Consider the following 144,179-nt stretch of genomic DNA (forward strand, 5'->3'; position numbering starts at 1 on the left):
TAAAGTCCCAAGATAGGTTTAAGAGGCGTGGTTAGGTAAGTGTAGAGGATGAGTCAAGTTTTGACCAATTAGATCTTGATAGGCAAAAGTTACTCAGAATTGCTCTATGAGGAAAAACTTGAAAAATGACTAAAATGAGGCAAGAAATTTTCAAAAGAGGTCATTAGGTGTTTTAGGTTCATTTTATATAGTTTTAAATCAAACTGGTCAAGTTTGGTGGCTTAGATTGCACAATTGTAAAAGCTGTCAAAATTGCTCATTGACAACTTTGCATTTTTTGCACAGTTTTGGAGAAATGGAAACATGGGTAGTTATGGATTGAACCAAAGGCAAAGATGGAATAGTAAATTTATTTAAACACCTTCCAACTCATTTCCAAGGGTTGGACACTCATTTTTACGGACAACACATTTGGAAGGAGGGTTTTGTTTGATAGAAAATGAAGTTTTGAGGAATGAACAAGGGAACTTGATTGAAAGCTTACTGTTTTGAATGAAATAGAATCTTGGATTCATATGTTCATTCTATGTGTAGTTTTTTTGGTTTTGAGCATTCATTTGATAGGTTTTAAAAAATTAATAAAGATTTTTGTTCATGTTGTCCAGTTTTGGATAACCAATCCTAAAATGGCTATGGCTTGAACTTCCTTGGTCAAAACACCGTGGCCTTTGGAAATCAAGCAATAGCCCTGTCTATTATGTAAATAATTATTTTAGAGTTTGTGGTAGTCAAGAAGCCATTTTTACAAGCAACCCCTATGTAGGCAAGAAAGACTTAGCAAGGTGCAATGAAGGCTTGTAAGTGGAACTGTGGATTGCCATGTGCCAATCTTGAGTAGGCACTGGTAGAGTAGAGTGCTAGGTATCCTTAGACCAAAGGAGAAGGTCTGGAATAAGCATTAGAGAATTTGGGATTAGTTTGGTTGTCATCTCCCATAAAACCCTCAAAATAGGGGTAAACTGGAGTCGTACTATATGGTCAACACAAATACCTAAGACTTGGAAAATCTTCAAGCCTAGGTCATTAGGAATTAAAGTCCTAATGACACCAAGAGGCCTTGTTTAAGATTTTTTTAAGTTATAGCTAGTTCCTTGTTTTTAGGAGGGCTAATAGGGGCTCTTATAGCTACAATGGCAAATAGAGCAATTTCGAGTTGTGGGTATGGTAGACTTACCTAAAGGACGCAAAATATCATGAGAAGCATCAAAAACCATGGAAAGATGGTGTAGGCTTGTTCTTGGCCCTTGGAGTGCATTTGGTGGAGTTTTGGCACACTAGGGCAAGAAGTGTATTGTTGGTGAACTGAAGGTATATGTTGGAAACTAGAATTGAATGGAGAGTTTCTTGGTGAAAGGGGATTGGGAAGGATTCCTCTAGGATGGGGTTTGGAATAGTACACCTAAGTAGGTTAGGAGTAGGCTTGGTAGAGAAACAAATCTCTATAGTGAAGAAGCTCCCCATCAAAGTGGTATCAGAGCCATAAGATTGTGGCTTGTGGTGGTATGTTGTATTCCACTGAGTCAAGTGAATCTTCAAGGATGGTTACTAATGTAGAGTTGGCAAAGGAGGTAGATGAGAAGGAGACGCTCATGGAATAGAAGACCAAGCTTCTTAATGAGTCCATAGAGGAGATGAAGGATAAGTTAAAAAGGATTAGAGATGCAGTCCAAGAAAAAGAAGATGAAGACTTAATTAGGGGTAAAGTGAAGGTCAGTTTGGAGAATGAAATAAGTGAACCAAATCCTCCAGTTGGTAAGCAAGAACCATTCCTCAAAGCCCTCAAATAATTTGGCAAAAAGAATCTTGAAAATGTGTCATTATTCCATAGCAAGATGGATGTAGAGGTGGTCCTAGAATAGATTGAGAGTATTGAGAATTACTTTGAGTGTGATGGACAACAAAGGCCCAAAAGGTGAGATTTGAAAAATCCAAATTGAAAGGTCAAGCATTGACATGGTTGAAATTTATGCAAGAGGAAAGAGAGAGTGAAGGGAAGAAACCAATAGCCAATTGGAAGGCTATTGTAGTGAAGATAAAAGAGACCTATTTTCTAGAAGACTGTGAGATTCAGATTCATAAGCAGAGGTAGAATCTCAAGTTGAAGGATCTTGATGTGGTTACCCACACTGAGAAGTTTCAAAATTTGACTCTAAGGTCAAGAGTACAAGAGACAGAGAGCATCAAGGTTGTAAGGTACCTAAATGGCATTAAGTGGTCTATTTAGGATGAGTTGAGCTTGTTTAGCCTCACCACATTAGAGAGTTGTTTTTAATTGGCTAGGAAGGTAGAAGACAAATTAAGGAAGAAAGTAGACTCAAGTTCCAAAAATAGAGGTAGAGGTAAAGAATTTAGAGGTGGCTCAAGAGGAGGTTCTAGTGGGAGGACCAATGAACAAAGGAGTTATGGAGATTCCAAATGGAATGAGTAGGTTAGTGAAACAAGTCAAAGGGGAGGCTCTAGTAGGTAAAGAGGATCCAACAATGCTAGTAGAGGCAGTTAAGGGAACAACAGTGCAAGCTCACACTTTAGCAATATGAAGTGTTACAATTGTGGAAAGTTGGGGCATCCTGGCTACAAATGTATAGAGAAGGTATCATCATCTTATGGGGAGAAGAAGATCACATATGTCCAAGAGGACAGCACTCCCAAAATAGGTGTAAGTGGACCATGACATAAAGAAGGGTAAAGACCTCATGTTGGGGAGAGTCTTGGTTAAGGAGCCAATAAAGGAGAAACCCAAGCATAGAAGAGCACTTTTTAGGACTATTTGTAAGATACTATGTAAGCTATGCAAGGTAATCATAGACTCAGGGTTTATGATAATGTATTATCAGAGGAGGTAGTACAAAAATTTTTTTTAATAATGATTCCACATGTATGTCCCTATAGGGTGACTTGGTTGAATAATGAGTAGAATATAGTAGTAAATGAACACATATTGTCAGATATCACCATTGGTAAGTATCAAGATAAGATCCTATGTGATGTGCTTTCCATGGATCATTTCCTTCTACTATTAAGAAGGCCTTGGCAATATGACAAGGAGGTAGTACATCATGGGAAGGAAAACAAGTATTATTTCAAGAAGGATGGGGTCACCTATAGAATATAGTCCATAGGGGAGGAAGATAAGGTATAGAAGTCTACTACTAAGACATTGCTAATGAGTGGGAAAGAGTTCTTCAAGGACTTGAAGGAAATTGAAGGAGTATGATATGACATTATGGTGAAGCCTAATGAGGAGAAGCCATCTTCACAAGCACCTATACCTACATAGGTACAAAACCTATTAAATCAATTCAAAGATATAATTTGTGATGGAGCACTACCAACTTTACTTCCAAAGAGAGCCATAAGTCATAAAATTGACTTCATACCTAGAGCATCACTGCTAAACAAAGTTGCATACAAGATGACTCCAAATCATAACAAATAAATTACAAGATAAGTCCAAGAATTGCTTGATCAGGGACTATTTAGGAAGATCATTAGTCCATGTGCAGTACCACTTGTCCTAACACCTAGAAGGGAGGTAAGTGGAGAATGTTCATTGATTCTAGCATAATCAATAGAATCATAATTAGATATAGATTTCCTATTCCTAGGATAGAGGATATAATGGACTATTCTAGGTGGAGCTAGGTACTTTTCAAAAATTGATCTCACGAGTGTCTATTATTAGATCAGGATGAAGGAGGGTGATAAATGGAAGTCTGCATTTAATCCTATCGAGGTCTCTAGGAGTGGTTGGTAATGCCATTTGGCCTTACCAATGCAACAAGTACCTTCATGAGAGCTCTGAATAAGTTTTTGAAAGACTACATAGGAGTTTTTGTTGTTGTGTATTTGGATGACATCCTCATCTTCAACAAGACAAAAGAGGAGCATATGAAGCACCTAGAAATGGTTTTGAGGAAGTTTCAAGAGGAAAAGTTGATAGTGAACCTTGAGAAGAGCAAGTTCATGAAGGAGGAGTTAGTGTATTTCAGTTTTGTAGTATCCCAAAGGAATTTGAAAATGGATGGCAAGGACAAGGTGAAGGTAATCCTATGTTTCTCTACTTCTAGATCTTTTACTGAGGTTAGAAGTTTTCATGGCCTAGCACAGTTCTATAGGAATTTTGTGAGATGGTTTAGTAAGATTTGTGCACCAATGAATGACACCATCAAAGGAGGCATGATGATCAAGTTCATGTAGACCAAGGCAACAGATGAAATTTTTGAGAGGTTGAAGAAGGAAGTGGCAACTCAACCGGTATTGGTTTTGCTTAGTTTTGAGAAGTCATTTGTGGTGGAATGTGATGCTAGCAACATATCAGTTTGAGCAGTTTTAAGCCATCAAGGAAGGCCAGAAGAATTTTTTAGTGAGCATCTTAATGAAGCTAAGAAAACATATTTAACATGTGACTTGGAGCTTTATGCACTTGTTCAAACTCTTAAGAAGTGGAGACATTGCCTACTGGCTAAGGATTTATTTTTTCCTTACTGACCACCAAGCACTAATATTTATCAACTCATAGGAGATACTAAGTTTGAGGCACATCAAATGGATGGAGTTCTTGTAGTCCTATACTTTCACTATTAAAAATAAAAAGGGCACCAATAACAAGGTGACAAATGCTTTGAGCAGAAGGTTTCTGACAATACAAGAGGTCAAGTTGTAGAGCATAGGATTGGATGGATTCAAAGGCCTATATGAAAAGGACACTAATTTTTTAGAGGCCTACAATGTATGTACTAAAATTGAAAATCATTTGCATAGTGATTTTTTTTTAATATAATTTGCAAAATGGCCTATTATTTAAAGGTCAGCAATTGTGCATCCCAAGGGGTTCTATCAGGTAAAATCTCATACAAGAGAAGCACAATGGGAGCATAAGTGGGCACTTTGACCTTAGCAATACATTTGACATTGTGAAAAGGTTCTATTGCTAGCCCAAGATGCAAAGGGATGTAAGGAGGTATGTGGAGCAGTGTGGAATATGTCAGAAGGGAAAGGGCACTTCATCAAATGCAAGACTCTACCAACCTCTACCCATTCCTAATAGGCTTTGGGAATGCATCAACATAGATTTCATAGTGGGTTGCCAAGGACTAGGACATGGTTAGATAGTGTGTTTGTGGTGGCAGATAGGTTTAGCAAGATGATCCATTTTATCCCATGCAAAATAACACTTGATGCAAGAAATATAGCCAATCTATCAAAGAGTTGGTCAGAATACATGGGTTACCAAGGAGCATAGTGGCTGATAGAGAGGTCAAATTTATGGGGTATTTTTGGAATATTGCATTGAAGAGGTTGGGAAAAAACCTAGCTCATAGTTCTTCCTACCAACCCCAAATGAATGGGTAGATAAACATCATCAATAGGGTCCTAGGAAACCTCTTAAGGTGTCTGACCAAGGAGTATGGGCAAAGTTGGGAGTAAGTCATCACTCAGGCAGAATTCACCTACAATGATAGTAAGGAAAGGACAACTGGATTAAGTCCTTTTCAAGTAGTGTATGGCACACATCGAAGGTGCATAATGGAGCTAAGAGATCTACTAGCACATGACAACACTAGTGGGCATTCTAATGACTTTGTTCAATCTATGAAGGAGGTGCATGATCAGGTTAAGCATACCTTGATGGAGGAAAATGAGAAATTAAAGGAGAAGAAGGATTAGGGGAAAAGAGAACTATAATTTCAAGTGGGAGATTGAATGATGATCTAATTGAACAAAGCCAAGTTATAGAAGGGCATCCCTAGTAAGTTGCAAATGAAGAGGATTGGGCCATGCAAGGTACTTGAGAAGTATGGACCCAATGCCTACAAAGTAGACTTACCCAAGGACATGGATATCTCTCCCATATTTAATGTCAAAGACCTAATAACTTACAAGGGTCCAAAGTGGATGAATTAGAGTATCAAGAAGAAGTAAGAAAGGATATCTCAAACATGCAGGTACTTGAAAGGAAGCAACCATAGGTGGAGAGGATTTTAGATTCTAGAGTGAAAAAGAGCACAAGGAACAAGTTTTATAAGGAACATCTAGTGGAATGGATGCACCTAAAGCTAAGGCCACTTGGATTGTTGAGATTTATTTCAAGAAGCATGGCATCAGCAAGGAATTCCTCTCTCCAACAATACCTTAGGCTTATTCTTGCAAGGGGGAATGATGCAGGAGCACCTAGGGTAAGTTAAAACCCTAACTTATTTTTTATTTGTAAATGGTCTAACTAACCATTGAGTGAATAATGACTGAATATAAATTCCCAAGATAGGTTAAGGAGGTGTGATTAGGTGAGTGTGGAGTATGAGTCATGTTTTGACCAATAAGGTCCTTATAGGCAAAAATTGCTCAAAATTGCTTTATGAGGAAAAACTTCAAAAATTCCTAAAATGAGGCAAGAAATTTTCAAAATAGGTCATTATGTTTTTTAAGTTCATTTTATATAGGTTGAAATCAAACTAGTCAAGTCTGGTGGCTTAGATTGCAAAATTGCAAAAGTTGTCAAAATTGTCCATTGACAACTTTGCATTTTTTGCTAGTATTGGAGAAATGACAACATGGGTAGTTATTGCTTGAACCAAAGGCCAATATTGAAGAGGGAACCTATTTAAACACTTTAAAACTCATTTCCAAGGGTTGGACACTCATTTGTATGGACAACACATTTGGAAGAAGGGTTTTGTTTGACAAAAACTAGAGTTTTGAGGAATGAACAAGGGAACTTGATTGAATAGCTTACTTTTTTGAATGAAATAACATCTTGGATTCATGTGTTAATTTTATTTTAAGTTGTTTTGGTTTTCAGCATCCATTTGTTAGGGTTTACAAAATTAGTCAAGATTTGTGTTCTTGTTGTCCAGTTTTGGATAACCAATCCTAAAATGGCTATGGCTTAAACTTCCTTGGTCAAAACACCATGGCCTTTGGAAATCAAGAAATAGCTCCTATATACTATTTAAATAATTATTTTTGATTTTGTGGCATTCAAGGATCCATTGTTACAAGCAATCCCTAGGCAAGCAAGAAAGGCTTGGTAAGGTGCAATGAAGGCTTGTGAGTTCTAAATGGAACAGTGGATTGGTATGCGCCAATCTTGAATGGACAGTGGTAGATTAGACTGTTAGGTGTCCTTAGAGAATAGGATTGTCTAGAATAAGAATTAGAGAATTTGGGATTAGTTTGGTTGCCATTGCCCATAAAACCCTCAAACTATGGGCAAATTGGAGTCGTATTATACGCTCACTACAGAGACCTAAGAACTAGAAAATGTTCAAGCCTAGGTCATTAGGAATCAAAGTCCTAATGACATTAAGAGGCCTTGTTAAGGTTTTTGGGAGTTATAGCTAGTTCCTTGTTTTTAGGAGCGTTAATAGGGGCTCTTAGGGCTACAAGGGAAAATAGGGAAATTTGGAGTTGTGGGTATGGTAGGCCAACCAAAAGGATGCAGAATTCTATGAGAAGAATGAAAAACCATGGAAAGGTGGTGTAGGATTGATCTTGGCCCTTAGAGTGCATTTGGTGGAGTTTTGGTACACTAGAGAAAGAGGTGCATTGTTAGCGAACTGAAGGTATATTTTGGAAACTTGAATTGATTGGAGAGTTTCTTGGTGAAAGTGGATTGGGAAGGATTCCTCTAGGATGGGGTTTGGAATAGTACCCCTAAGTAGGCTAGGAGTAGCCTTGGTAGAGAAAGAAAGCTCTAGAGTGAAGAAGCTCCCCATTATAAATAATTTGTACATATAATTTTTAAAATTATAACCAAGTTGGGAGCTAAATCTAATAAATGTGTATTTTTTGGATATGACATTGATGAATTCGTCTATAGACTTTGGGATTTTTAAAATCATAAAATTGCAAGAAGTGGGTATGTCATATTCAATGAGAAAGTGTTGTACAAAGATGTGTTGTACCAACATGACAAGAAATAAAATGATTATGTAGTATTGGATGAGACTCAAAAGGATGATGTTCTAGTAATCCCCCATGTTTTGCAACAATAGCAACAAAAGAAACAACAAATACCACAAACTCTAGTGTATGTTAGATATTCAACAAGGTTAAGTAGACCTCTAGAAATATTTTCTCCCTATTTGTATTCTATTTTATATATAGACTATGGTGAACCAGAAGGATATGATGAAGTTCAGAAGGTGGATACAAAGATTTAGTGGGAGTCTACAATTATAGAAGAAATAGACTCCCTAATGAAAAATAAAACTTAGAACTAATGCAAGTTTCCTATAGGTAAAATGAATTTTTAAAAAATATGGGTTTAAAGGTTGAAAGAAAAGGATGGTGGTAAGAAGAGAGTTAAAGCCAAGTTAGTTGTCGAGGGATTTGCATAGAAGAATGCATTTATTTTCATAAGATATTTTCTCTAGTTGTTAAAATTACTTGTATTTGTATTATTTTAAGTATTGTGGCTACTGAAGATTTGCATTTGGAGCACCTCGATGTTAAAATAAATTTTCTTCACGATGATGAAGAAATATATATGGAACAACCAAAGAGATTTGAGATCAAATATAAGAAGAATTTAGTGTGTAGATTGAAGAAAAGTTTATACGGATTGAAGCAAGCACATTAGCAATGGCATATTAAATTTAACAGTTTTATGAATGAGCATGGATACACTTGGTGTCACTCAAATAGTATTATGTTAATTTTAAGAGGTTGGATCATGAAAATTATCGTATTTTATGTTTATATATTGATGATATACTTGTAGCAGGGTCTAACATGGATCATGTTAGAACATTCATTTGCTATGAAGGATTTGGGGGAAGAAAAAAAATCCTTGATATGCAAATTTTTAAAGATAGGAAGAATAGGAAATCGACATTGTCTTAGGTTGATTATACTGAGAAGGTGTTGCAATGTTCTATATGGAGAATGTAAAAGTTATCAGCAGAACTTTTCCTAGTCATTTTAAATTGACTAAGGATATGTGTCCAAAGACAAAAGAGGAGGAAAAATGTCCAAGATGCCTTATGCTTCAGCCATAGGAAGTTTAATGTATGTCATGGTATGTACTAGACCAAATATTACACATGTTACAGGAGTGGTTAACATGTATATGATTCATTCTAGAATTGAGCATTGGAATGCATTCAAATGGATTCTTAAATATTTGAGAGGTACATCTAGTAAATGTTTGATTTTTGGGGGCTCTATTATTGATTTACAAGGTTATGTTTACTCAGATTTGGTAGGAGATCTAAATACCAAGAAAAGTCCTACATGATATGTATTTACTATTGGTGGGACAACAGTGAATTGGATTTCACGGTTACAAAAGATGAATTTTTTATCCTCTATAGAGGCAAAGTATGGTGTTGTTACAAAGGCAACCAAGGAGATGATATGGCTTCAATTTTTCATGGAAGAATTAGAACACCCACATATGCAAATTATATGTATACAGATAGTTAGAGTTCAATTCATCTTGCCAAGAATTATGCTTTGAATTAAAAGACAAAATACATATAGTTGTAGTACCATTTCATTCATTCTATTTTGGATGATGGGCAATTAAAGCTGAAAAAGATACATACAGATGACAATCCAAAATATATGTTTACAAAGATGATACCAAGAGAGAAGTTCAACTTGTCTTCAGCTTTAGTTGGTCTTCTATACTGAACATAATAAAAGAACAACTAAGTCCAAGGTAAATCAATCCAGTGGGAGCTTCAAAGGTAGTAGTGTGGCTACATGGCTAGTCTCCAAGTAGGAGGTAATTTAATGTGATGAATAATCAAGGAATGTAAATATTTTGGTTAACTCTTTAAGAATTTTTTATTTGAATTGTCTGCCAAGGTTAGCTTGTTAAGTGAACATAAGTTATGTAATATTGTCTTAGGGTTAGGGTTTACTAACTTGGATAAATAAAGATCCTTATAATGGTATTGAGCTATAACAAAGATTGAAGATAGTAATAGGTTGAGGTTACTAGATAATAAGAATATTGGACTCACTATTTGGTGGACATATCCCATGGATTAGGTGAACCACATAAAATCAATGTGTCTTGTTCTCTTTTTGTGTGCTTGATTCCTTTATAATATTTCTTATATTTGCATGTAATTATTAGTTTTGTCTCTATAGTCCCAATAACTGGTGTTCATCAGTCATAGTTCAAGGTTGCATTATGTGACAAAATTAGTTGCATCACATGTAGTTTCATCACGGTATCACAAGCCTTTCATATTTGCATTGTACGTTGTTGATAGGCAATTAGTATAGCTCAAAGAAGAGGCATTCCCCACCTTGTTTGGAGGATGCAACTTGGTGTTTTGGATACCCTTTTGAGAGTTACATATATCTAATATAGAATAGATTGCCTATCAGTCATCTTAGGATTATTTATTATGTTATTTCATTCTTCCTATGTTTTAGTCTAGAAAATAAACTTATATATTTCAACCATGTAGGAACTTGTATTTGGGCTTTAAAATGAACAACGTATCTAGTGTTAATATAATTAATGGAATGAACATTGTTTGGAGAATTACCTAAACATAAAGTACACATTAGTAAGTAATGAATGCTTGGATAGCTTTGGTTGGTAGATATGTCTTCCATTGCAACCTTTTGACTATTGTGTGCTTGTAAATAAGAATTTCCTAAAACAAATGTTATCCTATGTTTATCCTTATTTCCAAGGATCTCTAGGTGGGGCATTACATTTGGTATCTGAGCCCATGTTCAAACATTAGGATCTCTATGTCATGCTCCCATTATGATGTTTGGATATTGAACTCTTTATGTATTGATACTTTTTTTAAAATGGTTTCTGATTTTGATATAGTCTTGTACACTTTTTTGATATTCTAACTCATGTCTTGTTGTCCCTAAAGGATGCCTCCTACACATGGACATATAAGAGGTTTTGGCTAATAGAATGGTCACTAGAATTACCATAAGGAAGAGAAAAGTGAGGAACACCATGAGGGAGTGTGTTAGGAAGAAGAGGAGAGAAAAGGAGAGAACTTAGATGGAGTTGAAGCATTGATGCCTTTGCTACAAAATCTTATAGCTCAGTTGGGATGTCGAATTGAAGGTTCTCCAAATGGTGGTTCACAACTAGAGGGATCACAAGGTGGAAACTCTCATATGCTTGAGCACAAAGATGAGAGAGGAGAGAATGAGCATTATACAACACCACCCAATGTTAAAAAGGAACAATGAGGTAGAGATAAGAATAATGAGAATACCATCTAATTGGACATGATGAGATAGCTTTTGTGTCTTAGCCACATTCATTTGATAGAAAGGGAGGAGAGAGCAAGGTCAAAACTTGGTTATTGGACCTAGAGCATTTCTTTTCTATGCATCCTTATGCAAGCAACCTGAGAGCCTATTATGTAGTTGTGTATTTTCAAGATCATGCTTCACTTGGTGGAACATAGAGGAGTAGAAGCTCCATATTATCCTTGAAGATCTCACATGGGAGATATTTGAGGAGATATTCAAGGAGAAGTATCCATCTTCTTAGTATAGAGAGATTCAAGTGAATGAGTTCCATGAGATTAGGCAAGGAAATATGATGGTGGAATAATGAGATGAGGTTCTTTGAGCTAAGATAGTACTTGAGATACAACCACGATGAATTAATTTTGAATCATCACTTTGTTTGGACTCTATAAATGGGGATGTATGTATGCACCAACCTAGAACACTTGCATCTTATACCACAAAGACAAGGATTATTAAGAGAAATTTTGCTAGATGTTACAAAAGTAGAGTGGCTACATAGAGGCGTAGTGCACAGCTACAGGGTTAGTTATACATTCATCACAAACATAGTTCGCAATACTATCTTGTACCTAGTCTACACCCTTCAAAGGAGTTTGCCCTTAGTTTAGTAAACATCACTTCCTTCAAAGGAGTTTACCCTTAGTTTAGTATAAATTGCATCCTTCAAAGGAGTTTTCCTTTAATTTAGTAGACATCACTACTCTCAGAGTTAGAAGAGTGTAGTATAAGTTCCTCATGGGGATAGGTACTGGATTGGGGGTAGGAGAAGCAATCAAAAAAAAGTCACCATGTATAGGGTGGTCAACAAAGCTCTAGCAAGAGGAAACATCAATAGTCCAATGCTCCTCATGGATGATATAGTTATAGATATGATTCTACTTAATGCTTCTCTAGCATAGTCACAAGTTGGTAGTGTGTCCTTAGAAGTCATCAACAAGGTTGAGAAAGAGTGCAATTATGTCAAAGCCTACCATGGAGGATACATGTAGATCATATTGGGTATTTATAATAGTTAATAACCATGAGATCAATACTATAGGTAGGTTGCATGGTATTGCTACCACTATTTTATTTTATTCTGGTTCTTTAGATTATTTTATTTCACCATCCCTTATTCGTCAATGTGGGAAAGTGGAAAAATGACAGGTAGATAGGTGAAAGATTGATTTGGCCAAGGGATCCAAAGTGACTATGGATTCCTCAGTCAGCATTTATGTGCTAGACTTGGGTGCCTTCACCACTACAATTGATATTTTTATCCTACCCTTAAGATATTATGGTATTGTGTTGGGTATGGATTGGTTATCTTCTCACTGGGTCAGTATTGATTACCAATGTAAGTTGGTACAATGTGTTAATGACACAGGTGGGACAGATGAGCTTTTAGGGATAGAGAATCAACATTGTGCAGGTCTTTTGTAACCACATTTCATTCTTGAGTGGAAGTGAGATACTATATGTATTGTCTTTATCACATGGCTTTCTATGTCACCACATTATCTTGATGCTATTATGGTGATAGTGAAAAAGTTGTCTAAGGTAGCTCACTTTTCACCCATGAGAGCATTATATACTAGTGTTTTTTTAGCTCATGTATTCTTGCAGGACATTGTTTGGTTATGTGGGATTACTCATAGGATCATTTTAGATAGAGATCTAGTATTTACTTGAGCATGGTGGATATCTCTTCAGCATTCTTTGGGTGCACAACTCAATTTTAGTTTCTACTTATCACACATGGTAAATGGATAGATTGAGTGGGTGAATTAGGTTATCAAAGAAATACTTTGTATGTACATGATGGATCAACAAGAAACGTGGGAGGACTATGTATACTTCATTGAGTTTTCTTATAATAATGGGTACCATAGTTATCTTGGCATGTCAACTTTTATAGGCCTTGTACAATAGACATTTCTATGCCCCTTTGAGTTGGGATCGATAGGAGGACTCAGTAGTCATGGGTCTTGATATGCTTCAAGATACATAGTAGAAAGTTGTTCATATTAGGGAACATTTGGTTAATTTCTAGGATCAACAAAAGAAGTACATAGATGCCCATAGGCCAGATCATCACTTTTCTATTGGTGATTGAGTATTTTTTAGAGTTTATCCATTGGATCTCCTTTAAATTATTACATATGTTGATCTCATAATTGACTTCATTCTTGTCTTTTAGAATTCTCAAACATTCCTAATTTTCACCAATGTTAGCCTCAAACTAATCTCTTAAAAACTTGTTCTTCATGTTCATGCTCAGTGAACACTAAAAACTTCTCGATCAATACATGACTCGGTTAACACTAAAATTTCTTGATTAACACTAGACTTCAACACTTATTCCTTAAATGCTTGATGACAACTATAGTAGCTTGGTTAATATTGCATTTCTTCATTCACCTTGCAAAATTGTCTTGCATATATATCTTTCTTAAGATCATGTAAATTAATCAAACCAATATTATACATGTCAGAATCTAACTCATTCAAGTGCCCATTGAATACGATACCCTTATCAACACTTATATCATCACACTTTCTTCAAATCCTCACCATCAATCAAATCCTCTTCAGTAATCAAATGATATGAAACTCTAGTGAATTACCATAATGTCTAACCAACTAAGGCTTGACATCAATAACAACATAACAATTGATATGAGTCTCGCATATACATTAATCAACATTATTAGTCGGGGATAACAATATTCTGCTCTAGCATTGATAGAAACACATAAACACAAGATTTTTTCATTACAAAACATTATATCACAAGATTTTTTAATGTATGCATAACAACATCACAACTCTTAAACTCTTTTACTTGATTCAACTTCACTACAATAGATTCATCATTTCTATTTTGATGTCCACTTTGACAAATTCTCCCCATTTGGGTGTACTTCACTTTTTGTTTAGTAGCATGACTTCATATCATCTTGTCTCCTCCATATAGATTATCTCCCTAACTATCTTATTACATCATCTATCTTATTGATTGCCCCCCACCCTGACAAAAATGCCAAAGGTAATATAAGTTTCAATGTGAAACTTATAAAACCTTAAAGTAATATCAGGTACCTTGCATGCTCATATCATGCTAGTTTCATTACAATCACTTTACAGAACTTAAGGAAATAGTCCCTAAAGAGTGAACTCTTGCATTAACTCCAAAATGATATATCTATTCACCCATGAATTGATGCAAATTGCATCCTTGTTTAGTGAATCTTGGATAGGGGAAGGACCCTTAACTTACCTCTTAGATACCCAAGCACATTTTTAGGCAATGAATGTGTGAATGTATCTATATTTTTCTCCTCAGACTTCATAATTTCTATCCTTAATTGCTTCTCTTATACTTGCTCCCTCAAATAATGATACTTGATAGATATATGCTTGGTTTTTACATTCATCACAAGATTCTTGGATATGTTTATTACACTTATGTTATCACAATAGATAATGACAAGCTTGATAACTTATTCTTGCATTGCTTCCAAGAAATGGTTGATCCAAAGAATATTTGAACAGTTAATTGCAACAACAACATACTTATCTTTAATTTTAGATTTTGTATTCATCTTTGTTTCTTTCTCAACCATCTAATAAATATTTCTCTTAAAAAGAAAGATTCACCACTTGTTCTTTCTCTATCATCAATACTTCCAACCCAATCAACATCAATGTACACTCAAGTTCAACGTCAACACTATCCATAGTCTTTAATTCTTTTTAGGTTTCTGAATATGCTTTTAACATCAGTCGTGTGTTTCCTTTGGATTAGAGGAAAAAATTACAATAATATCAACCACATGTGGAATATCAGGTCTACTATGAAAATCATGTTATAATTTCCTAATCATTGATTTGTATTGTGTCTTAGTTACTTCAACAATAGTATCCTCCTTAAATAATTTAAATCTAGTCACCATAGGTGTACCGATTGGTCTTGACTCATCCACACCAAATGTTTTCAATATCTCGTTAGCGTACTTAGATTGTGTCACATATATGCCTCCTTTTGTTTGATGAACTTACAAGCCAATGAAAAGAATGATTTCACCAAACATAGACATCTCAAACTCTTTATTCATTTGATTAGCTAATTATTTTCACAACAAATCATTCCCAAAAAAATGAAATCATCAAAATATGTTTCAACATGAAGTACCTTGTTTTCAACTTCAATATTCAAGTACAGGTTACTATTCACAATAGTTCTAACAAATCCAATATTTATCAACTATGAATTTAACCTTCCATACTGTGCTCTTAGTGCTTTCTTCAGTCCATAGCTTGCTTCAGTTCATAGAGTGATTTTTTTAACTTGCATATTAGATGCTTCTAATTTGGCTCTACAAGCCTTTTTCCTTGTTCAATGTATAACTCTTATTCTAGTGTTCCATTTTAAAATGTAGACTTAACATCCATTTGATATAACTTTAATTTCTTGTAAGTTGTATATGTCAACAAAGTTTTGAATCCTTCCAATTTTACTACAAGTGCAAAGGTCTCACCATAATCAATACCTTCTTCTTGTGCATAACCTTTACAAACTAATCTATCCTTGTTTCTTACAACTTCTCCATCCCCATATAGTTTTTTTTTGAAAGTCCACTTTGTTCTAATTACATTATTATCTCTAGGTCTCAATACCAATGTCCATTTATTGTTCTTCTCAATATAATACATTTCTTCATTCATAACATTGATTCAATCTTCATTATCAAGTCATGTTTTATAGTTCTTGGCTCAAACTCAATATTTAGACAAGTATTATCCTTCAACTTACTTCTAATCATGACTCCAACACTCTTATCCCTAATGATTTTTTCAGGTCAATGGTTCTTTCTCACATGATTTTCTTGGATAGTTTCAAATTTTTGATCTCCAACATTATCATCGCTTGGTTGGGGCTCAACATTCTACTTGAGTTGTTTTATCTGTGACTTGGGTAATGTAGGTTGATGCTTGATAGCTCTCTATTATTTCTTGAGGGTAGTATCAAGTGCATCTTCATATAAATAAATAAAAATTTTAAAATCCTCAGAGTATGTTTTGCTCTCTTCGTCATTATTATCTACAAAATCATCAATTCTTACATTTGCACTCTCAATCATAGTGTAATTAGTATTATTCAAACACTTGTAAGACTTTCTCCTTATAAAATAATCTAAGAATATGCCTCTATCACCTTTAAAATAAAATTTTACATTCCTTGCATCTTTATGGATATAAAACCTACTTCCAAATATTTTGAAATAACTTACATTCAGTATATGACCATAGTAGAGTTCATATAGTGTCTTGTTTGTTCCTTTCTTTAACTAAACTCGATTAAGAGTTAGTAAATTTGTTAGATATAAACTCACCACCTCTATCAGATCTCATGCATTTAGTTGTTTACCATTTTCTTTTTCAACTCTAGCTTTATACCATTTGAAAAGCTTTAGATTTCAACTTCAAAAAAATTATTGTCATTAATCTTGAATAGTAATCAACAAACAATATGAGATATCTATCTCCATAATGTCTCCCAACTCACATTGGTCCACATAAATTAGTATGAACTAGCTCAAAATTATCATTAGCAAAATTTTCTTTGCTTTAGAAACTAGATTCAGTCATCTTACCAAGTTGGCATTGCTTGCACATAGCATTTTCAAGTTTATGTAGATTTGGTAGGCCTCTTACTTTCTTCTTCCTACTAATTTTGATGACGATATTTTCAAAATTGACATGACATAATTTTTTGTGCCATAACCACACATCTTTAACTTTTGCAAACAGACATGTATCAACTATAGGATCTAGGTAAAATAGATTATCTCTTGTTTTCTCTCCAGTGCTAATCAAATTTTCATTGTCATCGTAGATCTTTACTTTTCTATTTTGAAACTTTGTCTTGTGACCTGTATTATTCAAATAAGAAACATTCAACAAATTATACTTTAGTCCATGAACCCAATATGCATCATCACATCTAATTTTATCATTTAGCATAAATGTACCTCTACCTTTGACATGATGTGGAACATCATTTCCAAGTTTAACAGTTCCACCATCATACTCCTCAAGTTTATCCATGTGATGTGAACATCCACTATTAATAATGCATGTGTCACTTTTACTACAATGGATTTTTATTTCTCACACATTTCCTCCTTTATATCTTCTTTAATGGAAACATACAACACTTCTACTCCTTTATCTTCTATGTTTGAGTCAGTGTGCTCTTCCTAAATAATGTAGCATGAATTCTTCTCTTTGTCTTTGTAGCCCTTGTTCTTTCTACATTTTTCCTCCTTGTTAGTTATAACCAATTATCCGATAGGCCTTAAAAATAATTATGTACCAACTTCAACTTCATAAACATTCAAATCAATAACTCGATAAATACATCAAACATCTTATTTCCAATGTATAAAAACTTCACATCAAATTGTTATCTCATTGTTTCTTAATATATCGAGTATCAAAGTAATCATCTAGCTTATACCAAGTTGCAACATTAAAAAATTTATATGATATAAAATTTACAACATAATAAGACATCATACATTTGACAAATGTATTTAACGTGGAAACCCTATAAAGGGAAACACCACCTGGGAACCAACAACCCAAATAATTTCACTCTTCTAAAATGAGCTCTATTAAGAGCCAACCTTGTTAAAGATTACAGGCACATTCTTAATGTGACCTTGTAAGAGGGCTTTCACCAAAGATCATCTAGACCTTCTCACTCAAAATTTCTAAAGATTGGCCTACTCTAAAGGACTTACAAATATTACTATTGAATGTTACCATATAGGATCCAAAGACTTGTTAGGTCCACTCAGTTAAGATATTTTTCTCCTAAAATGGTAAAAAAGTAATAATTAAATGACCTATTAGGTCTAGTACTACCTTGCTTGTTCAAATCTTTAATTCACTCTCTCTCTTTCTTTTGATCTCTTTCTAGCTAATTCACACACTTACACTCTCAATTAGCACTTCCTCTGCTTGATCTTCTCTATATTGTTCTACTCAGTTCACCTTCTATCTTATTTTCCATCTTTAATTTGCACTAACATTGATAAAAAAATCACCATAATCAACAATGAAAAACATCTTCTTGATCCCTTTAAGTAGTTAACTTTTGTCTTTCCATAATCTTCCAGATTTTGTTGCTTAATACAATCGTAGATCTCAAATTCATTTAACTTAGTCACTCCAAAAATAGACTCCCATTTTGAACTTTGTGCTCCATTTTATATTTTTAAATCTTCTCCATTAGATATCCTTTGAATTATTCTAGTTATTGATCTCATAATTGACTTCATCCTTATCTTTTAGACTTCTTGAACATTTTTAATTTTCACCAAATGTTGGTCTCAGATTAATCTCTAAAAACATGTTCTTCATGTTCATGCTTGGTGAACACTACAACGTTCTTAGTCAATACATAACTTAATTACTAATAAAATTTCTCATTTAACACTAGACTTTGACACTTCTTTCTTGGATGCTTGGTGACAACTATAGTAGCTTAGTTAATACTTTGTTCCTTCATTCATCATATAAATTGTCTTGCATATACATCTTTCTTTAGATCATGCAAAGTAATCAAACCAATATTATATTCCCAGAGTCCAAATCATTCAAGAACCCATTGAATACCATACCCTTATCAATACTTATATCATCATACTTTCTTCAAATCATCTTCATCAATCAAACAATATGGAACTCTATTAAATTAGCATAAAGTCTAACCAGCTAAAGCTTAACATCAATGACAACATACAACTGATTATAATATCACATATAAAAATTAATCAACATTATCAGTTGGTGCTAACACTGTGGAAGAACCCCATCTATTATAGGAAAGGCTCTAAGTTAGCACCAAATTTTGTTGGACCTTTTGAGATCCTAGAGAGTATTGGTCAACTTTATTATCACTTGACATTGACACCTAGCCTATCACACATCCATTATGCTTTCCATGTTTTTTTTGAGATATCATATTCGCAATATGACCCATGCACTTGATTTGGATGCTTGACATGTAGAGAAAGTGTATCTTCCTTTGGAATGCATTCACAACATTGAATTGTCGGTATCATACCTACCATGGTTTTCCTTCTAATTAAGGGTTTCCCTAGTTAAATCTAGTGTCATTGTGTATGGTTATCTTCTTATGATTGTTGAACTTGGTGATTCCATGTTTCAAATTTAATAAGGTTAATAAGAGTTGTTTTGATTTGATAACATTTTCAACTCCCCCTCCCCCTCCCCCCTCTTAGTTATTTTGTTGGAGTTTACTTTCTAACATGTTTCTTAATGTTATGATTAGTGTCAGCAATCACATCTTCATCTTTCTTTACTTCATCGGTTGGGTTTTCACAAGTCAGATATTCAATGTTTATATTATCATCTTTGTCAGTTATGTCTTTTACCATATCATACACTATTAGTCCAAACTAATAATGCAATTGGTAATACCATGAATGGATGTAAAAGATTCATATTATTTGTTATGTTGTCATTGATATCGAGTCTTATTTGGCTAGACATTATGTTGATTCACTAGAGTACCATATCATTTGATTAATGAAGATGATTTGATTGATGAAGACGATTTGAAGAAAGTATGTTGAAGATAGAGTTGATAAATATGGTATTCAATGTGCACTTGAATGATTTGGATAGTGATAATGTAATAATATTGTTTTGATTATTTTACAATCATATAATATTGTAATGCATTGAGCTACACAAGCTAAATCGGGTTACAAGGTTAAAGAAGGAAGACAATATTTGCCAAGTGACTACAATGTTCATTGAATAGTTGGAAAAGTTAAGTGGGACTTTCAGGAAAATCTAGTATTGACCGAGTACTATATTACCTAAGTGAAATGTTATGTTTATCGAGAAATAGGTAGAAGAAAAAGATTGTAAAGATGGAATATAAGACCAACAATTACTAGAAATATGGAATGTTTGAGATGGTCAAAGGCATGAGTCAAAGTGTTTCACAAGATCAAAGACTCGAAAAATTCAATAAGAATCTAATGATAGAGAATGAAGAAGGATAGATAAATTTTATTTGGTAAAATTTTAGATCGACAATTATGACTAAGTGGCATAATTTGGAAGAATCTAGAGGTGCAGAAACAACTATTTAAGGAGATGTTCAAGACATTTTTTTGGTTGCTAGCTAGTTGTTAATCGAATCTTGATTATGTAAAGTTGTTAGAATAATTGAGTAGAGTTAAAATAAGGAGAAAGAATTGAAGGAGTGAATCATCAAGTCAAGAGAGAAGAGTAAAGAGATCAGAAAGAGACCAAGGAGAAAGGAGATTTGAATAAGCAAGGTAGTGATAAACGTAATAGATTATTTATATTGTTACTTTCTAATCATTGTAGAATAAAAACTTGTAAACTGAGTGGACCTAACAAATCTGTGAAATCCTATATGGTAACATCGATTAGTTATGTTTGTAAGTCCTTTACAGTAGGTCACTCTTTAGACAAGATCAAGGAGTGATAAGGTATAGATGATCTTTTGGCTAAAATACTCTAAAAAGGTCACATTAACAATGTGTATGTAACCTACAACAAGGTTGGCTCTTAGTCAAGCTTACTTCAAAAGAGTAAAAACTTTTGGTTGCTAGTCCCAGATGGTTTTTCCCTTTACAAAGTTTTCAAATTAAAAATCTTTTTGTTAATTGCATGAATTTTGTTATGTTAAAAGTTACTTTTCATGTTTTTTGATTTTATTACAAATTGGTAATAATTAATAGTCATAATTAATTTATATTATTTTCAGTTGATTACTACGTAACAGTGAATGAACAGTATGAAGTAAGTGATTAAAAGAGTTAATTGATTAGTTAAATGAGTACACCGTGTGATTATTTATGGTGTTTGGTACTAAAATTGTTTGAAGGGATTGTAGGATAACTAAACATAATACCACTCCCCCCTCCCCACCCTCTCATTTATCTAACATGCACATCATCAACAATATGTTGAATTGTAATACATGCAAATTTATCTTCTTTGTTATCAAGTTGTATTCATTTTCTAGCTTGGTATCATCAACCTATATACTTTCCTTGGGTCCTTTGATATTATGAATCTATTTACATACCCTTTATCTATCTACACCAAAATCTCTTATTTTTCTTATCAAAATTATCAATGCCCTCTATTTTTGTTGAAATATCTACTTGTGTATTTTCATTGCATCACCATTTTTTTAAACATGGAATTCTAGCATTATAGTTACTAGGGCTCTTTCTCTCATCTTTCTTAAAGTAGTTAAGACATACTTCCATCTATTATCAACCTTTGTATAGAATTCTTCTAGGATCATGTTCTGAATATCAATAAGTGCAGACTTCAAATTAGAAATCATGGTAATCAAAGCATCTTCAATATTTTTCTTATCTTCATCATTTGTTGCATGATACTTAATTTATTTAAAGGTATAAAAACCTCCATGTTCCCTCAGGTAATTAGCCATCTCATCAATAGTTTTAGGTCTCTTACTTATAGCAACTATGAATTAGCTAATATCATATGATTTAGTCTTATCACTTTCTTCCTCTATTATCAATTTCCTTCTTCTTCTCCTTGACTGTTGGGTTGAGGATGTGGGAACCTCCTTCCTCTTCTAATATAACTTTGTTTTTAATTGAGTTTCCTTTGTTATTTTAAGAACTCCTTTCTTTATAGGAGGGGTGGTCAATGTATAAGCATTAGTCCTTGACCTTGTAGCTTTCAGACTTGATGGAGTAGTCTCTTCTTCCCCTTCTTCTCCTTAGGTACTTCCACAAAAAGTGTTTTACCCTTATCCTCTTCTTCTTCAATGTATTCAACTTTCCCTCAATAATCATTAATACTTTCTTCATCTTTCCTTCAGCGAGTGCACCCTCTACAGTGTCTCTCATTTTACTTGTTTTTCTTTCTATCCTGGGGGCACTAATGTCTAGCTTAACTCTTTCCATTTCTTTCTCATAGGTTCCAAAAGGTTTGGCCAACTTCTTCATTGGCTCATTTAATTATGTCTCTATGGCTTTAGTAGTTTGATCAATATTTATCTCATACTCCATGGGTTCTAGCCAAGAAACCCTTGGTTCAATATCTTGGAAGAGTGTGGTATTAGTATCAACAAGAAAAAAAACATCATCTTTGTATTTCTCAACAATATGAGGTGGAATTTTGTACCTCTTGTGCATTCTCTGTTTAAATTTATTGAAATGAGTAGACTTGAAACTTTCAAATTGTTACAATAACATCTTAATTTATTCATTTATATGATAAATAACAAGTCTTTTCATATCCCAATTTATATTTCCAATTATGGGTAAATAGTTTTGCTTATAGAAAAATATACATACCAACAACGAGCCAAATTTATAAGTGTTGGTCTTTGCAACTTGGATGATCTTCATGTTTTCTATGAATTGTTTCATTTGAAGCTCAAAGAAGTCTAGTTTGAATCCTTTCTTCACTATCTTGTAGGATATATCCACAGTTCCACATGGTACACTGTTTGGTTGGTTGTATTGATAAATCTTGTACACAATGACATATGTGCCAAAATGTGTCTCTAGATTGGTTATCATAACAACTTTGAAACCTCTTTAATCACATTCAGCTTCATTATTATCTTCAATTTCCTTTTTTGTTGAATCCCTAATTGATTTAATTTTTTCTATGATGGGATATTCGATCACCATGGGGATAACATCTCTAGTGATTTTAACTGGTGCATCTAACCACATTATCATATTGTGAATTTGACTCAACACAATCCTGATCTACTTGATCTGAATACTTTGGAAAAATATAGGACGTGAGTTAACCCCTTCTTTGTTTTCAAATATTTGTTTTCATTTAGTTTCCAATCCACATATAGTTGTTTTCATGTTTCATGCAATCCATAATTAACCATTTCTCCAACTTTCAATGATAAAATGCATGGATATAACTAACATGTAAACCCCTTAGGGGTGTAGATGACAATGCTCCATATTTGTCAATTTGAGTAGCAACTTCAAAATGTGGCTTGTATTTTGGTTCTTCACAATATTGAACTTGATGCCATTACAAGAAATTAGGGTTTTGGTGAAATTCTTTCTACTCATTTGGTTTATTTCTTCTTCACACTAAATTTACCTCCACACTAAAATTCTTGATCAAATTCACTCCTTGCAAGCTCCATATTTCAACAACACATTCAAATTGCTCAATTTTGCACGAATAGCTTTGTAAACTCGTAAACCTAGGGTGAACAAATGAACAGTTCAAACTCTAATTTATAAGAAAAGAAATTTTTCAATGTTGGGTAGGGCATAATAAATGCTTCATACCACGACCTCAATTAACATACTAACTTTCTAAATTTTTACTCATTTTTCATAAGATGTTTAGTAACGAAACACTTCCATCAACATCTTAATTAACATGGTGAACATGTCAAAACTTCACATACTTTGTTAACACTTAGCCTCTACTAACTGTTGGTGTAGGGGCACCTAGCTAAGGCACATAGAAGACCTAGGGTTCTTATGTTTTTTTGGATTGTCATGGTACTAGCCACACCACTAGGGTAATAAAGGGACTAGATAGGTCCTAAGTTGAGAAATGTTAGGTATAGAAAGGCATATCAGGCCTTAGTTTCTCTTAGTTGAGAGAATTGTCCATTTTAGATCACATAGGATAATTGTGTGATTTTGAGGGTAAAATGCCCAAATAAGAGGGTTTTGGTGAAGTTTGGTAGCCTTTGGGAAAATTTTGAGTGTAATATTCAAAAAGATGTAATAAATGCTCAAAAGTCACAACACTGACAACTTTTTATTTCATTAGAGAAACTTCGTGGATGGGGCTTGATAACTGTCTGAAATAGTTAGCGTTGGTTTTTGGACAAGTATTTAATGTCATGTCTAACCTGATCAAGGGGTTGGAAGAAGTTTTGGTTTTGTTTGTACGAACTGAAACAACGTAATAACAGTAACAATTTTTGTTTTCTGAATATTTTGGCTTTTCATTAGATTGAATAAAAGTTTGATAACCAATAAAAATGTTAGTATAATTCATTTCTGCATTATATTTAGTGTTAGATTGCAGTTTTGTGGGTTTCTAGTTGGTTAAATTATTTTTTTACTTGCTAGTCTGTTGTCCTGAACCAGGCATGATAACCAGTATTTAATTCCTATTTTCTGAGTATTTTATCTTTTCGTTGGATTGAATGAAGTGTGACAACTAGTAGAAATGCTAGTATAATTCATTTCTAGATTATGTTTAGTGTTAGATTGTAGTTTTATGGGTTTCTAGTTAGTTGGTTAAATTATTTTGTTACTTGCCAGTTTGTTGTACCAAACCAAGAAATTGGCCAAGAGGGGGTCATAGAACCTCTTCCCATAGGAGGATATGAATAGCATTTTGGAATTAGAAAAATGACTTCATGTACATATTTTATAGTGAAGGAGGGGACTTGAAAAGAAAGGATGGTGTTTTTAAGGTGATGCCCTAGGCGAGCCACAGTTGCATGGTTAGGGATCATAGTGGATTATAGAGGTGTTAGAAGGGATTGAATGCATAGATAGCTTCAATCAAGGTTGGAGGAAGGTATTAGCATGAGAATAGAAGTACCAAACTCAATGGGAAGTATCGGTGGATGATTTTAGGGGGTGAAAGTTAAGTTATTGATAGACATGCTTAAAAAGCTTTAAAACCTTATTTTTAGGCACATTTATAGGTCATATTGTATGGACAGATTGGGGGAAAAAGACCTCAGAAATATTTGAGGTCTCTAAAAATGGTGTCTTGGTCAAAACTTATTTCTCCTCCTTGTTAAGGACATTTTCAAGTTATTCAATATTTTCATCATTAGTAGGGCTCATTACTTGTAGTCCTATTTAGCTATTTGGGAAGCAAATAATGTGTTTTTGTGAACTCGATTAGGGTTCCAATCTCCAAAGTGGTTTTATATCTTATAAGGGATTAAAATTACCTTCAAAAGGCCTATGCCTCTTTATGGAGTGTTTTCCAGTCAAATGGAGGCAGAATGTGGAATTGGTGAAGAGGAAGCATTGGGGCTAGTGCAAGCCTAGGAAACAATGGATGGAGTTGTCGTTCTTTCTAGTTGATGTTCACTAATTGAAGGATAGAGGATCTCATGATCAAGATTCTAAGGAGAATAGGGTAGTGAGTAACCCTATTAGCTCAAAAGAAAGACCTAAGAAGACCCTAGTGTGAGTTGGGGTAGGAGCAAGATTATTGTTACATCAGAGTGGTATCAGAGCAATTAAAGATTTGGGAACCTAGTATATGTCTGCAGCTCCTAGGAAATTAGTAGTGAGTCAAGCATGGTGAAAAATGTAGATCTAACCAAAGAGGTTTATAAGAAAAAGGAGAAGAATAGACTCCTTTAAGAACCCTTAGAAGAGGTGAAGATAAAGTTGGATGCAGTTGCTGATGTAGCAAAGAAAAAGGAGGAAGAAAGCAATAGTAGGGGTAAGGAGATAGAAGAGGAAGATGATGTCCCCAACCTGGACCCTGTTTCGAATGAAGATCCTTTTTAGAAGGCCATAAAAGCCCTAGGAGGGAAGGCCTTGGAAGGTGTACCACTATTTAGTGGAAGATGGAAGAGGAGCCAATAAAAGTGGCTAGATACTTGGGAGGTCTCAAATGGAATATTTAGGAAGAATTAAGTTTGTGGACACCTACTACTACTTAGAGGTGCCATCAACTAGCCCTAAAGGTGGAATAAAATAATAGAAAGAAGGGGGATTTTAACTTTAAAGATAGAGGCAAGGGAAGAAATCAGAGGGGACAAAGAGGAGGATATCATGGTGAAGGTAGTGAGTAGAGGAACCGAGGTGAGACCAAAATCACTGAGCAAGCCACTGAAAACACCCCTAGAGGAGATTATAGTAGAGGAAGGGGTAACCAAGGAGCCTCTAATAGACATAGAGGATCAGGTAGAAGTAACTCCTACTTTGCTAGTATGAGATGTTATAACTATGGTCAACTAGACCATCTAGCATATAGGTGCCCTGAAAAGCCTTCTTCTTCAAATCATGACAAGAGAGTGACATATGCTCAAGAGGCATATAGAATTAGAGAAAGGTGAGAGCCACATGTTTAGAAGGGTATTTATCAAACAACTAGCTCAAGATGAACCTAAGCATAGGAGAGCTTTGTTTAGGATCAAATGCAAGATTCTTGGAAAGGTCTGCAAGGTAGTGGTAGAATCTGGCTCTAATGACAAAATAATATTAGAGGAGGTAATCTAAAAGCTCAAACTGACCAAGATACCCCATGTGAATCCATATAAGGTAACTTGGCTCAACAAGGGCCAAAGCATTTTAATGAACGAATAGACTTGGGTTAACTTCTCCATAGTTGGGTATAAGGATAGGTTGTTGTGTGACATTTTTCCCATGGATGCTTGCCATATATTGTTAGGTAGACCCTGGAAATTTGATAGAGAGGTGGTATATAATGGGAAGGAAAATTCTATATCATTTAAGAAAGGTGGTAGAACCTTTAAGATTCAGTCTCTATTGGAAGGAGATGGACTAGAGTCCAAGGTGCCTAATGTGTTACTATGTACTGGAAAGGAGTTTGTTAAGGATCTCAAGGATGATGAGAGCCAAGGTAAAAGACAGTCAAGGACTCACTCCCAAAAGAGATTTTCATTACTTGAAAAGTGCAAAGATATTGTAAGTGATGGAACTCCTACCACTTTACCTCCTAGGAGAGTGATAAGCCACCAAATAGATTTTGTTCCTAGTGCATCTTTACCAAACAAGCAAGCATTTAAGCTCACTCCTAACCAAAAATTGGAAGTAGCAAGACAAGTTCAAGAACTCTTGGATCAAGGCCTAATCAAGAAAAGTATAAGTCCATGTGCAGTCGTTGTTGTCCTAGCATCCAAGAAGGGAGGAAAGTGGAGGCTAGACTCAAGGGCTATAAATAGGATCACAATCAGGTATATGTTTCCCATACCTAGGTTTGAGGATCTCATGGATTATCTTGCAGGGGCAATGTACAAAACAAAGTTGAATTTGAAAAGTGGATATCACCAAATCAGGATTAAGGAGGGAGATGAGTGGAAGACAACATTCAAGACAATAGATGGGGTGTATGAGTAGCTTGTGATGTCAATTGGCCTCTCAAATGCTCCTAGAAAATTCATGAGGCTCATGAATGAAGTGCTTAAGGAATTCACTGGAAATTTTTTGTTTGTATATCTAGATGATATACTAATATTTAGAAAGACCAAAGAGGAACACATCAAATATGTGGAAGTCATATTGCAGAGGTTGCATGAGGAGAAGCTTGTTATTAATCTTGAGAAGTGTGACTTTTTCAAACAAGAGCTTGTGTATTTGGGCTTTGTAGTGTTAAAGAGTCATTGAAGATGGATCAAGAGAAGGATGCAACTATTCTCAACTGGCCACCCACTACTACATCTACTGAGGTAAGAAGTTTAAATGGCTAGCCTAGTTTTACAAAAAAATTATTAGGAATTTTAGAGGTATATGTGCACCTTTAATGTTAGATACCATTAAGGATGGGGTCAAGTCTAAGTTCAAATTTACCTTACAAGTAGAGAAATCCTTTTAACTTCTAAAGAAACAAGTAGCTACCCAACTTGTCTTGAAAGTGCCTAGTTTTGAGAAGCTCGTCACCATAGAATGTGTTGCAAGTGGCTTAGCAGTAGGGGGGGTGTTGAGTCAGGAATGTAGGCCAATAGCCTTCTTTAGTGAAAAATTAAATGAAGCCAAGAAGAAATATTACGCATATGACCTATAACTCTATGCCTTAGTTCAATCTCTTAGGAAGTGAAGACGTTATCTGTTGCCCAAAGAATTTGTTACATTTACTAACAAACAAGTGCTAAGCTATATTAACATTCAAGAAAACTTAATTAATAGGCATTTGAAATGGATGGAGTACTTACAAGCTTTCACTTTCACAATCAAGCATAAGAAAGGGAAGATGAACAAGGTGGCAGATGCATTGAGCAGGAGATCGTTAATTGTCCAAGAAGTTTAGTTACATAGCATTGGGATAGAGAGCTTCAAGAGTCTCTATAAGGAGGATGGAGATTTTGCAGACGCATATTAGGTATGTTCTAATTTTGAGAGCCATTTCCATAGCAAGTTATCTGAATTTACTTTGCAGAATGGATTATTATTTAAGGGAAATTAGTTGTGTGTCAATAAAGGAAAATATAATTTAGGAAAAGCATAATGGGAGCCTAAGTGGTCACTTTGATGTGAAAAAAACTTTAGAATTAGTCCAAAGATTCTATTATTGGCCAAAATTAATTAGGGATTTGACTAAGTATGTTGAGAAATGCATGGTGTATATAAAAGCCAAGGGTGGAATGAGTAATGCAGGTTTATATCAGCCCTTACCAGTCCCAAATAGGCCATGGGAGTGTGTAAGAATGAACTTCATAGTAGGTTTTCCCAAGATAAAATAGGGATATGACAGTATTTATGTAGTGGTTGATAGATTCAGCAAAATGGGACATTTTATACCATGCAAGACTACCAATGATGCTAGCCACGTTGCCCACTTGTTTTTTAAGGAGGTTGTGATAATTCATTGACTTCCATTGAGAATCATTTTCGATAGAGATGCAAAGTTCAAGAGCCATTTTTGGAAGACCTTGTGGAGAAAACTTGATACAAACCTTTCATTTGGTTCAGCCTACCATCCTCAAATAGATGGCTAGACTAAGGTTGTTAACAAAGTGTTGGGTAATCTCTTTAGGTGCCTAACTAAGGAATTTTCTCAAACATGGGATGTTAGCATTCCTCAAGCAGAATATACTTACAATGATAGTAAGAATATAACCACAGGAAGAAGCCATTTAAAATTGTGTATGGGATGCATCCAAGGGGTGTATGTGAGTTGAGAGATCTTGGAGGCATGGAATATAGAAATGGACATGCTAAGGACTTGGCTCAAACTATGAAGGAAATCTAGGAGTAGGTAAAGAAGACCATCCAAGATAGCACACAAGTGTTGAAAGCCAAGGTGGATGAAAGGAGAAGAGATATTTAATTTTCTTTGGAGATTATGTCATGGTGTGCTTGAACAAATCTAGATTGTAGAAAGGTGTGCCAACTAAATTACAGATGAAAAGAATGGGACTTTGTAAGATCATAGAAAAATATGGAGCCAATACATATAAGGCAGATTTGCCATTAGATTGAGGTATTTCTCATATTTTCAATGTGCAAGACTTAGTTCAGTTCAAAGGTCCATTGCTTGAGATTGCTCACAACAATCAAGAAGTCAATGTTGATATGGAACCTACAATGATACCTTCACCAAGCAAGTTGGAAGCTGAACAAGTGTTAGACTCTAGAGTCAAGAAGGCCACAAGGCATAAGGTGTACATGGAACACCTCATCAAGTGGAGACACAAGCCATATTTAGAGGCAACTTGGATTTTCGAGGCAGACTTCAATAAAGTGGGCATCTCCAAAGATATATTGTCCATAGGAGTAACATTTTTTCTTTGTGGGTGAGTATGGTGTAGGGGCACCTAAGTAAGGCTCATAGAAGACCTAGGGTTCCTATGTTGTTTTGTCTTCTAGTGGCACTATCCACACCACTAGGGTAATAAAGGGACTATCTAGGTCCTAAGTTGAGAAGTGTTATGTATAGAAAGGCATATTAGGCTTTAGTTGCTCTTAGTTACAAGAATATTCCATTGTGATTTTGAGGGTAGAATGACCAAATAAGAGGGTTAAGGACCTTTTTACATGTTTTAAGTCCTTTTTAGGTTTTTTGTGAAGTTTGGCATCCTTTGGGAAAAGTCTAAGAGCAATATTCAAAAACATGTAAAAATTGCTCAAAAGTTGTCAATATTATCATTGCTTGTCCAATATTGACAACTTTTTATTGCATTAGAGAAAATTCATAGATGGGGCTTGATAACTATCTAAAATAGTTAGTGTTGGTTTTTGGACAAGTATTTAAGGTCATGCCTGACCTGATCAAGGGCTTGGAAGAAGTTTTGGCTTTGTGTGTACGGACTGAAACAAAGTAATAACAATAACGGTTCCTATTTTATGAGTATTTTGGCTTTTCATTGGATTGAATGAAGTGTGATAATTAGTAGAAATGTTAGTATAATTCCTTTCTAGATTCTGTTTAGTGTTAGATTGTAGTTTTTTGGGTTTCTAGTTGGTTAAATTATTTTGTTACTTGCTAGTTTGTTGTCCTAAACTAGGCAGTTGACCAAGATGGGGTCATAGAGCCTCTTCCCACCATAGGATCTATACAGGATTTTGGGATTAGGACAATGACTCCATGTACATAATTTATAGTGAAGGAGGGGCTCTATAAAGAATGGATGATTTTTGTAAGGTGATTCCCTAGGCGAGCCACAGTTGCATGGCTAGGGATCGTAGTGGATTGCAAAGGTGTTAGGAGTAATTGAATGCACATATAGCTTCAATAAAGCTTGGAGGAAGGTATTAGCATGAGAATAGAAGTACCAAACTCAATGGGAAGTATTGGTGGAAGAGTTTAGGAGGTGAAATTTACGTTCTTTCTAGACATGCTTAAAAAGCTTTAAAACCTTGTTTTTAGGCATATTTATAAGTCGTACTATACAGACATATTGGGGGCCAAAGACCTTAGAAATATTTGAGGTCTCTTAAAATGGTTTTTGGAGAAAGAATTATTTCTTCTCCTTGTTAAGTACATTTTTAGGTTATTGAATATTTTCATCATTAGTAGTGTTAATTGATTGTAGCCTTGTTTGGTTATTTGGGAAGAAAATAATGTATTTTGGTGAACTCAATTAGGGTTCCAATCTCCAAAGTGGTTTTAGATCTTGGAAGGCATTCAAATTACCTTCAAAAGGCATGTGCCTCTTTGTGGATTGTTTACTAATCAAATGGAGGCAGGATGTGGAATTGGTAAAGACGAAGCATTGGGACTAGTGTAAGCCTAGGAAGCAATGGATGGAGTTATAGTTCTTTCCAGTTGATGTTCACTAATTGAAGTAGGTAGTATCTCATGGTGAAGATTCTATGGAGAATAAGATAGTGAGTAAACCTATTAGGTCAGAAGAAAGACCTAAGGAGGCCCTAGTGCGAATTGGGGTAGGCGCAAGATTAATGTTACATCAACTGTACTACTTGGTGTGGCTCGCTAACTACATTTACTTCTTATATCTTGTGAGTTGTCTTATTTCATCTTACGTTATGCTAATATTGACTTCAGTTCATTAATTCAATTAATTGATGTAAGATTATGGAAATACTAATGCATTTTCCATACCCGCTGATATGATAGTTTGTAGTAGAGGTTTCACCTAATCCATTGGATGAGGTGCCATCAACTATAACATTTGATGAATCACTCTCTTCTTGCTTCTTTTTCCAATTCTTGCCAATATGATCCTGAATCTCATCATAATTTAACTTTTCCTTTTCCTCTGGTGTCTTCTTCCTTGGGTATTGATGCGCGTTACCTATAGTCTCTTCTTAAATGACTAGCCTTGTGATAATGATGACATATCATTCCAGTATTCCTCCAATTGTCAAGTCTTCCTCCAAAATAAAATTTCATATAGTTGGTTGCGATGTGACCATATCTTCCACATGCAATGCAGGTAATATTAGTGTTACCATCCGAGTTAACATTATTCTCCATCTTTGATCTTCTTGGAAACCCTTCAAGCAATCTCTCAATTACCAACTTCTTACTTTTCACCTCCAACTATGTTCTTCACTTGTTCACAAGTTCTTCAGCCAACCAACACTGTAAATCAATTCTATGTCTCCTTAAATAGATTATTTAATCTTTTGTGGCTTAAACATTATTGTAGATTTTAGGGTTTGATCAAATTTGTTGAATTTGTTCATCATTTTTTTCCTTCTACTCATTCCTTTAAATTTATGGAAACATCTCATTAAATAATTACCTAAGATCACTTATCAAACTCAATTCATGCATTAAATGCTCCATCTCATCAATCATTATCATTTACACATTTTAACCAATTTGTAAATTCAACTCTGTCAGCCTCAAATATTGATGCTTTCATAAACTGCTAATTTGCTAACACATATTCATTACTACGTTCTTCTTCTCAATCATCACTAGGTAGCTCAGTGTCTACTATTCTATATTGCTTGACTTACATTGGCTTGCTTGTTTATCTTTGAGCTCAATTGGTACTACAACTTTCTTATTTATCTTGCTCGGTCATTACCATCACTCGCATAATATTGTTTTTCTCGGCTATTACTTAAGTTTCTTAATCTTTTGCTTCAACTTCTTCATTGACCTTGTAAGTTGTCACTTAGTCATGCTTGGGGTTTTGCTCTCCTTCTTGAGTTTCATCAATAATCTCTTCCTAACTTTAACTTAAATGTCTTATTTTCTTAATACAATGATCAAATAACACATAATCTTGTCAAATACCTATGGATCAAGTGCCCATTGTAATTCCATCATACTTAACTCTTCTTTACTCAACAACTCTATAGCTCACCTTGTTATCTCTTATTTTCAAATCATCTTCATCAATCAACTGATATGGCACTCTACACTCTACCAATAAGGTTTGACATCAATGACAACATAACAATTGTTCCAATTGTAGTTCCCAACAATCTCCCTCTTTGGTATTGATGGAAATACCTTTAGTTACCATGCAATGAAAAAATCCTTCTCATGATTTTCACTATCATCTCCCTTTGTGATTTGTATCAGATCTTCATTCATATCCAAAGTTTCATTATGATTCTCATCTATGAAATCTATTATAATATCTCTCTTTTCTTCCTTCATATTTCTCCCTCTATGATACCAATTATGATTTTTCATGATGACACCAATTTTAGTGACTCCCTCTTTTACATTCATCTCCATATAGCTTGACATACTTCTCTCTCTAATTGTAACTAGATGGTAGCTTCACTATGTATTCTCCCTTTTTTATTGGATAGTAATTGTCATACATTTCTCCCTCTTTGACAACAATGCCAAAGAAATCATCCACTTATACATATCTTCTCTTTATCACATTATGTACTAACTAATCTTTGAAATATCTCTTTCTCATCATCTTCTACTTCCAACTCCATCAATTCGTGTAATTTTTCTAATTTTCATAGCTTTAAGAAACTCCTAAAGTGTGACCTCCTACATCAATCTCTAAGATATTTTGATCATAACAATCGATGCAATGTTTCATCTCTTCTTAGTTTACTTTTGATAGGGGAATGGCCCCTAGCTTACCTCTTAGATACTCAAAATCATCTTTAGGCGGTGTCTTAGTGAATATATCATTTATATGCTCCTTTGTGTTCACATATTCCAATCTCACTTCTTTTTCTTGCACTAATTCCCTCAAGTAATGATACTTAATTGAAATATTCTTGGTATTTGTGCATCATATGGATTTTAGATATTTTTACAAAACTTGTGTTATCACAACATATCACTACAGATTCAATAATCTCTTCCTTCACAGCTTCCAACAATTGCTTGATCCACACAATGTTTGAACAATTGATTGTTGTTGTAACATATTCAGCTTCTATTGTAGATTGTGAAATACAATTTTGTTTCTTGCTTGTCCATGAAATCAATACCTTTCCAAAAATGAAAGCTCTTCCACTTATACTTTTTCCGTCATTGATGTTTCTAGCCTAATTAACATCTATGCAATCTTTCAATACAAACATGTCATTCTTCTTGTACCATAAGCCATAGTCTTATGTTCCTTTCTTCACTTGAACATAGTTTAGTGTATAAATAGCAGTACTTATAGCATCTCTCCAATACTTTTGTGAAACGTTCTTTTCCATCATCAGTGTTCTTGCATAGTCCATAATTGATCTATTTCTTCTTTCAGCTATCCCATTTTGTGGTGGAGTCCCTAGTGTTGACATTTATCTTTTGACTCCTTTTTTATTGTGGAATGTATTGAATGTTAATGTTTGGTAGCTTCATTCGGTTAAACCTATGAGACTAGTGTGTGTGTGTGTGTGTGTGTGTTGTGTGTGTGTGTGTGTGTATTAATATATATTTAATATAAGAGATATTATATATATTTGTAATTTTATTTATTATAATGGATAGACATGTCTTATGAGGAGACATGTCTCTCCATATGTCATTTGCAATACATATAAGAGGAGATTGATGCATTTGAAAAGTATATATCAAGATGGCAACAAAACTACATTTACAATGATCCCAAGATTTTAACATGGTATCAGAGCCAAATTGCGAATATAAAGAAGTTAGAACCAACTTATTCCAGAGGAACTCTTCATTACAATTCAAATTTATGTAAACAATGCTGGCATGTATTTCCTTCCACACAGGCATATTGCCTTTTTTATCACAAGTGTTACAACTTAGACGACATGATGTTGCATGTGCTAAGCAATGTCCAAATATCCAAATTGATTTGTGTAAAGCACCTAGAGGTTGCCATCAAGGTTGGAGCTCTCATGAATACCTGACTAGGTTGTTACTCTTCTCCTTAACTTGGTGTCAAGCATCTTGCTAGAGGCTCTTTACAGCAAATAGTTTTTGGAGTATCTTGTCAGTGTTTGGTGTCTGTGACGTTTACTACATAATTGTTTCTACATGAAATAATGGGCAGATATTATCTGAAGTTTTATGTGTATGAAATGTTCTTCTTCGTTGCTATATGGATTTTTAAAATGATGGGCTAAGATATATGCGTCCGCTAAGATATGCATTTTTTAAGGAGACAATAATGTAATATGGACACATTGATCTACAAATTTATTTGGAATAATAGTGTGTGACAGATAACGTAGAATATCTGGAAAAGAATTGCATGTGTTCTATGAATAGAAGGATTTCCTGCAAAAAGAGGAGATGCATGTGTTAATGTAGTGTTTCTAGAGTTCTTTCTTGTAGAGAATGTTTTTTCCTACTAATGGAAGTGTAAAAAAAAATGACCTGTGATGAATTTTTATAAAAGGAAAAGAAGTCAGATTAGCCACAGAGAACAGTTTTTCTTGGGTCGAGCTAGATATTGGAGGATCATGCTAGATATTGGTGGGTCTATCTAGAATAGTTTTTGGTTGAGCTAGATATTGGTAGGTGAGATTTTTTGAATAAATCAAAATTAAAAAGTTTTGAGTCATTTTGGAAGCATGCGGAATTGAATCGATTTGAGCATGAGCATACATTTTATATCAATATACATATATATTGCTTTGAGAAATTAATGAAGTGATAGTGTTCAGACTGAAATAAGAAATGATTAACATGAAGAGAAGAAAATGAATAATTTATGTGTCCAAGTCAGCATCTCAATAGATAATTGCATTAGCTAGCTAGCGATTTTTATGACGCAGGTACATGGGAGGTAATCTGTGATTATTTTTAGCTGACAGTTATAAATGAATGCATATTAATTAAATTAATCTTTGATGTGTATATGATCGAGAATAGAATAAATTTCTAATTCTATTTTTCGATTAACTATCATTTATAACTTAATCTATTGTGATGGATATCTTACGATGTCTATGCAAATCATGATAGATTATACTTTGCATGGTGGATGTTTATATGGTATGCATTATGAGAATGCAAGTGTACATACCTTATGAACATTTAAGAACTTAGTGAATTTCAAATGAGTTGACATTCACGAATGTCAAAAGAGTTGGCATTCAAATATCAAATGAGTAGATATTCAAAGTCAAATGAGTTGACTTTAAAATGACAAATGAGTTGACATTTACCAAATGAGTTGGCATTCAATAAACTAGGAAGTCAAATGAGTTGATATCCTGAAACCATTTTTACATTGAAGTAATATGTTGTTCAAATTCTTGTTTATCCTCCCTAACTAAGAGGGAGTGTTAATGTTTGGTAGCTTCAGTCGGTTAAACCTATGAGATTAGTATAAATATATATATGTATGTATGTATGTATGTATTTAATATATGAGATATTATATATATTTGTAATTTTATTAATTATAATAGATAGACATCTGTTATGAGGAGACATGTCTCTCCATGTGTCATTGCAATACATATAAGAGGAGACTGATGCATTTGAAAAGTATATATCAAGATGGCAATACAATTACATTTGCAATGATCCTAGGATTTTAACATTGAATTCCTTAGATATGAATTCACCTCCTCTATCTGATCTCAAGCAGCTCATATTTTTTCCTGTTTCCTTTTCAACTCTAGCCAAATACCACTTAAACATTTGAAAAGCATAAGATTTTTCTTTAAGAAATATCACAATCATCATTCTAGAAAAATCATCAACAAATAGAATAAAGTATTTGTTAGCATAATAACTTTGCATTCCAATAGGACCACATAAATTAGTATAAATCAACTCTAAAACATCATCATAAGAATAAGTCCTGTTCTTGAAACTAGACTAGTCATTTTTTACATTTGACATTGCTTGTACATCACTTTATCAAGTTTTCTCAATCTTGGTAATCCTCTTACTCTTTCCATCTTACTAATGCTTAATAAATTATCAAAGTTCACATGACATAACCATTTATTCCATAACCAAACATCTTCAAATTGTGCAAATAAACATGTGTTTTCATAAATGTCGAGATAGAACAAGTTACCTCTTGTTTTCTCTCCACTTCCAATCAGTTCACCAGTAGTATTATAAATGTTTGCCTTCTTATTTTAAAATTAAACTCTGTAGCCTACACTATTATGTTGTGCCACACTCAATAGATTATATTTTAGTTCATCAACCTGTTAGAGTAAGTTATTTATTACTCTAGGTGCTTTAGCTCTCTTAGGTGCATATAATTAATATTTTATATTAATTATAATGCGTAGACCTAGTTTTCTTTCCTTTAGGGTTTCGTTCACCTTAAAAGGTTGAACTTTTGTATTTTTGTTTTCATAACTTAGAATACATTTTCGCTCTCACATTATTGAGAACTTCTAAGCTCTACTTTTTCTATTTTCTGATTTCTCTTCATTGCAGGATATTTGCATGCAGGTGTTCTTGAGGATCTGTGGAGTTAGTTTTCTCAACTTCTACAAACCCAATATGCATTATCACATTTGATCTTATCATTCAATATAATTGATCATTTACCTCTCATATAATATGGTACATCATTTCCAAACTTAAGACAACTTCTATTATAATGTTCTTGTTTTTCAAATTTACCTGCATCACCAATCAGATGATGTGAGAAACCAATATCTATTATGCATTCATCATTCTTACTGACATGTGAAATTAGAGCACTTTTCTCTAGCTTTTCATCTTCATCAAATTCATCTTTCATTGCAAAATAAACAATTTCTTTATCACATTCATCACAGTCACTTTCAAAAGCATCTTCTTCAGCAATGTCACAAGATTTCTTACCTTTTCTTTTGTAGTCTATTATCTCGATTGTTTATTTTGTCTCTCCTTCCTTGGAATTTTTTTTTTTTCCTTTCTTCTTTCTCATCTCAATCAGGATACCTTGCAGCAATATGACCAACTTTGCTAAATGTAAAACAAATCATAGGAAGTTTACCTTTGTATTTTACTTTTCCTCTTGGTAGCCTTCTTGCCAATAATTCTTCTAAATCATCAAGATCATCAATTGATTCACTATCATTGTCCACAGGCTTCTTCTTTGAACTTTTCTTTCTTTTAAATCTATCAAGGGTTAGTTGAGACTTAAAAGCACATTCAATACTAGAAGGTGTATAATTATCAAAATTTGGCAATTCAAATGTAGTGAGTCAACCAATTAGACTGTCCAAGGTCAAATCATTACCAGGTGTACATCTTAGTTTTTGTATTGAAGATACTCTAATGGCATAAATAGAAAGTAAAGATCTCAATACCTTTCTGGTTAGTTTCTTCAAATATTTGTGCTCCAACTCCTCTAATTGCATTTACTAGCTCTTTAATTTGGCCACAATACCATGCAACGGTTTCTCCTTCTTCCACTCTCATGTCTTCAAACTTGCCTCTCAAACTTTCATCTTTAGCCCTTAACAAATTTTTGTCTCCTACATGATTTTTTGTCAACTTATCCCACATTTTCTCTGCAATAGTGTGATCCTTCACATCATCAAATTCAACATAACTTAGGGAAGATGCTAGATCTATTATCATTTGATTGTTCTCTTGCTTCTCCTTTATTTTTTCAACTTTTGTGAGTCTAGGAACTTCAATGTATTCATTTTCCAAGTATTATAGTGCAAAATATCTAACTCCGGATAGATGCAATGTTAGCCAGCATTTGTGGACGTATGAATGTTGATGATACTTATATGGGGGAGCATTGTAGAAACATGACTAGATTGTTGTTATGATGAGATGTTACTTCATGATTGTGTTTGTCATTGATATCAACATAGTAGTTTTGTGTGGTATCTGATAGAAGAACGGGAGTAAAGATCAAGTTGGTATGGACAACTAGTTGAGCATTTTCACTAAGCAAGGTTAAAGGGAGATTATACTAAGTGTCTAGTATATGCAGCTAACGTCAGAAGCATAAGTGATTAAGTCTGAAAGAAGTTATGCAAGTTTCGATGAAGACTGTTATGAGATAGAGTTTACAAAAGCATATTTTGTTAAAGTTGTTATATCTCTTAGCATACTTGTTATTCTGAGAAGCCCAAGTTAAAGATGTGAAGAAGACATTTTGGAGATGACGTAGCTAAACTCACTCATCATAATGTTACATGTATGAAAATTTATTCAAGTTACAAAGCGAAAGATTAATGTTATCGCTAAGTGTAAGGTGTTCTTAATGAGGTCCTATAATAATTAAATGAAAAGGTGTAATAGTCGACTTAGGGAATTTTTTAATGGATTCGGTATAAAGGAAGGACATTTTCTTTTATCATGTATGAGATGAATGAGATGTACGAATGATTGCAAGAAGCATGAAGAGCGGAATGCGAAGATAAGAAGAGCAGAGCAAATGTGAAGGAAACTTCATTGCTGAGGTTTTATTGTGAGATCCAAAGTTTGATACTTGTATTCGAGGTTCATGGCCTGGTCTACAAGGTCTGACAGTGATTGGTCTAGCTGACAGTATAGGGGAAAGAAGTTAAAGTATAGTATAAAAATTATTCTACAAGAATAGTTGAAAGATCAATTAGACAGGGAGTTCTGTGATCTTGCCCCAGAACAGGGTCCATCCTGTAACAAGGAATATTTATATTAGTACATCATCTTGTCGGCATCATTCTCACCGAGGTTTTCTCTCTCATCATGGGTTTCCCTAGTTAACATATCTAGTGTAATTATGTATGTGCATCTTTGTATGGTTGTTGTTTACTTTGATTGAATGTTTAAAATTATTTAAGGTTGATAATTATTGGATAACTAATTCACACCCCCCCCCCCCCAGTTATATTGGTGGACTATTGTTTCTAACAGCATTATCATGTTGGGAAAGTTCTCTTTGTTAAACTTGGGTACCTCTCTCTTGTACATATTGATCTTTAGCTTAAATCCCTTCAAATTTTTCGTACAAGCACCAAATTCTTTGACAACAATTATTAGAATGATTAGAATAACTAAGAAGGGAGGTGAATTAGTTATCCTCAGGCCTATATGTACCAATTTAACTTTTAACAACTTTAATCAACTCAAACAAATTCATAAATCCACTCAGCCAATAGAGAAATTCATTAGTAATCCAACTTATCATCTCATCACTAGCTCTATGTTTAGTATATGCCAAATAACATAAATATATAATAGCAAATAGCATGAGACATAAAAAATATATATTCACACAATTATGACACTAGGATTTAATGTGGAAACCCAATTTGGACAAGGCCACCAAGTAACATGCTACCACTTGTTCACTCTTTTGAAATGAGCTTGGTTAAGAGACAACCCTGTTAAAGGTTACAAAACACACTATTAGGTGTGACGTTAAAGGATTTAATAACCCTATTAGGAGTGGCCTTATTAAAGGAATTTTGAACATTCTATTAGAATGTCACCTTGATTAAAGGATTTACAATATGACTATTAGGTCAACCTTGATTAAAGGATTTTACTGCCACAATGGTTAAAAAGTAACAGTTAGGTTTGATCTAATAAAATACAACTCACTTTGTAAAGTCAAATCTCCATTTGGCTCATTCATGGTTTATTGATTGGACTTCATCATATTCTCCATCTCTGATCTTCTTGGAAGCCCTTCAAGAAATCTTGCAATTACTAACTTCTTACTTTTCTCTTGCAAATTTGTTCTTCACTTGTTCGCAAGTTCTCTTGCTAGCCAACACCGTAAATACTCTCATGTGTCTCCTTAAATAGATAGGTTAATCTTTTTCTGCTTAAACATAACTGTAGATCTTAGGGTTTGATCACATTCATTGAATTTGTTCATTATTTTATCCTTCTACTCCTTCCTTGAAACTTTTGGAAACTTCTCTTTAAATATTTGCCTTAAATCACTTAACAAATTCATTTCATGTATTCAATAATCCAACTCATCAATCCTTATCATTTACACATTTTGACCAATTCGTAAATTCAACTATGTCAACATCAAATCTTGATTCTTTCACAAATTGCTAATTTGTTGACACTCAATCATCACTATGTTCTTCCGCTCGGTCATCATAATATAGGTGCATCCTCGGCTAGTTGGCAATCCTACATGCTCGAGTGTTTTAAACTTGGAGTTAAGGGACTCGGTCAAAGAAAGATGTGTGGCTCGGTCATTACTAAGTAGTTTGGATGCAATGTTAACCAAGGTGCTCCATTGGAGTAGTATTACTCGGTTATTTTAACGTGGCACTCAATCGTTGAAGGTACTCGACATACACTAGGAGCCCCATTTATACTGCATAGCTCGATTATGCTTGGTTGTTGTGTTGACCAAGTAGCTCAATCAATAAGGGGGCTCGTTGATGGAAGACTCAGAATATACTAGTGCTCAACAATGCTTGTGTGAACTCGATTATGCTTGGTGGATTTTTGATATTCAGAAGTAGTTCTTCTAGTGCTTGGTCATGTCTTGGTCCTATTTTTGTCCTGATTTGGGCTCTGCCATTTTGTAGTCATGCCCATTTGTCGTTTTCTCTTGCTGCTTTCACTTTTTCCCATTCCTTCTTCTTTCTTCCTATTAAGGTGAGGTCATCATCGAGATATGTATGCATGCCTTTGAGAAATTTTCTATTACTTAAAATGTTGTTCTTGTCCCCTGCATTCTTCATTGTTACTCTAACATGCCTATCCTTGCCCCCTCTTATCCATTTTATGATTCTATGTGCTTGTATGGTTGTTCCATGCCAATCTAATTGGTCTTTAAAGAAGTCTTTAACTAGATATGTTGTGTTTTTTTGTTCTCCATAGTCTCTTAGCCCTTTGATGATGATATTTGTTGCTTTCTCACTTCTTTCCTTTTCCTTTCTAATCTGCCTCCGCACTTGTTTTTCTATGTTGTCATTAGAAGTGTTTGTTGGCCCCTTTATTATGTTAGCCCATGATCTAACTTCTTCAATTTGCTCTCTGAGTTGGTTTTCTTTTATTTTCATATTGGCCATGGCATCTTGTATATTTTTCATTTGCAGATTTTTATCTTCGTCCCTAGCCCCTCCTCCTATGATACCTATTGTTGTCCTCTTTTCCCCTATCTTAACAATATTATTTCGTACTTTCCTTTTTTCCATATTAAATTGCAATTTCTGAATTTGTTCTCTAAGTGACTTGATCTCCATTGCTAGTTTCCAATTATCTTTGATGACTCTTTTCATTGTGATACTTTCTATGTGGCTCTTCTCTTCGAGTGCCCACACCCTCTCTTTCATGGGTACCAAGTCGTTTACAAAGATGTTTGAGTACCACTGTGTCCATTGCCTGAGAGTTATCTGTCTTCCCTTTACCTTTGATATCATTAAACCACTTAATTGTTTAAGAGGTATCAACCAACCTTAAACTTTGTTCCCCTATCTTTGTATAGTCTAGGACGTGTGGTATCGGTTTCATAAGTATAGTTGCAAGCTTCCCTCTTTTAACATATTTAATCTTTTGTATCTTCCTTCATCTAATTATTCTTTTATATTGTTAGCATTCATGTAAATATAGTTTCTTCCTGCAAGTGGTTCGTTGACTTTTGGAAAGCTCAAAATGTTTGTGGGTAGATTGTCATTTGCTCCTCCAAGAATGAAAGGAATCATGTGTCTGGTTGGGGGCCCTGGAAGAATGAGGAAGCTCCCTTGATTCTAGTTGATGAGGCTATTTTGCACTATCCTCGTGTGCCAAAACTATGTCTTTGGTACCAAAGATATCATTGTGCTCAGCAGCCTCCATCAAATTTGCTTGTTTGTTGTTACGGGTGCCCTGACCATCTAATTCCCTACCACGTTACTTTCAGATCCTACGTTGTGTCCGATGACCCCATCTAGCTCTGACTGTGACTCCCTTACCATTTGTGGATCGATTGATGAGATTTGTGCTAGTGTCTTCTCATATGTCTAAAACCCTACAATTTCTTCTCTGATTCCCCCGTTTATTCCTTCCATGGGAACCATGTCATTATCTCTGGTATCTTGATAGAGATTTTTTATGGATTTTACTTTTTGTTTAGGATTAGTGACACACATTAAGTGTAGAAGTTTTATGATGGATATATCACAGATACCTTTATATTCAGCGTGACTTTGAAATATGTGTGAATTGCATTTGCATTTAATGGATCATATGGTGACCATCCTGATGACGGCTATGATCCAAGTGTCCTTCCAAATTTTTAAAAGGTTAAAGTGTACAAACATTGTAGGAGATAACATAGGAACTACAAGTTACATGGAGAGAATTCAGAAAGCTTCACAATGATTTGCCTTTCAAATAGTTCCTTCAATATCACTTCAAAATCTGCTTGAAACTGTTCAAATGTTTATGACTTCTCAGAGTCTGTCGTCACTCTTCTATATTCACATCTCTCAAGCCCAATCCCTGACAACTCATTCTTTTGTCCACCTCATTTTAGCAATTCAGGCAAAGATATCTTAGCCAACTTCACATACTGTTTGTGGTTGATTTTATTCATTTTGGTTTAGCTCAATCCTAAATGCCATTCTTCATTTTTGCAATGCCTTTTGTACCATGTTATGTAGGCAATAGGGTCCCTAGCATTCAAAATTAGTTTAAACAATTTACTACATTCTTCTTTATTTCTATCAAATACGTCCAGCTCTACCCTTACAATCAAGCCCTTCACACCTACATTTATTCTTACCAGATAGACCTTCCAATTTAAATCCTGGCATTGGAGAATTCATATCAAAACCATACAACCCTTATGTAACAAACGAATTTTCATATCTAAATCAAAGACGATTTAAACTAAAAACTCCAAACATTTTTAGATAGATAACTGAATCATTTTCACATGAATTAACTGCTTTTAACAATTAATAGAAAATAACTGTAATCACATTCAACAGAAATAACTAGATCAGCGATTAACTATTCACAATTGTATTCATGTTCAACTGAAATAAATAGATTAATGATTAACTAGCAAAATTGTGTTCATGATCAACTGCAATAATTGTAAAGTAAATGTTTAACAAGAAAAGAATAAAAGGAATATACAAGTATCATCGAAGAATCTTTATTTGGTTGCGCAAGCAATGCCCCTCACCCCCTAACCCACTATCATCATCCACCCCTCACCCACTATCATCATCCATTAATGCTAAACAACCAACTCACCCACTATCATCCACTCACCATCTCACCAATCCTCGACAAACCATCACCCTCTATACCCCACTTACCCAACTCACTATCTTGACTCGACTTTGGCGAAAGGAGAAGCATTGACATAGGCTTAACTTTCCAACTTCAGACCATATTTTTTTCCACTCATTTCATTAAATTAGAATGGCCTTCCCTACCTCGAGATCGGGCTTGGGATGTTCTTCAATCCAACCACCTGAGTATCCTGGTGTTTTGAATGTCAGCTCAGTTATGAAATGGACATGCTTACATAACTAGCGCTACTGACATCAAGTGATCATTAGATGGCAAACATGCCTATAAACTAGCTTGGCCAAGAATTTTCAATGGGTTCATCGACTCAATCACCACCGCTCGACTTGACAACAAGTTTCATTATAGAGATAAGCATGAGCTATTAAATATATTTATTTTAAGTTATTCATGTTTGATTTCTCATTTGTTTTCTTGCAAATTTATTCCACCTCTTCACCATTTCATAGCTACCAAGTGGTGAGTCCCAAGTGCATTAAAAGGTTATGAGCTCTTTGCCCTTTTTCACCTCTTCACCATTTTGTGGCTTCATTGCTAGTGATTCCTAAGTGCTTTGGATAAGTTGTGAGCATTCTGCTCTTAATATCTTTTATCATAGTTTAAGATGTATAAATCTTGCTATTGATATCAGTAACATTCATAAAAGTTCTTACTACATTTTGTGACTCCTTTTTAAGAGATAATACTCAACTTCTTTTAAGATGGTTCTGGATACAATGAAATAAAAAGAAAACTCAATATAATTCACAAGGATTAGTCAACAAGTTACATAATATGATCACAGTCATAGAGAAAGAGACTCCTAAGCTTAGCCAATTGCAGTAGAATATGTATTCAAAACCATAGAAAGGTAACTCGTGACCTGATAAGTAATGTTTGGGAACTTGCAATCTGATCAGCTCCCCCTCGTTGTTTAAGACGTCGCCCTCAACGCTTAAACCTCTATATCCTAGCCGGAAATACTTACTCGACTAAGGTGAAATCACACAACGTGAATAGAGTTTAAATTGGTAATTGCAAGGGTGTTGGCGGATGTAAAAATACCTGTGATGTTATAGAATTCAAGGTTGTAGAGACAAGGAGTTTGAAGATGGTAGCAGAAAGGAAATGTGGAAATGCCTCACAGCTTCCATTTAAAAGTCTAGCTGTGACTTCTTGGCTTCCATCAATTAAAAGACTACAAATCTTTCAAATTTCTAAGTATTAAATCGATTAAAAAAGAGAGAAAAATAAATAAAATAAAAGGTTGGAAAGAAGAGTTGGAAGATTATAATTTCAATTGTTATTATAATATACTTATATGCGTTCATTTAAGTATATCAATGGGGTGACATCATTAAATTACCTTATTATAATTTATTGGTGTCATTTCATTTTTATATTTATATGTATGTATATAAATATTTATTATTATAATATGATGAAGATCAATTAAAAATCCATTGAGGTATGTTTTATATTTTTATTTTTATTATTTTATGTTGTCTTAGATTATTTTCTTGATAGTTCATGCGGGTCCCAAAAATGCATCTTGTGATCAAGTCGTTGTGTCCTTTCCAAAGAAGTTTAAAGTCATACTTACCGATCCTGATGACTGAACTAAGTGAACATCCAATTTTGATGATTTCGTTTAGTAATGTTTCCCCCCTTCTTGATCTTCTCCTACAATCACCCATAAAAACACTTATGCCATAATAATAGTTCTATAATAATTCATTAAAACATAATAATTGTTATTTTAAATCAAGCAATTGTTAATCCTCTAAAAAATGGTTAACGACCATCTTCATTAACAATTAATACAACGTATATAAATAACTACCTATTTCACATGATCATGAAAGGATAATCCGTTAAATTCAACAATTATGAACAAATTTAAAATTAAGTCAAAATTTTGGGATGTAACACCTTATGACCGAACCTGAGCACTAAAACCTCCAAGCAAGATGCTCCCCGTGTCATCTCAATAATGAGAAGAATTATATGTCTACAGAAATTTGCGTATGTACACTTCTAATGACTTTGCTGTAAAAAATGGACAATCATTGCCTCGTGGGAATCAATATTTGGTGGCTGGATATTTTTTTTTCATTTTATTTGTTGCTGGTAAGCAAGAATGAACAGCTTAAATCATATTTAACTTAAAATATATTTTTGTATCGACATAATCCTTGCACCCCCTTCTGATGCAAGTGCAAGAATTACGTAAAGATATATCGTGTATGTTCATATGAACATGGATATCATACATTTGTACAGACATTCTCATCCTACAAGCTTCTAGGAAAAATATTTAATTGGTTGTAAAAAGTATGTTTGCTTGTCTGCTCAGCCTCCCATCTCCTCTTACGAATTTCTTAAAATATTCCTATAAGCTTCGAAAAAAGGTTTTGCTTTCAAGTTTTGCTTTGAAAAAGAAAAAAAAAATTCCCTTAAAGATAGTGGATTTCCACAATCCATGAAATTTATTTCAAGCACTTATTACGAAGTCTATACAGAGATGCTAAAATGAAAAATTCTATCTGAAGCAAAAATGAGAGAAGGAATGGTTGTAATGTTACAGTGGGGGTAATCTCAAGAGAGAATATCACCATCCAGCAGGCAATGCCACAACAGAGTGAAAACAAATCTGGTAAGACTAGGCAACCCTTACCAGCTATAGTTATTTGTCAGTCTCAACGTCTATCACAGGCTAAATGCAGCATGGCAAGCCTCAAACATTTCTTGTTTCCAATTATCAGACAACGAACATTCGCAATGTTTAATTGGAGTTTGCTTTTTCACCGGAAATAAATGGATTAGTCACAAACTAATCAGTTATCTATTAAACAGAAATGAATAATACTGGTAATCTAGTATCCTTACAAATTCTGATGAAAGAATGTTATCGAAACATCTATCACCATAGACATTGTGAAGAAACACTGCTATGTACAGAATTTTGTTATTTTAAACGTATTCAAAATGAGTCCAATATACTCAATTTCCGCATGAATCAAGTCTTAATTGAAGATGCTTTAGGGGCAGCAGGAACATCGTCTTCATCCACACCCTACACAATTCACACCTCGTATTAGTATAATCTTCACTATTGAATGAATACAACCCAAGAATGTAATTCAAAGCTTTTATTTCCTAATGTCCAATTCGTTGTAAAAAACTATGCAAAAGCAGCCAAAAGGAATGGAAATTCAGGTAAGTTAGCCACAGAATCTGGAAACAAATAGCCTCAAAGTATTATTATGCCTAGCCATACAACCGAGTGGCAAGCATGAACAATGATTTCAAGGTATAAATTTTACATTGATGTTCTTCAAAATATAGACTCCATAACAAAAGTATTATCATGAAACCATATATCAAACCTGTGTCAAATAATGAGCAAGTGAAGCATCAAACACACTCATAATGGATAAAGATGCATGCTAAAAAATAAACTTCTTGCTATGGTTTGGACATTTCCTTTGAAAAAAGATAAAATGTAGCCCAAAGCAACTTTAAGCAGTGTTCTCTTCTGTACGAACCTTGCAATCATTTTATTCTCACTACAAAAAACTCATTTACTCTGAAAATGATATAAGCCTCGAATAAATCCTTAAATAAGCATTAGACATTATCTCAAAGGTAAGTATAAATGACCAAAAATAATTTAAAGAAGTAAAAACTTCAAGACAACTATCATTTCCCCACTAGAACAATATCACTACCCTTCGAAAACAAGATATCCATTTTTTCCTCGACAATCACGCCCAAGCAGCACAAGGTAAACATTAACATGTAGCAAAATTAGAGAAGCCACTTGGATTTGAGAAAGCTAGTCAAGTCTACTTGAAGTTGCTTTCCACTTCACATTTCCACAAAAGCTTTCAGTCAAGATATGTCATAATTACCATGTCAGATACAAAACCCTTCCCAACAACCCAAAGAAGGTGAAAAGAAGCAAACCTTGACTACTATGTAAATCAAAATTATGTTTTTTTTAATCATTGAAGAATATAAGAAATTTAGGCCAATCGTTCAATATGCTGATAGCCTGCATTGCCTGTTACATGTAAGATTATGCCCAAAAAAAATAATGCTGAAAACATAAAATCTTGCTTTCTTGCCATTGACAAAAAGTCTCTCAGGATTCAGCTCCAGAGAAATGCAACACCCTAGTTTGCGAAGCTCTACTCCCCTTTTTTGGAAGAGGAGAAAAACAGTGGAGAGATTGCTGGATTGAGTTTGGTCCATTTTGATTACTGTTTGGGTACTCATCAATTCAGATTGTATGACCAATTTAACCAACAAACCAATTATTCTACATCTTCAAGGTCATATTTTAATAAAAAAGTTATATCTACAATACATTCAGATGTAACTGAATGGGTCATAGATACAATTATTAAAGTAGTCAAAATTGTGTTCCTTCCAAATCAGTTTTCCATGAGAACGTATTCCTTCTGGAAAAATGATGTTTCTGAAGACACAAAAGACTGGGAAACATCCCACCCCATCCCGCCATCACCCCCAATTAGGAAACATCCCCCAGACATCTCTCTCAAAGAGGGAATGTTCATAAGATGTCTCCCCAACAATGGGGAGAGTTCAAGATGGCTTCAATACTTTGAGGGGGCTCCCAAGCATCTCTTGCGCTTCTCAAAATCTGCAGACCATTGCCAGCATCAAGCATCTCCAAGAAGCAAGATTTTTCTTGATTTTCACGCACCCATCACTACACAATTTTATGGGCCCCAAACACACCCTAAGTACTCCCAACAAAAACTACGAGTGCTCCTCATGCTCCCACTCCAATTCACTTTCAAAGCTTGAAAGAACTCGGGAAAGCTACAAGTTGCATAGCAAGATTAGGAGCAAGGAAAGCTATAAGAGTTAGCATTAGGAAAAGGGAGAGCAATAGCAAGAAGAAGAGCATGTGCACAAAACATGGAGATAAAATAACAAAAATGATATGTGCCACCAAGGTCTGTGTTGTCAAAGACCTCAAGACCCCCATTTTCTCCCATCCCCATTTCTAGGCCTTTGGCCCCACCATCCCTAAGTCTCATCCCCATTACCCCTTGCCACCCCATCCCAAGACTCAAAGGAATATAACTTCAAACTTGTTTTAAGTACAGCTATTAGAATGAGCAGAAGAAACATTCATTCAGTACCCTAAATTAATAAGTACCACATGTCACATACTGTTAGCTAAAACTGCAGCAATAACATAAGGAAAAATATATGAATGACAGAACTGGAACCCATTCTAGAACTCGCACATACTTGCACAATGACAAGGATCACATTGTAAACCCCTAGGGTGTCACCCAACATGATGAACATGAGCAAAGTGAGAGATGCTGGACCAAACAAGAGGCCTATTGCACATACCTAACAAAGATGAATTGAGCATTATAAAGGGTAAAGTGATATTTTAGAGACCTCACCTAGGAAACATACCTCTAGTATGGGCGGCTCATTTGTGGGAATAGCAAAGGCTTTTAAAATTACATTTATGTAGTCAATATTTTGTACAAGCCAAGTTTTGACCTCGTGACTATTTGGAGAAAATTAAGCCTTGACAATCTACCTCAAATATGATTGCACGTTATATGCATCTATAAAGACAATATTTGGAACAGTCATCTTTGTTTTAATTCTCTGTTCATTATTAAATTAGTATATTTTAAAGGTGGACTTCATGTAAAGAATAACACCCATAATTCTACCACTTGTACTCCTCTTCTATGACCATTTCAGACTTTTTCAAAAAATGCACAATCAGCATTTCACCAAAAGAGAGCAAAAGCCAATGACCCCTTGAAAAAGGATTTCAACAAGTCAAGGAAGACAATGCATGTTAGTCGTTCAATGCATCTATTCAAATGTCCTACCCTTCAGCTTGAATTGTTGGGTGGATATTTTGCAATTGATGGTCTAGGTAAAATTCAATCACAAAATAGGTAGACCAGCCATAGCGTGTGAGACAAAGTCTCTCCTACCTTAAAGGGAAGACTCTCCCTTCTCACCGTTCCGTGGATCAACTCAAGGTAAGCAAGAAGTTCAGAGATTTGAAAGGTTATTACCAATATTCTTTCCCAACTTTCAGAAAAGAATCCACTTACCCGCAAAGCGAGTAGTGGGCAAGATGAAACCCCTAACTACGCTTCTATCTAAAGCTGTAAACGGTGATACCAATAAACCAACACTAACTCAAAGGCTAGCTGAAAGCATACCAGTTTGGCTCTAAGTTCGGTCTTAATCTATGCTATAAGAATGACCTTTACTATTAGAGCACAAGGACTTCCCCAAGTAAAGAATTCTAACTATTTTTATGAATTAAGGAGATACAAGCTATTGTGAAAGCTCCTAGTCTGTGTATCACCACAATCGCTCACAGTCAAAGCTTTGCCTCCGACTGTTTCCTAACTCTTTATGCTCTATTATTGAACACATAATAATAACATGAATCAAAGACAATAGGCGCAAACTACAATCAAAGTTTCTAATCTTTTGTATCACAATTGCTTCCAGTCAAAGCTTCAAATTCAGTTGCTTCTTTTATTCACTTTTTCTCCCAAATTTGTACTACACAATCAAAGTTATGCTTGTACAAGTTTGGCAAAGCTTTCTTGTATACAACAAAAGATGATTTTTACAATGAGAGGGCACTCCTTTATATAGGCAAAGCAATTGAGAAAAAAGTGGAGGAAAAAAAGGGAGCAACTCAACCAACTTTTAATAGGTAAAACTAGTTAAGAAGAATTAATGGATTACATGTCATGAGGGCATCCAATCAATTGGATTACATGCAATCCATATTCTACATCTACAAAGCTGGAAAACACTTGAAAAGAATGTCGAAATCTTTGATTCCAAATGAACCAATCATGTAGACTATCAGCAAAAGCCTTGCACTCTGTGATGATCGAGGGATCGTGAATTCTTGTATTTTGTGACACTGTATGCTCTTTGATAAGTTTCTAGATAAGTTCCTAGCTGTCATTTTGAAAACATAGAAAATATTGATTTTTGTGGGACAACAGACTCGAAATACTATATATTCAAGATGACCTAAGATTTCAAAGTCATTAAAATATATAGAATCTAGCTGAAGACAATTTCGATTATCCCATAAATGTGAGATAAATAAAATATATAGTCAGCTAATAACAACTACTACAGCCCTATACATGTGGACTCTTGTTCTAATTTGACATATGCATTGACTTAGACGAATATGTACCTAAACCAATTACAACCAGTAGCTAAAACATATATCAAAAATGTATGTTCTGACATTGCTTCCCCCTTTAAAAAAGTTGTCCTCAAAGCTTGACAGAAAGAGTCTTGGATACAATGCTAACAAGCTTCCATGGGCATTTTCATATTGAATCCCTTTCCATTTCAACAAACTTCTCAATGGCGTTGTTGTGAATTTGTTTCACACACCTATCTAAGATCACCTCTCATCTCATAAAAGCTGGAATATTCAGACATGTTATAGATACCCATGTTGCTTACCATGCTCTTGAGGCAAAAGACATGATAAACAAGGTAGATCTTTGAAGAGGGAAATACAAGCTTGTAGGCCGCTACCCCATGCATTCCATCCCCTAATAAAATCCATTATATTTTGAACCTAGCCTACTACCCATTGTCAAAAAGAATTGCTTGTGAGATTTTGTAGAACCTATATCGCCAACTTTAAAGTTGTGCTCAAACCTATGTTGATTTGCTTAGTGCTTCACATGGTTTAATGCCTCTTGTAAGTTTCCCTTAAGGACTTGTTGATACAAAATTCTACACCCTTGCTTGAGGTATGACCCTCAAGCATCCTTGTATAACATGGAAACAGCTCCAAAGTGTGGGACTTGCGCTCTAAGGCTAAATCTTTGAAAAAGGTTGGCTTCCTTACTATCAGGGTGCACCTAAACTACAGCTTGAGAGGAAAAGGGAGAAAGAGAACATAAATTAAATGCAGAAAGGGAAAGGGGGGGATGCACCGAGATAGAACTATGATGACAACTCTGCCTATGACTGCACAAAACATCAATGAAACACTCCAATACACAGATCTTGACTCTAATCTACCTTCAAGGAACTCACATGTAGGTTGAAAACTAATTGGGTGTTGAAAAGAAGGAGAAACTTCACAACACAACACTTCACCAAATAATTGAACATAACATGTAAATCTAAGAAAATAGAAGGGAAACATCCACAACGAGGCAATAAACATGCACAAATAATGAATGGCAAGAAGAGGTAAGAAATAGAGCTATTTCATTAAAGGAAGGCAAGAGTTCCAGAGCATAATGTTGCTGCAAACTACAAACAAAGAAGAACCCTTAAGAAATATTTACAACTTGCATTTTAAAGAGTTTAGGCATAACTCTGATTTAACTATGGAGTTCAAACCCCAACCAAGGTGGAGTTGAGTTGTAAAGTTGCAATAACTGAAGAATCAGAAAGAAATCTGATCATGGAGTGCACTTGCCCATCGAAGTGACAGGAAGGGGAAAAACAATGCACCCAATCATAAAAGATCAAATCACCAAAAATTTGATCATTACATGCATTAAAGAGGCATGGAGATGCATTAGCATCGTGGAACCCGCCCAAAAAGTCACTCAGCCATAAAGAACTGGCCCTAATAGTGTGTAATGGCCGCAAGAAGTTGATTCACGCTGCTATAAAAAACCACAGGAAGAGATAACACAACAAGTTGACTGCCTACAAAATACAGGGTTGACTGCGGGGGGAATCTGGTTTTCCTAAAATGAATATTGGTCGTCGATGAAGATCTTCTCTTTGAAATAGATGGTCCAAATACCATGGGAAATCTCCTCAATGACAAATTAAAACGCAATCATCAATCAAGATGAGCTTTATTTTGAACGAATGGCTGAGATACAGTGAGGAGACTCCTCCCAACGAAGGAAACAGATAGCACGAAAGGTCGGGACCCCTGCCATATGGCACAATTCCGAGTTTCGGAGTCTCACGGAGACACTGTAGAGTAAAGAAACACTGGAATGGAGACATGTGGCAATGTAATGCAATTCTGACCTTCAGAGCATTAAAGAAACAATGCAGTATAAGGAAGCGTCGAAATAGAGATGCATGGCAGCATCTCGCGCTTTCGAGAAGATGGGCAAATAGCTTGCGAAAACACAAGAATCATTGATCACCGCAACATGAGTCAACCCAGCCAAGAACAAACCAAGCTAACTCGACAAAAGTAGAAATTGCAACTCACTCGGTCAATGAACAACCAGAGCCAACACGAAATGTTAGCCGCCAACTTTAGCGCGATGCTAACCCTCTGCAAAGAACCTATAGCCCATTGAAGGTTTCTCTAATCAGATATCAATGATGGGCTGAATGGGGGGCAAAAATGGCCAACAAGACCTTGAGAACATTTACTCATTTGCGAACAACAAGTGTACTTGGGCAATCAAAAATCACCTAGAAGTCTTACAATAAACTTTTGGACCCAACTTGTGACCCATCATCAAAAAAGGAGCATTACTTGTAAGGCTTTTGTAGAAAGAGCCAATTACTAACTTCAAAGCTATGCTCAAACCTATGTTAACCCATTTGGTGTGTCACACGATATTATGCCAACTAGAAATGGTCCGTAAGGACCTTGGGAACATTCTTAGTTGTAAAAGGAAACATTAATGGCCTCTACCCTACAAGATTCCAAAGCATAAGAAGCCAAAGAAGGTAGGGATCGAAATTAGGGAGCGTTAGACAAAGTCACCTTAGACACACAAAAAGGAGCATACTTGAACAATCAATAATTGCCAAAAGGACTCCTCTACCACTAGACTTTAGGAAGTCTTAAAATAAAATCCACAAAAATATATGCCCAAGTCAATTTTGGATTAGGAGGGTATTGTAGCAATCTTATCAATTTTATTCTCTACTTCATTATGTGCTAAAGTTAATACCACAATAAATCTCGAGATGTCTGCATCCATCTTCAAGAAGTCTAACATCTCTTTTTTTTCTCTTTTCTTTTTTTGGGATGGGGGGGACGGCGGTGAGCGGGTGAACTAAAGTTCCTAAGAATGCTTGAGTATAGTTATAAGTGTAATTGTGGTATTTCAATACTTTCCCAAACCATGTAACCCAAGTGATGACCAAAGAGCTTGTTCCAACTATTGAATGAATTCTACATTTTGGTATAAGCTTCCCATTCTAGAAAATTGTCTTCATCAAAGTGGGGGTATTAGAGCTAAGAAAGAGAACTATGAGCCCTCCTCTTCATAATTTTGGTAAAGTGCATCAGCCACCACATTTTGTTTGCCTATTTTTTCATGGATCTTCAAGAAGCATAGGTAACCTATTTTGGAGTTTCCATGAGTGATTTTCACTTGAGCTTAAACATAACTAAACGCAATCCTATTGTAGGATTCCGTGAGTAATTTCCAGTTGAGCTTCTCATAAATAAATGCAATCATGGTATTCCAACACTTACACTCTAGCGACTTTGCATAAGGCGGAGTTTGGTTTTGTAGGGGTGTAAATCCAAAATATGACCAAGGATCTTGTTACAACCATTGAATGAATTCAAATGTTGGTATAAGCTTCCCATTCTATGATTCTACACAAACTTTATCCATCTAGGTAGACACTAGAAATAAGAAAGAGAACAATGAACCTTCCTCAAAGAGAGCAATGATCCTTCCTCTTCATAGTTATGAAAATGTGCATCAGCCACCACATTTTCCTTGTCTTTTTTGACACGCATCTTCAAGAAGGCTGAGTGACATGTTGTGGGAGGAGATAAGTTCTATGTTTAACCGATGCTTGTGACTTTATATAAGTAAATACAGTCATACCATTTCAATACTTGCTCCAACAACATAAACCGAGATTTTAACCAAGGACATTGTTCCAACTATTAAATGAATTTTACATTTTGGTATAAGCTTCCCAATCTAAAGAAACTACCTCAATCCAAGTGGGTACTAAAATACAAAAAGAAACCAATGAAATTTTGGTACAAACTTCTCATTCTAAAAATATTACCTCCATCCAATTGGTTATTACAACTCAAAAAGAGACCAATGAACCTTCCTCTTTAAATACTAAGGCAAAGTGCATCTGCCACCACATTTCCTTTGCCTTTTCACAATCTCATAATCAAAATTGAGCATCTTGGTTACCCACTCTATTGTTTTAAGAATATCCTTTGTTAAAAGAAATACGGTTGTTATGATTGGATTTGATCTACAATTTTCTGCCAAATATATAACAATGTCATTACTAAAAAACCTATAGAATAGCCATTATCTCTTTTTCGTTAGGAAATTTGGTGAAAATTTCCCTATCAATACTCATACAGACAACACTAATACATCTCCTAAATCTATTATACTCCATGGAAAACAATGTAATGTCCCCTTTTTTGCACCTTCCTTAGTGTCGGAGTTTCTAATAGGGTTGGCCTATTATTTTGGTTCTCCTAGGCCACTAAATTGTGTAGGGGACCCATTACCAATGGCTTACGGAGACATATCAAGGTTTTATGAGCCAAATTAACTAGGTTGAGACAATCTCCTAGATTTTAGGAGGAATCCTTATTTTTTAGGGATTGGTTGGGAATTGGTAGGGATACACCAAAAGACAATTAGGGCTAGCCTCAAGATTTTTGGTGCGGATAATATTTTTAAGAAATAGTTCCTTAAATTTAGGAAAAGATTGTCAGTTAGCTCGTAGAGGTCAAACAGCGGCAATAGACAAGGGACAATAGACAAAATTCAGATCAGAGCCTAGATGAACGAGCTACAAACAATTTGGAAATAATTTAATTGTTCCTAAGTTAGCTTTAGTAAAATAATAATAATAAGCATTTATTATAATCACTTAATAATATTAAATATAGCAATAACTTATAATAATATGATGGTGGCCGAATTCCCTAGGCACAAAATTTTATATTATACCTTGAAAAGGGGACTTATTGGCCATGATGAAAAACCCCTTATGAGGTTTGAACCTCATAGGGAGGAGATAAATTATATAAGAGATAATTCCGTTGCATTATTAATGTAAAAGAATCCCTAAATGGAATTCAAACCCTCTTGGAGGGAAAGAAATTGAAATAAGAGAGGGCATTAGGAGCTCAATGATTCATTACAGGCCATTTTGAAAATATAATTTGGAGGGGAAGCTTCGGTGAAGAGCTTCTGGCCATGGATATCTCCTAAGAACGAAATCCCTCAGTACATTGAGAACCTACAAGTGTGCAACATTATTCAAAGGGCACAGAGCAATCGATTTCTTGCAGTGATAATCATTTTATGAGAGTGTAAAGTACAAAACAGGTGAAGTCAGAGAAATTAATTTCCAGTTTGCAGATCTGCGCATAAATTGGTGTTTTTTTGGTCTACTGGAGCTAGCAATACAACCTAGGGTCTTTACCTGCAGGCACCAGTCATGGTGTGAGCTTGGATTGAACACAGATCTGACCTAAAGGCATCATTGGGAGATCTGGAAATTGCAAAACACCGCGCAGTAGGTTACCAGAGCCAGTTCAGAAGGAGTATATACAGCCTATTTCCAACCGTACTAGCTACTACAGGGCCAACACTGAATAATTTGTTGCTCGGCATTTATCTACAGTGACCATTGGGCAGATTTTGGTTTTTTCATCACAGTGGTTTGCAGATCAGGCATCTACCAGATTTTACCAGTAATTTTTCAGCAGTTACCAAAAGTTAGGGCAGAACAATAAGCCATACAACTTCAAGTCAGTCTGAGCATAATGAGAAGTGAATACATAGCAGGACTTGATCAAAAAACTTAGGGCTTCCAGTCAAGTGCGGCAGATCTGACAATTTTCAGACCATACATGTGCTGTAGATGTCACCATATGACATCAACCTGGTGATTTACCTGGTACAGCCTTGTACTTGGTTAGAATTTTCAATAAAATATTAAAATCAGATTTAATTCATCCTTTGGTGATTTGGTCGGCCATTACAAACAATTTTACAAAAATGTGCATTGCTGAAACTAGGGTGGAACACAACAATTATGAGGCATGGAGACTTGTTTTAACCATGTCATTGCAAAAAAAGAAATCTTTACCTATAAAATATTTGGTGATACCCAATCAAAGCTCATGAACTTTCCAAGACTCGAGTGATTTGGGTTTAGACCAATACTGCACTGCTATGATCTTCTCTACGTCCACTCACACTCCTTACTCCCTCCTACGAAATAATGTGTCCTAAATGCTCCATCTCTTGTACACCGAAGGCACACTTAATGGGCTTGAAGAAAAGGTAATAATGCTTTAAAACATAGACCACATATTGAATATGATTGTCCCACCTGCAACTATAAATGAGAATATAATTAAGCAATACCAAGATTCATCAAGTAGCCTTTGAATATCTGAACTATCAAACTCTAAAAGATAGAAGGAGCATTGGTCAAGACAGAGGGCATCACGATGGGCTCATAGTGACCATGTTTTTTAAAAGTTGTTTGGAAATACCTTCCATCTTAACTTGAATTGGTTGATATCCTGATCTAAGATCCAACATGTTAAAATATTGTTAGCGGAGCTGATATTTAATTTGGTAAGTGGAGCTGATATTCAGTCTGACCATCAGTCTCAAGATGGAAACCAGAGCTGATATTCAATTTGGTTCCCAAGTCCAAGAATAAGGTTTGCCAAAATCTGGATGTTATCCTGGCATCTCTATTGGATATAATCTTCTCTAGGATTTTGTGGAGTCTTAAAATTTCTCTTACAATCCTCTTGTCGATAAACAGCTTGTTAAGGAGGTAGTGGGGCCGTGATTGCTGTTTGGTGTTGAACTTGTTGGGATTGTGATTAGCATAGTGGTTCCTGCTGCATGTAAAACATCCTTTGGGTGGCCCCTTCTTTTCATTCCTTTTATTGCTGCCATTGTTACTAGGGTTACCTTTAACCTCCTTTCCATTGTTTCCCTTGAATTTTGGTTTGTTGGGCTTGAAGTTCTTAAAACTTCTTTTATGGGTTCCTAAATCTGAATTATCAACATTCCAACTGGTCTTCCTCTTATTATCTAGGATGGAGTCATCCCTTTTAATTTTTTGCTCTTGTCGAATGGCTCTCTCGAGAACTTCCTCTATAGTTCGTGGAGCAAGGACATCTACAGCTCCCCCAATCCTATTGTTTAAGGCTTTAAGCCCATTATAAACTTCCTAAATTTGAAATTTTTGCCTTGCTGATAAGGGGGAACATATTTTAATAAATGGGTGAATTTCTCCTAGTACTTATGCATAGTCAAATCTTCCTGCTTGAGGTTCTGGGAATCTAACAGTTTCTAGTCATAGAAGGTTTGGGGCAGCCATCGATTTTTTTAAATGGAGACAAACCTGTCCCATGTGATCTCAGTAGTCTTAATGTTGAGCTCTATTTTGGTGTTTACCCACCAAGTAGTTGCTTCTCCGAAGAGATGGTATATCCCCCATACTACTTTAGATGTTTCAAAAAAAACTCCAGATTTTGAAGTGTTGTTGCATTTCAATAAGCCATGCCTCGGCATCTTCTCCAGACTTGGAGCCTGAGAACCTAGAAAGTTTAATCTTCTTAATATCCATGGACAAATCACTAACTATTTCCTATTTCTTCAATTTTCCATAGGGTGTTATTGAAGCTTGTTTTTGTTTTTTGTTGTGGCCAAAGTTCTCAGGCTCTAACCTTCGAGGAAGGGAGGAGTGATCTACTCCTTGCCTCACCCAATCTAGGCTGACATTTCATTCATTCTCTTTTCCATATTTTCTAGTTTTGTTTTTGTATCTTGCAAAATCTAGATCAACAAATCCGAGGAGTTCTAGGGATTGGCCTCGCTAGTTGCCTCCTTCTCTATAGTGTTTCCAATACTAGCCATGTTTTAAGGTTGAGTTTTCTTGAGATATACAATTGTTTCTTAAATCATTATCATGCTCACATTTGTTTACAACAAGTATATGATTGCTTAAAGAGATCAAATACAACACAAGAGAAGGAAAAAAATGTCAATTGCACATTTCATTGTTTTAAATAGAGTTGATTGTTGCAACTGCAACTACATTATTTATAATAATTTCATCTCCTAAAGACACATCAAAAAGAATAACTTAAACAATAAACTAGACACTCTATTCCTAGATATTTTGTTTGTTTTCATCTCTGGGCTTGTCCGGCCCCTGGCATAGTTTATAATAAATCATAGGAGGATTAGTTTGTCTGGTATTCTATGCCTCAATAAATTTGTTTCTCATTATCGCCTTCCTGGCCAAAGTCCACCTGACTCTCTCTTTCTTGATTCACCACAATGCTTTTTCTAAGGTTTCATTATCCTTGGGTATGGAACAATAGCAATAGTTATGTTTTGGCATGTTCTTAATCAAATAGAAAAATATGGGGTGACGGGGTTTCTCGCAAGGTGTCATACAAGTATACATCTTGTTTAACGTCCAAATCTATATTTTCAGTTTTTCTGGTTTGACTAAAAAGTGTGATAAGCCAAGGATTCAAAGTTGAACCTGGCTCTAATACCATATCTAACATGCTAAAAATCTGAAGTCTACTTAAACATTAACTATAGGAAAAAGCATAAAGCTTAACCAAATGAAAAGAGATACAGTTGAATCAGTTATTCTATTCTTTCACAAAGAGAAAATACGAGATAATTGTAATTTACATTTTCAAATAACTAGAAACTAACAACCATTTCAACTACTAGATTCACACGACATTTAGTTAATAAGTACCGATCCACTTCTATTTCATAAACTAATTCTTGACTTTAAGAAATATTCAAAATACATGATAGCAACATATTCATCAAATAAAATGTGAAAAACATGAAAAGGTTACCAAAGAATAAGCAAATGATTACCTTGTGTTGTGCAAACCTTGGCATCTGAAAGAGACGAGAAGCATTGTCATGGGCTTAACCTCCCAACCGTGAACCTTTAGTATCCGCACATAATTTTCATTGACAAAGGCCTTCCCTATCCTAGGAGTTGGCTTGAGACACTCTTGTCCAACCACTAAGCATCTTGGTGTTAGAGTATCGACTAGTCGGTTGACAAGGTTGTGGACACTTTCCAATCAGCCTATCTCACAATTGCTAGAACTCTAACATCTAGTGATCACAGTGGCAATCATGTCATTAACTACCTTGGCCAAGGATTTCGGATGAGCAACTTGGATGCTGGATCACCACCACTCAACTTGATAACAAGAATTTATACAAAAGATTTCCATCAACTAACTTACTGTATAACTGTTATTACTAATTATAATTTCCTTTCATTGCAAGATTATTCCCACTCTCCCTTCATCTCGACCATGTTGGTCCTCATGGATGTTTACTAGGGAGGTTCATTATATGATACCTAGTTCAAAGAGTAGTTATACATTTGCCTTCTTTCATACCAGTTCTGGCCTATGGCATCATAAGTGAATCAAGCCTTCATTCTAATTATTACTTTATCATATAGAGCAACATCCAATCTTAGAAATATATTAACCATATCTCTACATGGGTCAGCACTCATGACAGAAAAATGTGCTTTCAAATTCAAATATTATCACAGGTAAAGCCTTTCGACAATCAAATAATTCCCTTCTTGTAATAAGGTTATGGTATAAAAAGAATACTTTCAAATTCAAATAGTATCGCAAGTAAAGCATTTCGGCAATCAGATAATTCCCTTCTTGTAACATCCTGATTCTGGACTTTCAATTGAAAACAAATAAAGAGGTTAACTCTACGTAACAAAGTTTAGATTGCATGACTTAAGCATGATAAATTGTATGTAAATGTAAAGCCTGAACTGATTCAATCTACACGATTTGAGAGGTATAAATGGAGCACCTACCTATGCTTCCAAGCTTTCAATTGCATCCAGAAAAGAATATTGGATTAGTTCACAAGCTCGGCATAATCTAAGACAATCGTCGATTATATTCACCCTCTTACTTGGGAGTGGGCAAGATAAGAAATGGTCACCTCCGCGCATGCTCAGTTACACACAAGAATGAGGTGGGAAAGAAAAACGTTTGCACACCCTTCCAATTTCATAATTTTAATAAAGGAAAAGACTATAGCCCGATGTCATAAAGGCGAGAAGAAATCAAGGGTGGCCGCTCAAGGCAATTAATAAATAAATAAAATCATAGGCAAGGTTCGAAATAAAAGAACAAGGGTGGCAACAGCATCTTCGATCATGCCTTAATATATTAATGTCGCTCTTTTATATTCCTACTTGTTTGAGTAGCCTTAATATGTATGTATATAAATACATACATACATAAATGTGTATATATATATATATATATGTATGTATATATATATATATATATATATGTATGTATATATATATATATATATATGTATGTATATATATATATTGTTAGAAAGTAAAGTCCACCAAGATAAGTGACAGGTGGGGTGAATCAGTTATCCAATCAAAACAACTTTTATTAACCTTATTAAATCTAAAACATGTAATCAGCAAGTGCAATAACCACAAGAAGATAACCAAACACAATAAAACCAGATTTGTTAACCAGGGAAACCCTTGATCAGAGGCAAAACCCTTGTGGGGATGGTATGCACAAAATGATGTACTAATACATAAGTTCCTTGCAAAAGGATGGATTTTGTTAGGACTCGATGAAATACATTCAATACATATTAGTCCATGTTAGGAGACATTGAATCCATGTAGGAGATTCCAACCTTGTTAGGAGTTGTGGAAGGCAGAAGGACCTACTATCCAAACAACTTTAGGTGCAAGACCACTAAACTCACTATCCAACTGGCCTTTGTAGTATTCCTTTCAAAGCAATACCAAATAATCAGTTGTCTCCTAGCACTCTCTACCAAATATAATCATCTTGCTCTTTCATTATGCCTTTGCTATGCCAAACGCTTCTCAGATCTCAAGACCAAATCCGTATGCTCGCATCACACAAATCCCTTAGATTGCTCACTCGCATGTAACTCACACTTACAGTTCGCTTATATTCACTTGCATCATCTTCACACTGAAATCACAAAGAAAAAAACTTTCCTTTATACCAAGTCCTCAAATTAATTTATTGAGTTGGCCTTGAGGCTTTTTCAATTTACAATTACAATAGGACCTCATTAAGATAAAACAATACACCTTACATTACATATTTTCATAATTACATAACATTGTCGGCTTACAGGCTTTGCAAATCTTCACGTGTGCAACCTCGAACTTCATGCAGTCAACCATGTCATCATCTTGATGTCTTCTACCTATGTCTCTCGACCAGATTCTATCCCTATTAGGAGATATAATCCAATTACTAGAAACCACTTCTCAGGAACTCTATCTGTATATTGTCTTCAATAAATCTCAACTAACTGTCACTAGTCTTTGACTTTCTGCATGCACTTGTAGCCACATCATCAAGACACTTTGTGTAACATATCTTCAACTGCGCTTGACCTCATCTTCTATCCTCAAACCTCACGATCTCAATCTCTGTCTACTGCTTTGTCAATCTTCACAAAATAACTAGTATGTTGACATCAATGACACTACCATCAATGCAACATATAATCATATCAACTATCTCCCAAATGCTCCAACAATGCTAGGATACTCTCCTATACGAATATCATCAGCATTCATGCTAACATATGTGTTTGTGTATGTATGTATCTAGGTATCTATGTGTGTATACGCCAAATTTTGAGATTCTCATACATATGTGTGTGTACATATGTACACATTTTATACCCACAAAAGTATGAGATTCAAGATACACAGATTAATCCATCTAATGAAGGTAATATTTCTTATTTGAATTTTTATAATGTTTTTTATTTAACTGGTTAGCTCATGGTCATCCTTTGTACCTTCATGCTTGTCTAGTCATTTCATCCTTGGTCCAAGTGGTTAGATTTAATATCTGATGGTTGACAGTGGATTTAGAAGTTCCATTCCTAACTCCCATTTTGGCAACACTTTCCCCCCTTATCATGATGTTGCAAAATGGAAATGGTTTTGGGTAATAACATATTTCCATAATTTGAAATATTAATATAATATCGCAATTGTAAAGATTCTGCTAATTCCTTATCTCTGAATCAGACTTTTAATTCAGTCTTTAAATGCTAAGAATGGTCTTCTAAATATTCTGAATGTTGAGGAAGTAGACACCTTTCTTTAATGCAGATCCAATAATCTATAATCAATCTCTGATTGAATTGGAGTAACACTGATTTAAATTTGCTGGATATAGATGCTTGAAGGAGTAGACTTGATTAAGTTTTTGTGTGTCCTTCAAAACTGCATCACCACCCCCTATAAATATCTAGACCAAAGGACATCACCCTCTAAGAGCATGTCCCTTTTCCTTGGTCGACTTTATGACTCTTCATGGAAAACCAGCGATATGCAAGATAAACTAACATTAAATAATAACTAACACATTGTGTTAGTTTCTTTGTTTAATATTAACATATCTAGAAAGTCGGCACCTAGAGGAGAAGTGTAGGAGTATAAATAGAAAGCCTTACGTATATATTTAGAACCTAGAAGATTTAGTACAATCTGCACTATCAGACCTAGTGATTATCAGGTTATAAACTTAATACTCCCTCTTAACTTGATAATCACACAGAGAGATATCATGTCTAGCAACATCAATACAAATGAGTAAGCAAGAATTAATACTTAACACTCCCTCTTAACTTGATAATCACATAGAGAGATATCATGTCTAGCAACATCAATACAAATGAATAAGCAAGAATTAATACTCTATATCTGTCTGAATCTTCTGAGTATGTGATATCATAGAACACATAACACAATGTCATACTACTCAATCTATGATATGACAAATCACTGCTACTAGTGATATTATACAAGATAAATTTGAAGAGTAATCTCTTCATTTATCCAAATTCTGATTTCATAGAAACTGGTATTTCTATATCACAGCAAGATCCTGACTTTTAAGATCTACCAAAATACAGGATAGACCTGGAGAATACTAAAATTCTTCCTTTATCCAATTTGTGACTCATTAACATAGCAATGTCAACATCACAACATGATCTAAAACTCATCTAGATCTTACAGTAAAATCTAATGTTTAGTACATTATCTCAGAGATCGTCATCTCTCATAATGCCTTTTATACAAGTGTTCATTATTTCAGAGATCGTCACCTCTTTAAATAATGAATACGCAGGGTGGAGCCCATAACAGTCAATAGCCTGACAAAATAAAATTATTTTATTAATAATCAAAAGAGTACAAATGGATTACAACTCAACCATACCAAGTCTCCTCTTGAAATGTTCTATCTTCACTCTAGATAGAGGTTTGGTGAGTATGTTTGCTGTCTAATCTGCAGTGCAAATGTATTCCAATTTTACAGAATTTCTATCTACCATATCTCTTACATAATGGTAAGGAATTTCAATATGTTTGTACCTGTCATGGAAAATTGGATTCACTGAGAGCTTGATGGAACTCTGATTATCACAATGAATAATTGTAGGATTCATGGGTTGCCCAAATAATCCCACAAGTAACTTCCTCAGCCAGACTGCTTCTCGAGAGGCCATCACTGCTGCAATGAATTCGGCTTCTATGGAGCTCTGAGCTACTGAAGATTGCTTTCTACATATCCAAGATATCATAGCTGATCCTAAACTGAAACAACATCCTGAAGTACTTTTTCTATCTTTAACACTTCCACCCCAATCTGAGTTGGTGAACCCATGCAAGTCTAAAGCAGCTTTCTCATATTTGAGTCCAAAATTTAGAGTGCCTTGTAAATATCTCATAATGTGCTTAACTGCAACTAGGTGAATCTCCTTTGGCTCACACATAAACTGACTTAAGGCATTAACAACATAACAAATATCTGGTCTTGTATTTACCAAATACATAAGGGATCGAATCATCTGTCTATAGAGAGTAAAATCTATGGAAGGTGATTCTGTTGTTGCTTCTTTAAGTTTATGTAAATTAGTCTCCATTGGCATTGGAGAAGACATAGACTTGCAATTCCACATTCCAAATCTCTTCAAAATATCTGATGTATACTTTCCTTGATTAAGTATGATACTATCAAAATTCTATCGTACTTCCAATCCTAGGAAGTAATCGAGAAGCCCCAAGTCTTTTATCTTGAATTATCTAGTTAGATCTTTCTTGCACTGATCTATAAGATGATCATCACCTGTGATTAATAAATCATCAACATACAATATCAAAATTACCATATCATCTTTCTCTTTTATAATATAAGTTTGGATCGGCTTCATTCTTGGAGAATCCTAAGTTGGTGAGATATTTATCAATTCTTTCATACTAGGCCTTGGGAACCTATTTAAGCCCATAGAGAGCTTTCTTGAGCTTGCAAACAAAAGTGTTAGGATCATGAGTTTCAAATCCTTTAGGTTGCTCCAGATATACTTCTTCTGAAATTTTTCCATTTAGAAATGTTATTTTTACATCCTTCTAATGTACCTTCCATCCCTTTGATGCGGCAATTGCTAAGACTACTCCTACGAAGGTATATCTGGCAACAGGAGCAAAGGTTTCTTCATAATCAATCCCTTCTTTCTGAGAAAATCCTCTGGCTACAAATCTGGCTTTATACTTCTCAATACTATTGTCAGCAACATGTTTTATTTTAAATATCCATTTGGAAGAAACAATAGATTTTCCTTTAGGTCTTGGAACAATTTCCCAAACATCATTTTTCATAATAAATTGGTATTCTTCTGTAATAGCTTCTTTCCGAGCTGTATGTTTAATAGCATCAAAAGGATTGGTAGGTTTTGTTTTGGACAAATCACTCATGTTTGTTGGATAACTAGAGAATCTTTTAGGTCTTTTGCTTTCTCTAACTATTCCGAAAGGTGCAGCAAAGTCTTGAGCTGCTTCAACTGTTTGAATAGCCCAAAGTGGTCTTTTCTTTGAATTTTCTTCAAGATTCATATTTTGAATTTCATCTTTTATTTCATCTAAGTTCACCCTCTAGGTCCCAAATTCACTATTTCTTTTAGAATTAAGAACAGGAGAAGGTTCATCAGAACTTATGGCTCTTTTGAATGCAAGATCTTCTTCAAAGATTACATCCCTACTAAGTTCAATATTTTTCTATCCAGGTATGAAAATCCTATATGCCTTAGATGTTTTACTATACCCTACAAAAATACCTTTCCTCTAAGAGGGTTCTAGCTTGGTTCTCTTTTCTTTTGGAACATGGATATATACAGAACACCCGAAAATTCTAAGATGACTTATATTGGGTTTTACTTTAATAAGTATTTCTTCAGGAGTTTTATCTTTAAGATAGGAGTGAGGGCTTCTATTTTGAATATATACAGCAGTACAAGAGGCTTCTGCCAAAAGATAATATTCTAGATTTTGGTCAAAAATCATAGCTCTAACAACTTCTATAATTGTCCTATTCTTTCTTTTTGCTACCCCATTTTGCTCTGGATTATAAGGAACAATGTACTCCCTCTTAAGCCCTAATTCTTACAAAACCTTTTAAACAAATCTGAAGTATATTCTCCTCCGTTATCAATTCTAAGGGTTTTAATTCTGTGCCTTGAAAAGTTTTCAATTAATGTTTTGAATTCTTTAAACCTTTGTAGGATTTCTTCTAAGTCCTTGCATTTTAAAAAATAAATCCATGTTTTCCTAGAGAAGTCATCTATGAACAAGATATGATACCAGAATCCTCCAAGAGAAGGAACAAGCATAGATCGACATAAATCTGAATTAATTAATTCTAGTACATTATTTGTTTTCCTAGTACTATCATGAAAGGGACTTCTGGTGTTCTTACCTAAAGCACACCCTTTGCCAATACTTGGATGGTCTTTATTTAGTTTAGGTAATCCAATAACCATCTTCTCCATAGTTGATAAAGTTTTGAAATTTAGATTCCCTAATCTTCTCTGTCATATTTCATTTGTATATGTAGCTTCGTGAACTAGGGCTTGAATAGAACGACTAGGTTATGTGTTCAATTCATACAAATATCCTTTTCTTTGACCAATTAACTTTGCTTTCTTGATAGAGGAGTTCTTAGCCCAAGTTAATACTTTGCCATCCACGAATGCAACATTGTGCCCATCATCTTCAAGTGTTGTAATTGAAATTAGGTTTCTTTCAATTCCTGGTACATAGAGTACACCTTTAAGAAGAAGAGTATTTCTTGATTTTAGTTTCAAAGTACAATTTCCAATTCCTTCAACAGAGTGTGCTGAGTTATCACCAATAGTAACTTCACCGTTAACCTTCTCTAATAAAGAATCTAGAGTTTCTTTGTATCCTGTTATATGTCTAGAAGATCCACTATCAATTACCCATGCTTTATTTGAAATTTTATTTGATAGAGAGGAATACAAAACACAGTTCTCAGGATCATAAGTATCTTCTTTTCTAATAACATTTGTACAATTTGCTTGTTTGGAATTTTCAGGACAATTAGATCTGTAGTGTCCAAATTTTTCACATTTTAAACACTTTATTTTAGATAGATCTTTCTTGGGTTTTCCATTCTTTTGATTTCCCTTTTTCTTCTTAAAATACTTCTTCTTGCCCTTATAGGATTTTGTATTCAAAACATGAAGTTCTTCATCTTCTACTTTTGGTTGCCCTCCTTTCTTTTGTTTTCTAGATTCCTCTAGAAAGCAATCATTCTTGAGTCTGTTAAAGTCTGGAAGCTTATCTCTGGCACTTATTCCTTGTGCAAATGTCTCCCATGAAACTGGCAATCCATCTATAGCCATAAGTGTTAATTATGTGTCACCAATGATGGTTCCTATGTTTGATAGTTCATCTCTAATGCCAACAACTCTTAGGAAGTAAGAATTTATCGATTCTCCTTTCTTTATCTTGCCTTTTTAGTGCAAGAACCCTGGTTGCATTGTTTACTTCATAGGCATTTCGTAATGCATTCATCATATCAAAGGTAGTTTGATGTTTTGTAAGCATAGGTACAATATCATTTTTAACTCCATCCAAGATGATCTGAATAGCTTTTCTATTTCCTTTGCTCCAGATAGAATTGTGAGGTTCAACTGAGGGTTGTTTGGATGCTCCATTAATGAATTGTTTTACATCGCTCTCTACAAGAATCATCATGATTCTGAACTTCCAGGCTTCAAAGTGCTCTTTCCCATCAAACCTGTCCTTGGGTTTGATTGTGTATGCCATAGAAGATAGAAGATTGTTGCTTGATATATACTACGTCTGATTACTGAAATTTTGCATAGCCTAGGTTCAATTACCAGAGCTCTAATACCATGTAAAGATTCTGCTAATTCATTATCTTTGAATCAGACTTTTAATTCAGCCTTTAAATGCTGAGAATGGTTTTCTAAATATTCTGAATGTTGAGAAAGTAGACACCTATCTTTAATGCAAATCCAATAATCTATAATCAATCTTTGATTGAATTGGAGTAACACTAATTTAAATTTGTTGGATATAGATGCTTGAAGGAGCAGACTTGATTATGTTTTTGTGTGTCTTTCAAAACTGCATCACCACCCCCTATAAATATCTAGACCAAAGGACATCACCCTCAAAGGGCATGTCCCTTTTCCTTGGTCGGTTTTATGACTCTTCATGGAAAACCGGCGATATGCAAGATAAACTAACATTAAATAATAACTAACACATTGTGTTAGTTTCTTTGTTTAATATTAACATATCTGGAAAGCCGCCACCTAGAGAAGTATAGGAGTATAAATACAAAGCCTTACGTAGATATTTAGAACCTAGAAGATCTAGTACAATCTGCACTATCAGAGCTGGTGAAATATTAATATAATATCACAATCACTTCCAATTTCTAAGATATTTATTTTTCAATTCCCATCATAACAGCTAACTGACATCTCACATGAAGCAATAACTAATAACCAAAATTCCATTCCACAAGAATCCAAATATCTCGACAACTCTACTGATAGATCAATTTCACATGAACAATTATTTCAACAAATTTACCGAACAACTAACTTCACATCAATTTCCAACAGCTAAAAAATTAGTTTTAAATGTAGCGAAATTTGGGATGTAACACTTCAGCTACACCTATGCCAACTACTTTGCCTAGGACATATGTCCAGCGAAGGTAGCCACAGGCATAGAGTATGGGTCATATTTAGGAGACGAGTAGGAGTGATACCAAAGCCAAGTTCTTCTTCCAATGTCATTGACCATGCAAGAGAGGGTAGGGAGAAATGAAAATTTCAAAGTAACCCAATAGATGAGTTGTCTAATGCGCATGCCTGATCAATCCTGAAATGAGAATCCGCATCCCGTTGTTCTATAGCCTTCCAACCACTTAGAATAGTAAGTGCTGATGATATAGATGATGCCATTGGCAAGATCTTCTTTGCCAATGACATCCCATTCCATGTAGCTTGATCTCCTTAATATAAGAAGATGATGCTGACGGCAGCAATGGGAGGACAATCATATGTGCCACCAAGTGAGACCATGTTGAGGACCACAATCTTGAATAATAACTATTCCAAGGTCAATGTGTTGATGGAGAAGATGAAGGAATGTTGGATGAAGATCGAACGCATCATAGTCATTGATGGGTGGACAAAAATTAGCCATTATATATCTCCTTTTTGGGACATTAAAAATTATTTAAATTTTGCAAAATTTAGTTGTTGAAATATAATGACAACTTAATTAAATTATTCAATATACCAATTAAAGTGACTTTATATAATCAGAGTTATAAAATAAAAATCACTTCATTTCAAATTCAAAAAAAGGCAAAGAAATTGAATGCCAAGAGACAAGTTGATGGAAGGCCAAGAATTTTCCGGAGGATGTTATTAAAGAGCAAGGGGAAGATTTTTCAAAACATGTTCAGACATTAATAGATTTGGATGAAATTACCCAATGCTTTGGCATTAGCTATAATTTCAGGAGATGAAAGAAGTTTGTGAAAGAGCTGGACAAAAACCTGTTTTCTTCTTGGAGTGGATTCATGATGGAGTCCACATTTGTCCAAAATCTGTGAGATTCGTGAACTTTTCTATTTCTCTGACATTTGCAGAGATAAGTTCCAATAATATAGATATCTTCTAAACATAAGTATTTTGTGCTTATGTGTATTTTTTTTAGAATGATTATTGTTATCTGAGCTTGATACAATAGAACCTTTGTCATGGATTTAATATAAAAAATAATAACTGAAGTTGCACCAGTAGTAGTAGTCATATTATAGTCTTTAGTTCTAAATAAATTGTTACAAGTAAGTTGGGTGTAAGGGTTATATATAAAGGGAGCTTGATAACTAAATTTATGACTAAGGTTATCTATACCAAGTCAATAGATTGGCGGATTAAATATTATTAATAACATCTAAGGATCATTCCATATATTGTCTAACACCGAAGAATTATTAATCAGTGGATTTTATCTCATTGTTGAAACTATTATGCTCAATAACTCAATTATTGTGGACCCAATGGGCAGAAACTCAATTGCCGAGAGATAATAATTTGTATGGGCAAAGCAAATGTTAATATTCTACACGCAAAGCTTATAATAAGGATTGATATCCATTTCAGACTTTGGTGTTAACCTTGGCTGTAATTATTAGTTCTTTCCGCTGGCAGGATAACAATGCATTCATCTGAATCAGTTAAATGTCAAAGCATCAACCAATCAGCATCCACAATTAAAACATTTTCACCATATTTTTCTTAAGTTTATATTTTTCACATTTATTTTAAAATACTCATTTTTTATCAATTATTCTACTTGCTAATAGTTTGCTACAGTCTTATCAGCATGACGTCACCCTTTTAAAAGTCAAGCATCCACCAATAAGAAAAAATAACTAAATTATATTGGCTGAATTTCCTAATGTTTATATTTTTGTTTATATTTGCATCTACAGTAATTTCACTATTACATAATGGTGGCTAGTTTTTTCCTATTTCTTTTGACAATGCAATGGATGATAAAGTCATTTTTTTAATAGAAATGATATAGAAATTGCATACAATATAAACATCAAGCATATAAAATAGTTAAATGCATAGCTTTAATTCACTCATTTGGATAATGATAATGCAATAATTCTGATGATTATATATAAATTATATTACATTATTAAATTCTCATATATTCATTAAATAATCAAAATACACTTATTATAGATAAATTAAACATAATTGAATAATTAGTAATTATTACGTAATCTTTGAACGTGTAGTGTCACAATTTAAGCACTTCATTGGTGAAACAAGCACCAAGGTTAAAATCTCTATTGGGTCACTTTGCTTCCATTTTGTGCCTTCACTAGATCATTTTGACCTCACAGTTTGAAGTTTGAACAAGTGAAATGCAGGGATGAGGTCTTCCATTTGTGGCCTCCCCAATTCCAGACCCGGATCAAAAGCATTTCATGTGGAGCTAGAGGATGTGTCAAGCCAGCATCACCAATCACATTAAACATTTTACCATGATTTTAAAACATACTTAATACCATACAGTCATTAATAATAAATAGTAAATAATTACTATGAATAATCATAGATGTTATTAACACTTTGTATACTAAAAAATTGCTACTATTTATCTAATATTGTAATTCTATAGATCTATTACTACATTTATAATTGTGATACTCTCTATAACTATTATTATATTTAATTTGTCAACAATAATACTTGTATAGCTATTATAATTACGTAGTTATTATTATGATAGATATAATTTAATTATAACTTTGTGATTAAACATCATTATACCTGAATACTGTGTTTTTAACAAACCCATCAATATATGTATCTTGTTTTCGCTACATGCATAAACCATTACTGTTACAATGTTATCTGACTAAGCAATATGTTATAAATTTTGCTAAACATAGATGGTTCAAGATTAAAGCTTATCAATAGTATTTATTTGAAGATTTATTATATGATTACTTAACTATTATTCAAAGATATCAAAGTTATTGTTTAACAACATCAAGATTCTAATGTTTTTACTACAATTTACAAAATTTCCAACTTCAATACAAAGCATTATGGCAGGAACATGATGCAACTGCGTCCTATTGTTTATTTGGAGCCCAAACTTATTTTGGGCAGTTATTCTCCTATTTTGAAGGTGATAATTTCCCACCATATCAAACATAATTGTAGGTGAAAAATAAAGCTAGAGCCAAATATTAATATTGAGGAATTACTTCCATTGTCATGTGCAACTATTTGTTTCAGACATCATAATGTGTACCATAATTCCTCCTTGGAATAAGTAGTCGTCCATTGGCTGTGGATTATCCAGGCTCCTAAGTTGTTGTGCAGATCTTTTACAGAATGTTGGTCTGAGCATGTAGCATTCACAATATGGGTTCAGCTAATATTGAATGGATTTCATGAGAATATGTTGTTACTGGTTCTCTATTCTTCATCTCCAGACTTGTATAGTGGACGAATTGTCTCATGCACCATATGGAGTTACCTTGTCTACTGAATGACTGGAGAATGTAAGATTCAATCTGAAATAAAGGTCAAGTTATATTTCAATTTTGATATGAATAACAAAACACAAATTTAAAGTTGGCTACTATTTACATTTGTTTATTATTTCCTGAACATCATTTCAATGCATTAAAAATAATGTTTATAGAATCTTTGTTACCACATGGTGTATTTGGTATTGTTCTCACTTGATGTATGCCAAGTATTAAAAACTGGAAACTTTCATGACTAAGCTTTTTAAGAACCAACAATTTGATAATCTTGACCAGTGAATGTATGACAAAATAGACGAGGGGGAACAATGGAAAGTAAGCTTTATCCGGTAGGGAATCTTACAGCCACTATCCACTCATCAATATCATGGTCACATGTACATAGGGCCCATATTTTCTCAAGGCAGTTGATTGTTTAGGGCATTGCGAAGGTGCTTGTTTTCAATTCCACGTCCTCAAGGAGGCTATCAAGGAGGTTGTGACACAAAATGCGGTCCAAGTAGTGACAAATCCAAGACATGTGCAAAGTTGCAGGGAAACCTGATTAGGCGACCTGCAAACATTTTTGGCAGCCTACATGTTGTGTGCATGCCATGAACAATGAACTCAAGGATGTGGGGAAGATTGAGTGGACCAAAACAATGGTTAATGATGCTAGAGATGTGCCAATGTTCATTAAGAATCACCACATTTCACATGCATTCTTCAAAAGCTTCTTTGGTGAGTTCTTGAAACCCACTGAGACAAATATACATCCTATTTCATTCTCTTGGAGAGAATGCTTGAGTTGCAAGATCGTTGCAACTCATGGTTATGACAACAAATTCTAATTGATGGGCTGAGTTAAGAGTGATGTGTTTTGGAATGATGCCAAATATATAGTATCCATCATTGCTCTAGTTTTATAGATCATCAAATATGAAGAAGGGGATGCACCTACTCTTGCAGAGGTGTATAAGTACATTGATTCTATGCTTGAGCGAACGAGGGTTGTCCTACAAGAGGACTCCACATTAGCTTTTTGCACTAAGCACATTTAGCCAATCATTCAGCAAAGATGTAATAAGCTAAGCACTCCCTTGAACATGGTTGCGTGTGCATTAATTCCTAAGTGGTACAATGCTATGCCTAGTAGAGTTACACCAATACTAGATGTTGAGCTAAAGGAAAAATTGTTTAACCGCATTGAGAAGAAGTAAGATTCTTTTGATGCCATCCAACTTTGCACAAAGTGGGCCAAATATGTGCCACGTAAGGGCTATTCAAAGGTGAGCAAGATGGATATTGCAATTGTTCCATAGGATAACCCAATTTTGCAATGTCACATCCATGTATAGGAATGCAAGACCACAACCTAGTCATTTGATTACTATCTCAAATTTCTAGTTCTTCAACTCCTGAGAGGAACAAGTCTACCTATAGACTCATCCTCTCTCTTAAAAGGGACATACTTTACCTCTAAGAGAGCAAAGAAGCTCATGGATATACTTAGTGCTTTTGGTCTCATTGACCACAAGACACATGTGTAGAAAGAGAGTCCAACAGCACAATAGGACATAGAGATAGAGTGGCCAACACAAATTGATGAAGATGCAACGGCTTCAAGTGAAGGGCTGGTTGATGTTAGCTTGGCAGAGCTCGATCATAAGTAGTCTAGAAGTTTCAAGGATGAGAAGTTTATCTTAGGGGATGATTAGAGGTCTCCCCTAACTACATTTCGACATTTGTACTTGTTTGATATCATGCTACTCATGTTTTGGATTACGGTAAAAACAGGTTTTGAGGGGACCCGAAACCCCATACAAAAAACAAAAACGATGTTCAAAATAGAGTCCACCTACAGTATCAGCAAAAATCCCAAACCCAAGTTTTACAAGGATCTAGAACCTAAATAATACCATACATAAAAAATCAAGCTGGAAAGAAAAAAACAATAGAAAAAAATCCAACAAAGAGAGACAGAACCAGAAACCCAGGCCAACAACTGTTTACTGTATGGGGTAAATAGTTTAATGCATACAGACAATACACAAGAACATGTAACACAACAGTACCCCTTTTATTATCCGCATATATGCCGAAGAGATTACATAGTGCTTCCAATGGTGATTACAACAAATCCAAAGTCCATTCCGGACAATGTACATATACAATTCCGAAGGGGTGACTCAATCGTTACTCGTCCTTTCAGATACTAATCTACCCATACACTATTTTATAACTTTACCGACAACATGCTAATCTACTCGTCGGCTATTTTATAACTTTACCAACAACATCATCCCCCCCAAAAAAAAAAGTCATCTCCAGATGACAATTACGAAATATCCACACGTGCCACTCTCTCTGCTTCCAACTCCTAAGTACATTGAGCCAAGTGTTGTTGTACTGCCTTCAACTGGATGATCAACTCCTCCCGAGCTCTCTATGCATCCACCAAGACAGCCTCACGTCCAACACCTACTCCGAGTGCCTCAAAGTGTATCACCCCTCTCAAAAGGCTTGCTCTATTGTCCCCTCCACCTCTGGTACACAAACACTCCATGCCTACAACAGCTCCAGGTCCCATCAATTGGTCATACTTCCCACGACTGATAACAGAAGCGACTAGGGGTCCAGGGGCAGCGCCCTTGCCGCCAAGACCAAATTAGCACTCTCAAACCCACACAAAACTCCATGGAACACACCATTTTTGTAATTTTCTTCCGATCCCACACTCTTTCTGGCAACCGCTTATATTTTACTACCTGTTTATGTCTTTCCCTTCCCTTGGGCATCATGCATTATTCATTCTGAACAATTTTCATTTGTCATTTTTTTTCTTCTTGTCCCCTTCTATCAATCACCTCTACCCCTATTATAATACTGGTCGTTTTGTCTTTTGTAACCCTCTGACTGATCGTATGGCAATGCCTCCTTCATTCTCCCACCGATCCTACAAGAGTTGTACAGCCACTTCTTCTTTCAACTCCTGGGCGTATGATCCAAACTTATCTTTCTTGGTTGTACGACTTTTGCACTTTTCACTTTCATGTATGTTGATAATGTATGATGCTTGATGTTTTCTTTCCTTGAGCCGTACAATCATTTGGAATATCTTCATATAGACGCTTCCATGTCTTTTTGTTGTCTTAATTGCTCCTTCGTACAACATACAGTACTTTCTTCCTCCCAATAATGCTCTTATATGTCTGTACGGCCCTATGTTTATCTTCTGTCGTACAAAAGGCCGTATGGTGCTTTCTCCTTCACAAACAGTGCATGTTTGTCCATACGGTAGCCTATTCTAGTTGTTCGTACAATTACCTTGTTTGACCGTATGGTGTTGTCTAGCAATGTGTATCCCCTTCTATGGCCATACGGTTTTGTTCATGTATCGTACAATGATGTTGTACTCCTGTCCATAAGGTACCCCAGCTTGTTTGTACAGTCCTTTCCTGAATCCATACGGTTGCTTTGTTTAGGTCATACAGTACTTCCTTGCCTGGTTGCAGGAGGTCGTACGGTGGTAGGTCCTTGTCCGTACAGAGCCTCCAGTTTGTACGATATTTTTCCCTTGCCCTGTGCTTGCCATATGGTGCACCTCCAGGTCTCTTCCTGCAAATTTCCAACCATACAGTGTATTCTCCTCTTCTCCGCGTGGGTCAAAGCTCTCTCTTCTCCCACCAGTATGTTTTTTGGTTCAATATCAACTCTGAGGTTCATAGTTTGTAGTGTGCCTCTTCGTATTTTATTGGCTTATCTTCACTGAATATATGGATTGTTGTTTCATCCACCTACGCTTCTCCTTCCTTTAGTTCACTATATTCCTCCAGGAACTCGTATCTTCCTTTTTCTTCTTCGACACCCAACATGTTGCAGCTCAGGAAGAGTTTGTAATCCTCCATCTACTAGTGAAATAGTTCGTTCACCGAATCTAGATTGTCTTCATTTGACCCTTCTTCCAATCTCAATACTCCCTCTTCATCAAGTTTCATTCTCTTCTTCCCCTCGTCATCCCCTCCACCTTAGCCTTCGGAATCCGACGACGCTGCCTCCTCACCTACCATTTGTGTGTGCAGGTCAATTATGAATCTTCTACCTTCGTGAAAGATCCCTGATGGATCTCTCCTACTGATCTGCTACAATTTTATATTTTTAAATCTGTTTTCTTATTTATTTATGTTTTCTTGCAGAACTAGACGGAATTGCAGAAAAGTTTGTTTGTTTTTGATGGTTTTATAACATAGAAAGGAATAGGGAACAGCAACCATGAAACAAGACTAAAATAAATAAGGTATTTAGTAAAAATTAGAATTATTGCAAACCATACCAAGCAGATTTGTCTGAATTATAGAGCCAAGCAATAAATCCAATGCATTTCCCAAAGCTCACATACAAATTTGATGTCAAATTGGAAGGTGAAGATTGTTCTTGAATCCAGCATACATTTGGAGGTGAATACAAGCAATACTCTATACACCACATGGTGTATCTGTTGAAAATGACATCCCACAGGCTGCAATGAACCACGTCTAAACAAGAAAGATGATATGCCACGCTGAAACCCCAATGAGAATTGATGCCTCTATCCTTAATCACCACGCACAATGCCTAAGAGATTCGGTGCCAAAGATTATTGAGGGCTACGTCCCAACCAATCACTAACCTAGAGTTTGCGTCCCAGAATAGAAATCGCCCATTCAGAGCAAATTCATAAACAAGTTGTCAAATATGCAAAAGATGATCTTAGAATGAAGCTTCTATCTCCCTATAACCCCTCTCAATTGCAAATCGAACCCTAAGTGTCTCCAAGTGGTGTTGGGTAGTGAAAGTGTTATAATTTCTTATTTTAAAGTGGTCATGTTACTAGAAAATGACCTTTTTCCTCATAGACAGAAATCTGTTCACTAAATTGCCTTGAGAACAAAGAAAAAGATTTAGAACATTTCGAGAACTTACCAACGAGCTATCACACCATAAGATGCGCATCCAGATGGGGCCAAAAACCCCTTATTACTCCAAAATGGCTAATAACTTAGCCATATTAAATTATTAAATGCTAATTTAGGAAATATTAAAAATATAACCCAAATAGCCACAAAATGCCCAAGTGACATCACAAACCATAAAATCATCCTGTCACCTGTTTGTGACTGAAGTCGGAAATCAAGGATCCACTGGCAGTCTAATCCCTAAAATCTAGGGATGCTCCTAAAATTTAGGAAACAAGCCCTATCCCTCTAAAATTGAACCCAAAGAGTAATCTCATGGAGACCCAACCCTGGACAAGATAATACCTCCTAAAAAGTAGGAACTGCCTCCTAAAACAAAGGAACATCTCCCAACTGATGAATAACTGCCAGAACATCAAGTCCCCAACACTGAATAACCATATTGGGTCTCTATCCAACCTTGTCAGCCTACAAGACCCCATAATAAGCTGACTCACATGTCTCTGCTAGACTGAGCTAAAGAGGGGACATGATACTCCGCGCTCCATTGATAGGGTATCTTTCTTCTAGTCATGCTTAATCCTTGCTTATACAAGCCATCCTCAGCCCAGAATGGCATCATATCCTCTCCTCTTCAGTAGGATGACGACAAAGTCGAGTAGGAACAACTGTGTTCCAATAGTCATTGGTTGTGCCATCAGGATCCCGAGAGGTTTAATGTCGTATTGGTCTGCCGTTAGTAATTGGAACGTAGGTAGCCACAACATCGGTTGTCCCAACTTCTTCCAGGTATCTTCTTGTAGGACGTTTACTTCGGAACCTGCATCCACAATTGTATCTGAGAGGACCGTTCCTAATATACCCATCTCTACTACTGTGGGATGTCATTCGGATGTGAGCGCTAGCAGCATTGGGTTTGCTACACTTGCTCTGCTTTCCTTTTCCCTTCCATATTCTCCTAGTAGTTTAGCAATCAGGGCTATGTTCGTGAGTGCTGTCCATAATTCAAGCATTGTGAGGATCAGATCATTTAACTTGACTGGTATTTCAGTTTGTAATATCTGCCTTATGATGTTTTGTTCTGCACAGTTCCTCATTGAAGTACTGGTAGTGTCCTTCAATTGTGATTTCTCTGCCAGCGTTGCTTTCTCAATTTTTGCCCGCTCTTCTTCCAATCTCCTCTTTTCTTTCGTTGGGTCGAGGTATAGTTTTGCTTGTTTACGAGTGATTGCCAAGACTTCTTCTTCATCTGCGTCGATGTTGATCAAATTGACTCCTAATTTCGAACACTTGGCATCTTCATGATCTCCAAGACCGCACCATCTGCATAACAACTTTGGTGTGTTTGCTAATGTACAATTCCATGCAAAGTGGCCCCACAAATTGCATGCTCGGCATTGAACCATCGAGCGACTGTTTGCATCATACTGAATTCAGCTATGGCTCTCATTATTATTGTTGGTATTGTTGTTTTGCCCTTTTCTATTATTTTTTTACCCACCCGAAGTGGCACCATCATTGCTTGTGTTTCTGCTCCCTCCTGACGCAGAAGCCTCCTGTGTCAGGAGCACTTGTTGATGCCCTCTTGTTTTCATATTGAAGGGGCATTCTTTTGTGGAATGTTCCATAATCTGGCAGATATCACAAAATTGATTTTTGGATAGGTCCCCTTCGTGTGACCTTTTGTCTTGCATTCTAAGCACCATAGCTCATTTCCCTTCGTCTCTTTGTACATATTCTTAAATTCCTTCATCATTCTGATCATATCTTTCTGGAGAGCTCAGACCTTCTTACTGTCATTTTCATCACCACTGCTATCTTCTTCCGAAGACAAGTCATCTAAGTTGGATGAGCTACTTTTCTTCTTCTTTTTCATTTTGTGTTCACTCTTTAAGTCCATCGCCCGATTGTATGCTTCGGTGTATGATGATGGCGGCACAATCTTCATTTTCTTCCTTAACTCTGGGCATAGTCATTCAATGAACCATCTCTTTTTCAGCCCATTTATCGGCTTACTTTCCATTTTATTTATTAATTCTTTTAGTTTTCTAGCATATACATGGACTGTTTCCGTTTTCCGTTGCTTTGTGGTGTAGATTTCTGCTACAATCTCATTGTTGTCTCGCAACAATTGAAACTCGATGATAAACTCCTTTTTAACTGCTGCCCAAGAAGTTCATTTTTGGGGATTAGTGTCGGCAAACCAATCAATTGCTACACCCCTTAGGGTTGGTGGAAATTGTCGAACCCATTCATCTGTGCCGGTTACGTCATTCGCCGTCCAAATTGTTTCGCATGTCTTACAGTGTCTGATTGGATCGGTCGTTCCATCTCCATCAAACTTTGGCAATTTTTCCTTTGGTCTAGCCATTACTATTCGAGTTGGAGGTACTTGTTGTTTGCCCACGCTCTTCTGCACACCCACGCTCTTCTGAACACTCGCATTATGGACACCTACGTTTTCAAGTGGCGTGAAGGCTTCCTCAAGGACTTGGTTGTTTTGACCAAACTATATCTACTCGTCAAGTGTATCAGGGATGAAGAGTTCACCCCACGCTCGAGTTCCTTTGACACTCCGAGTTGCGCTGGTCCTTTCCCTTCCATCCGGATTACCCCTAGGCATATACTAGTTTGCCAATTCTTCCTTTATTCCTTCAATCACCCTTCGCCTTTCTTAGGCTTCTTCTATCAATCTTTCCCTTGATCGACTTAGTGATTGCACTCCGTTCGTCAGTGCTCCTGTGGTACCGTGGTCACCTCCTGTGCCACCACTACCATACCCTTTGGCGAGTTGTTGGAGTTTGTGCCTCCAGTCGCTTTACTGTGTGGGATTTAATACTTGTCGTGCCACTCTTATGCCATCATTTTCTGGATTCCTATTTCTATCTTTATTCAATGTGTTCGGCATTCATAGCACTCGGTCCTTATAGGCAATGAAGCCAAATGTTTACCATATGGGGTAAATAGTTTAATGCATACAGACAATAGACAAGAACATGTAACACAGCAATACTCCTTTTATCATTCGCATATATGCCAAAGAGATTACATAGTGCTTCCAATGATGATTACAACAAATCTAAAGTCCATTCTAGATGATGTACATATACCATTCTGAAGGGGTGACTCAACTGTCACGCATCCTTTCGTATGCTAATCTACCCGTCGGCTATTTGATAACTTTACCGACAACATCCTAATCTACTCGTCGGCTATTTTATAACTTTACCAACAACAGCAACCAGAACCAGCAACCCAAAAGCAGGAAATTACTCTAGCTCCTCCATAGCCTTTGTCAATTCTTTGGCAATATCAGCAACCTCTCAAAGGAGACCTTCAACATTAGAGACAGGGGCAGCTTCAATGGCCCTTTTTGTGCTCAGCCTAGTCCTTCATTTGTCATTCATATTTATGATATTCATATTTTTCTTAGTTGCCAATTTGGGTTCGGGTTCGGGGTTCAAGTTCGTGGATTTGGGCAATTTGTTTTTCCCATTTGGGTTCGTAGGTGGGTTCATGAGTATACACACACACACAAGAGAAACATGCATAGTTGCAAAACAAAGTCATTTCACAATATGAACAATTGTTGCTTGATCATTGATCAATGCCAAATGTCAACGATAAACATTAAATACTCGCTCATCAAACTATCATCGTGATTGTAAAGAAAATTATACATTGAATTACTAAATTGCAAAATGAAATTGCAAAACATAGACTAGTTCATCAAATAATACATTGAATTACTAAATTGCAAAGAAAGACTAGTTCATCAAATAATAAAGTTTGAAACATGATGATAGATGACAAGTGTTTAGTAGTTTATCAATAATCATAGTATCAAATGCCCTTCAAGGGTCAAATGGATCATCATAAAATGAGGAATCAATGGGTTCATCCCCAACTGCAACTATATCTAGATCTTCATCATTTGAAACCAAACTAGTTCCACTAGTCCCATATGCTCCTATATCATCATCATCCTCCTTGACATAAGGGATTAAATGAGTGAAATGTTTTTTATTTAGTTCCTTTGAGAGTTGCATAAGAAAACAATTAAAAACACACACTCTTTAAAATTGTTTTAGCCCCGGGTTCGCTATGGGTTCATCCGGGTTCACTCCAACAAGGACCCGGACGAATCCACAATCAAAACTAAGGACCCTATTTGGACCTGCAGCGAATCCGGACCCGTGAGGACTCAGTCTCAAATCCGGGCAGCAGGGGATGAATCCGACTTTTTAGATATCTTGTCATGCTACTCATTGTTATCATCTTCATGATATTCATATTTTCAATATAATGAAAATCTCCAATTTGACAAATCTCATTTGTCAATTTTTTTTAGAATGCATCGTTCATGTATTTAAAACTTTTATGTTTAGTATTTGCAATTTAGCTATTTTATTAATTTGCCAAATTTACTCTTATACATCTTTTATAATTAGTTTTTCAAGTACTATATGAATATCAATGTCACCCCTCTACTATTGGTTCCCCACCATCCCCCACCCATCCGCAAACTTAGGCCCCCGGTCCACCTATCCTCAATACTCGTCCCTTTGTCCCAAAGTTCCATGGAGCACTAAGAAAAATCCAAGGAAAGAGCAAGTTTATGGAAAGAAAATAGAATTGTAGGTGCTTGTGAGTCTAATAAAAATTATATCATGCCAACACCTTCTTTCAGACATTCTCAAGGTTGGATTGTTAAATGTAAGTGAGCTAGTTCTCCATTTTCCATTCAACACATATTTATACTGAATTTTGAATTTTGAATTATTTTGAGTTGATCTCATGTAGAGGAATGCACAAAAAATATCTATGCCACATTTCAGTATATGTTTTGTGGTGAGCCTAACATTTCAATCACATAAGACGACTTTGGATGAGCAAATCAAACAAGGAGTCTAACTAAAAACTAAGTTGGGAAAAGAAAGAAACACTGACAAACCATGCAAGAAACTAGAAATTGTTATCTTGGAAATACCACCCATATCATTTATTTTGTGAATTGCAAGGAAAATATAAAAATGAAGGTACATGACTTTTTCTTGCTTGGAGATTTTGTGGTGGTGAGGAGGCTCAAATAGCTTAGCAAGCTCTCACGAAATTGGAAAGCAAGGTCAGATAGATTAGCATGCTCTCAGAAAACTGGAGAGCATGTGGCATCATCATCAACGTAATATTCCTTGACTGGGCCAAGAGTTCAAAAACTCAATCAAGGACTATGAGGTTTGTTTTATTCCTTGCACAAGAGCCATGTCTGCTTGAAACCAACATAGAGAGCCCTTTCTTGGCATAAACATCAATAGGTCTGAATTCTCGCTACAGATATTGTGCAAAATGTATCCATGCGTATTGAAACATAACACGTATAGAAAGTAACATTGTTATACGGACCAAGTTAAGGCTTGAATGTGGATCAATCATACAGTACAGTCGATATGTCAGTTAACTAGACCAATTTTTATTGGTGTAGAATGCCTACACAAATTTGTTCAGTGGAAAACTTAAATGTGACTTATTGGCCTTCTATCCAGTTTAATTACCATAAAAAAGCCAAATTCTCCTCCCACGGATGGTTAAGTGTATTGTCCAAATGGTCTGATCTAACTAAAGATTTGGCATAAGAAATGACATAAATTTACATGATATAGAAGGGTTGAACAATCATGCATTTAATGTGTCCTATTAGTTTATCTAGTACGAAGATTAAATTGCTAAATAAAAGGCAGTCAAATGAAGGCATTAATTATATCATAAAGTTGTACAGAAGCTCAACACATTTTGACAAGAAAAACTGAACCAAATCAGTCAAAAGTGACAGTGAGATTGCTCTACCTAACCTGCAAATGCTACCTAGGCTCCCTATACTCATTTTAGGGAAAATTTTGGTTCTTAATCTGACACTAACAACATTGTGACATGCACCTCAAATTGGAATACGATTAGCTTTCAACATTGGCTTATGCACAGATAAAATAACAACCACCTCTAGTAGATACGTAACTAATCCCATTTGGACCAGATGTTATTGATTGAAGAGCATACAACTAGCTATTCTTCATGGTTATAATCTCCTACGTAATCTAAGCACAATTTGTGATGTTACCTTATATATTAAATTTCCATTAGTAATTTTAATTCTTCAATTTTAAAATGAATTCTTATAACTTACCTTTTTCGGTTGCTAAAGCAATGTTTACCGTTTGGGTAAATAGACATATGGAGTAAACGGTTTACTAATGCATGCAGACAATAGACAACAATATGTAACACAGAAGTACTCCTTTTATTATTCGCATATGTGCCGAAGAGATTACATAGTGCTTACATATGATTATTACAATGATGATCCAAAGTTGTACATATACCATTCCGAAGAACCTTCTCAAAGGGGTCCATCGACTACATAACAATTACCGACTAAATGCCAACCTACCCATCGGCTATTTTATAACTTTACCAACAACATCATCCCCCCAAAAAGAAAAGTCGTCTCTAGACGACAATTACAAAATATCCACCCGTGCCACTTTCTCTACTTCCAACTCCTGGGTACACTGAGCCAAGTGCCACTATACTGCCTTCAACTGGATGATCAACTCCTCTCAAGTTCTATATGCATCCACCAAGACAGCTTCACGTCCAACACCTACTCCAAGTGCCTCAAAGCTTCACCCCTCTCGAAAGGCTTGCTCTGTTGTTCTTTCCACCTCTGGTACACAGACACCCCATGCCTGTAGCAACTCCAAGTCTCATCAATTGGTCATACTTCCCACAACTAATAACTAAAGCGACTGGGGGTCTAGGGGGCATCACCCCCAGTGGGGTAGTGATACAAGGCAGGGTCGAAGGGTAGCACCCCCGCCGCCAAGACCAAATTAACACTCTCAAACCCACACAAAAGTCCATGGAACACACCATTTTTGTTATTTTCTTCCGATTCCATACTCTTTTAGCCAACCGCTTACGTTTTACTATCTTTTATGTCTTTCCCTTCCCTTCAATATCATATGTTACTTATTCTAAAATGTTTCGATCTATCGTCATTTTTTTTTAGAACCTCATATCACCATTCTTCTGCGTCTACCGGTATACTGCAATCTTCTTCTCCCTCTCCAATTCCTACCGTACGGAATGACTCCCTTTCTTGTATTTCATGCCTTGGCCGTATGCTTCCCCCTTTCTTTTCCCTTCTAATGGTCGTACGGTACTCATTTTACCTCTTCTTATGACTACGAGATATACAAGAGCGCTTGCACCAACACGCTCAACATATTTCCCTGCTTTAAGAAACCTGGCTATACGCCCAACAGGAAACTGAAGCCAACCTTTGAACTCCTCGAAACGGCTTCCTTTCCTTTCTATTGTACAGTCTGGCCTTACTGCCATACGAACTGCCCTTAAGTTCACCTTAGCTTGTGGCCGTACGGGGTTTAATTTTCTCCTCACCAAGTTCGTATGCCGTACGATGTTTGCTCTTATCTCTACTCCCTCTATTGCTTGATGCTAGGACCAATGACTCCGCCAATTACCTACAAAGCATGTCCATACCTATCATTGCAAACAAGAAGGTTCAAAAGCCATATATCTTCGGCTTTGGATTCTTATGTTGCCAAATAATCAAACCTTATTATGCTTACCCGTACAGTGTCTAGAACCGTACAGTGAGGGCATTGGAAACACGTACGATGTTTGCCTAAAATCATCGTACAGTGGCTACCTGAAACTGTTGTACGGTGGCTACCTGAAATTGTCGTACGGTGGAATTAAAAAGAAGACCGTACAATGCTTATCCCTGATTATGTTTTGTCGTACGATCATGAAGCTCACTTTAAAAGGTCGTACGGTGATCTACAACTTTTTTTTTTCATTTTTTCAACTTATTTTTCCTTTTTTTAAATTTTTTTCATTGAATTTTACTGCTCCTCGATATTCGTCAATGACAGAACAAGTTGCGCATGATATATTTTCAACTTGGAATCATTCACCGTTTTCGGAATTTCCTACCCGTCCAATGTCCATAATTTTATTGCTCTGTTATCACCTACTTCCCGAATTTGCTATGGCCCGACCCATTTGACTTTAAACTTGCCCAATTTGATTTCGTTCCTTACTTCAACACTACCTGCCCCTGTTGGAACTTGTTCAATTTTAGGTGTTTATCATGCCATGCTTTGCACCTGTTCTATGTCACCTTCGTGGCCTATTGTGCCTACAATCATCGCTCATCAAGTTTATTTAAGTTACATGATCTCTCCCTCAAGTTTTTCATATCGTCCAGTTTGTTCTCGAAACTTGGTACCATGAATTCCATCAGCTGCCACTCCTTGTTGTCAATAACTGTATTCTTGATTTTAGAACCTTCACTTCGTACTATTGAAGCTTTTATTAAACCCTCCCTCTTCGTTTCCTGTGCAGACCATATGATGTGTTTTCCTTGTTGCCAGCACCTTTCTACTATATCCGTGGTTCGACGTAACATTTTCTTTCTACGCAGTCTGTTTATTGTGTACCATTCGGTGGAATCTTTCTTTTTTCTGAGTTTGTACTGTATGTTCTTCCTTTCAACTTTTGTCATAACCGCCTTTCCTTCTTCCGCTTCTCTATATTCCTTCGGACATTCATTTCCCTCTTCTTTCTCACCTTCGTCAACCCTTAACATATTTTCGGAAAGAGCTCGTAATCCTCCATCTGCCAGTGGAAAAGGTTGTTCACGGAATCCAAATCATTGTCCATCGATCCACCTTCCAACCGTAGGACTCCTTCCTCATTGGATTCCAATTACTGCTTTCCTTCATCCTCTTCTTCGAAATTAGATGATACGGCTTCTTCACCCACCATTTGTGTGTGTAAATCAATAATGAATCGTCATCCCCTGCTTTCAATTGATAGTGTATTCCTCTTCCAGTCATGCCTAACCCTTGCTTGTACAAGCCATCGTCGGCTCTGAATGGCATCATATCCTCTCCTCTTCAACGAGATGACGACGAAGTCGAGTAGGAACGATTGTGTTCCAATAGTCACTGGTTGTGCCATCAAGATCCCGAGAGGCTTAATGCCATGTCGGTCAGCCATTAGTAATTGGAACGTAGGTGGCCACAACGTCGGCTGTCCCAACTTCTTCCAGGTATCTTCTTGTAGGACGTTTACTCCGTAACCTCCATCCACAATTGTATCTGAGAGGACCGTTCCTAATATACCCATCTCTACTACTGTGGGATGTCGTCTGGATGTGAGCGCTAGCAACATTGGGTCCACTGCACTTGCTCCGCTTTCCTTTTCCCTTCCATGTTCTCCTAGTAGTTTAGCAATCAGGGCTATGTTCGTGAGTGCTGTCCATAATTGAGGCATTGCAAGGATCAAATCATTTAACTTGACTGGTATTCTAGTTTGTGATATCTGCCTTATGATGTTTTGTTTTGCACAGTTCCTCGTTGAGGTACCGGCAGTGTCCTTCAGTTGTGATTTCTCTACCTATGTTGCTTTCTCAATTTCTACCCGCGCTTCTTCCAATCTCTTCTTTTCTTCCGTCGGGTCAGGGTACAGTTTTGCTTGTTTACGGGTGATTGCTAAGCCTTCTTCTTTGTTGGTGCCGATGCTAATCAGATTCACTCCTCATTTCGGGCACTTGGCATCTTCATGATCTCCCAAACTGCACTATCTACATAACGACTTTGGTACGCTTTGTTTATGTATAGTTCCATGCAAAGTGGCCCCACAAATTGCATGCTCGGCATTAAACCATCAGGCGATCATTCACATCGTATTGAATTTGGCTGCAAACCCCATTATTATTGTTGTTTTGCCCTCTTCTATTATTTTTGTACCCACCCGAAGTGGTACCATTATTGCTAGTGTTTCCGTCCCCTCCTGACGCAGAAGCCTACTATGTCAGGAGCACTTGTTGAGGTCCTCTTGTTTTCATATTGAAGGGGCATTCTTTTGTGGAATGTCCCATAATTTGGCAAATCACACAGAACTGGTTCTTTAGACAGGATTGCTTCATGTGACCTTCTGTCTTGCATTCTATGCACCATAGCTCATTTCCCTTCGTCTCTTTCTGCATATTCTTAAATTCCTTCATCACTCTAATCATATCCTTCTAGAGGGCTCAGACCTTCTTATTGTCCTTTTCATCACCACTATTGTCTGTTTTCGAAGACAAGTCATCTGAGTTAGATGAGCTACTTTTCTTCTTCTTTTTCATTTTCTGTTTACTTTCTAAGTCTATCGCCCAATTGTATGCTTCGCTATATGATGATGGCGGCACAATCTTCATTTTCTTCCTTAACTCTGGGCGTAGTCCTTCAATGAACCATCACTTTTTTAGCCCATCTGCTAGCTTTCTTTCTATTTTATTTATTAATTCTTTTAGTTTTCTAGCATATACACGAACTGTTTCATTTTTCCCTTGCTTTGTGGCGTAGATTTCTGCTACGATCTCATTGTCGTCTCACAACAATTGAAATTTGGTGATAAACTCTTTTTTAACTCCAGCCCATGTAGATAATTTTTGGAGATCAGCATCGACAAACCAATCAACTACTACACCCCTTAGGGTTGGCAGAAATTGTCGAACCCATTCATCTGTGTCGATTACGCCATTTGCCGTCCAAATTGCTTCACATGTCTTACAGTGTTTGATTGGATCGGTCGTTTCACCACCATCAAACTTTAGCAATTTTTCCTTTGGTCCAGCCATTACTATTGGAGTTGAAGGTACTTGTTGTGTACCCGCATTGTTCTGCACACTCGCGTTGTTTTGTACACCTGCGTTGTTCTGAACACCCGCACTGTTTCAAATAATCGTCTTATTTCCAACAGCCGCGTTACTTGGTGAAAAAGAGTTTTCCTCACGCAAAGTTGCCCGTTCTGGAAGTGTATCGCAGATGAAGAGTTCACTCCACACTCGTGCTCCCTCGGCACTCCAAGTCGTGCAAGTTAATTCCCTTCCGTCTAGATTCTCTTCCCTCGACATATACAGGTTAAGAAATTCCTCCCTTGTTTCTTCCACCAAATTCAAACGCTGTCGAGTCTCTTCCAACAATTCCTTTGTGCTTCGGTGTCTGTCGGCAATCTGCTGAAACCTTCGTCTGCGTTTGGCCTGTTGTGCCAAAATTAAAATTTCTTGTGCGGTGCTTATTTCATTTTTTTTCCTTTATCTTATTTCTATCCTTGTTAAGTTGATTCGGCATTAATCTTCATTCCTCTGCCTTCGTTCCAGGTCCATTGGGCAACGACGCCAAATGTTTACCGTATAGGGTAAACAGTTTACTAATGCATGCAGACAATAGACAATAATATGTAACACCAAAGTACTCCTTTTATTATTCGCATTTATGTCGAACAGATTACATAGTGCTCACAAATGATTATTACAATGATGATCCAAAGTTGTACATATACCATTCCGAAGAACCTTCCCGAAGGGGTCCGTCGGCTACATAACAATTACCAACTATATGCTAATCTATCCATCGGCTATTTTATAATTTTACCGACAACAAGCACACCACCCACAAAATTGACTCTAGGCAACTTATGAAGGTGAAAAAAGGCTAAAGTCCGCTCAAAGGTGAAACTCCTGAATCCTTGATGATAATTAATGGACCAAGGCTGATATCTTCCTTGATTTTATAAAGCTCACTATGTCTATCATTTAGACATGTGGCTATAGACTAATCATGTTAGGGCAAAATATATGATTCGCAACTCATATTGTAACCAATAGAAGAATTGTATGAAATACTGAGCAGGATCCTACAAAGAAATTGTATGAAGCAAAAGAAGATTTCTTCATATTACACAAAATGACCACCCTGTTTCATCTTCTTGCATCTGCTCTAATTCCTAATATTACAACACTAAGTTAATTGCGATGTAAGACAGGCAAGCACCCTACAGAGACCCAGAAGTTGCATAGTTTTGTTAGATAGTATTCTAAAAATAATCCTGATCCAGGTGTAGCAAGTGAAATCAAGGAGGTTGGATATGTGTCTCACAAGGAAGCATGGGACGGTTTGAGGCTCTTCATGACATGGATAAGATACCTATGATAACATGCCTCTCCAGGCCAAGATGTCAAGCACCTGTAGTTTGTTCCTATTAATATATCATGACAAGAATATTTTGCAATAGAAGAGGCACAAATTAAAAACTAAATCATGTGTGTTCTCAGTCCTAATTTTATCCCTTTCAACATTTTTTTTTTTTTTCTTTAGCTTATGGCTAACTAAATTGAAAATTCTTACTAATATTGCATCCATAATTAGCTAGTTCCTTTTAAACTAGACAGAATTAGACTACATGACTCTAGATCCTCTCAGTTAAAAGCAGAAAACTTATTCATAGATATGCACGCACTAGTTCAATATAAGATATTCAAGGTTTGCGATGACAAAAGGATTATTACAGTTCTAAATACACCTGCAAATGCTAAAAATGAATTAGAAATTTGATCATGTAAGATCAAAGCAGCCTAAAATTCTTCACAGAATTAGCACACCTGTGCATTATGCTGAGGCTTAATTGGTCCTTGTTCAAATGGTGCAGATGGTAATTCAAAACCAGCATCAAACTCAGGTGCTTTGTCAGGTTGCAAATATGCAGGTATTCGATCACTGTGAACTTCAGATACCATGTCATCTTCTAAAGCAGTTAGCTCTGTTCCAATAGCACCAAAGAAGGTAACTCGAATGCAACACCAGTGAAAAGTATACTAATTTGGAATTACAGACCTCGCTTAGACTAATCAAATGTTAACAACTACAACTATTCGATATATACTGCAACATTACAGGAAAATCTATAAGGAGCATGATCATCTTACCTCCCATTAGATCTTCATCCAAATGATCAGGCACTGAGTAACTCTCTCCCAAAGAATCCTGAATCTCAGAACGGTAACTAGCTAGATCCTGCAACTCATCTTGCATTTTCTGTTTTGGAAGCAATCAGAAAGTTATCAGACCCCTCGGAAAGTAAAAATCACTGCTTTCAGATTTTAAACATTGACCAGGGCATGCTTCACCAGTTCACTTAATTAGTTATAAAGCTTCTACCTAGCTTCTTATTGGATATGTTACAAACTTCATATTAAGCTGCCCATTCCACTTGAAAACAACATTGCTTGTACTTCAAGAAATATTATGTACTAGAGCTTAGAAAACAAGAATCAGATTGATTTCTGGAATAAATTATCGGTTGAAAAAAAGATTCAGATCAATTTATAGTATAAATTACAGGTTTCCTGATGAAGCTTTTAGAGCAGCATATTTCAATGTTCTAATCCATTGAATGAAAATATATACAATTCAATGAAACAATATAAGGCATCAAATGATAAATTATCCACATGAAAATGAAAGATAAATGCAGCAAGCATATCTAGTAATGAGAAGGAGATGTCCAATAGTCCTTTCATAAATGCCTTAAGGAGAATACATACATCAATTTCATCTATCTTCAATTTCCGGAAGGTTCCAGAAAGCTCGTTCTTTGCCACTGTTACAGCCACCATCTGCAACATCCATGGTTAAATAGATCTTGAGGTTCTTGATGTATTTATTACAAATAAAAATACTTGCAATGAAATATGGCACACGAATAATCAACTCCAGAGGCAATTTATTTACACTCATAAAAAATTGAATACAATTTTACTAATTAACTGTGTTCCACAGTTTTTCCAAGACAAGGATGGAAGATAATATAGAATAACGTTTTTGGGATGGCAGGGGATGTGTGACCTTTTTCTGGGAGGTTGCATTGAACAGCAATTAAAAAAGGAGGAAAAAAAAAAAATTTAAAAGTTACGTTATTCAATTATCAGGCATTCATCATATTCATCATAGAACCATATTACATAACAAAATACACAGTGATAGATGATTTTGTGAGGGTACAAATAGCTTCAAAGTATTGTCATCACAGATCTCAACTGTCTCGACAATTTTGAGGGTAACATATCAAGCATCATCTTTTGGGTATACAAATGAAGCCATAGAAAACCAAGTGTAGGATGTTGAATACCATTAATGTCAAAAACAGAACCCAAAGTTTCATTGACTTAATTCTTCTACCCCATTTCTACAGATAATGTTCCTACAATATGTTCTTTCTTCATTAAAAATGGGGTGCAAGGCCCTTTGCTTTAGCAAAAGCATGACCAGCTCTAGCACAAGCAAGATCTATAACCATGGCAGTTGTCCAATAAAAAAAGGGGTGCAAGGCCCTTTGCTTTAGAAAAAGCATGACCAGCTCTAGCACAAGCAAGATCTATAACCATGGCAGTTGTCCAAAGAGATAAGGATAACAAGTTGTCCCACAAGGACGATTTATTTGAAATCAATAGTAATTTCATTATCTATAATTTTAAGCACTATTTAATGAGTAGAAAGATGGATTCATCACACACTAAACTTCTGATTTGAGTTAAACCTTCCCTCTCTATACTTGCACTCTTAGATTACTTGCCTCTTTCCATCAATAAGATACTCAATTTGTCATTGCTTAGCAACATAAACCTCATTATTGTATGTTTTGTTCATTTGCATATTCATTGAGAGAAAAACAAATTTATAAGATACCAGCTAAAGAGATTACTAGGAATGATTTAGAGACAATTTGTTTCACCACAAGGGAGTATATGTGCAATAAATTGAAATATAGCAATATTCTAATATCAAAACTTATGTTCTCTAAAAAACTTATCTACTTTAAATTTTATAAATATTCAATAGCAAACTCCTAAACCAACAAAATGTCAACCACATCATCAAATGAATCATTAAAATATTTAAAGTGACTATCTTATTCATATAAGATAAGTGATAGTTACATAATTATTGGAAAGGAAAATAAATCTAAAATGGACAATTAATTTTGAAACAATCATTAAACCCAGTAATTACAATATTATTTGCTTGGTGGAGCTAATCATTTATCTCTACAACAAAAGATTTTACGCATCTAATACATTATTGTAACAGAATATGATTGTTTACCATAGACAATTATATTATTACATAGATGCACAGTTATTGTTTCTTGTATCATTTCAAGCAATATTATTTATCACGTTTTGCGTGAAGCATTAGAATGTCTCCTTTTGGCAAGATTTTTATCTAGCATTTTCAAAGACGTAACACATGAAAAGAAGCCACAAGGCTATTGAAAGGATTAAATGTAAACCAAACAAAACTTGCCTACAATACAAAATGGGTTAGAGGAATCCTTACAGTTTGTTGAGCATCTTTTATACCGTCTGATGCAAATGAAACTTGATCGAGGCTGAAAGCTTGATTGTAAAGCATATCCCTTTGACCTTCATATCTGTTACACAATCATGTTCAGTTAAACATACAAGCATTCATGACAACTTTATACCTTGAAGCATCAAATTAATATTCTTTCCAGAGAACAAATTAATTTTCAAATAAATGAGTTATAAGAAAACTTCTCAAATTTTCAACTATTATGGAGTTGTACATTGGGTCATACTGTCATTTTTCCAACTGACATAAATTCAGGGTTTTTGGGATATACTCATATTCTAACAGCTTTCAGACAATATCCCCACGGAAAGGTGGGTATAAAGATCTCTGAAGCCCACTGAGCAGACTGTACTATGCTATATTGGAAATTCAAATCAGTTAACTTACTGTTGTTACTGAGATTACAACATGGATCATCATTTCCGAAGCTTATGCTTTTTAGGAATATTGTGAATAGCATGAGCATGACTATATGTTCTGTCCAATTATCTTTTTCTAAGGATTAAAATGTAAAAACCCTGACCTGTCTATAACTGAAACACTTTGACTTCACCATTTTATCACACTAATCAAGTAGTTTGATATTTCATCAAACACTCAGCAAACATTCACAGTTATCCCTGAATAAATGATATTCTAAAATCCAAATACCAAACTAGAGAATGCAAGGAAATGCTTACCAACTTTCAGATCAATTTGGTTTTTAAATTTTGCATAGATGAATACCGAAAATTATTCTGCACTATGAACTTGCATCCACAAGAACTCTAATGGATAATCATTTATTAAATAACTAGAGAGTGGGCAAACAATATTAATCTCTACATATTGTTAGGTGGATATTTTGCAACCTACAGTTTTGGGTAAAAATCCAATTGCAAAATAGGATGACCAGCCACAGTGTCTGAGACAGAGTCTCTCCTACCTTAAAGGGAAGGCTCCCCCTTCTCACTATTCTTTGGATCAACTCAAGGTAGGCAAGAAGTCGAGAGATTTTATAAAAAGGGTGTTACCAATATTCTTTCTTCTTAACTTTCAAGAAAGAATCCACTTACTCGTGGAGCGAGTAATGTGCAGAGTGAATCTCTAACCACACTTCTATCTAAAGCTGGAAACACTGATACCAATGAACTAACACTAACTCAAAGGCTAGCTGAAAGCATACCAGTTTGGCTCTAAGTCTAGTCATACTTCGATGTGGAAAAGTTTTACAATTAGGGCACAAAGACTCCTAAAAGTAAAAATAACTTAGCTATTTTGCGAATTAAGAGAGAAGTATAAGCTACGGGAAAAGCTTCTAGCTATATATTTCCACAATTGCTCCTAGTCAAAGCTTCGGCTCCAATTGCTTCTTAACTCTTTTATATTCAATTACCAAGAACGTAAGATAACATGAATCAAAGATAACTTAGATGAATTATAGACAAAACTTATAATTCACACAAGTAACAATCTCACTGAATCAAAGTTAAGTCTCAAATGCTCCTTTGTATTCACTTTTCTCTCAAAATAGTGCTACAGAAACAAAATTTTGCTGGCACAATTTCTCCAGAGCTCTCTTGCATACAATAAAAGATACAAGATGATTTTTACAATGAGGGGGCACTCCTTTATATACTTGGCGCCTAAAAATTCCGGATGCTCCGTGGATTCACTCGGATGCTTGATGGATGCTCTGTGGATGCTTTCCCAAGCACCCTGCAAGCACCCACACGCAGCGGCCATGCTTCCTGCCCACCTCCATGCTAGTTCCAAAAATATTTACACATCCGCACCCGCATCCTAGCCAAACTGCCACACATCAGTATCTTAGGTTAGAGGTCAAGAGCACACCCTTAGGATCAAAAGCATAGCTTTGATAGTTGAAGGCACTAGTTGCAAAGGCAGACAAATGGCAATCTTAATACTTTTTCAGGGAAAGGTCGTGAATGTAACCGTAAAGTCACAAGTGTAACTTTCTAACACTAGCACCCTCATTGCATCTGCTTTGTGACTATCAAGACACCAGATACACTTCTAAAATCACTTATTCCAGTCCAAAATAACATTTGAGCACCCTCCAGCCTTCTTTCAATCATATATACATTACCCAAATTTCTAGACAAACTTCTCTAAGCCCATTCTTTACCCTTTCCAACAATAATTCAGATTTTACTTATTGTTAAATCTGTTTTCTCAACATTTTATATTGCTTTTTGAAGACAAGAACTCAAATTAGTATAAGTAGGTAAATACATTCAAAAGTAAAAAACATTGCCTAAATACCAGTAGTAAAACATTTCATTTTCCTTTTGACTAGAACCGAGGCTTTTCCCTCCATTCCACACTTTTCCTCCCAAAGAAGGGACCATATGCACATCATCTGCTTGTGCATTGACCATCTATGTTTACATAAATCTTATATTATTAAATAAATTTATTATGAAAATCACTCATTACTTAATTTTAAACCTTCCAGCATTTTCATTTGTTTTTCAAATATCTTCTTTGAGGTATCTTGTCTTGCTTCACAAGATGAAAACCAATAAACTTAAGTGGGCAAATATATTTATGCCAATTGCAATAACCATTAATAACTTACATCCCTTGGTATGTCATCCCTTAGCAACTTGACCTAGCATGACAACACAAGAAAGGGGTTAGTCATTGCTAACTCTATTGCACAATCCATTAGGTCCTTTTTAAGCCATCTCCAAGCTGCATTCCTCTTTACAAACCATACTTTTAAATTTCCTCCTTTCTATCATTCCATACTATGTCCTTTTTGAGACCATTAATTTCATTTTTTGTCAAAATCATACACTAGCCTTTCACAGTATAATTATGCTTTTGTCCACAGCTGATCTTGTCATACTTATGGATTAGTTTGATCCAAGATGGAAACCATTCAGTCTATCCAAACCTAGCAATCTCACTCTAGTGCATCTCGTATTACCAATAGTCTTCTACTACACTCATGGTCCTAACTTACAAATGACAAGGTTACAACTCATCACTTACACTTACAATACCTCTATCTCCACAGGACGACATTGACATCAGACCATGCTGCAAACAATACACAGTCCCTTTCCTTGTGTTCTTATGCTTATGTTTGCAACTGACCTTGCCATCCTTATGGATTTACTTTGACATAAATTGGCAATCATTCAGCCTATCCAAACCTAACAATCTCACTCCAGGATAGGTGGAGATTGACACATCAAGGCCAGTCCTTCCTTTATGATTTGACTAGTTCTCGAGAAGCACACGAACTATATGATGTGAAACCACATTAAAGACAATATGCAGCCCCTCTCATGCTATAATTGTGCCTATATCTCCAAACATTTCACTCTAGCATATCTCATATCATCTCCAATGTTCTGTTACACTCATCGTACTGGCTATTCAAAGTAAGCCACGCCCAGATTGATGATGGCTGGCCAAAGAAACGCAAGTAGCTTAATGGATAGAACATTCAAGCAGCAAATGGAAGGTCCTAGGTTTGAATTCTAGCTGGTCCATGTAAGCTGTAGATCAACATGTGGTTTCAAAGATAAGCTAGGAGCCCCAAGCACCTGCAATGTGGCTTAAGGGGTGATGTTTGAAATAAGCCACACCCAGACCAACAATGGACTAACAAAAGAGAGGCCAAAAGCTCAGTTATAGAGCACTCCAACAGCAACTGGAAGGTCCTAGGTTTGAGTCCTAAATGCCCATATGAGCTGTAGCTCAACACTGGCTTCTAAAGAACAAGTTTTCTGGTAAACTCCCCCGGCCTCCCTCCTTGAAAACTCTAGAGATATGGTATCTGTGGCTATCTTGGTAGAGATTGACACATCGTGGTCAGTCATCTCTTTCTTTGGCATTTGGCAGGTTATCATGAACAAGGACTATAATGACATATGGCCACCCTACAAATGATACACGGTTCCTAATCTTTCCTTGACAATATATTATATTCCTCAACATTAATATATAATTAGGTTTATATTTAGGGCTTACAGACTTAGTTGTCTACAACCAGTCCCTTTCCTTTTCCTAATTTGAAAGTTCCTGTAGTCCGTAGAATTTGGAGACGACGGTAGTCTATTAGCTTACCTTCTTTCTAATACTGTAGCTGTAACTAGTTTATAAATTGCGACGGCCACGTTTGACAGCATCTAATCCATTGCACTTGTCGCAACCGCTAGTCAATTTAGTATCATTGCCATGTCAAGTTTACAGTCTTTAGCATCTATGTTCTGTTTTTCGATAAATGCTGCTACAATTGCAGTTGCCTAATGTTCTATGGATTTATGCATGATGGGTGTATATATGCCATCGAAAACAACAGAAACTTGGATTTGGCCTCGTCTATGCCCGCTGGAGTGTATAAAACTGGATCACCATGTTTAAAAAAGTTCGATTACCTCCAAACCTGCCGATAGACCGATCATTCTAAGAAACCGTTGCATTTTTATAAAATAATAACTAAACAGGTCAGCATTGGATGTTTGTAGACATGAATAATAGTTAGTTCCTAATAAACTGACCAGCTAAATGGAATAAGCTTAGGCTACAGCATATTCTTGAAAAAAAAAACAAGCATATAAACTTGGTGCCATAGAGAAAAGAGATTTTTGGAAAATAAGAAAAAGAAGACTCCTACATTTTTTTTTGCTTGAGAAGCCGCAAAGCTCGTGCTTTGAGAGCGTTGTGAGAAGGGCCGGGTCTGGTTTTCTTCAACTGCTCTTTGAACATGGCCAGCTCTGCCTCCAACTTCTTTACTTTTTCGTTTACCACATCTCCCCTCTTGCTTAACTAGAAGCGCAACAACAATCAGCATTACAACGATCAATTTCATGCTGCAAATGTTAAATGCTTGAAAGCACTTACCTCCTCCGAAGCCTTCTCCACAGATGCAGGAGACGGCTTCTCCTTTTTTGATCTAAAAAGTCGCTTCATCCCCTTACTTCCGTTTCACTTCCTCTAACCAGAACCAGACAGTGATAATGGAGTAGATGGACTGCCTGCCCCACAATGGGCTACGCGATTAGCCCGCCACAGAATTCGAATGTGGACTTTGAATTTCGCATGTAAAAACTTATTTATTTCGTTTTTTCAAATTCTTAATATTTTTTAAAATACTAGTCTTACAACGGATATGAAAATTTGTTCATAAAATGGCTTGTAGAAAACGTAGAGGTACAAATGTACTATTTCCATTCATTTTTAACTTATTTTGAGTCTAATCGCACTTTAGTGCGCAATGGATATCCCTTATTTTTCAGAAGAATTATTTTTATTATTATTTATTATTGTTAATGGATAATTGCACTTTAGATCAACGAATATCTATATTTTTATGAAAATATACGAAAATTTGATAATTTTAAAAATGTCGACACATTATTTTTTATCCTTTATATAGTACATTAATAAAAGTATGTTGTGAAGATAAATTTGAAGTATTCTTTTTTTTCGAAGTATTAGTTGTAACATATATAGAAAATGATGTATTGAAATGATTTTACAATTTTGTCATTAAATGATATTCTTGTATATATTTGAATCATTTTTCTTTTGTAAAGGATATGTCATAAACACTGCATAGATTGAAATTTATAAAATAATATTTGTGTTTATTTTATCAACTTTAAATTTACACCTAATTGACAGAGTAGAATTGGAAATCCAAACTTGTCCATATATGTATAGACAATACCTGTAAAATAAGTAGGTATACTATGTATCATAAATAATTTAATATAAAATATACTTAAAACAGCACTGCCATGCAAATCGTTTGTAGTTGTGAGTTCCAAGGAAGCCCACTTCACGAAGACAAATACATCATTAGTTCATCAATTTGGACAGCGAATGGGTTTGAAATTCTACAGGATATCCCTTCATCGAAGCCTCCATTACAAGGATATAATGCATATGATAATTACAGGAAAGAAGATATTAGAAACCAAAGCAAGAGGTAACAGATATCTAAGGTGAAAAACTATATATTCTAATTAGGGCAATTCCCAAAAGCAGGCAGAAAAAAAAAAATTTGAAATCATGGCATTACATCAAAGAGGAAAAGGAAAGCAAATAACAAAAGAAAGAGCTAGAAAGTATTTTAAGCAGGACTATCTTCAAGAAAAAAAGAGATTTAAGACCAGTAGCGAATAACTATAATAATAGCTTTTCAACCTTGGTCAGACTCCATAATATTAGGAATAGTGAAGCTTTTAAGGTAAGGGGAAAGCCAATCCAGAGAACCTTAGTGACAAAAATGGAAGGATCAAATGATGGAAGGCAACTGGTAAGTAACCATAAGAATAGGCCTAGAACCATAGCAAATCCAAGATCAGATCAGATTTATAGGGAGAATAATATTGAAAAGAGTAATGAAATCCAAGTTAAAGAGCAATTAACACATTTTCTTGTACCAAGTATGCTCAAAACCCCAGTCCTCCCTCTACCCCAAGTATATCGTATTCAAAATTAGAGGAGTGTAGTATAAACCTTAGAGTGGATAAGCCTTGGAAAATATCAACAATTAACAATATATAAATTGGCTCAGAGTATTCCTTGCAACCTTTAACCTTACTAAGCAACCCATCAATCTCAATCACCTAGCTAAAAACTCAGAGGCCTATATTCCACCCCATAGGAAATTAATTGGTAAATGTCCTATTACCATTTCCTTAGATCGTAACCGGCTGATAATTAGTAGCAATTCAAGTACAAGACCCTTGAGTTCAGTTCAAAACTCTTTTAAAGACATCCAAATTATCAGTGACAAAGATATTGAGAATAGGTGAAAGGAATGCCAAGAGCTAGGTGTATATGCATACTAGAATGGACCACATGACAAAATTCCAGAATTGGTAAAATGGTTAAAGGAGTTTTGCAGGGAGCGGGTAAGTATATCTACTTATTATAAATGTTTGTTGTATTTACATTGCCAAAATAAAGATATCAGGATTGAATTTATTTTAGTTTCGTATTTTTCTTTACAAGGGATATTCATTAAAATTTGTAGCTTGGGAACCTAATTACAATGAACAAAGGTTAGGAAAATATGTAGCTCCTTCTCAGTATGAATGCAAAAATCTCCCTTGTGAACTAAACCAAATTCATATCTTAAATAAAATAGGATAGGATTTGGGTAATCATTTAGGTATTGAATTCAATCACAGTTCAACTAATAATGTTAGTTTTCTCATAAACACAGAGTTAGGATAAAGAGAGCTTAAATCCAAAAAGATCATTACGAATAGATCCATTTATAATCTAACGTTATCTAGATTTGAAGGGGAAATTAATGGTATCATAAGAATAAATCCTAATAGAACTATTCAATAGATCAACAAAACCTCTAATCTAAAAGAGACACTTAGCAGAATTCTTATGCTAAGAGAGGAAATAGATCACGTGAAAGGAAAGGGATCAGAGATAGGGGAGAGTAAAAAATATAAACAAACAGTATCAAGACATAAGTGAAATAGAGATAGAAGAAAGAGAATTTAGAGTTATGGAATCAGAGGATAGAATTAGATCAACAAAAGAAAACTTACCAAAAAATAGAAAGAATGATTAGAGGGAAACAAAGCATTTGGAAGAGAGAGGAAAAGGCATTAAGGTGAATTAAGATATACACAACAAAATTAATGGTTTTAATCAATGTGCTCTATGTCAACAAGAGAATGGCTTCCTAAAGGACATAAATTTTGATTTGAAAAGTTATCATAGATTAACACATTATTTGTTATTGACTTGAAATGATATTTATGATCAAATAGCCTTGGGAGAATCGGCACATGTAGAACATCTCATTTAGATTCAAATACCTGAGCAAGGAAAAGTCTTAGAGAGCAAAGATAAGGAATATAGTCATAAGGATAATATACATCAGAAAAGACTAATAGATGAAAAACTTCAAGAGAATAGACTACATATAGGAGAAAGATCAGACAACCAGGATAAATATGGGGAATTTAACCTAGCTCAAGTAGGAAAATTCTCAGACATTTTTACGGCACCATTGAACTATAGTTTAGATATAAATATGAAATCTTCAACAATTAAAGAACAATAGCTAACAAAGGAAGATGGAGTTATACAAGAAATTAGTAGTACAAGCCACCTCATTGATTAATCTAAATGATGGAAGGGGAGATAGTATGCGAGAACAAAGTTTAGATTTTGGGAGAGATGGCCCATTAATGTTGGAATCAATAAATAGGTAAGAGGGACCGCTAACTGAAACTCAGAAAGAGTGTCAAATTTAATTGACTATTCCCTCAACTTCTTCTAATCATTGGGTAAATATTACAATCACGAAAAGAGCTAAGAAGAGAACATGCAAATTTTGGCAAACTCTAGTAAATGGGAAAGATCCATTTGAAGAAAGTGAGTATGAATCCAAACAGAAGGAGGATAAGAATAATAAAGGGAGACTTTTTATACCAGTGGAAGTAGAGTCCCTGATTAATAAAATCAGGTTAGCAAATTTAGAAGATCAATAAAATGGTAAAGAATTAACAATAAAAAATGGAAACAAGTTGGAAAACAATCAGATATGGGAAGAATTCGGGGTTTTAGATGTCTTTCAACAGGGTATAGAAGAAGAAAAGACTACTAACTATGAGGATATACATGTAGAAGGGAAGGAAATAGAAATAGATGAAATGGATATTTAGGATCAAACAACTAAAGAAGTGGAGGAATAAGAAATAGTAGAGGATGAACTGACACAAATAATCAGAAATAATGCTTAAAAGCATGCCAACAATTTGGGCATTTTAATCAACCAAGATGGTTAAAGACACCAAAATGTGGAAAACAGAAGTGGAAGCAAGGTAGGAAAATATTGAAGGAATTAAGAAATATATCAGGGCAAGCGAAAAAATAAAAAAAGATTAATGAGGTTATAAATGTAGGGAAGGGAAAATTTCTTCTCGCAAGGCAATGTGGATTACTGTTGACATATTAGTCAAGTTTTTTATTAGTGACACACACTTATTTAGATTATGTACAACTATCAAGCTCATTGAATAGTTTACACTGTTTGCCATGTAATTCAGTAGCCACCGAGCTTCTACGGTTGCTACTGAGCCTTTTGGACTAATCTTAGTGGTTACCAAGAAGTTTCAGTTAGTGTGAAGTTCAGCGGTTCAAACCGTGTATTTCAGTGTTCACCAAGTTTATTAGCGATTACCAAGTTTGCAGTTCATGTGATGTGAAGCCAGTGGTTACCGAGCATTGTAGTATCAACTGAGTTCTTAGTTCAGGTGATAAGAAGCTAGTGTTAATCGAGCCACTTCATGATAACCAAGTGATTCAGTGTTTGCTGAGTTGCACAATATCTACCAAGTCACTAGTGTAGACCGAGTTCAAGACTATTTGAAAGTGATCAATAGGGACCGAGCTTCTACATCTACCAAGAGCATGATGATGCCAAGTAGTGACAGTAGATTCCGAGTATGAGAACCTCACCAAGTCAGTCTTTAGAACCTGAGTGTCTTCATGTGGGCTGACTTTGTAATATTTGTGTTAACCTATGGCATGGCCAACTTTGTAATTTTGTAAATTGGATTGGTATATATATGTGATATATTGTATCATATCAAAATAAGTATGTGAAGAGTATGAGCAAGAATGCGAATGCGAGCATATGTATTGTGAATGCAAAAATTCAAGATCTGAATGCAACAGATAAAGAATTGTAAAGGCCATATCAGCACAAGGAGGAGCAGTGACAAATCTATCACAAAAAGGTGACCAGTACACTAAGGAATCTCTATTAGCAAACCTAGTTGCAAGTTAGAGATCAACTGCTTCATCCTAACAAGTGAACCATTCAAATCCTTTAACAAAATAGACCTAATAGTCTTTTCTAAATCTCTTTACTGAGTGCATACTTCATTGTATATTTGTAAATCCTCTCATAAGGTGGACCTAGCAATCTTATTTGCTCCTAATAGGGAAAATGATCATAAGTGATCAATGTAAGCCTTAACAGGTCAACTTTATGCTACAGTACTAAATTGTGGGTATCATCCCCACCCCAGTTTTACTTTCTACTTGGAAGGTTTCTAGGTCACCAAATCTTTGTGTTCAAGTGTTGTGGATGCTTTCATGTTTTCAATTTCTCATGCATGCAATTAGATTAGATGTGATGAACTAAGTGCTAATTGGTTTATTGGATTAAGAATTGAAATTGGTAGAAGTTTTAGAAGTTACTGATTCACCCCTCCCCTCTCAGTAACTTAGCTCAGTCTTGAATATTTCCAACAATTACTATGTGGAATGCTAGGGGTCTTAACGCCCTAGCAAAAAGCACTTACTAAAGTGCAATTTAACCTTTTTTGAATCAAAATTAATATTGATCTAGGAGACTAAATTAAACAAGGAAGAAGGAACTAAATTAGAAAATAAATTGGGAATTTGGAAGGTCGATTTAATAGAATCTAATGGAGCCTTACGAGGCATTAAAATTATTTGAAACTCGAGGAAAATTTATTTCAACAAAATAACTTCACCGAAGAATTGGATTGGGAGTATACTCAAAAGCTTTAAACACAACATCCAACTAATTCTCATCAATGTATATGGACCTATACAAGCAACAGATAAGAAACACACGTAGAAGAAAATTAGCTTATTCATGGAAGCTAATCTTATGAATAATTTCCTTATTAGAGGGGATTTTAATACAATTTTAAATTTGGAGGGAAAATATGGTGGATCTTTGATAGTAACTTAGGTTGCAATAGACTTTAGGGAATGGTTTGATAGCAATAGCCTAGTGGATATACCAACCAATGAAGGAGTTTTCACATGGAATAATAGAAGGTTAGGCTTTTGTAATATAGCAGAAATATTAGATGGATTTTTTTAAGGAGCTCTAAGTACTCTGGGTCTAGTGTTGTAATCCTCCATTTTGCCTATGCTGGTTTGGATCATTAACCAATCATAATAGAATTCACACAAAAAGTTAAACCTTCTAGAAATCCATTTAAATGTGAACAGATGTGGATCTTAGACAATAACTTTACGGGAAATATCAATCAATGGTGGCAAGAGTGCTCTTATAAAGGATCTAAGATGTATTGCTTTGTGTCCAAACTAAAAAGGCTTAAATAAAACATTTGAAAATGGAATAGGACTTACTTTAATAATATATCGAGAAAAATTAGATAACAAACATGTACTAGAGAAATTAAATGAATAAATAATTGAATATGGAATGGACAGTGAAAAATATTGTAAAGAGAGAGAATTATCAGAAAAACAATAAAATATCTTAGCAAAAGAGGAAATATTTTGGAAACAAAAATCAAGAGAGACATGGTTAGCAAAAGGGGGTCAAAATATAAAGCATTTTCATAATAGTACAATAAATAATAGAAATATCAATGATATAACTAAAATCAAAAACAATGATGGCAATATCATAGAAGATCTTAACAAGATAGTAGAAATTATCGTGGAGTACTATAAAAAAAATTTAAACAATTTTGATTGCTCAAATTGGTCAACACACTGGAAAATGTTTAACACTATCCCTAAACTTATCACACCTGAAGATAATAAAATGTTAAATAAACTCCTTTCCTTAGAAGAAGTTAGAAAAGATTTATTTAGTCTTAATCCTGACAAATCTCTGGGACCAAATGGCTTCCAATCTTTCTTTTTCTAAAAGCGTTGGGATACAATTATGGAGGATTTATGGAAGGCAATAGAAGCAACAAGAAATTCTAGATTATTATTAACAGAAATCAACCATACCTGTTAAAGTAATATTTTTTTTCTTATTAATTAAATTTAATTATTAAGTCACTTATTATCTCTAGTTTACTTAAGCTAAACTTTGGGCATATAATAAAAAATTATTTTATTAATTATTAACATGCAACCTAGGTTGAGTCTAATCAATGATGGTAAACTTTGGTAAAAGAGTAAAAAATTCAAAGCAAACTATCGATTACCAAGCCAAAAAAAAAAAACCTAGGTTGAATCATTGTACAGGCAAAAAGTCTAAAGGTTCCTCAAAGCAATGGTTCAGACCATCCTCAAAGGGATTTCAAGATACTTCCAAATTAGATCACATGGTTAAAATTTCAAAAAAATTCTCCATTTTGGAGAATTTGGAAGACTCGGAAAGGCACAATCAACATTTTCACTGTGAAGCAAATCATCAACAGAATGTTTCAAACAGGAGTTCAGTTTTATCAAAAATCCCGTAGGTTGAATCCACACTTACCATATTAGAATTACTAGATAATCATTGTTCTCGGTCTTTTTTCACTATTGACAGTTTGGAGGAGTGATTTAGGGTTTTTAACTTAACAAAATATGCCTACCCTAATATTTGCAAGCCCTCCTTTCATCCATTGGAGACTAATAAGTTTGCACTTTCTTCTTCGCTCCCCTCCATTAGATCTAGTTATGTCACATCTCCTAGAAATTTGTATCCTTGTTCGTATATCCCTCCACACTGTTGTCTTGTGGTTGCAGCTCCTATAGATTCAACAAACCCTAAGGGCATCCTTAGATCTTAGGCTCACCCAAAAAATTGAAGATAAGTATATCTTTTTACATGATGAGGAAATTGAAGATTCATGGAATGACTATCAAAAAGTTGGAATCTTTGCAGTATGGTGTGGCCCTAAGGATGATTTTCTCTTTCTCTTGAATTGGCTAAGAGAAAACTGCAAAACACAGGTAAGTATCTCTTACTTTTCGAATACAACACTTTATTTACATTATTTGGATGAGGCTATTAAAAAAGAATTTATCAAAGTATCTAAATGTTTTTTCAATGGTCGCGTTGTTAAATTCATAGAATGGTGTCTGAATTTTAATATAGAAAGGTTAGATATTATGTATCCAATCTGGGCTAATATTCAGCCTTTGCCGCTAGAGCTAAATCATATAGAGATTCTTAGGTCAATAGGGTATGGTTTGGGAGAACTCATAGGCATAGATTCCTCTTTTCAGTACTATAATAATGTTAAATTACTCATAAGAAAAAAATTTAATCAATCACTACAAGGGAAAAGGAAAGTGGTTACAAAAAGAGTGTCTTATGATCTTAATCTGCAACATTTTGAGGGGGAAATATTAAAAATTATAAAGATAGAGAAGTGCAAGGAAATAAGATTCAAAACTCTACCTCTTACATCAAACTTTATTAACAAGTTCCCAAGGATTAGAGCTCAGAGAAAGAATTTGAGGGTAAGATCTTCCGATCTGAATAATTCTTCACCTCGTTATGAAAAGAGCAAGATTCAAATAAATCCTTGAGATGGTGATAAGACAATCACTGGCAATAATTCAAAAATGAAAGGAAGACTTAGATCTATTATAGTGGATGAACACATGAAGAGGCTGGATTTCTCAATCGATAACTATGCAACAAGAAAGTGGAGAAAGAAAGGAAAGCAAGAAGTTCCAAAGAGTACCTCAAAGCAGAGTCTATCAATAGAAGAAGATAAAGATATGGAAACAAATGGGATTATCCCAATACAAAGGCAAGAACAGTCAGGTGCCAGTGTAAGGGATCCAAGCTTAACTAGCTCTAATGGCAATGAACAACATGAATTGAATAATCCTCTTAGCAAAGACTCTATAGATATGCAAATAAATCCTACAAGCAAAGAAGATCCAGACAAAATGGTACCCCCACTCCAGCAAAACCAGGATTCGTGGAGTTCTAAAAAAGACAACATAGAGCAATTAGAGAATTTCTTGCTTTTTGAATCAAAGATAGATAAAAGTGAGTCTCTCAAATCCCCAAAGGAAGCACCCAATATGGAGCAATGTCAAGTATAGGTTTCTACAAAAATAACTCTGAGCAAAGAGGGCTATAGCAGGTCTTCCAATTTTTGGCAGACCCCATCAACTTCTGGTAGTTCTCCATTCACTCTAGTAGGCAACCAAAATGAAGTGGATTGCAATGTAAAGAGAGTAGAGAGCTCCTTGTATAAAGAAGTATAAAACTTCCTAAATAAGGAAAGTATCATGGAATCTGAATTGGAAAATTTGAATTAAGGGGATGAAAATCTTGATCAACTAACAGATGAATTAGTCCAAGTATTTTGCTCTGAGGATATTGATAATAGTACAGAGGCTCAGAAAGAAGAATTGATTCAGAGAATTCTTAATCTAGGAGGCAAAAATTACTCATGTGAAGATTTAAGAAGGGATTTGTTGCGTATAGAGGCAAAGGAAACTAGTAAGGGTTAGATTCAGATTCCAAAGTTAAAAGATAAAGGATTAGTACTAATAACGTGAAAGGTTCTGGCAACGGAATTGATCATCAGCCATGTACAATCAACCAAATCATCAGAGAACTCGGAACTAAAGATATGGAAGGTAAAATCGGTAACAAGATTACTATTATGCAAAATACAAAAAAAGATCTAGAGCACCGTGGGATCTAGATGAATCAGGAAGGTTTGACTCACCTTAATACAACAAAATGAAAGGTAAAAGAGGCAGAAGATCTTTGAAGAAACTCAAGGAAGTAGATGGACTTAGCAAAGAACATCGAAAGATAGATCAACTACTTAATATCTGGAAGGGGAAGTGCCTTCCCAAAGAGTCATGAAGATTACAACTTGGAATGCTAGGGGCTTAAATGCCCCTAGTAAGAAAAGGTTATTAAAACAAAATCTTAAATTATTTGAGTCAGAAATCATTTTAGTTCAAGAAACAAAGTTAAACAAGGCAGAAGGAATGTAACTAGATAAGATGTTAGATATATGGGGTTCTATCTTTCAAGAATCTGTAGGTGCATCAGGGGGTCTAGGATTTTTTTGGAACCCTAGGAACGTATCCATAGGTTGTCTAAAGTGTAGTAACAACTAGTTTAGTATTAGTGTCCAAAGTCTAAAGTCAAATTTGCAGTTCATTTTAATTAATGTGTATGGTCCTATTAGTTATACAGGAAAAAAAGCAGCATGGGAAGAAATTAGTAGTCTTATAAATAACTATAAGGATAAATCTATCTTGGTAGAAGGAGATTTCAATACTATTTTAGACATATCAAAAAAAATAGGTGGTATTCAACATCTCTTGCAATCATCTTTAGATTTTAAAATTTGGTTCAATAAGCATAAAATGATTGATGTTCCTATTAATAATGGGAAGTTTACATGAACTAATAGGAGGAAAGATTTTGCATACATTGCAGAAAAATTGGATAGGTTTTTTATTATAGTTGATCTAGATGCTAATAACTTTAATCTTCATTCATCCATTTTCCCAATTGTTGGATCTGATCATTACCCAGTTTGACTAGAATTTTTAGAACCAATAAAATCAATAAGGAATCTATTTAAATGTGAAAAAATGTGGTTCCTAGGTCCTGATTTTATTAAGAACATCAAAGATTGGTGGGCACAAGATAATTTTGAAGGTTCCAAGATGTTTGTTTTCATTTCCAAAATGAAGATGCTAAAAGAGCAAATTTTAAGATGGAATAAAGAACATTTTAATAATATTTTCAAAGAAAAAATAGATATAGAAAATCGATTAAGAAACTTAAATTTAAAAATTACTAAGATAGGGATGAATAATGAAAGTTATTTGTTAGAAAAAGAATTACTTGTTAAACAAGAGGATATACTATCCAAAGAAGAAATTTTTTGGAGACAGAAATCTGGAGAAAAATGGTTAGATGAACAGGATTGGAATACCAAATTTTTTCACAATTCTACCCTATATAATAGAGCAAAGAGCAAAATTATTAGTATTAAAAACCACTTGGGTAGACGAATTGAGAATCTGAGTGAAATCTCAGACACCTTCATGGCACACTTCCAGGAAATACTAAATAATTACAAAGGGTCAAATAGAGAGGCGCAAGATAAGTTGCTCAAATTTATCCCTAAATTAATCTCACCCGAGGATAATAAGGTTTTAAATAAACCTATAACCTTGGAAGAGGTGAGATCGATAGTATTTAATATGAACCTGGATAAATCTCCAAGTCCTAATAATGTTCAAGCTTTCTTCTTTCAGAAATGTTGGGATATCATTGGGGTATATTTATGGAAAGCCATTGAAGCCTCAAGGAATGGTGGAGCTTTGTTATCAAAAATTAATTACTCCTTCCTTACACTGATACCCAAAAAGAATGAGCCTGAGCTTGCGGGGGATTTTAGGTCTATTGCTCTTTGTAACATGATTTATAAAATATTCTCCAAAATTCTAGCAAATAGGCTTAAGGGTTTTCTACTGAAGTTGATTTTTGAGGAACAAACAGGTTTCGTTCCTAGGAGATCCATTCTTGATGGCATCATTACAATTCAAGAAATGATTCATTATGTTTGTAAGAGAAAAGAACCTTGTATGTTCATGAAGCTAGATGTCCAAAAAGCTTATGATATGGTCGATTGGCGATTCTTGTGTAAGGTTCTTGAAGCTTTTAGATTCTCTCATTAATGGATCAACCTTATTTTTAAATGTATTTCTATGCCTAAATTTTCAATTCTTATTAATGGGACACCTGAAGGTTTTTTTGAAATATCGAGGGGTATTAGACAAGGAGATCCATTATCTCCTTCCCTCTTCATCATCATGGTAGAAGCCTTTGGGAGAGTTGTGTCTGATGCCTACCATATGTAAAAAAAATATGGTATTACTGTTGCTAGAAACATGCCCAACATCACACATCAACAATATGTAGATGATACAATTCTACCTAGAAAAAGTACAGTTATAAAGGCCACAGGATTTAAAGCCATCATAAAATCCTATATAGTGGCATCCAATCAAAAAGTAAATGAGGCCAAATCTGAAATCTTCTTTTAAATACTAAAAAAGAGACAAAAGATCAGATATGTAAGTGCATGGGTTATAAAAATGGGTCAATTTCCTTGCAAATATCTAGGGATTGTTCTAGAGAAGGGCTCAAAATCCAGTAAGGTTTGGCATAACACCTTTGAAAAAAGGGACGCTAGGATTGGATGTTGGAAAGACAAATGGCTCTCAACGGCAGGAAATGCTGCAGTGGCAGAGAAGAGAAACGCTATAGGAGGCAACATTGTTGAAAATGTAATAGGAAATTTAATGTTATGTTTTAAATGCTTTTAGTTTTTGAAGTTTGTCATAACGTCCTACATGTGGTGGCATACCTAGAGTAGCAGTTCGATGAGCTCTCCAGATATAGCCACCTAGGACCAGGTGTGTGGATTTTAAATTAGAATAATTTTTTTTAATTCGTAGGTGGAGTGTTTAATGATTTTCAGAGTCCAAGAATAGGTAGTAGGCAGTTTTTTGGAATATTCTTGATTTAGGAAACGATTGTCTAATAGTGGTAGGAAAAGAACGTTTCAGATTCTGATCTTTTTTTGGATAGAAGACATTTCTTTTCTAAATAGAAAGAAAACGTTTCACATCCTTTAATTAGAAAAAGAGAGTTAGTTTTAAATAAAGCCAGTCGGCTATGTAAGAGAAGAATCGAATTTGGAGAGATATGGAATGTTTTTTTATTTTGTCTTTGTGCAAGTTTTTGATGGTCTGAGTTTTGAACAGATTTTTCTTATCTTCTCACTGGAAACAAGTCGATAGTTTGCAGAAGATTAAAAAGTTTTAGTTTTGGGTCAAATTCGGTATGTTTGCAGAAAATTAGTCTCAGTGCATGGGTAATATTTCCCAAATGCATTGTTGGATTTTCATGAGCTTTGGATATGTTATTATAGGCCTAATTATTCCCATCTTCACCAGAGGGATCGAAGAGTTTTGATCTGGTTCAAAAGTTATACATGTCTATTCACAGGTCTATCTAGAGACAATAAGAAGCAATTTTTTGCAGAAAAATGTACTCTGATGTGGGGTCAATATCTCGAGTTTGAACCGTTGGATTTCTCTCAAATTTTTATATGTTGTTTGAAATCTAGTTACACAAAATATCAACTGTTGGATTGAGAAAATATTTTTTGGTTCGAAAGTTATTCATGTCTGAGTGCAGGTCTATTCGGAGGCAGCAAGAAGAAATTTTGTAGATGCATGATTTTAGTGTGTGATCCTGAAGGTTTTAGATGCCCCTCGAAGCAACTCAGTTGAGTGACCGATTCCTCCTGAGTTTTCCAAGGTGTGGCTCTACATCAGGAAAGACCGCTAAAATTAGTTTTGTTCTTTATGCCATTCCTATTTATCTTCTTTCTAGCCTCCCTCTCTCTAAAAGCCATCATCTCAAATTCGAAGTCAAACTTAGGAATTTTCTTTGGAAAGATTGTGAAGAAGACAAAAAATTGGCACTTATCAAATGGGAAAACATTTGTAAACCTAAGGATATGAGGGGACTTGGGATCAAGAATTTAGAATGGAAAAATGAAGCCTTAGGAGAAAAATTAATTTGGCATCTTTTTTAAGAAAGAGATAAAAAATGGGCAAAGATTTTATATAATAAATACCTCAACGCAGATGACCCGCTATCAATTTTCTAAATGAAAAATCCTCCCAAGGGTTTTGAAAGTTGGAACTTTATGTTGAAGTGTCGTGACTTAATTTACAAGTTTCTTTCTTGGGATGTTGGCTCAAGTCATGAGGCCTTATTTTGGGAAGATTCCTAGGACGGTCACCTTCCTATAGTCTCTAGACCCTTCCCTAAGGAGCTTAAGGATAAGTTAGTCTCTCTGTGGGGTGTTAAAGTTAGTAACTATAAGACAAAAATCACTTTAGAAGGTTTTGATAAATGGGTCTGGAAATCTATGGAAGGGATGGAAATAGATCCTGTGGTGGTAGAGGCCTTTGAAAAGATTTTGTTAGATAGGGTAATTAAGCAATCAGAGAGGAAAGATGAACTAATTGGGCAGTAGCAAATAATGGAAACTATTACATGAGAGATGGTTACAAATCTATATTACATTCACAAAGATGGAATAAAGTAGATATCCCACTCAAGATTTGTTAGGATGTGGCTTGTCTTCCTAATGTAGGATTCTTTTTATGGATAGCTTTCCAAAATATAATTTTGACGACGAACAGGCTATGCAAATTCGGATTTCAAGGTCCATCCAGATGTGTGTTATGTAAACACAATAGCGAAGATTTGGACCACCTATTATATAGCTATCCTTTTTCTCAAGCATGTTGGGAATGGCTTTGACTTAGGTTGGGGTGACCCACACCTTTGTTGAAGACCTTCCTTGATCTCCTAAAAGGATGGCCTATAAATTTGGTCAAAGGCGTTTATAGTAAACTTTGGAACATTTTCCCTTCAATCATTTCTTGGGAAATCTGGAAGGAGAGGAATAGACACATATTTTGAGATTCTGAATTAAAAATTGAGGCAAGCATAGTGGAAGTAACTAACTCACATCAAAGAAATTGTAGGAAAGAGCAAGGATCATTCTCTATTTGGGATGCTCTCATGAAAAAGAACTGGGCCAACTTGATCAATCCCCCTCTAGTATATCTCCAAAAAAAAAAAGCTAGAGAAATTTGCAAATGGTCTCCCCCTCTAAGGGGATGGTTTAAACTTAATTTTGATGGGGCAGCCAGAGGCAATCTAGGCATGACAGGAATTGGTTGTATCATTAACAGTGATATAGGTAAATGGATAGCTAAAAAAGCTATGTCTATTCGGCCCACCTCCAACAATCTTGTTGAATTAGTAGCTTTGGAAAAAGGTTTGTGTCTTTGTCATGAGTTAGGGGTGACAAAAGTTATCATAGAAGGCAATTCTCAGATCATCTTAAATGCAGTCAGGAAATGTGCGAACCCTAATTGGGTCCTCAACTCTAGGTTAGGTGAAGTTCTCGATCTTCTTGGTCAATTTGTTGATAGTCAAATTTGTCACATTTACTATGAAGGTAATCAAAAGGCAAATTATCTAGAAAATAAAGGTGCTGATGGTGTTAATTTCCAGCTCATTAATGAAATGTCACCTATCTAAGGCATATCTCCTAGCTTAGTAGTTTTATTTTTCTCCATCATTTTTTTTAAATTTTGATTTTTGGGTTTTTTTTTTTTTTTTTGTTCTATATTCTATGATTACCCCAAATAAGGAAGCAATTCTTTGCATGATTTCGATGACAGCTATAAAGGCTTCTAATTGGTCCTCATTTTGGCATTTTATTTTCTTCCTTTTTCTGCTTATCATCGTGATAGGTGTCATTCTATGATAAAATTTGTCCTTATTTGGCTAAGTCATTATAGTTCTTTAGTTTGTTACTTCTTCATTATTCTCTCTTTTATTTTCCTTGTGTTTCGATCTGATGATGTCATTATTTGTAGAAGACATGATAGACTGACAATTCAAACCCTTCGTTTGATTTGTTTTAATCCTTTACTATTGCTTTCCTTGTTCATTGTTTGATTTTCTTTGATCTGCAAATGGAATCCAACATTTATGTGTTCCATTCTAAGGAATCTCGCACAATGGCCTTCCATGGCAAAGTGAAACCAGAGCATTGGAATAGATTACTGAATCTGATGGATGATATGACAAGGATGGTTATGAGTAGGGTAATTAGGGAAGGAGTCTTCAACTAAAAATACACCTGGAGGACAAACAATGATATAATTGGATCCTTCATTGGTTACCTAGCAAGAGCTAGGGTAGAGCACGAAGACATAATCCAACTTTGTTGTGACATTTTTCATCCAACATGGAGAAAGGGCCTCGAATAAGCAATAAGGATCATTGATGACAAGTTATGAATTCATTTTCTAAAGAAGTACATGGCTCTCCCACTGGGGTCTCTAGATCTAGAGGTTGCATATTGTCATCCATCTCTGATCATATTCAAGAGCCTAACATTTTACAAGGAATGGCCCAAGATAGTGGCAAGTATACCATTTCTACTACATTGGAGGGGCATTGTGGAAGAGGTGAACAAGGTTTGGCTTACCGATTACCTCAATGTTTATAATGCTTATATTCATCCTAGAGTAGCATTTGACAATCTGGATGCCCTAATTTTCTACACTCCAAATTCAGAGAAGACTAGTAGGGTAAAATTTGAGTTTGAATTCCCCCCCAAATTTCATGTGGAAAACCCTAATAACATCTCTGATGTCATTATGGCTCTCCTAAAGTAGGGTTTCTAGATGTTGGTAGGTTTCTAGGTCCTCTGTTTAGGTTTTGATTTCCTAGTACCCTGGTTAAGTGTTTTTTTGTAATAGTTGCTTATGATAGAGTATCGACGTATTTAGTTGTTTAAAGAATTTTGATTTAGTTTACATGTTTACAGAAGTTTGTAGTTGTTGAAACCTCTGTTATGATGGATATGTATAAAGACATATTATCATATCAATAATAGCTGGTATTAGTACTGATTGGTGGCTTTGGTTTTGTCAATTTATGAATGTGTTTATTGGTTTCTATAATCAATTTTATTAGATTCCAATTTTGTTAGTTAAGATAATCGTGCATGGATGAAAGTAAGGTAGTTTATTTGTTGGTTTATGATAGAAATTGCAATAAGATAATGTATGACAATTTTGTTCAAGACTATAGTATAATTTTCACATATGGGTGGCTATTTCATAGTAGATAGTCATTTTTTGAGATAAAATACATTCAGTTTGGTATCTTAGATTTCACATTTCATCTTTGAAATTACTCAAGTAAAATGGATGTATTGATTTGAATTTGATTAAGGGGAGGTACTATGTTGTATTTCTAGTGAATCAGAGTTATGGATGATGATCAAGGTTGGATTGTCATAATTTTTATCTTCTCCATTTTCTATGATATTTACTGTGTATTGCAAATAGTTTTAGTTAAATGGAATTTGTAGTATTGCACTATACATGGATTGGAATTGGTTTATACCCTCTTATTATGGTCTTAGGCTAAGGCACCCATATCATTGATTAATTCTGCCTTCTCACTTTTCTACATTGCAGTATTTGGTTTTATTAATTAGGCATCTTTCTGGATTAATATATAGCTGTTTGATCTGTGGTTTTGTGGTGGTGGTTTGATTATGGAAAATAGGAACTGGTCATTGTATATTTATTCTTGGGTAAAAGTTAGTTGTCGTATTTTAGATATAATTAGTTCTTGTAGGTATTTTGACTTCTATTTTAGGCTATATATTGGTTTATATCATCCTTTATGTCCTATTATATACAGGTCCATTTTTATTCTATTGTTTTGTACAGGAGATTATGAATGTCTCAGTTTTAGTTAGAAGATTATCCTTGATTCTATATTATTTATTATTACCTAGTTTTAGTGTAAGATAGCTAGACAAGGATGATCGCATTTGGTTCTTATGCATAATTAAGATGGAATTCGTGCCAAGAGAATGTGGTGGCTTCAAAAGAGAGTTGTTCTTTAATCTTTGTGAAAAAAATATTTACGTTGTAATGTATAATTTGGATATTCTGACTGGGGTATGCCCCTTTTATGATGTAATAATATAGGACTATGGTCCCGAGTGAGATTGAAGGTTTTCTTTCCCTGTTCTTTCCTACCAGTGACCGTTTGAACGGTGGAACGCTATTGTAATTATTTTATTAATAATAATATATCATCATGGCCTTAGCCATTTATCAATCAAAACAAAAAATGCAACCCAGGTTAGTTACCTATTAGGCTTTTGATCTCCTTTGTAAGGATGATCTCTCTTTGTAATAATTCATTCATTCAATATAATTGCAATTTCTTTTTTGCACATTAAGAATGTCTCATCTGAGGATCTAGGAATTCCAACCTCCATAACTTTTGCTTCTCTCTTTTTGTGATAGGTGTTTGCATGCACATGATTCTTGGGTGTTGTGGTGTTGATTTTGTATTAACTTCAACATGTTATCAAAGCTCTAGATCTTCATGCCCTTGTTCTCTTCATGAGAGATTTGGAATTGATTTTTAGATTTGTGGCTTTTAAAGGATTTTGTATTGGATCTAGGGGGACCTGTTTTCCTGAGCACTTTGAGCCCAAACAAACATCATTGTTGAGCTTAGAGCCCTTGAAACCCCTAATTCCATATCAATATGTCTAGCTTGGATGTTGTTGAAATTTGAGGCAAAAAAAATTTAGCCCAAGGTCGTATGACTTTAGGCTCAAAAATCAAGGTAGAGTTGTGATTGTATTTTGTTCACCCACTAGCATACCTACTCATGTGGATTGCATTTTTAAAGGAAAATGTTGGATTTGACCCTAGCTCAGCCCTCATCGGACCCCATTCGATTAGAGAGCCCATACTTTTTTGGATGGAGTGGCTCTTTCTAGGCTTGTGTGGCTTCTCTTTTGGAGAACGAGTTTACCATGGGGATTTGGACTACTTCATTTTTTTATCTGATTACAAAAGGAGGCAATTTTTTTAATAGTGGGGTGAATTGTTTTTGGGCCCTGCCCACATACTTTGCAAAGTGGGTTCTAATGTTTGACTTTTCTTTGACCCCTCATGCCTTGTTGATGCATGACTCTTGGTCATAAATGGCACTCTTCCTTCTTTGTGTACATGGCATTGTGTCCACCTCGATTGCGCTCCCCATGCTACTCCAATTGCAAGCCTTGGTTTTTTTCCCACATCTACACCTACAATCCCACCATACAATTCTTTGGCATGTTTTTCAAGGTCAAGACCCAATGTTTTGGGGTTGTGTGATTTTTGGAAAAAAAAAATTGCATGGGATTTTGCACACTTTGGAGGGCATTGATTTAGTCCAAAGAGATGTCAACTAACTTTGATTCAGTCCTATTGATCCCAACTCTAGATTTGTAATCCAATTTGGGCATTTTGATTGGACCCCATACCCATGCGCATGCTTCTGATTGCATGAGATTGTTTGTTTTTGGTAGACTCTTCACCTTTTGGCAATGTGGAGTTTTTTTAAGCTTGATTTGCATGGATTTTTGGTGTTCATTTGGAAGCACACTTCTCCAAAGACTTATGTTCTCCCTAAGGATCATCCCCACTTATTTTTTGGGTAGTGAATGGTCTAATGTGCACCTCATGTTTGAGTTTGGAGTGCATTTTGACAGTTACCAAATGGTGGTTTTGAAGGCATTTGGTGGTAATTGTGATCTTACCCCTTTTTCCCATACCCTGCATGTGGGTAGGTGTCCTTGGCCTTTAATCCAAACTCAGCAATTGCAAGTCTCCACAACCCACATGACCTATACAACATGGGTGATTTGTTCCTGATTAAAGTGGCCTTTTTGGTGCATATGATGTTGATTTTTGATTTGATGAGGCTCTTAGCAGGTTGCTAGTCCTTTTGCTGATAATTTTTGGGGTATACCGATAGTTGCGGTTCATAGTGATAGTTTAGCATTTTTATGGGGGAGTCATCAAGTTAGCCTCCAATCATAGGCTAGTCCTTGGAGTGCTTAGCCTTAAATCACAAGCACCTTTTTTTTGACAAATGCAACATGTGTTTATTACAAATTATAATTTTTGGAGTCTCTTTGTTTTGTGGGCCCAGCTCTGTCTATCATTGTCTTTTTAGTAGCAATTTGGCACAAGGTGATTTGTGACATTTTTTTACATGTGCTTTATTTTGGCCACCAAATATTTCTGTGGCACCAACTCTTTTACCGGCATCAACAAATTTTTGATATCTTTGTCTTGTTTTTGGCGATCAAATATTTTTTTGGTAGGGGTCATTTTTTAGGCATATTTTGCCTCTATGACCATTTGACCTTCAAATTTATACTCGTCACTTGCTGACATCAACATTGCATTAGCATTTGTTAGCCCTTCTAGTTTTGTTTGGACCTACCTTAACTTTTTTGCTCATATCTCAGGCATACAGACTTCATTTTTAGCAAACAAGATATTGCTGAAAAACTAGTTCTGAGCCTATTATAATGGTACATGTATTTTTAGTTCTGATGGCTTTTTCCTATTTTCAAAGTTAGGGGTTCCTTTTTGCACTCCTAGAGACATATCTTGAGCATATGATCTCTAACTTGGGAATTCTTTATATCATTGGAAAGGTCTTTCTAAGATCTTTCCAGTGATGTTAGTTGTCTTTCCAGATTCTTCTCCAGGAACATTCTATTTAGTTTTTTGCATTTTTGCATTATGGTGGATATCTTAGTTGTTTCAAGTTTGGGGATCCATTTTGTTACTTTAGATGATTCATAATGGTTCGTACTATCTATTGAATTAGCCCTGTGTCTCTTCTGGTATATGTAGACATCATTTGTATGCATTCTTACAAGTGTACTGAGATAAAGTGCCATATTCCATCTATGTTTTCATTTTAGTTATTTTTCCTTATTTTGCCTTATGATTTGAGCAGTTTCATCTAGGGAAACTCGTACAATTTATTGTATTCTTGGGATTCATTATATCTTCTATCTTATTGTACATGCACTACTCTAATTAAAGTGCCATGGGGGGGTTGATATTTTACCTTTTTTTGCCATCTTCCTTTGTCTGATAAATTTCTCTGTTGTGACACTAGCCACATGATGTGTCTAAGATTTATCACCTTAGTACACATATGTATTCTTTTGTGAATCTTGTTGGTGGTTCCTTGACATGTAGCTCTTTTGGCCCACTTTTCTAGTTGTTTGTCACCTCACCCTTGTCTATATTAGGGGAGTTCTTTTATTGTTTCCCATGCTTCCTTGGTTTGATGGAGTGAGCTATATATTCAAATTTTGTTCCTATGTACTAGGCGGATACAGTAGTTGGGTACCTATGCATTTTGGTGAGATGGATCATTTACCATATAGACACTCTTCTTTAGGTTCCTACTTCAGTTGCATCCTTCCATGTTTGATTGATTAACTCTTCAAACTTTGGTGTTTCATGTCATTTGTATCTTTGAGTTTAGTTATTTTTCTTTGTGTGCCTCCTAATTTGATACAGATTATAGTCTTTTCATCTTGTTAGGTTCTATTTCAATGGAGGTTCTTTAGATCAACAGTTACTTATCGATAAAGCTTTGCAACTTCTACATGTTTCAATGTTATTCTTTATAATCATCTTTTTTGTTCCTATTTTCTGAGACATTCCTTAGTTTGGAGGCTTCTTTAGTCCTTCACTAGTTCTTTTCAACATTATTTCCATCTCTTTTTGGAGTATGATTTTCCCATGCAATTTTCTCTATTTCTCCTCTTTCCAGAGATTTGGTTGTGTTTAGGTACCTCATCAAGCCTTGTTGTTGGGACCCAAATTTACTTTCAGTTGTAGTTTCTACATTTTTAACTACTCCCTAAGTTTGTCTTAAGGGGTGGTGTTAAAGTGATAAAGTTTTTTCTTATTAATTAAATCATATTGATTTCATTATTAAGTCACTTATTATCTCTAGTTTACTTATGCTAAACTTTGGGCATATAATAATTAATTCTTTTATTAATTATTATCATGCAACCTAGGTTAGTAACTTGTTAGGATTTTGATCTCCTTTATAAGTATGATCTCTCTTTGTAATAATTCATTAATTCAATATAATTGCAATTTCTTTTTTGCACATCAAGAATGTCTCATACGTGGATCTGGGAATTCCAGCCTCCATAGCTTTTGCTTCTCTCTTTCTGTACAAGTGTTTGCATGTAGTTGATTCTTGGGAGTTGTGGGGTTGATCTTTCATCAACTTTAGCAATGCATTTTAAGATCTCACCCTCAAAAGTATGAATCATGATGAACTTGGCCATTTTAGACCAACCACATTATGCAATACCATTTATAAAATTTTATCGAAAGCATTAGTGCTCAAATTGAAATATGTTCTTCCAAAATTCATAATCGAAGAATAGACTAGTTTTGTCCCTGGTAGATCCATTTTAGATGGAATTAACATTATTCAATAAGTCATTCATTGAACCCAAATAAATAAAGATGTTTGCATACTTATGAAGTTGGATATTTAAAAGGCATATGATATGGCAGACTAGAGATTTATGTGCAGGACTCTAGAAACATTTGGATTTTCACATCAATGGGTAAACCTAGACCTTTAATTGTATAACCATGCCTAAAATACCATGTCTTATGAAAGGAACATTGGAAGGTTTCTTTGACGTATCCAAAGGAGTTGGAGAAAGAGGTCTCATTTCACCCTTCTTATTTATTATTATGGTGGAAGCTTTAGGGAGAACAATTTTTAAATATCAGGAAGAAGGGAAAATCAAAGGAATAACTATAACATAAAATATTTTGAATATAACCCATCAATAATTTGTAGATGACACAATTCTACTTGGGGAAAGTTCAATAGAAGAAGTAAAACAATTTAAACAAATTATACACAAATATATGGAAGCGTCAAGGCAAAAGGTAAATGCTAAAAAGTCTAATTTTTTATATATTAATATTAAACCAACACTAGAAAATGATATTTCTAACATCATGGGAAATGGGAAAGGTTCATTTTCATCTAAGTATTAAGGTATCCATCTAGAAAAATAAGCAAGAAATTTCAAAATATGGGATCCTATTCTAGAAAGAATCGATGTGAGGCCTCACCTCGATCCATCATAACATAGACACTTTATTTACATTTTGATACTGAGGGTTGATATTTTGATATACTTTTATGATTCAAATGGACAAGGATTTACATTTCCCATTTTATTATGGCATTTAATTTTGATGATTTTCATTTATGATGTGTATTAGGACCTAATTTGCATGCTTAATTGTAAGGAAACTTGCAACAAAGAATATAACCATTTCCACATAACCCATAATAGATCTACACTAAATACGCAATTGAAATCCACACGCAAGAGAATTGATAACATACCCACAAAAATTGTGACACAAGATATACCATGGGAAACTCTCATTGAGGGATAAAAACCCAACCTCCAAAAGCATCCATCACCATGTATTATTCAACAAAAAACACCATTACAATACAACCATGGAAGCCTTCAAAGCCATAGCTAAAACCAAGCAATCCATGTGAACAAGCATGAATCCACACATCCCATGCCATGCTTCCAACCTTCACAAATTCACCCTTGGCTAACCTTTCAAGCCTTGTCTTGCTCCCCTCTTGCCTTTTTCCCTTCTATCTTCTCACACCAACAACTATAGTAGCAAGTCCCACAAAGACACCAAGTGGTATTACATAAACCATGTGTTAAATGTTGGTCTTAGATTGGTTTTGACAATTGAGTGTCAACACACTTAACAAAATTCTAAGGTTGAAGCCGAGTATAGTATATATGTCGAGCTACAATATGTGTCAAGCCAAAAATTCAACAAGTGTCGAGCAAGTTTCAGGTGTTGAGTGACAAGTAATGCGGAGTCACTATAGATGTTGAGTGAGATAGAGTTACTATAGGAGCTGAGCAAGACAAAAATCCTATATGTACTGAGCATTAGTAATTAGTAAGTTCTGAGTAACACATAATCAACATATGAGTTTGTGCCTTCACAAACTTAGATGTAAAACATTTTTGAGCCGAATCAAGATGAATCTTGAAGGATCTAAAAGATAAGATCGAATCTATTACATTCCCTATATAATCGACATGCAGCCAATCAAAAAAATGGAGAAAGCATGCAACCAATAGGAAGTGTAAAGATATGAGCGGGAAAAGATGGATGAATCTCAATCATAGATTCATACCTAACCCTAAGTCTCAAAAAAAATTTAAAGGAGGTTGAAACCCCATTATTTAGTGTCGAAAGGAAGAGTAAGAAGTCGTGTTTGAATGCACGAAAGAATGCTAGCAAAGTTTTGAAGGAAGCAAAATGGGTGTAAGGACTTAGAGGAATAACAACAATGCAAAATTAAGTTGATCAGAATAGAGTATCAAAACTACAAATAAAGTTATATTAGATCAGGAAGGATCAGATTAGATTGGATAGGACAAGGATCTAGAATCAGTAATTGGAGATTGTAAGTTATTTGGTCAAGACATTATACTATACTTTCTAATCATTGTATTAGGAGAATGAAAATCCTATGAAGATAGGTTGGCTTAACAACTATATTGTAGATCCTTAACAAGGTTTTAAATCCTTTAGCGGGGTGACATTCCAAGTGAATGTTTGTAAATCCTTTAACTAGGTCACTTTTAATAGGGTGAAAAGCCTTTTATAGGGGAGGCCTTTCATAGGGTGGACCATTGTTGATGGTCAAACTTTGTAACCTTAACTAGCAATAATAAGTTGTGGGTGTCATCCCCACCCCAATTTTACCTTCTCATTTTGGAGGGTTTCTGGGTGACCAAAATCTTATGTTATCTATTTTAATGCATGTATTTACTTTCATGTTAATTGGATGTGCTAGATGCATGTGAATGATCTCAGTTAAAAGTTTTAGAGGTTAAAGTTTATTACTTCTCATTCACCCCCCTCTTAGAAGTAAATCTTCCCACTTGTAAATCCCAACAATTGGTATCAGAGCTAAGTTCTCACAAGGAGAAGCCTTACAACTTTGAGAAAAAGATTTGAAAATGGAAGTCTACAAACTTGGGAAGATCATAGAAAACCAAGAAATTCAGATACATCTCATTCTACATTCTCTGGAAGAAGCCAGGGAAGAATTGAGGAAATCCTTAAAGAGAAGAAGAGAGATTGCCATAGCTAAGAATGATACATAGTACAAGGAGATTGACACCTCAAAAGTGTTTGCAAATGGAGATTCCAAGGAGTTTGATGCAACAATAGCAGACGTAATGAAAAATAATAGAGTCCAAGCAAAAGAGATCAGAACTCTCAAGCTTGAACAAGAATCTCAAGCCATGATGCTTTGTGTGTTGTTTAGTGTGGAGCCTGATCAGTCCCCAAGTGGGAGATTGTTAGATTGTGGTGACTGATCAAGAAAGTATGATACATACTTCATAAATAGTGGGGTTCGGGGCATCGCCTCAAAATTTTTTTTTTGGGCTGTGGCCGACATGGTAGTCGACATATTATGGCCGACATGTTATAACCCTAAAGCAGTTTAATACTTGTATAAAAGGGCTTAGGGTTGGGTATTTTTTCATTATGTTGTGATGAGAAATTGGTACTTGCAGTGGTATTGAGCTGTAAGGGATTACGGATTGTAATCAGGTTGTAATCACTGGATTGTAATAAGATCAGACTTGTTGTTTGGTGGACGTAGCCCAGGGATTGGGTGAACCACGTTGAATCTTGGTGCCTTGTGTTCATTTTTGTGTGTTCTATTATTTTTTGTTATTGGTTATATTTGCATGTAGTTTTTATTTTTGTCTGTGGTTTATCCTAACATTGTGAAGTGACTAAATAGAAGAAAAGAGCCATTGAAGATAAGGCTATGATAGAAGAAGACAAGAGAAACCTTGCTAACAGATTGGAGGAAAAGTTAATTAAGCTTGCAAGAATTTCCAACATGCAACTAAACACCCTAAGCTAGATGATGAATACACATCATGAGCTGAATGTCAAGGACATTAAGATCTCCATACTGAAGATGTAAATAGAACAACTACAAAATGACTTGAAAAGAGAGAAAGAGATTACATAGAGCTTCAACAAACCCAATGAAGCCATCAAGTACTTTGAATAGCTACTGAAATCACCAAAAGGCAACAATGACACTTTAGGACTAGGATACACCAACATTGAAAAAGGAGAGTCATCGAAGGCTACATAAGAAAGAAGTGACAAAGGTAAGAACACTAAACCTACTTGTCATTTTTGTGGTAAAAAAGGACATACCTCTAATGTGTGTAGAAGCAAGAACACCCATTAGCATGACAAACCTAAGAACATGGGTCACTGTCACAAGTGCAACAAGAAAGGACATCAAACACATGATTGCAGGACTAGAACTATCAGGACACCAAGATTTGAAGGTCACTGTTACAATTACAAGAAGTTTGGACATAGAGCTTTTGAATGTAGATCAAAGCCTATGTGGACACCTAATCAACTAGAAAGGTCAAACAATCATGGACATTACTACAATTGGGACTACAACACCAGGTGTAGTTGTCACGACTATTAGGAGTATGGACACATCCTTGAAAACTACATAAGGACACATTTTAGTGGAAACTACAGTAGATGGTTGAGCCAAACTACATGTTTTAGTTGTTTGAGGACTGCTCATATTAGTAGGAATTGCCCTACAAGGTCAAAGGCACCCAACTCAGAGTTCAACAAAGGAAAAGGGAAGGTAGATGTTGAAGACATTAGAGGAGAAATGAATAAAACATGGATGAGGAAAGATGGAAGTAGCACATCCAATGAAGGGATCACTTCACCTAAAAGGTCGAGTGGTCACACTTCATCCAACTAAGAACAAGAAGGTATGTGAGACTAATATACAAAGTTTTATCATACATCAATTCCAAGACAAGTAAGTACTAAAAAGGAGAGATTAGCATGAATAGAGATGCAAAGTTAAAATTTCAAGTTTTCACAAATGTTGTCTTTAGATGATGAGTAAAGATCTAATACATGGTGAGTTGTTTGCCAAAATTAGTAGAAGTTGAATGATTAGTTATAGTCGAGTTAGTAGTGGATGCCGAGTGAAGGGAAATTCTAGTTAAATCCAAGTAAGGGAAACTCTAGTATATGCTGAGTGGTGAAAAACCAATGGAAGCCGAGTAAAGCAGGATTGCTTAAGGAGTCGAGTGGACAACTATAAATGCTATGAAAAAAGGGTATATGATCACATTTTGAATCATTTTTTACCATTGCAAATAAAAGAGCAAAGATAAGAAGAGCATAGAATGATTTCCAAGCAACGTTCCAAGAATTTGAGCATATTTCTACATAGATTCAGCAAAGCTTCATTGATTTTAAGGTATTTATACTAGTGTCGAGCTACACAGTTTCAAAATTTCTTTGTGTTGAAACCCTAGATTGCGCAAATGGCCTGCAATTCTAGGAAATCTTAGGAGAAAGAGTCATTTGAAGTTCAAATAGTGTCAAGTGAAGTTAAGCAACCTAATTTTCAACCTATCCTCAAAGTTTCCTACAAGAATGACCTAGTCAAAGCCCGATCCTTAATTCCTCCTAAGGTAGTAACGGTGCAAGATGTTAGGAGATGCTATAATTGCAAGATAGGTGCTATAAGAGATATGGAGATCAAGGAAGAATATGATAAGTTGTGTGAAAATGGAGTTTTGAAGGAAGAATTTCAAATCATCGAAAGAAAGGGCTTAACATGTGCCCTAGTGTTCCTTATTGTCAAAAAGACTGAATGGATCAGAATTGTATTGAGTAGGATTCATGATGGCAATTTGTGGTTGGAAGATGGCCTAGACAAAATATCAAAAAGGATTGTTCACAGGGTAACATGGTATCTAACCCTAGATCGGCCCAAAACTCTAAGAAGTGACTCCAAAGAAGCCATTGAGAAGAATACAGGAGCCAAATGGAACAAGAGAGGCATGACCATAGATACCATTCATGATCCTCTTGTTGATTTTGTTGTTAGAGTCATCTCCCACAAATTTTACCAATCTAGCAGACTTAATAGTGTTCCATGCATTGCAGTAGATGTTGGCTACAAACTTGTCAAAAAGGATTATACTTATGATCTAGTTGAACTGCAACTATAGCAAATCAATGAAAATCTTGGAGCTATATGAAGAACAAAGGGAGCACAATGTAAATTTGGTGCAATTTTGATTTGTATATTTTCTATGTATAGAATGAATTCCCATCTTTTGAAAAAGTTAGCTGGAAAAAAAATAGGTCTATAGTAGCCTAGGTGAATGAATACATTGAACAAATGGGGGCAAATTTTGAGACATTAATGACTAGTTATTTTAATGATTTCAAGAATTCTATGAAACAAAGACTAAGGATACCTATTTTATTAGTGGAGCAGCATACAAATGATATTTGTTTTCTTGTTTACATTGATTACACCTACATTCAAGTAGCCATACCAAGGGTAAGATGGCCTAGACCTCTTGGTTATGAGGTAAACATTGATGAGGCATCTACAAAAATAACAACATTATTAGTAGAGGAAGTAGATAAAAGTGCCCCACATTTTGGCACATATGATGTGGTGAGATCCAAGGTGGACATGGAGTTAAAGACTGCTTCTACATTGAAGAAAAAGGACAAATTAGTAAAGAAGCTCAAAGTAAAATTTGGAAAAGGCACAATAGAGGTAGAGGAAGAGGAAGATGAAGATGATGATGAAGAGGAATAGGGGCAAGGGCCACTAGAATTAACCCAAGGAATGGGTGAAGATGTTGAAGAAGAAGAAGGTGTTGAGCAAGAAGAGGAAGCACCTAAGTTTGAGCATAAAAAGAGAAAAACACAAAAGTAGCCTACTACATAGCCTAAAGACAAGAATAAGATAACCAAGCCAAGTTTAGAAAAGCCTACCATAAGGTAGATCTAAGAGCTACAACAAAGGCTACATAACAAGGAGGGCTAGCAGAGAAAAAGAGGAGAAAATATGTGGCACCTCTAGAATCAGATGAAGAGAAGACAAATTCTGATGATAATGAACAATTTAGAGTGGTAAGTCACACCACCAAATCTAACTTAGAAAATATTTGTGACAATATTAGGGATACTGCAGACTTGTTTGGATTGAAAAATATTGATTTCAATAAGTTAAGTAGAGAGGAGCAAAACATAGTGGAAGAGTCAATTTACACTATGATGGCCAAGTTCAAGAATACTCCACTTGAACTTGATAATACTATGTCTAAGGAGCTATACTCCATTGTAGAAAATAAATGGCATTACTACCTAAACATGGAGAAAGAAATAAGAGAGTGAACACTAGCTTGTGTGATGCTTGACCTCACAAAAGGTCAAATAAGAAAGGCAAGTAAGAAACATGGGAGAAAATTTGCACCCAAATACAGAGCCTTTAGTATTCTACAAAAAAAGATTGAAGATGTTGTGAAGAAGTCCACTCTCATGTGGAAATTGATTTATGGGCTGACTATAGTCAAGGAAGGACAAGAAGATCCCTTTGAGGGAAGAAATAATGACGAGGAAGAAGAGGAAAATGAAAAGGAAGAAGAAGGAGAGAAAGAAAAGGAAGAAGTTGTAGTGGGGAAGGAAACATAGAAAGGTGATATGGCAACAATTGAAGAGCAACAACAAGAACAGAGTGTGCAAGACACATAACTGCAACCACCTAGTCCTCTACATGCAACACCTACATCTATAGAGACAATTATTGTGAAGGATGTTCCTAATACCTCTGGTCAAAACATTAATCCACTAACTGCAAAAGATCTCTAAAAGATCCTTCACCAAACTACTTTACAAGCACAATTGTGTACCAATCTAGTCTTGGTGAGTGTAGAGGGACTTTAGAAGGTAGTAGCTGAGATAACCAAGGAGAAGGTGAATCCACAAGAGCCACCTTCACAAACTCTAAACAAGCACAAGATGCATTTGCTAAGGTTGATTCCATAGTTATAGTAACTTCAACTGCTGAGGAACAAGCAAAGGAGAAAATAGAACAAAAGGATACCTTTCCTCCTACAACACAAAGTCAAGGTGCACCTCCTTTGATTTCAATCATTGATTAAGGCAGAACTGAAGAAGACACGGAGGAGATCCCTAAGGAGAAGGAATAAGAGGCAATCCAAACATTAGTCAATTTTCCTACTATAGGGACTCCTATTGGAACTACATAGTTATCGAGCACTGATTTAGTACCACTATAGATATCAGTATCGGCACCAAGCTTGAGCTCTACCAAGGTGGCAATGGTACTTCACTATGGAGACCTTACACTTGATGAGGAAATAGTCATGCCAAGCTATGACTATGTAAATATCAGTATCAACACCAAGCTTGAGCTCTACCAAGGTGGCAATGGTACTTCATTATGGAGACCTTACACTTGATGAGGAAATAGTCATGCCAAGCTATGACTATAAAACAATGAACATAGAGTAGACCAATGAAGTGCAAGAGGCACTGGAGAAGAAGAAGAAGCAAGAGATACTTAGGAACGAGTATAGGCAAAGGCAAGCATTGATTGAAATCAAGGACATCTTTTTGGATTCTTTTAGCTTGCAAGTACTTGATGAGACAAAGTCCATCATGGAGCAATTATCCAACATAATGGACTAGGTACAAAATGAAGACCTAGACACCAATGCTAAATTTCTTGAATGGTCTAAGAAGAAGTTCCAGATGAAGGTAAATGAGAAAATATTTGGTGAGATAGCACTATCACAAGTAGAACTGGCTAAAAAGGTTGAAAAGGTAAAAGCAGTACTTGAGAACATATTCTCATTGTAATCCAAATTGTGTGATTCTTTGTACTTCACACAAGAAATAAGCTAGAGGATATTAAGCTTGGAAAGGAACCTCAAGGTATCTAGCACATAGATACTGAAGGATCTAGCTCAAAGTGAGAAGCATTTTGCCACAATGCTTCACACACAAAAGGAATCAACTATACTCGCAGAAGATGAGGCTAACATCAAGGCTGAATTAATACAAATACAGTCTACAATAACCCCACAGATGGAAGTTTTGCATAAAGAAATGGCTTATGCAAAGAATGTCTTGAAGAAAGATCCCAATCTTTCTACATTGGAAGGCCTAGTACACCTTGTAGTAGAGATAACCATCTAGCTTAAAATATTGGAAATTGCATTAGAAAATTGGGATGTTGCTCTGAAGATTATTATGGAGGTAAATAAATCCTTTTTGGCTAAATATTCAATTCGTTCATAGCACCCTTTGACATAAGTGTCAAAAAGGGGGAGATTTAATAACTGGGGGAGATACCCAAGGGATTTAATAATTCTAAGGAGATTTAGTAAATTGGGGGAGATACCCAAAGAGGGAGTTAATAAATTTTTGAGTTTCGAGGAGAAATAAGGAGCTAAAGCCAAAAGGATACAAAAATTGCAAGAAAAGATGTGTGAAAGGGGGAGTAACAATAGAGCATAAATAGAGTGGATAGAAATAGAGCACATAAGGGAAGTAATGACATGGCAGAGATAAAGAGTATCAACATGAGACAAATCTAGCGTAAGGAATTTTGAATATAGAAATGGCACATTAGCTTAGGGGGAGTTACAAGTTTTTAAGGTATATAGTCTTCTGCAAAATTTTGAACAAGTTTTTGAAGTTTTGTACATATCCCAAACAAGTGTACTATACTCATAGAGATCAGATTCATAATGCTTAGTTAAGTGTTTTTGACACTCATGTCAAAGGGGGAGATTGTTGGTCTCAAATTGGTTTTGACAATTGAGTGTCAACACACTTAACAAAATTCTAAGGTTGAAGTTGAGTATAGTATAGATGTCAAGCTACAGTATGTGCTGAGCCAAAAATTCAATAGGTACTGAGAGAACTTTAGGTGCTGAGCAAGTTTCAAGTGCCAAGTGACAAGTAATGCCAAGTCACTATAGATGTCGAGCGAGATAGAGTTACTATAGGAGATGAGCAAGACAAAAATCCTTTATGTGTCGAGCATCAATAATCAGTAAGTGTTGAGTAAGACAAAATTAACATATGAGTTTGTGCCTTCACAAACTTAGATGTAAACCATTTTTGAGCTGACTCAAGATGAATCTAAAAGGATCTAAAAGATAGATCAAATCTATTACATTCCCTATGTAATCAACATGCAACCAATTAGAAAAATGGAGAAAGCATGCAACCAATAGGAAAAGTGTAAAGATTTGAGCAGGAAAAGATGGATGAATCTTGATCGTAGATTCATACCTAAACCTAAGTCTCAAAAACCTTTAAAAGGAGGTCAAAACCCCATAATTTAGTGTCAAGAAGAAGAGTAAGAAGTCATGTGGGAATGCATGAAAGAATGCTAGTGAAGTTTTGAAGGAATCAAAAAAGGTGTAAGGACTTAGAGGAAGAACAACACTACAAAATCAAGTTGATCAGAACAAAGTATCAACAATACGAACAGAGTTATATTAGATTAGGAAGGATTAGATCAGATTGGATAGAACAAGGATCTAGAATTAGCAATTGAAGATGTAAGTTATTAGGTCAAGACATTTTACTATACTTTCTAATCATTGTATTAGGAGAATGAAAATCCTATGAAGATAGGTTGGCTTAACAACTATATTGTAGATCCTTAATAGGGTTGTAAATCCTTTAGCAGGGTGACATTTCAAGTGAATTTTTGTAAATCCTTTAACTAGGTCACTTTTAACAGGGTGAAAAGCCTTTAACAGGATAGGCCTTTCACAAGGCAAACCATTGTTGATGGTCAAACTTTGTAACCTTAACTAGTTACATATTGCTACAGTGATAAGTTGTGGGTATCATCCCCACCCCAATTTTACCTTCTCATTTTAGAGGGTTTCTGGGTGACCAAAATCTTGTGTTATATATTTTCATGCATGTTTTTACTTTCATGGTAATTAGATGTGTTAGATGCATGTGAATGATCTCAGTTACAAGTTTTAGAGGTTAAAGTTTGCTACTTCTGATTCACCCCCCCTCTCAGAAGTAAATCTTCCCACTTGTAAATTCTAACATTAAAACCATGTGCTACCTAATCCATTGACCCCACATTAAATATTGGAAATTTAATTATTTTCTTCAATATTAAACAATTACATGAAATATTATCACAATGTTAGAATACAACTGATCAAGTATATCCCATGAGAATCTTTACATGTTGCACATCCATCTAGGTACAACATTACATAATAAAATAAAATAATACAATATAAAAATATTATGCAATGTGTGCAACACCCATTATCTCAACAATCTCCCACTTGTTGTATACATTACATAGGGTCAATCTATAGCCACATAAATGAAGAAGGGAACAATCCCTCCCAACACATCCATCATCATGGATCAAAGTACATGAAGTGCTCCATCTGGGAACCCACAACAAAATTAAAGTATCTAGCATCTCAAACATGAATGAAGCCACCTTCTATTATGCCACTACCACTAGACATACATAGAAACTATCCAAAGAGAAAGCCACCCAACTTGTCACATTAAAAGATCATAAAATCTTGTACCAACTAAAATGTCAAGCACAAAAACCTGATCCAAAGGTAATCGTATGTATCTGTAGTTGTCAAAATATCCATAGCTGAAATAGCACCCACAACAAGTGCCAAAACCATCCAACTATCTATACCTCCAAAGGTATACCAAGTGAATCTCACATCATCAACTTATCCAATCTGTAACCTGCAATCATAAGCCTCAAGAAAAATACCTACCACATATATACCAAGAAGCTCTCACTGCAAAAGATAATGTCAAATCTATAACCAATCCACTCACAACATCTCAAATAAGTGAATCCATGTAGTCCCAAGGACATCCACAACACATAAACCAATAACCTGCAAGAACAACTCTCATAAAAGAGATAAAGGAATAACCATCTCATATCTCACATGACATACATGAGCACAAAACAACGATCACAATCTCTAACCAATCTAAAATCTAATGTAAGCAAAATTGAACATCTAGGAAGATAATAAAGACCAAAGAGAAACCATGCAAATCATAACCTGTATCATGTCCTTTTACACACAAATCTAGATGTAAACTACAGAACTATGATCTCCTCCACAAAACCCCAACCAAAAAGCCTCAACAACACCCAAACCAAACCATATAACTAATCATGAATGTAAGCCTTTCACAAGAAGATCAAACTCATAAACCATTCCTAATCCAAGGAATAAGCCCAATATAAAACTAGCTCCCAAACTTAACTAACATAACTACATATGCAAATGGAGATAACCAATGCTAAAACATCTCTCAAATGAACCCTCCAGAACAAACTCAAGTTTCATAGCTCAAGATCCATATCCATAAAAGACAAGCATAAACATAATGCACCTAAGAGAAACAATGGGCTCCACCTACTGCTGAGTAGACCAAAAGTGGGGAATGAGAATGCTCATCAAGATATCCAAGTCTCCAACCAAGACTCATCTAGGAACAATCTCCTCTCAAGTCCATATCAAGTGAATGCCTCTCTAACTTCCTGCTGAAACTATCAACTGTCCCAACAAATACTTCTCTAATCCAAGCGAAATCAATATCACCATCGTCTCTAAGTATCCATGAGCACTTGTAACCAATCAGTCCATGCCAACTCCAAATGCAACATAGAAATATCATGAAGTATCTAGTTTAAAGAAGTCTCCAATCTAGGGAATGTCCTAGAAGATAGGAAAAAAGATGATAATGAAGAACACCATTGAAGCATGTAGAAACTATAAAGCTCTATAAAAAGTAACTTCTAATCAAAAGAACCTCCACTAAAATAGAACCTAACTAGGTAGAGAAGACTATAATCTACATCAAATTAGGAGACATGAAAAGGAAAAAAGTTGAACTTGAAGATACAGATGACATGAAAAAGCAAAGCCTAAGGAACTGACCAGTCAGACATGGAAGGCTGCAACCAAAGTAGGAACAAAAAGAAAAATTTCTATATGGTAAATAATCCATCTCACTGAAATGCATAGGCACCCAGCCACTACATCCATGTAGTACATAGGAATAAATACTTAATACATAGCTCACTCTATCAAACCAAGGAAGCATGAGAAACAAAAGAAGAACCCCCCCCCCCCCCAATGAAAACAAGGGTGAGGTGAGAGGCAACTGGAAAAGTGGGCCAAAAGAATTGCATGTCAAGGAACCATGATCAAGATGCATAAAATAATACATATGTGTGTACTAAGGTGATCAATCTCAAACATATCATGAGGCTAATGTCACAGAAGGGAAACTCACTGGAAAAATGAAGATGACAAACAAAGGCAAAACATCAACCCCCCATGGCACTTTAATCAGAGTAGTGCATGTACAATAAGGCACAAGATATGGTGAGTCCCAAGAATACAATAATTTGTATGAGTGTCCCCAGATGACACTACTTAAATCAGAAGGAAAAACAAGGCAAAAGAACTGAAACAAAAATACAAATGGAATATTATACTTTATCTCACTGTTTTTGCAATAATGCTTACAAATGATGTCTAAATAGACTAGAATAGACATAAGGCTAATACAATAGATAGTACAACCCATGAAGAACCATCTAAAGCAATAAAATTGATCCTCAAACTTGAAACAACCAAGATATCCACTAGAACACAAAAATGAAAAAGACTAAATAGAATGTGCATGGAACATAATCTATTAAAATAATTAACATCATTGGAAAGATCTCTAAAAGACCTTTCCAATGATATAAAAAATTCTCAAATCAAAGATCAGATGCTCAAGATATTCCTCCTAGAGTGCAAAATAGAACCCTTGACTTTGACTACATAAACTAGAAACCAAACAACATCAAAAGTCCAAATAAACTAAACTATCATGACGAGCTCAGAATTAGCTTTTCGACAATATCTTGTTTGCAAAAAATGGAGTCTAGGTGAGCAAGTTACAACCCAAAAACCCCAGGTAGATAAAAAAAAAGCTAAAAGAGAAAAATAAAAAATTATTACCTCAAAACCCGTACCAAATGCATTAGGAAGTGTGTCCACTAGTACAAGAAATAACCTCAGGAAGTGTACTAGTTTTGCACCAGAAACTATCTCGAGAAGCATGCAGGTTCTGTACCAAAATCAACTCTAGAAGCATTCTAGTTCCATACCAAAATTACCTCAAGAAGTGTGCCAATTTCATACTAGAATCTTAATTTTTGTACAAAAAATCTTGATTCTAATGACAAAATTTTTCAATTTTCATGCCAAAAAACCATAAAATCATGCCTTAGGAAACATGCCCAACTTGGGAGTAAGTGTTTTTGCCTTAGATTCCAACTATGTCCAAATTGGACAAATTTTATATTTAAATAGGAGTTTTTGGGCGCTTTGAGCTCAACAGTGAGGTTAATTTGGGCTCAAATTGCACCAAAAAATGATGACCCCCTAAATCCAATACAAAAAAACTCTGAAAAATGAAACCCTTTGAAAGCAAATACATAGATCTGAAAGCCAAGCCAAACCTCTCATAAATAGAATAAGGGCATGAAGATCTATATCTCTGATACCATGTTGAAGTTGATGAAAGATCAACCCCATAGCTCCCAAGAATCACTTGCATGCAAACACCTATCACATAAAGAGAAAATCAAAAAGCTATGGAGGTTGGAATTCCTAGATCCATATATGAGACATCTTGTGGAGAAAAATGATAAATCATTAGTATCAAAAGTGAATGAATGAATTTCCAAGAGAGATCATCATTATAAAGGATATCAAAACCCTAATAGGTAAAAAACTTAGGTTGTGTTGGGACTCAAAATTGAAGCCTCGGTTTTGAGTGCCATTGAAAAATTAAGCCCTATAAGTGCTTTTTTGATGCAAGTGTACTTGACTATCCTTTTGAGGCCTAAAAGCTGTTTAATGCTTCTAACACCATGCATTTAGTAAACTTATGTGTTCCATGAAGATGAATTACCATTCTAAGCCATTATGTGAAGTCCTATTTTGAGTAATGTCCAATTCTTCATTTATGAAGATGAATTACCATTCTGAGCCATTATGTGAAGTCCTGTTTTGAGTAATGTCCAATTCTTCATTTTTGCTAAAGTGTTAAACAACGACAAGAGGCTATGTTTGCAATTGAATATCTTGCACCAAATAATCTTTCATGATTCAATACTTTGTGAGTGTTTAATGTCCATACCAGAGAGCCTATGTTTTAGATTTTGAGTCATTTTGAATTCGTTTAACTAGGTTTTAAATCCTTCAAAGTTGGTTGTTTATTGTTGTCATGCTAATGTGAATTGTTCAAAATTCTGGGAAGCCCTGTTTGACTTGTTATAACTTTGAGCCAGTTTATTGAAATGATAATTTTTTTTTACATTACATTCTAGAGGTTAGAGATCTTCTATGTTTCAAATTTGAGCTTATGACGAATCCATTTGATTAGTTTTCAAATGTGATTCAAAATGCAATTTGTAAAGTTTTACTGGTGTCACAAAATGCAGATTGATTAGTACCCCTATTTGTGATGTCATATTTATGAATCTATGATAGGTGAGATCAAATGGATTATACTATTGCATTATAATTTGAAAATACTTTAAGTGTACCAATTTGCAAGTCTTGAAAAATCTGTCTACACACTTTTCCAAGTCCATTCCATTTGCAAAAAATATTTTTTTGCCATTGTTTCTAGTCTACAAATTTGAGTAGCCCACTTTGACTGATCACCATTTTTTCCATGTTATTTTTCATGAGCCATAATCAAAAATTAATATTTTCCTCATGAAAATGAACCTGTGCCCCAATTTTTGTTTCTCCAAGTGTTAGTTTTCCCAATTTTTGAAGCTAAATCTGAACGTGTTTTATTATTTTTTGACATGTTTTCTTGTAGGCAGTTCTGAGAGGGCAACTTTGACAGTGTAGAACAAGGAATCAGTTGTTGGAGATTTGATTGAAAAATGAATACTATCAAAGAGGGATATTGTTGCAAAGAAGGAAGATTGTTGATAAAGAATATTTTTCAATCATTGTTTTGTCATTGATGTCAAACTTGCTATTTTCTCGAATGACAATTTCTTATAAAATCCAAGTACTATCACTTAGTTGATTGATGAAGAGGATTTAATCAACAAAATGCACCAAGAACACCAAAGGGAAAGGTTGAGTTATGGTTTTGAAATGAACTGCAAGGATCAGTTAAGACAATGGTGAAGTGATGTATTGATAATATACTTGAAGATATAGATGCAGATCACACTTAGAAACATTGGAGGAATAAGTTGAATTGAGGTTGACTACAAAGCTTAATTAAGTTCATTAGTGAGTGGTAAGCAAGCTAGTTAGTGTCGAGCAAATTTTTAGTTAGTGCCAAGAAAATGCAAAATCTAGTGTGTGTCAAGTGATACAGAAGGAGCCGAGCATGTTCAGGTGTCAAGAAAAGTAATAGGTGCCGAGTATCAAAACAACTTAGTGGATTCCAAGTGAATCCAAAATAGGTGTCGAGCATCAGTAAAATGTAGTTGATGCCGAGTAACACAATATGTACCGAGCACTAGAATTTCAATAGTGTCGAGCTGCTACATTATTTAAAAAGTAAAAGATTTGCCAAATCTGAGCCAAAAAATTTGTTACCTTGAATTTTGTGAACTAGATGGAGGATAAGGATGATGAGTTGATGGCACAAAATTTTAGATAAACTATTTTTGAGTGAATTCAAGAGGATTCTTCATGACGTTTCTAGAAAGAACAAGATGTGGATTAGATTTAATGAATCCTACCTAATCCATTCGAATTGAAATCAAAGGAGGGGAAGAATCAATTAGGAAAAGCAATTCTAGGCTTCTATTTAAGGAGTCACATGCCAAAAAGCTAGAGTGGCTAGTGTGTCAAATCGCAAAGTGGTTGAAAGGTGTTAAGGAGAAGGAAGAATAGAGCACAAAGACTCTACTTTGATTAGTGGTAAGAAAGAATATTGCATTGGTATATCAAGCATGAAGAATCAAGGAGACAAAGCTTGAAAGGAGGAAAAGTTGTTAGAGCTATAAAGACTAAAAGATAGGCAATGTGAAGAGCTAAATTATGATATGAAATCTACAAGTTAAGTTGTGAGTTGTATGAGATCAAAAGCCCTTGATTGCTACTCTCTAAAAATTGTACAAGCTAGGGTAAAATCATAAATCCTTTAATAGGGTGACATTCCAAGTGAATGTTCTAAAGTCCTCTAACTAGGCCCACTTCTAACAGAGTGGATAAATCCTTTAACTAGGTCACATTTAATAGTGTGTTGTAGCCTTTAATAGGGCATCACTTTAGGAGAGTGAGAATTGAGTAGCATGTTACTGGTAGTTTTTCCCAAATTGGGTTTACACATAAATCGTTGTGTTATGTGTTGATCTTTTCATGTGTTATGCTTGCATGTTGATTTATAGTAACTTGCTAAGTAGGAAAGTTTAAAGCTTGGATGTATGTATAATTTAATAGGCTCACCTTACTTGATGAAAAAGTTTTAATTGGATATTTGGACCTTGGATAATTGATTCACCCCCACCTCTCAGTTATTCTAAAGCATTTCTAACAATTGGTATCAGAGCCATTTGTTGATTTAGTTTGAAGATACTAGAAGCACGAAGATCAAGATGTCCAAGAGAGAAGTTCCCAAGCTCAACAAAGACAACTTCATTGCATGGCAAAGTTTGATGAAACTGCACCCTGGATCAATAGTTGATTATGAAAAAACCTCAATTGGAGTGGAACATGTAGATCCAACTAGAACCCTTTCTATAGATGATTTGAACAAAAGGAAGGAGCATAATTAGGCAATGCTGGAGATTGCCTCTACACTCAGCTATGCTGAATTTGATGACATCAAAGGATGTGATTCTACATTCAAGATGTGGAAAGAGCTATCAGATATCTATGGAGGAGACCAAAATGTTCAAAGAGAAAAAAGAGAAAGCCTCAGAGGGAAGTTTGATGACATGAAAATGGAGGAAGGTGAGAATGTTGCTCAATATGCCTTCAAAATGAAAGAAGTGGTAAGTGCAATAAGAAGTCTAGGTGGTCATTTGGAAGATGATACTATTAATAGCAAATACTTAATAAATCTACTCCCCATCTATGTTATTAGAGTTTTAGCCATCCAAGAGTTAAGATGTGTCCCAGGAAATCAGCTAACTTTTGAAGGAATAATAGGGAGACTCATTGCATTTGAGTTGTCTAATTTTGATAACTAGAGACTTGAGAATCTTGAATCTACTTTCAAGGCTAAGCTATCATTGAAAGATATTGAGGAGGTGAAATCAAAGATGAAGAGTAGAAAAGGAAAACATGCATCTAGTGAAAACAACACATATGAGAATGATGTGGAACAATTGGAAGCACTATTGGCTAGAAGATTCCACAGAGGAAAAGGTAAATTCAAAGGTAAGCTCCCTATCATTTGTTTTAATTGCAATGAAGTAGGACATATTACTACAAGGTGTACACAGAAGAAGAACTACAAAAAAGGATACAAGTACAAGAACAAAAGAGAAGATGGTAGGAGAGATTACAAGGACAAAGGCAAAAGATGCTACATTGTTGAAGAAGATTCTGATGAGAATGATGATAAAGTAGTCTATGTAGCCATGAAAGATGAATTAGATGAAGATGAGGCAAAAACATAGGTAACCTGTGTGAAAAAGAATGACAAATGGATTATAGATAGTGGATGTTCACATCACATGATTGGAGATAGAAGTAAGTTTATTACCTTTACTCAGTATGATGGAAATAGTGTTAGATTTGGAAATGATGCTCCATGTCAAATCAAAGGAAAAGGTTCTATTAAACTTACAAAGAAAATATCATGTGATAATGCATACTATGTTGAAGGACTGAACTATAATTTGCTAAGCATATCACAGTTACGCAATGTAGGTTGCAAAGTAGAATTTGGAAACAAAATTGCCAAAATCTATGATACTGATGGAAATCTGATAGGAAAACATGAACAAACTAGGAGTAATCTATTTTACCTAGATATAAAAGATTCAACCTGTCTTTTTATTTGACTTGATGATGTTTGGTTATGGCATAAGAGGTTGTGTCATGTTAACTTTGACAATTTGAACATTAGCAAAAAGAAGAAAGTTAGAGGTTTGCCTAAGCTAAAGAAGCCTGAAAATACAATGTGCAAATAATCTCAACTAGGAAATATGACCAAGTCAAGCTTCAAAATAAAAACTTACACTTCCAAAGAAGTACTAGAGCTAGTGCATATAGATCTATGTGGCCCAATAGTAGTGAAAAGCTACCAAGGAAATAGATACATAATGCTATTTGTGGGTGACTATTCTAGGATGATGACTGCCATGTTCTTAAAGAAATAATCTGATGCATTTCAAATGTTTAAGTGGTATTTGGCTAGGGTTGAGAAGGAAATAGGAAAGAGTCTAAAGTGTTTGAGATCAGATAGAGGAGGAGAGTTTACATCAAAATAATTTGAAATATTTTGCAATGATAAAGGTATCAAAAGGCAAATATCAACACCAAGAACTCCCCCATAGAATGGCATTGCAGAAAGAAGGAATAAATCAGTTATAGACTATGCCAGAACATTGATGATGGAGAAAAATGTTGCTCTAAAGTACTAGAGAGAAGCTGTAAGCACTGTTGTTTACACCCTGAATTGAGTACAAGTCAAGAAAGGTACAGATGCAACACCTTTTGAACTATGATATGGTCATTCACCTAATGTAAAACATTTCAAAGTATTTGGTTGTAAATGCTATATTCTTAAGGATACTAGAAATGACAAATTTGATGCAAAGAGTGATGAAGGGATATTCCTTAGATACTCCTCTAGAAATAAAGCATATAAGTGTTTGAATACTAACACTAACAAGATTGTGGAGAGTGAAAATGTAAATTTTGATGAGCATATAGAAGTCCAAGTTGATGAAACCAAGAAGCTAGAAGATTATAGATCTTTTGTATACTTCTATAAAGGAATGTCTATTGAAGATGAAGCTGCCAATCAAGTTGGAAATCAACAACAAATTTTAGTATCAGTCGAGTCACAACTAGTGAATGCCAAGCTGCATTCAGAAGCTGAGTTGCAGAATGAAGAAATTGCATATTCTAATTTTGAAATTAGTACACATGGAAGAGATAATGAAATACCAAAAAGTGATGTGCAAAGTGACTCTGAAGCTAAAGGACCAAACATGGAAAGAAGGACACAACCAAGATTATCCAGATATGTGAGAAGACATCACCCCTAAGAACAAATCATTGGAGACAAGGAAGCTGAACCAATGACAAGAAACAAACTAAGGAATGATTCATGTCTGCTAAGCAAGATTGAGCCCAAAATAGTGAAAGATGCACTACAAGATGATAATTGGTATAAAGCTATGGAAGAGGAGATAGATCAGATTGAGAAGAACAAAACCTAGACCCTAGTTCCTAGACCAGCTAATAAAAATGTAATTGGTACCAAATGAGTCTTTAGGAACAAACTTGATGAGAATGGTGAGATAACAAGAAACAAGGCCAGACTAGTCTAAAAAGGCTATGCACAAGAAGAAGGACTAGACTATGGGGAAACATTTGCCCCTATTGCAAGAATGGAAGGAGTAAGAACACTACTTGCATATGCTACTTACAAAGGTTTCAAAGTCTATTAGATGGATGTAAAGTTTTCATTTTTGTATGATATAATGGAAGAGGAAGTCTACATAGAACAACCAGAGAGATTTTTTGATAACAATAACAAGGATATGGTTTGTAAACTGCATAAAGCACTTTGTGATTTGAAGTAAGCACATAGAGCATGGTATGAGAGACTGCATAAATATCTTGTGAAGATAGGATTTGAGAGAATAGATGACGACAAAAACCTATACATCAAGGCATAAAAAGGTAAAGACATTTTGATATCTAAAATCTTTGTTGATGATATAATATTTGGAGGAAAAGATGCTCTATGCAAAGATTTTGCTGATCAAATGAAACATGAGTTTGAGATGTCAATGTTTGGAGAAATCAAATTATTTGTTGGATTTCAAGTACATAAATTGAAGCATGGCATATTTGTGACCCAATCAAAATACATCAAGGAGATACTTAAGACATTTGGATTAGAAGACTCAAAACTAGTTAGTACACCAAAGGTAATAGGACATAAGTTATCCAAGAATGATGAGTCAGCTAAAGTAAATTAGATAATGTATAGATTAATGATTAGAAAGTTGTAGTATGTTGTACATAGTAGAACAAACATTGCATTAGTTTTCATAATAGTGGCAAGATTTTTTGCTAATCCAAGAGAAAATCATCTGATGGCAGTGAAGAGAATACTGAGGTACCTAAAAGGAACTGATGACTTTGGTTTATACTACAAGAGAGGTGAAAAGTTTGAGTTGAAAGCCTACACTGATGCAAATTGGGGAGGTAATATTGATGATAGAAAGAGCACTAGTGGAGGAGCACTTTTCTTAGGGAAAAGATTGATTACTTGGACTAGCAAAAAGTAAAGTTGTACCTCACAGTCTACAGTAGAAGTTGAATATGTTGCTATTGCTATCAACTACACTAATATTGTATGGATCAAACATTTTTTGGAAGGTATGAAGGAAGAGGTAACTGAACCCGTGATACTCTATTGTGATAACACAAGTGCCATCAACATTTCAAAGAATCCTATAATGCATGCTAAAACAAAGCATATTGTAGTTAAGTATCACTATGTAAGAGAATTGGTGGAAGACAAGCAAGTAAGGATGAAATATGTTAGCTCAAAGGAGCATATTGTTGAAATCTTTAAAAAAGCACTACCAAAAGATGCTTTTGAGTATCTTAGAGGTAAGTTAGGGGTGATACCCCTAGCCAAGGCTACTTGAGATTAAGCGAGACTGCCCTACATTAAATGAGTTGATTGTTGGCATATTACAAATTGATGTAGAGAATATTTACTTTAGGATCATGCCTAAAGTAATCAAAGTACTGAAGTTCCAAATTAGTCACAAGTAAGGTGATAGAGGGAGAAATTGGAGTACCTACAAATGCTACACTAGCATGTTAAGATGCTAGAACAAGATATGTCTTTGGCATTATTGTCAAAGAGGGAGAAGTAATAAGAAACTGATCAACATCATTTGATCAACAACATTCAATTGGATAAAGGGAGAAGTAGCAAGAACTGATTAGATTTATAGGATCAACTAGACAGAGGGAGCCAGGAGTAGTAAGAGATCAAAGTGAACAATGAAGTGAATAGTGATAAGCCACAATAAAGAGGGAGAAAATGAATTATCAGGAAGAAATAGCAAAAAGGAAAGACAAAGGAAACAACACCTAGAGGGAGAAGTAGAAGCAAAGAAATCATGATAGTAGATCAGAGATGGAGTTGTGAAAATTGATGGTAACACATTTTTCCTTTTGGAATTTGATTTACTGTTCTAACCTAGTTAGCATTTTGTTAACCTAGTTGATCAGTTTGGTTTGCCATCAATGCCAGAGAGGGAGATTGTTGGAGATCTGATTGAAAAATGAATATTGTCAAAGAGGGAGATTATTGCAAAGAAGGAAGATTGTTGATAAAGAATGTTTTTCAATCATTGTTTTGTCACTGATGTCAAACTTGTTATTTTCTAGAATGACAATTTCTTATAAGATCCAAGTACTATCACTTAGTTGATTAATGAAGAGAATTTGATCAACAAGATGTAACAAGAGCACCTAATGGAAAGGTTGAGTTATGGTTTTGAAATGAAGTGCAAGGATCAATTAAGAGAATGGTAAAGTGATGTATTGATAATATACTTAAAGATACAGAGGTTGTTCATACTTAGAAATATTGGAGCAATAAGTTGAAACAAGGTTGACTACAAAGCTTAACTAAGTTCATTAGTGAGTGCTGAGCAAGCTAGTTTAAGCCGAGCAAATTTTTAGTTAGTGCTAAGCAAATGCAAAATCTAGTGTGTGCTAAGTGATATAGAAGGAACCGAGTGTGTTTAGGTGCCAAGAAAAGTAACAGGTACCAAGTATTAGAAAAAATTAGTGGATGTTGAGTGAATCCACAGTAGGGGTCAAGCATTAGTAAAATGTAGTTGATACTGAGTAACACACTATGTGCCGAGCACAAGAATTTCAATAGTGTCGAGCTACTGCATTATTTGAAAAGTCAAAGATTCACCAAATCTGAGCTGACAAATTTGTTACCTTGAATTTTTTAAACCAGATGGAGGATAAGGATGATGAGCTGATGACACATAATTTTAGATAAACCAATTTTGAGTGAATTCAAAAGGATTTTTCATGATGTTTCTAGAAGGAACAAGATGTGGGTTGGATTCAATGAATCCTACCTAATCCATTCGAACTAAAATTAAAGGAGGGAAGAATTGAGTGGGAAAAGCAATTCTAGACTTCTATTTAAGGAGTCATAGGCCAAGAAGCTAGAGTGGTTGGTGTGTCAAATTGTGAAGTGGTTGAAAGGTGTCAAGGAGAAGAAAGAATAGAGCACAAAGACTTTGCTTTGATTAGTGGTCAGAAAGAAGATTGCACTGGTATATCGAGCATGAAGACTCAAGGAGACAAAGCTTGAAAGGAGGACAAGCTGTCAAAGATGTAAAGACTAAAAGCTAGGCAATGTTAATAACTGAATTGTGATCTGAAATCTACAAGTTAAGTTGTGAGTTGTATCAGATCAAAAGCCCTTGATTGTTACTCTCTAACAATTGTACAAGCTAGGGTAAAATCCTATGGACTTATGTTGGTTTAACAACCATTTATAAACTTTTTAACAGGGTGAAATTCCAAGTGAATGTTCTAAAGTCCTCTAACTAGGGCCACTTCTAATAGGGTGGATAAATCCTTTAACCAGGTCACATCTAACAGTGCGTTGTAGCCTTTAACAGGGTAGGCCTTTCACAGGGCATCACTTCAGAAGAGTGAGAATTGAGTAGCATGTTACTGGTAGTTTTTCCCAAATTGGGTTTCTACATAAATTAATGTGTTATGTCGTGATCTTTTCATATGTTATGCTTGCATGTTGATTTATGGTAACTTGCTAAGTAGGAAAGTTTAAAGCTTGGATGTATGTACAATTTAATAAGCTCACTTTACTTGATGAAAATTCTTTAATTGGACATTTGGACCTTGAATAACTGATTCACCCCCCCTCTTAGTTATTCTAAAGCATTTCTAACATTGGTGTGTCAAATTTTAGAGCCCAGTTAGGTGTTTTGGTCAATTTTTAAAGCCAATCAATGGACCTCCTAGTACAAAGTTGACAGTTTGTGGATAAGATGTGAAATGAGTTTTAATGATCAATTAGTGATCAAAATTAATTCCAATCAGTATTAGATGATGAATACATCAATTTGAGATCTCAGTTGTTTGAAAATGAATTTTTTTATAGCCAGACCCACTTTGGGCCCTAACTGATGTTATTAGATTGATAAGGCATTATGAGATTTTCAAGGTGATTTAAAAGGGATTAAAATGTCATAGTCAAATGATGATGTAAAAAATGAATGGATATAGCTTCATGGCAAAAATAGTGAACTTCAACATAGGTTTTGAGAACAAGACTCTAAAGCAAAAGACTTGATGAAATGCTTAGCTCATTCTAAAGATCTTTTGGAGAAGGTACAAACAAATTGGTTGGATATGAAGGTTTCTTTGACTAGGTAGATTCCCTTTGACACAACAAAGCATCCAAAACAAAAGTAAATTGAGTAGTTTTCCTAGTTTCATAGGTCCAATTTAAAATATGTATTACTTTGTCAAGAACTCAACTTTAGTCAAGAATTTATCTGTTGGGTTTTGGGTTAGATACATTGCAGAATATATCAACCATTTTAAAAAGTAGAATATCTTGGTTCTGGTAATGCAAGCAACATGACGGTGGAAGAAATGCATCAAGCAGTACTCAAGCATACAAATAGACAGTTAGAAAGGTAGTCAACCAAGTGAAATTGATAAAAAAAAACATAAATCCGATGGATTGAAAACACATCAAGCTATGGATGCTCATCTGAAGAATCTAAAGGGAAAAGAAATAAGTCAAATGAAGGCATATAAATAAATGCATACTCAAATGAGTCCATTGAAACCAAATCAAGCAATAGATATG

At 35.2% G+C, this 144,179-nt stretch overlaps 1 protein-coding gene across 1 annotated transcript; it reads right to left on the bottom strand.

The window, feature by feature from the left end:
* Positions 1 to 46,679: 46,679 nt before the first annotated feature.
* LOC149535133 (vacuolar protein sorting-associated protein 60.1-like) lies at positions 46,680 to 97,859 on the bottom strand. Its single transcript, XM_089806474.1, has 7 exons — positions 97,671 to 97,859; positions 97,444 to 97,595; positions 92,775 to 92,868; positions 90,983 to 91,054; positions 90,365 to 90,473; positions 90,041 to 90,198; positions 46,680 to 47,113 (listed from the first exon to the last, which is right to left on the bottom strand). The coding sequence occupies exons 1-7, from the start codon at positions 97,737 to 97,739 to the stop codon at positions 47,057 to 47,059; spliced, it is 711 nt and encodes a 236-aa protein (XP_089662600.1). The 5' UTR covers positions 97,740 to 97,859; the 3' UTR covers positions 46,680 to 47,056.
* Between the last annotated feature and the right edge of the window lie 46,320 nt (positions 97,860 to 144,179).

This window comes from Cupressus sempervirens, chromosome 10 (assembly GCF_028749045.1).
Source record: "Cupressus sempervirens isolate cs-2001-9-10 chromosome 10, ASM2874904v1, whole genome shotgun sequence".
NCBI lineage: Eukaryota > Viridiplantae > Streptophyta > Pinopsida > Cupressales > Cupressaceae > Cupressus > Cupressus sempervirens.

Bases quoted from the DNA above. Each gene is read 5' to 3' on its own strand.
- LOC149535133 (XM_089806474.1), bottom strand. From the start codon at position 97,739: ATGAAGCGACTTTTTAGATCAAAAAAGGAGAAGCCGTCTCCTGCATCT. The intron at 97,596-97,670 runs GTAAGTGCTTTC...TTGCGCTTCTAG, and splicing joins TGGAGAAGGCTTCGGAGGAG to TTAAGCAAGAGGGGAGATGT. The intron at 47,114-90,040 runs GTGTGCTAATTC...TGAATTGTGTAG, and splicing joins AGCCTCAGCATAATGCACAG to GGTGTGGATGAAGACGATGT.